This window comes from Onychomys torridus, chromosome 9 (assembly GCF_903995425.1).
Source record: "Onychomys torridus chromosome 9, mOncTor1.1, whole genome shotgun sequence".
NCBI classification, from domain to species: Eukaryota; Metazoa; Chordata; class Mammalia; order Rodentia; family Cricetidae; genus Onychomys; species Onychomys torridus.
The window spans coordinates 54832783-54976244 of NC_050451.1; the positions used below are offsets into that span (position 1 = coordinate 54832783).

General features: G+C 46.1%; 3 protein-coding genes and 1 long non-coding RNA gene across 10 annotated transcripts in view; 2 read left to right on the forward strand and 2 right to left on the reverse strand.

Moving 5' to 3' along the window:
• Ptk2b (protein tyrosine kinase 2 beta) overlaps nt 1-27430 on the reverse strand; it is a 125865-nt gene extending 98435 nt beyond the window's left edge. For both annotated transcript variants that reach the window (XM_036199253.1, XM_036199254.1), the window contains exon 1: nt 27261-27430. The gene's annotated coding sequence lies outside the window, so the exon portion shown is untranslated. The remainder of the gene's footprint in view (nt 1-27260) is intronic.
• A 20117-nt stretch (nt 27431-47547) lies between these two features.
• Nucleotides 47548-62883, forward strand: Trim35 (tripartite motif containing 35). Its single transcript, XM_036199252.1, has 6 exons — nt 47548-48349; nt 54272-54367; nt 57002-57232; nt 59612-59634; nt 60405-60523; nt 61306-62883. The coding sequence occupies exons 1-6, from the start codon at nt 47873-47875 to the stop codon at nt 61905-61907; spliced, it is 1548 nt and encodes a 515-aa protein (XP_036055145.1). The 5' UTR covers nt 47548-47872; the 3' UTR covers nt 61908-62883.
• A 31061-nt stretch (nt 62884-93944) lies between these two features.
• LOC118591154 lies at nt 93945-96384 on the reverse strand. Its single transcript, XR_004945905.1, has 3 exons — nt 96354-96384; nt 95909-95977; nt 93945-94435 (listed from the first exon to the last, which is right to left on the reverse strand). It is a non-coding gene; the product is annotated as an uncharacterized LOC118591154 (long non-coding RNA).
• Nucleotides 96385-96533: 149 nt separating this feature from the next.
• On the forward strand, nt 96534-114446 carry Stmn4 (stathmin 4). Of its 6 annotated transcripts, XM_036199265.1 has the most exons (8): nt 96537-96644; nt 106928-107018; nt 108456-108551; nt 109147-109227; nt 109586-109794; nt 110549-110740; nt 111385-111437; nt 113837-113894. In XM_036199265.1, the coding sequence occupies exons 2-7, from the start codon at nt 107006-107008 to the stop codon at nt 111403-111405; spliced, it is 612 nt and encodes a 203-aa protein (XP_036055158.1). In that variant the 5' UTR covers nt 96537-96644; nt 106928-107005; the 3' UTR covers nt 111406-111437; nt 113837-113894. The 6 variants fall into 6 exon arrangements, with proteins under 6 accessions (XP_036055156.1, XP_036055161.1, XP_036055159.1 ...); XM_036199263.1 differs by lacking the exon at nt 111385-111437 and having other exon boundaries at nt 96534-96644; nt 113837-114446; XM_036199268.1 differs by lacking the exon at nt 109147-109227 and having other exon boundaries at nt 96534-96644; nt 113837-114446.
• The last annotated feature ends 29016 nt before the right edge of the window (nt 114447-143462 follow it).

The following is a 143462-nucleotide window of genomic DNA, read 5'->3' on the forward strand; positions in this document are numbered from 1 at the left end:
CAAAATTCTTGTCTATTTCCTAATGCATACTGCCAACTTGCTTTCCAGAAAGATAGATGGATGTTTCTTACTGATGCTATAAAATATTACCACGAGATTCAGCTGCCTAGAACAACACATGTTTATCTTATAGTCCTTGGAGTCGGAAGTCCTAAAATCAAGGTGTTAGCCAGACAAGGGAAGAACATTTTCCTATTCAAGATTTTAGAGACTTTATGCATACTTCAGCGCATGGTCTCCCCAACTCCACCCCTGCTGTCTCTGCATCTCTGTCTCTCCGTGACATTGCCTTCTCTTACTCCAGCCATCAGTCCTGATTCCCTCTTATAAGGAAATCCACATAACCTGTCCAGAATGCTCATCTCCTTAAGATTCTCAACTTACCCCTCGTGCTCGGCCTCCTTTGCCGAGTAGGACAACCTACTCAGAAATTCTGAGATCAAGGTGTAGAGATCTTTGGGAAGCCATTATTCTACACCAACCAGCAGAGTGTTAAAGCATGAAAACTCTTTGAACAAGAGCAAAGCATGGTCGGGAGAGTCAAAAGGCAACCCCAGAAATAGCCGTCTAAAAACATCGCCATGCAAAGACTGGAGGGCCAAGGTGGCTCTTCAATTCCAGACCTAAGCTGTGTGCTATAAATATCATCTTTGAAAACCAGGATTGGTTCTGTGACAGGATCCTCACTAATGCTGACCCTGGGTTCAAGCCCAGGAAGAGAGAACAATGAGAAAAGACATTCACTGCTCTGAACAACACTGCAGCAGGCCACTGTAGCCGGGAAGCAAACTCTGCTGTCTTCTTCCTATGGCCGCTGCTGTGGTACAGCGCGGGAGGGGGCCAGGCCACACAGCCCTGTATAAAGGACTTGCTGATGGCTACTTCTCGACCTTGCTACCCAGCTCTTTTTGCAAGGTTTTAGTTCTCAATCATATCATAACATGACCAATTTCCACACACTTTCAATGCTCTAATTTCCCAGATTTTATACTTATTGCTACAGTCACACAGACGTGTGGCCACTGATCAGAAACCACTACCCAACCCACCAGGGCTTGCAAAATATTACAGGGGGCTCACCTGCCATGCCTCCTCCTACCCTTTCAGAGGACAGGAGGATGTCTCTCACTTTTTGATGGGGATTCCCCCTCTCGAACTCCCTCACACCTGAAGTGGAGGCTGTCCATTGTGGTAGACCATCTCTTCAGCTTCCTCATCCTACTCTGCACTCAGGATGGAACACATGAACTAAATGAAACCAACATCCTCCTTCACCCTCCAGGCTGAGGGGATCATTCAGAAGTGGACACCTGGTCCTAGCCAAAACTAACACTTTTTAAACTCTAGCTTAAGGAAAGGAGTTGTCTCATGTGTGTGTGTGATGGGGCTGTGACCACAGCAGAGACTATTTTGAAAGAAGAAAGCCAGTGTGTTCAAGAGCCACAGGATGTGAGGCAGGCAGAAGGACAGACACAGGTATGTGTGGCCATGTTTGAGGCCCTTCTTTCCATCTTCTTTAACTCAGTCTCTTCCTGGGTCTTCCCCATGCCTTGAGTATGGGAACTAGAGAACACTCTCTTGGGTTTCTGTTGTTTGTAAAGCTGTAACTGTAGGAGAGTTTGACAATAATTGGGAATGCAGTGGCTTTCCTCTTTATTCCTCCATAGTGGGCCTTTTATTGCTGATGCTATTTCCCCTGCTTTTAGTCAGTTTTTGATTGACATTCAAATTCCCAAGGAAACAACTCACAGATGGAGGACTTATTTTGGCTCATGGCTTCAGAGGAATCAATCCATGGTCATCTTGCTCCATTACTTTTACAACCATGGCAAGGAAAAAACTTCTGGACAGGACAGAGTGAAGAAAAGTGTCTCACTCCACAGCATCCAGGAAACAAAAGGGAAGAACCAGAAGGAGCCAGGGCCACAATATTGCATCAAAAGAAATGTCCAGCAACCCTGTGCCTCCAACTAGGAACTTTATACAGTTTTACCAATTTCTATTCAAATTTTGAGTTCATCAATGGATTAAACCTTTGATTAGGTCAGAGTCATCATGATGTAATGTTTCTGGAAAGGTGCTCAGAGATATCCCCAGAGATATACTTTACTAATCTCTTAGGTGATTCTCAATCCAATCAAGCTGAGCATCAACATTAACAATCACAAACCACCCACAGCCAGGTTCAAGAAAACATAAGAGTTATTACATTTGAGTTCCCCAGATAAACACCTTCCAGCAGCTGAGAAGTGAATCACACAGCTGAAGTTCACCCAACAGTTAAACTGTGGGAAACCCTGAGAATGTGTCCTAGTTGGTCAAGCACTGGTCTGCCATTACTCAGGAGATCAAGGGCTATATCACAAAGGGTATATGAAGACATAAGATTGAGAAGCGTGAGAGAATGTAAATGCTAGGGATCTGTGTTCCCATACACACAGATCAGTCTGTGAGGGAATGATTAGAAGCCGAACCTTTCCTATCTCATGATAGCAAATTAAATGGAAGAGATGTCTAGGATTGACAAGCTACACATACTGTATCAGGGATGCCCTGGAAATTAGGGGTGCTCTCATGGACAGGGTGCACTTTCCCTCAAAGCCAAGAGTGCTGCACAGCTTACCATAGTCATTCTCTTCTGCCATACCACCCTTATCTAAAGTCCCTCATGACACACAGCCTCCAACACTAATAACCCTGTATTGGTTATTCTTCCATTGTTGTGATGAAGTACCATGACCAAGGCAACTTATAGAAGAGTTTATTTGGGCTTACAGTTCCATAGGGATAGAGTCCATGTTACAAAGTGAAGGTGTGGTAGCAAGAGCAGGAAGCTGAGGTTGTACATCTTGAACCCCAGGCACAAAGTAGAGACCACAAGCTACATCTAGCTTGTGTCTTTAAATTCTCAAATACCATCTCTAATGATATCTTTCTTCAATAAGACCACACCTCCTAAACCTCCCAAACAGCACCACCAACTGGGAAACAAATGTTCAAATGCCCAAGACTATGGTAGACATCTTATTCAACCCATCACATGCCCTACCAATGAAAAATTTGTACTATCAATTTTTAGTCTTCCCTCATAGTAAATGCTAAATAACTCTTTTAAGTAATGTAGCAAAAAATGTTTAATTTGCTAAATAAATATTTTTAATTAAATCTGCTTTAATTCTGAGACTAGGCTAGCAGGCAGTCTTGTGAACATGCATCTCTCTACTTCTCTACATCCTTGAGGTGACTATCCCCTCAGCTGACCTAGGGGAGAAGACCCCATACTTCTGCATTCATTGTTTTAAATTATTCTTGTAGAAAATGTTACTATTCTTGTTACAAAAACTATCCCATTCGGGTTTAGTAAAATGTGCACCCAAATAGATAACGCTGCTATTATGGCTGGTGTGTGTGTGTGTGTGTGTGTGTGTGTGTGTGTGTGTGTGTGTGTGCGTGTGTGTGTGTACACGTGTGTGGAAGTGAGAGGACAACTTTAGGTATTGTTCCCTAAGTCCCATCCACCTGTTTTTTGTTTTTGTTTTTTTAGACAGAGTTTCTCACTAGCTTGGAACCTGCTGAGTAGGCTTGCAGTGAACTCCAAGGATTCACCTGTCTCCATCTCCCCAGTGCTTAGATGACAGGGGCATACCACCAAACCCAGTTTCTTCACACAGATACTTGGAGTTGAACTCAGGTCCTCACAGTCGCACGGTAATCACTTTCCTCATGGATCTATCTTCGCCAGCCTTCTATCTAACTCTTATGGCAAAACATGGGTTCACAAGTGTGGGACCTCTCACTATCCCACACCCCACCACACCCCGCCCCCAATGAAGTACTTGCTTGTCTTGTTGGGCATTTAGAAGAAAGGAGAGAGGTTAGGACATTTCTCTTGTGGAGGGTCTTTATGATGTTTTATCTTTATTTTTATTATTACTATTTCATGTGTATGAGCGCTATGCCTGCATGCTTATATGTACACCACAGTCTGGTGTCTGTGGAGTCCAGCATAAGGCATTGGATCCCTGGCTGAAGTTTCAGACAATTCTGAGTTGCTGTGTGGGTGCTAGGAATCAAACCTGGGTCCTCTGGAAGAGCAGTCAGTGTTCTTAACTGCTGAGCCATCTCTCCAGCCCCTCGGTTTTTGTTTTTGTTTCTCACAGGAATCCATTGTGACCCTCACTTGGCCTTCCATACCTCATGCAGAGGAGTGGGTGGGTGTAAAAAGCACTTTGGCTGCTCTCCAAGATCTATGCACAATAGGGTAGGGAGAGACACCACCCTAGTTCTTTAGGAGGCATACAGAAAGCTGGAGAAGCTAAGAAGAGCAGAGATCCCATGGCAGGAGGGAGCTGGGCTGGCTGGGCACACAAGAGGCAGCCCTGCCTCTGGGCCCCTGAGTCACCCAAGATAGGCACCACAGAGTCAGCTCCCTGCTCAGAGGAAGTGGAACCCGAACATCAGACTGAGTCATATTTATTGAAGAGATGCTGGGAAGAAAAGCTGTAGACAGGAGCCTGTGCGGGGTATGGCATTGAAACTGCTTTTACCCACCCCATTAGCACTGTTTCCCTGCCTGCTACGTGGGCTGTGGCTTACAGAAAACCAAACACACATTTTACTTTCACATCAGTCCTGGGCGGGTGGTTTTAACCCCATTGCAGCAGATGTGTTTTGAGAGGTTGGCTTACTACTGATATTTTATGATTAACATTTCCCCATAGACTCTGTCTATGTTTTATTCAAAAGAAAATGTGTCTGAAATGATCCTGTGACTTGTGAAGTGTTGACAATTTAATGTTTGAGATAGCAAAGACTATGCTGTGATTATAAAAGATCTTTTTGGAGATCCAGTTCCAGCCTTGCCTGGAGTTTCACTGGACTATGCAGAGGTATGGAAGTCAACAGATTCGGGGCATCTAGGCAGATTCTGTCTCCATGGGACAGCAGAGCCTTGGGCAAATGCCCTCCTGTTGTCTTGCTTGGGTGTTTTTATTTGCAGTGTAAAAGAAACATTTTTTAATAAATAATCACAATTAACCTCTATTCACATTTTGGTGACTATTTTCTAAGCTGCAAATGTTGGGTAGATTGGGCAGTTATCAAGGTCTCTCCTGACTTAACTGCCTTTGGTTATGACTTACTATTCTAGCTGTCTGGGCAGAAAGCTGATAAGTCTGCCTCCCCACAGATCCTCATGCAATACCTGTCTGTTAAGAGTGAGTGCTAACGTGGTCATTGGTTGACCTTTGCATTATATCTAACCTCTAGGTACTAAGAGGTTTTTTTGTTTGTTGTTTGTTTGTTTTTACTAAAAAGCAGAAATTTTAGCAAGAAGCCCTGTTTACCTCCCCAATGGGGTCACAGGCCCGAGGCATGGGTTGGTAAACTCTCTCAGTGCATCAGCATACCTCTTTCTGGAGGCAAGGCTGAAGACAGAGCCTTGCATGCTTGCGGTATTCCCCACCTTTCCTGTTGAGACCTTCTTTTACAAAACCATCCAGTTGCCTAAGGTAAGTGTTGGGAGAAAGTGCTCACGCCTCTGGAATGTCTGTTCACTGTTGGCCAGACTCCCAACCTCCAAGATTCAATTGCACCCAAATTCTATTTGACTTCCTCTAAACCAGCATGTAGTGGGCTTGGGCTTTAATGCTCCTGGCTTCCATAAGCCTCCATCCGCAAATTCATCTTTCATTCAGCTACTACTCAACACATAATTGCCATGGAAGTAGAGGTGACATAAACCCCAAACCCCTGCTCAGGGACTGCTCCCTCAGCACCTCTGTGAGACCTTGGTCATGTTATGACTCATTTGTTTTTGTTTTTTTTTTTTTTTGTTCCCAAGCCAGAATGAGAAGAGGCCTGTAAAACGTTCTTAGATTAAATTTTGAACAGGGTGCCACCTAGCCACCTGAATCATGGGGCCCCAAGGAATAAAAGGTGTAAGTGTTGCTGCAATTTATTCTGACAGCTTCGAGATAAAGCATCTTGGAAGGATTTGATGTTCCAGCCGAGGTCATTAGAGCCTGGGTGACTGTTGTGTCTCTGTTTCAGCCCTAGACATCTCAGAATCTCTTTCCATCTCACAGCAAAAACAGGTCCAGATTTGTCCAAGAAAATTCTTCTCTCAAAAATCTGCAAAGAGGCTTGACATATACAAAGGACATTGGTGCATTTATCTTCTTAGAGCCTTGCAAGCAGTTCTTGTGTGCACAGGACAAGTCCTGTACTCAAGGGTCCATTTCTGAGGTGAAAGAAAGGAGCGCATGGCTGCTGAGAGCTAAGCCTGCTATCATCCCAGGTGCCAAGTGGTGGGGCTCGGCTATACTCTGAGGTTTCTGCAGAATCCTGAGCCCTGAGACTCCAACCAGAACCTACCTTTAGCTTAAGAGATGGCAGGGCTAAAGGAAGAAAACCTGAGTTGTTGTGACTTCACTGGGGACTCCTGGGTGTCATGGATTGTGAAACAGTACAGTCAGCCAGAGTCTGAGCCTGGTAGCTAACCAATCCTATGCCTATCCTGTGTGATATCTGGTCCAGAGGCTGAGGGTTGGGAGACACCTAAATGCAAGAGCAGAGAGAGGGGAAAGACATGCAGATCCTGGAGAGCTGAGACTGTCCAGCAGCAGAGGAGTGTCTGAAAGACAGAGACCCAAAGCACAGGGAAAGCAATAACTGACAGGTAGATGGTAGGGTGTGGAGAATCACCTCTAAATGGAAGAGGATGTGGGCAGCACAGTGGCTGGGTGCAGGGGGCGCAGGCGTGGTGCAGGGAGGGCTGCGTGGGAGCAGAGAGGATTCTGCAAGCTGCCCTGCCTGCATCACAGGCATCCTGAGAACAAATGCAAGCAGTGAGATCCGGCCCTTCAAGAACCACCTACCCAGCCGCCCCCACAAAGATATTACCCAGTGCCAAGTCAAAGCCAAACAGCAACCAATTTGGGCCCCTGGATGATGAGCACTATCTCAAGAACAGAATGCTGGCCACCTTTGAAAGTTACCTTCCTGGAGCCACAGAGAGAAATCGGGAGCTGTTTGTATTGTCTGCAGTGCTCCATGTACAATGCTGGGAGGTGTGATCACACTTCCTTTACTGGTTGCTAAGCATACTGTTACTAGGCGACACCAGTAGATGCACAAGGCCGACGTTCTTGGAGCTGTGCATGTTGGATGGAGAGCTGCATGCTGAGGGAGGGCTGGGAAGTGAAGAGTGAAGTAGGCTCTGTTGGTTTTGCTTCGATGGCATGGTCTTGGCAAGAGATCCCATGTAGGGTAGCGCACCCCCTTAATCCCAGAGCTTGGGAGGCAGAAGCAGATCTCTGAGTTCAAGGCCAGCCCGCTCTACAGGGTGAGTTTCAGCCAAACAAAGGCAACATGGTGAGACCTTGTCTTGGAGGAGGAGGGTGACATCATACATACTGTGTTTTGTTTACTGCTGGCCATGACTTTCAAGGCAGTAACAGAATCATTTCTCCAAAACACAGAGAGCAAGAGAGGCCCGTGCATTTGAAGAGTCCCTTCATGAAAGGAGGAAAGGAAGTGACTCTTTGTGTTACACTCAGATTAGAAAACCTTTGGGGGAGGGGAGGTCCCCTGTCATTGAGAGCCATTGTATGCTTCCTGGCTGTTCCAGTTCCAGAGGTCTGAGAATTCAGCACAGCAAGAGGACAAACCCTCTAGCATCAGGAGATAGCCAATGATGGACAGTGTCATCGGGGGAAACAGTTCCGACAATTGCTGAGGTGGAGGAAAATGCTCTCCATAAAGAGAGAGTTTGCACTCAAGAGCTGAGAGTAGTCCACCTCATTCTCTCCTAAAAACTTCATTGCATGGGGACAGCCTTAACCCAGGTAGTGTGGCCTCTAGTGTTGGTACAGGATATTTCTCTGACTCCGGTGAGGGGAGACCTAGGAGGGCTTCATGAAGATGGATGGTAGCAAGCTGACGAGGCTATCAACAGGTAGAGAAAAAGTAAGAGACCATGAAGACCATTTGGGATGAAAATCCAGCTCCCCGATCAAGGAACAAGACTTGAGAAACATCAGTGTCTCTTGTAACCTGTGGCATGTCCTGCTTCCTGCATTCCTCATGTGACTGTCAGGGCCCTGGCTTCTTGGCCTTCTCTGTGGCAGGTATCATATACCTCTCTGACTCATCTCTCCATGAAAATGTCAGGCCTGTCAAAGGTTTCATTTCTTTTCCAGGCCAGGAATTACCTATATGTAACACAATCCATCTACCTTCGCCTGTCTCTTCAGTTGATAAGAAAGTCAAGGAAGTCTAGATGGACTTCATCCTAGACAGACAAGCCACCCAGTGCCACCATCAGAGTGCCAGGCTCACAGCCTGTGAAACACAAATACCCACCTCTTCACAAGCCACAAACCCCACCCACACTCCACCGCTGGTTCAGTTTGCCTTGCAGGGGACACGTTTCCTGTGGGACCTAATGAGTCCTGCTCTGCCCGAGTACCACCTCTCCAGCTCTGCAATGGTCAGGCAGCTGCCCTCTGCTGAGTCCAGGCTGGCCTCAAGTTCACCAAGATTTCAACACTGGCTAATCTGTCTCAAAGATCTGACATCTTTACTTACAATGAGTCAGTCATGAAGAGGGGATGGAAACAGAAGTCCTTCCAGGAAGAAAACTATCTGGATAGAAATTGTGCCATTTGATTGATGACTGCAGCTAGAAGATGAGACTCAGGGAGCCTGGGTAGGGAAACAGAAGGAAGAGGAGAGGAGGAGGCCAGAGAGGTGGTGAATACGACATCCTCTAACCTTCCCTTTCCTATCTCCCACCATATCTCCATGAAAAATGCAAAATCCACATTGTTTCCTGTAGTCTGTGACATCTTGGGGTCATTGACGGGGAGAGGGGGGCAAGTTCTCTGATGTGTCTTGAAGTGATGTAGCCAAGAAGAAGCAACCATGTAGAGGTGGTAAGAAGCACAAGAAGGGGCTGGAGAGATGGCTCAGAGGTTAAGAGCACTGGCTGCTCTTCCAGAGGTCCTGAGTTCAATTCCCAGCAACCACATGGTGGCTCACAACCATCTGTAATGAGATCTGGTGCCCTCTTCTGGCATGCAAGATGAACACTGTATACATAATAAATACATAAATCTTAAGGAGAAGAGGAGGAGGAAGAGGAAGAAGAAGAAAAAGAGGAAGAGGAAGAGGAAGGAGAATCAGCAGCACAGGGAAGTTAGTCTCAAACTGCCAGAGACCATGCTGAGGATCTGAGCTTCAGAGCTGAGATTTGGGCTAAGACATACCACGAAGAGTGCATTAAACACATATGTTTCTATCTCCTTTTAATCTTTGCGATGGCCTAGTAAGGGGAACAGTGGCTGTCAGTGTTGGGCATGGTATAGTGTGTACAAAGGCCGAGCTGGAGGCTTTGCAAAGTGTTTGTGGTCACATGGCAGGGAAGCAGAGGGAGCAGACGTAGAAGCAGAGGCCTCAGTATTCATGGGACCTGTGCCCCGACAATGGAGAATTGCCTGTGTGTAGACAAGGCTCCCTCTAAGGTGGGAGACATTTCAGAATACCAACTTCAGCCCTGCAGCTCTCCTTTAACTCCCTGTTGGAGCTCCTTCCCCCAACCCTGTCTCTGAGGCTCTCCCTCTTTGCCTTAGCCATTCCTAAGAAAACCTCTGGGGGTGCTCAGGGGGCCCTCAGGATCATGGTGTCTGGGGCAGGGAGGTGAACAAGCATGCTTACCACTGTCTTAAGAAGGAATCGAGCAAAGAGCTGGACTTGGGAGTTCTTTCTCCAAGCACTCCCTGGAAATTAGTGTGCATGGTAATGGTTAATGACTTAGAAAAGATTGAAGGGTAGTTACCAGCAGTACATGGCAAGACGTTTAGCTGGGTTCTGCTAAGGCACATTCTGGAACTGCTGGTCCCTTTCAGGGTAACATTACCACTAGACAGTTACAAATAAGCAGCAAGGGAAAAACTTCCAAGAGCTTCTGGGGTTGATGTGGAATCCTCAGGTTACAGGGACTCCATAATCCTGGGGGGACACCAGGGGCTTTGTTAGCACGGACCAAGGCAGAAAGCAAGCCTCAGAGACAAGGTTAGTGGAAGGAGTTCCAGAAGGGAACTGGGGAGAGCTGCAGGGCACCAGGGAAGGTTCACCTCTGTGTCCACAGAGAGGTGTGAAAAGAAAAGATCTGGAAGAAACGAGCCCAAAAGATTAAAAAGTAACCAAGAGGGATCGATGATCATAGGTGAAATTCCTCATACAGATTTAGCTGCCAAAGCCAGAATTATTATTATTTTTTTTTTTGGCCTGAAGAAAACATTCCTGGTACAGCTCTTGGGGTGGTAATTCCTGGGGTGAGATGGGTAAATGAAACTATTTTCAAGCCTGAGGAATCCACTGACTCTGGCTTCCAGCCCACTGTCTCCTCCTCCCCATTGTCCGGGCCTTTGTAGATAGATCGCCACATCGGGGGCTGCTGGGGGTGGGGATGACTCAGATTGATCTTGGTTTCTTTCTCATCCCTTCCTGTACTACAGCAGACACCAGCCACAGGCTCCCTGTAGCCCACCAAGTAGGTGGAACAAGGGCAAAGCCAGCCTTGTGGTCAGTGTGCCCTGAGCAAGTAGAAGGTCGTCTTGATAGCATGGCGGTGTTGTTTTAAGCAGGGTTCATCAGTACCATTTTGGGTAGAGGGATCCCTGAGAAGAAAACAAAACAAAACCAAGAAAGAAGAAAGGGGTTCTCCTACGCACCCCTATGAAGCACACCTGAAGGGCTGTTTGGGGGGCTGTTCTGCAGCCCCTCACTCCAGAGGCTTTCAAGCTTCGGCCCCTGCTCAGCCTGCAAAGCTGTCAGAAGTGTGATACTCAGGCTGCATCCAGACAAGTACAAAAGCCGTGGGTCCGGAATCAGGAGCACAAGCTTCAGTGAGTCTGCCTGAGATGCTGAGGCCTTAGGAAGCATGATTCCATGCTATGCTGGGGGCTCGAAGGTCAGTGAGGTAATCATGGCTGCCACCAACATGCCTGGGTCCTCACACATTCTTTGCTTAGGCTTATTCTCCACCCGGGTGGCCATGTCCATGGGCTGGGGAGCCTTCCATGAACTGTCCTATAGCAGCAGCCAGTGAGGGGCCATGTGTCTTGTTTTAATCAGAGTCCCTCTGCTGCCCATCATTCCCAGAGGGGCCAGAGACCATCTCTGAACCTGTGTTTGCCTGCAGATCTTTTCTCTAAAGCCTCCCTGGATCTGACCAAGTGCTCTACCCGCTGACTACGAGCTGTGAATCCTGACATTTGCTGGATTAGGATTAAGAGACAGAGGGCACAAAACAAGGCCTCTGCCTTCCCTCCACTTCATTTAGCAAAGCATGTACTTGTGAAAAATCATTTTATCTCAAGAAAACATGTGCCAGGCAAAGCAGAGTGGAGCAGCCACATGCCCTAGGAGAGGCCTCTGGGGGAAGAAGGGGGGCACGAGCCTGTCAGTACCCAGCCTGTTCCCTGTGTCAGAGTCCTCTCATTCTGCATACCCATGGAGATGCCCTGCAACCGCCTGTTCCAACCGTGGGGCAAAACCACACATCTGCCTGCCCACCCATGCATTTTAGGTAGGCATGCTCTCCGTGAGCTTCCCATCCCTGGAGAATGGCCCCTGTCTCGCCTTCTGCACCTCCGCTGGAGACAGGTTAGTTCTTGCTTACCTGGCCAAGCCCTCTGTTCCCTCTGCCCCACTCCCCCACATTCTATACTGGCACTGAGAAAGAAAGCAGGAAGTGGGCTCCTGGAGAACAGCCCTTGGGGGACCATTCCACAATACCAGCTTCTCTGACAGCCCGCAGTATGGGGGGGCTGGGACATGGTGGATGCCCAAGGCTAGCAGGCACTGAGGTCTGTGTCCCTGGGGGACTTACACAGTGCCCTGCTGTACATCAGTGTCACAGCCTGGTTCATAGCCCTTGACCATGCCCCAGAATGCCTATCTGCAAATCTCAAAGCTAGAGCCTCTCTGTGCTTGGCGCTAGAGTTCCTCTGGCCTGGGACCAGAATCCTCCTATCCAAAACAAAATGCTGACTCTCTTCCCAACATAAAAACCCATATAGTTGAACATCCTGCTCCTACACATTCAATGACTTCTGGTTGCACGAGAATAATGCCAAGTGCCAAGCCACTGTGACAGAGGACCTCTCTGCACCCAGTTTGCATTGCTCATTCCACAGTTCTGCTAAATCTTGATACCTTGAGCTGTTCATTTTTCCATACCAGCCAGTCTTCCTTGTCTTCTGCGTGGGAAGTATCTCCCCACTCTTCTGTTGGCTTGATCCCATCCACTCTTGAAAATCCATCTTTGAACTACGTCACCCATGAAGTCACTCTAGCCTCCCCTTGGTGGCATTGATACTCTGGCCTTAGAGACTCAGTGACATTTGTACCAGTCTCTGGTGACTCATGTGGTGTGCATTGAAGCTATTCTTGTCTGGAGGACAGCTTCCTGTTCACCTCTGCATCCACAGTGCTTAGCACAGCACCTGGCCCACAAATAAGTACATCAGCCCCGCCCCCCACCCCAGTAAACACAGTCACCAACACACACACAATGAATGCTAAGAACCCATGGAATGGGTCTGGAGCCTTCCCTGACTAATACACATCTGGACCCCTAGTTCCAAAGACACTGATCACCATCAACAAAGATAGGAGTCAAGCCTGGGGGCTGGGCTCAGCTGATAGAGCGTTTGCCTAGCATGCATGAAACTTTGGTCTGACACTGATCCCTAATGCTCCATAAGCTGGGCATTATGGCTTATGGTTGTGATCCCAGCAATGAGAAGGTAGAGGCAGGAGGATCAGAAGTTCATGGTCATGCTTGGCTTCACAGTGAGTGAGAGGTCATCCTGAGCTATGTGATAACTGTGTCTTGAGAAAAGAGAAAGGGTGGGAAGGGTAGAGTAGTGGATGGGAAAGAAAGGAGGGGGAGGAGAGAGGGGCATAAAAGATAGAGGAGGGGAGGGAACAGGAGGGCAGGAGGGGAGAAGAGAAAAGAAGTCCCAGCCCCACCCACAGTGCTCTCTACTAAATCTTGCTTCCAGAACCCAATTCCCACTATACACCCCCTTGAGTGAATCTCCCAGGCACCCACCCTTCATGTTGTTGCCATGAAGGTCTATCTACAGAGCACCTGCTACCTGCCTCCTCTCCAGGGTATGAAGCTTTAAAAGTCATCTCTGCAGCTTTGGGCCCCATCTGTCACTTCTTCATGTACCTGGCCACAGCTTCCTTTCCTATCTCTTTGTCTGACATACTTCTTCTTTCCCTTGCTTACTCTGTCCCCAGACACCAGAGCTTCATTCCCTAGCTCATATGTGTTTTCTGTCTGTGGAAGCTGGTAGCGAGTCATGGGACCTGTGGTCTCTGGTAAGCCTGTCCCACCTGAACACCAGAGAAGGGACATGGTCTTGAGAATGACAGTGACCCAAAAGTCTTCACACTGGTAGGAAAAGTGCTTATAGGGTCCTGAACATGATGAAATATGAGAAGCCCCTGTACTGTGTCCTGTACCTGAACAGCCCATGAGTCACACAAAATCTGGAGCTTCTTGGCCACATCTAGGAGCCAAGCAAGCAAGACTTCCTCTTTTCACAGAATATGGAAAAGATAGTCTAAGCAACAGGAAATGTAGCATCTTGTTTCAAACTTGTAATCAAAAACCTGCTTCTATATAGCTCTGTGGAGTGTAAACTGAAAAGTAACTCCATTTCTGAGTGGGAATGAGAAGATTCTAAGTAAAGTTGGAAAGTCCAATCTGGTTGCTTGGCTGACTGGTTCACTAGATTGCATTCCTTCTCTGGTTTATCCATTCATTAGTCTGTTGGTTCACCCATCCTTCTTCCCACCCATCTATCCATGCATCACTCGTCCAACTCTCCATCTCTCCATCTGCCTACCTTGCACCCATCATCCATCCATTCCCTCATCTCTCCATCTACCTGCTTTTCCATCTACCCACCCATCATCCTGCCATCATCTACTTATTGTGCCATCCTGTTCACTGGCCCATTTTAAAATATCACATCTATGTAACTATAAGATGAGATTTATCCTCCCCCAAATCAGAAAAGAAAAAATTTAATAGCCAACGCTTTACATTTCTTTCAAATCATGAATTTCTCTCCAAATGACCATATTTCAAACAAAAGTCAACTGGGAAAAATATGAGTCTGAAGCCACCTGAGTGGTTTTGCTAGCTGGGTATGCTTATAAAGGTCATTGATGGAACTGTTTTCTTTTTTTTTTTTTCAAGCAATGATTTAGAACAGTAATTTTTATTATAGGCACAGCTTTATAAACTAAGTGTTTTAGGAAGTCCTTTGAAGAGCAATGAATTAGATGGCTATACTGTGGACTTCTAGAAGTACTTTTCAGAGGATTTGAATAGATACTTCTTCAAAGAAAACATCTTGAGTGTCCACAAGGATTTGCAAAGATTCACAATGTCATTAGTCATCAAAGAAATAAAAATGAAATTAGCAATAAGGTACGCCATCCCCACTAAGATGGTAAAGTCAAAATTACAAACAGTAACAAGTGCAGACAAGAATGTGGAGAACTTGTCTCAGTTGCTGTTCTTTCGCTGTGACAAAACACCATGACCAAGGCACCTTGGAAAGTATCTAACTGGGGTCTGTTTTACAGTTTCTGAGGGTGAATCCATCACCATCATGGTGGGAAGCATGGTAGCAGGCAGGTGCTGAAACAGTGGCTGGGAGCTTACTTCCTGATCCACAGACAGGAGACAGAGAAAGTGAGATTGAGCCTGGTGTAGGCTTTTAAGACCTCAAAGCCCACCTCCAGTAACCCATTTCCTCCTATACGACCTCACCTCCTAGTCCTTCTAATCCTTTCCAATAGCGTCACTCTCTATTTGAATGACTAAGCATTCCAATATGAGCCTTTGGGGGGACCTCTTATTCAAACCACCACATATTTGAACAGAGGCTTCTCAAAAGAAGAAATAAAAAACGGCTACAAAATACCTTTTAAAGTATTCAACATCCTTAGTAATTATGGAAACTCACATCAAAATGACTTCGATATTTCATGACTAAGATCGAGAAAGCAACTGACAACAAAGGCCATCAAGGATTCAGAGAAAAGATCTCTCACTCACTGTTGCAATAGTGTCTGGCCTGGCAAGAGACATCCAACTGTGCGGTTGTGGTACTACTACTATCTTGGGGCTAACCAACAGCCATCTGGTTGGGATTAAGTCCCACTCAGTGGGCAGGAGCTCAGACCTGCTAATGGAAACATAGTTAAGAGCCCATAGCTTGTGAGGTCATAGACCAAAGATGAGAACCTGCTAATACCACTTTCCAACTGCCTTTTAAATGCTTATCCTTATATCCATAGCTAATATAGCTCTCATCCCTTATGAAAGAAGCTTTCTTATTTCTGTTTCTTTGGGGGATTTTACAGAAAACCACAACTGGTCAAAGTGCAGAGAATAAGTGATAGTGGAATGCTCAGGCCCAAATGAGACATCTATAATACAGTATCTATACCCATGATTCAGGGAACATCATGGAAGAGAGGCCAAAAGGATCCTAAGAGCCAGAGAACCAGGACGACTGCTGTGAGATGGTATCTCCTAGACACAATATGGTCTGCACAAGATCACACCAGTTGACATGCCGACATAATGGGGGAGGGGGCCACAAGGTCCCACCCCTAACTAAAGAACTAAAGTCAATCAATAGCTACTGAGGGAGAGAAGCTAGTTCTCTTCAGAAACAAGACCTGATTGGTACCCAAGCCCTGAGATCAGCCCTACACTCATGTAAATACAATAAACACTATTTGTAGTCTGTGTGTGTGTGTGTGTGTGTGTGTGTAAAATAAAGAACAGGGTTTTGGGGTCCTCAAGAGGAGTTGGAGAGGTTAGAGGTATGGATAGAAATGATGTAACTATAATGTACCTATGTATGGCATTCTCAAATACCTTTTTTATGTGGTATACCCATACAATAGAATGTTATTCATCAATGAAAACAGAACAAAGAGCTAAGAGCCATGGCAACATGCACAGACCTTCAGAACATCATGCCGTAAGAAGGAAGCAAATCACAGAGTCTATGACTTCACTTGCATTCTGTCTAGAAGACAAAGTCCACACAAGTAGAAAACACACAAGTAATGCCAGGAAAATGGTGGAGAAGGAGAGCTAGTGGTTCAAGGGTTTCTTCTGGAGTCATGCAAACATCTGTGACTGGCAGGGGCAATGGCTGAACAGACCTGTGAGTATACACTGTTGAAACCCCATTGAACTGTGCATTTAAAAGGGTGCATTTGGGGCTGGAGAGATGGCTCAGCCGTTAAGAGCACTGGCTGCTCTTCCAGAGGATCCAGGTTCAATTCCCAGCATCCACATGGCAGCTCATAACTGTCTGCAGCTCCAGTTCCAGGAGTTTGACATCACTGTGTGGACACACATGCAGCTGAAACACTTATGCACATTAAAAAAAAAATCTTAATAAATAAATAAATAATGAATTTCAAAAATAAAATAAAAGGGTACATTTTGTGAGGTTTTTGTTTGTTTGTTTGTTTTGTGGTTTTTCGAGACAGGGTTTCTCTGTGTAGCTTTGGTTCCTGTCCTGGATCTCACTCTGCAGACCAAACTGGCCTCAAAGTTCACTTTGCTCTGCCTCCCTAGTCCTGGAATTAAAGGCATGTGCCACCACCGCCCCGCAGTGGTATTTAAACTATAGCTCAAAAATGTCATTGTTGTAAAAAAAAAAAAAAAAAAAGAAAAAAAAGAACATGTTGTGAATTAATAAAGAGTAGCTACGCCAGCAGTGGTGGCGCACACCTTTAATCCCAGCACTCAGGAGGCAGAGCCCGGTGGATCTCTGCGAGTTCGAGGCCAGCCTGGTCTACAGAGCGAGATCCAGGATCCAGGACAGGCACCAAAACAACACAGAGAAACCCTGTCTCGAAAGAGAGAGAGAGAGAGAGAGAGAGAGAGAGAGAGAGAGAGAGAGAGTGAGAGAGAGAAGCTACCTCTGTAGCCAGTGGGATGTTTCATTTACAGGCCACAGCTGATGAAGGGTGGCCCGACCGATTGCATAGGTGAAAGAGTTGGAGAATGTTTTCTAAGTGAGCATATTATTTCACATAGTGTGTGATACAAAAATGTGTCTCTAAATAATATATTGACTATTATCCTAAAACCTGTCATATTCAAATTAGCTTCATTAAAAAGGTCCTCTTCACTGGGAACAGGGGGTTCTCAGGCTCCTATTGTACACAGTCAGTGCATGAGGGCCCATCATATGCCAGTGCCATGTTGTGTCCTTGAAATGTGGCAGTGCCTCTCAGAACAGTATACTGTGTCCTCCCTGGGGCCTCCCATCCCAATGAAACAAGTACACAAGTGTGAGGTCATGTTTATAAGAATTCTGTGTAGCTGACAATAATACCCAGCTGACAAAAATGCCTTGGGCTTTATTAAAAATTATTTGGTGGCTGCGTATGTGTTTGTGTGTGGTACATGGTATATGTATGTGGCACTTGCATATCTACGTATAGGGTCCATGAGAAGCCTGAGGAAGGCCTCATGAGTCCTCCTCGATTGCTCTTTATCTTGCTCTTTTAGACAAGGTCTCCCTGAACCAGAAGTTCTCATTTCAGCTAGACTAGCTAGCCATCAAGCTCCAGGATCCATCTGGCTCTACCCTGACCACAGAACTGCAGTTACAGGCACCTTCAGACATGCCCAACTTTTTATGTGGGTGCCGGGGATTCAAACTCAGATCCATATGCATGTACAGCAAGTACTCTTACCCACTGAGCCATCTTCTCAGCCCCAGTGTTCTAATCTTTTAAGCTCCAGGTTCGTTGGAGCATCAAGTGAAGGCTATGAACTGTCTTTCCAGAAACATATGTGTGAGTTCAGAGGTGAAAATTATACACCTTTCAGGGAGTTTGCGTGAACAACCTCCAACTACACATACCAAAGCTCCCCAGCCAAGGGTGAGTGAGGCTTTCCAAATTTTCAGGCACCTCTAGGTGTGAACATAGTTAGGGGCTGAATGCTCAGCACAAATGCACAGACAGTATCTTTCTATAGAGTTGGGTCCCCACTAAGGGATGACAGATTACACTGCAAATAAACAGTTAACGTATACCAGGTGCCCTCACCGCTAAGGACCACAAGAGCCGGAAGCTCAGAGTCCATGAGACAAGAGCTAGGCTTATGACCACTGTGGGGGTGAAGTCCAAGCGACTGTATGTACACTGATGGTCCCCGCTGTTCCCTGGGATCCCTGCCAACCCCTGCCTTGTGGGTCTCTCTCCTGTGTGCTTATAACTCTACACTGAGGCGACCTCGCTTTCCATTTCCTCATTCTGGCCCAGACAAGCTCAGAGCAAAAGAATGAAGGCGGTGGTCAATAAGGCATTTGGGGGGACTCAAGAGTGGATTTGTAAAGGGGTTTGGGGGCTCCTCATCTTGATCCATGACTCCCTCTTTGGGCTTTGGGAAATCTCTGCCTTGAAGGAAGGCATCCTGGCCCTGAAGAATTCAAGAGGCTTGCTAATGTCTTCTGTGTCACAACAGCCTGTTGTGACGCCTCGTGCCAGGAATGAGGAAGAGCTAGTCTGTGTGGCCAGGTTCAGACAGGCATGAGTGTGTAGGAAAGGAGAGATGGGGATGTGAAGTCTCATGACCCTGGGATCTGAGGATGTATGAAGAACTGAGAAGGAAAAGCACCCTTTGCCATGGAAGAATTGAATCTGAAGCTATGTCGATAAACTCTGCAGATCATGGCAACCAAGGAACCAGGAGGCTATAGTGTTTCCAAAGGGGGTCATGGACTAAGCTTTAGAAAAAGAATAGGTAGGACTTGGCTTGGGAAGGCTGGATGGGTCCATCCCACAAGAACAGAGATTTGTGGGTACAAATGACCAAGGCAGCTTGACAAGGGGGGAAGGATTTTGTTTGGGAAGTATAGGGACATGAGGTAGGAAGGGTCAATTAAGTTTCAATTAAAGTTGGATTGCATACTGATAGCATTATATGGACTGTTTGGGTTATACATAGAAATATATATATATATATATATATACACACACACATACATACATATATACATATATATACACATACATACACACACACACACACACACACACACACATATATATATATATATATATATATACATACATGCAATAACAATTAGTTTTAAAAAATGAGGCCATGAATTTGAAGGAGAGCAGGCAGAGGAATGAGAGGCTTTGGAGGGAGGAAAGGGAAGAAAGAAACATTGTAATTAAATAATAGTCTCAAAAATTAAAAAAGGGGGACCTTAAATCACAACTTTGAGGAATTTGGAGTTCCATCCTGGAGAGCTCCTAAGGATGGGATGAGGAGAGAGGCTTTATTATAATATGATGTCATATTAGGGCCTGAGCTCTGAGTGGGGGTCATAGAATAGGAAAGGAGGGAATGGAAAGCATGAAGAAGAACCTGTGGGATTCAGAGATGGGCAAGATGTAAGCAGGGAGAAATGAAGACACTTCCTGAGTGTGTGGGAGAACAGGGCATGGAGACAGGACTGGTAGGAGAGACCTATGAGAGACAAGGACTCCAGCTGAAGGTGAGCCACTCCACTGGGGAGATTTCTAGACTTGGGAGCGGAGGGCTGCAGCGAGGACTTGGCACAGAACCTAGGAGGTCATATCCAAGTAGTCAGTCCCTGGAGATGTGACTGGAGATCCCTGGTGTTCCCTGGAGATATGATCTGCAGATCAAAGTGCTTTGTGTTCAGAGACCACGGTGGGATACTGTAGACAGGCTGGTAGTTAACACAGACCTAATCAGGAAATTATCCTATCCAGCCCGTACACTCAGGTGCTTCTATAAGCCTTCATTGCAGCTTTCAAATTCACCAAAGAACCAATTGTAACGCCAAGAAAATTGATGCTGCCCCCGAGATCTCCCTGCATCCCACAGTTTATTCTGACCCGCAAGGCCTGCACTGTTGAAAGTCTACTCCCCATGCAAGCTCAAGTTTTCTGCTAACCCATCTACTTTGTACCCTGCTCTCCAAGTCTGACTGGGGAGCGGTCATAGCCCCTTGACCCAACTCAACATCTTCAACATGGCTGCCTTCCCAATAAAGTACCCTAGTTTTCCAACAACCCGTCCACTGTCCTCAGCTTCCCATCCAGGCCTTATCTCACTCTTTACCTGTATTAACTCTTGTTTCCTTTGGCTACCCTCGGCTCCACCCGAAGTGAGTCACTCAAACTCCACCTTTCCACCCACCTCCAGGCTCCTATTTACATTTTTCTTTGGACACAACCAACATGCCAGGTTCCCACAGATGAATCTTCTTTTCCCCTTCAGAGCACTTCCCAATACCACCTTCCTGGGAAGCTCTGAGACACATCCTAGCCAGGAGGAATGTCTTTCTCCTCCAGTCTTCCACATGCTGTGCCTTTCTCACGGGCACCACAAGTCTTCATCTTCTCTTACAGATATTTCTCTCCACATGGTAGCCTCTGCCCTGGCAGACTGTGAGCTTGCTGAGGTAGATAGGAGCCTTTGGATTGGGGACGTAAGACTACTATGCAGTGTGTAGAGCGTGGAGGAGCAGAGGAATATTGGACAAATGTGGGAACTGAATTACAGCTGAGAAACTGAGGCTGGGTAATGCTCCGTGCGGATTGAAAGTCAGTAAGGCTCAAACTCACAGTCCTTCTGACCCCAAATCATCTCTCTTCCCTGGCATGGTGCCTGTGACATTTTATGGGACATGGTGACAGGCGTCAAGCATGTCTCTCAAGGATTCTGTCACACAGGTGGTACTGCTTCTTTTTCAAATAAGATAAAAAGAAGTCGAGAAACGTGCTCAAAACTGTACAGCCAGTCACTGAAGACTCCAGGGCCCAGGCTCACTCACACTGAAGCGGTGCCTAGGCGGTGACTCCTCGGCACTAAGCTTGAAGCGTGAGAATCAGGGCTTACAACACCCCGCTTACAACTACCTCTGCTGATGACTCTGAAAGTCAGAAGCCAGCACCTGTGCCATGAGTGAGAGGGCCTGAACCGATGTTGTCACTGAAGCTGGGGAGCCTGCCTGGAGGGGACAACTCCCTGAGGAGGAAGGTGTGGAGGTGAACCGAGAGAAGACTGACTTGAAATGTGCCTTGGCCACACGCTGCCGAGGAACAACGAGCTTTGGGTGCTGGAGGCGGTGGGAAGAGGACAGGGCTGCTTTAGAAACCAGGACACAGTGTGCCTGCTCCAAGTGGCCAGGATCGGGGCTGTGGAAAGGAACCCTGTGGAAGGGCCAAACTCAAACTCAGCAGAAATTCTCAGCAGCCCCGAAAGGAACCTCTGAGCCTCACCGGTATAGGAGAAACAGCCATGCCAGGGGTCGGGGGACGACGTAGGGGTCAGGGGTGTGTGTCGGGAACCTCAGACACACAGACAAAGGGAAGGCTGCCCTCAGCATTGGTGGAAGGAGTGAACCACTTTGGAAGAAGATTGCTTTGTGAGACAAGAGTCAAGCGCACCTTGGACTGGGTGGCTTCCTGTGGACCCCCTGTCTTTTTCCAGTGGTCTTCCCAGAGTCTGTGTGGGTGGATTTTAGAGCTCGCACAGGGGGTGGGGGGAGGTGTTAGTGAACTATAGCTAAGATGTCAGGGGTGTGTGAGGGAGAAAACATTGTGCTATGAAGGTGCCTGACTTTGCTGGGGCTTGGCCCTGGTTCGTCTTGGCATTAATCACACTGAATAGGTACCTTCTAAGAGTTCTGGCACTTGGCAAAAGGAAAAGCTGGGGAGACCCAGAATGCAGAGAGGTGCCCGCCAGTAAGACCCCCTGAGTCTATCTGAAGGGTCTATCTCTCAAAAACCAAACTGCACTGTATCACTCTGCCCATTGCATCTAGGTAAAAATGCATCAAAAACGTGCAGCCTGGAGTCTGCTCTCTTAATCAAACTGTCATCATGAGTAATAATTATACCTTGAGAAACAGCAGAGTGACTCAAAAGGCTGCCCCTTCCCCCACCACCCCCTCACACAGCTCAGAGCTTTGCCTGCTAAGTGAGAAGGCCTAGAAAGAATAGCCACCATGTTCTGCTGCCTACACAATGAAATGGTCCTTCAAACTCGAGTCTGGTGGGTAGCGGTGGGCATCATCTTTCCTGGCCAACGAGCTAATTCAGCCTGTCCCATCCTCAGAGCACACTGGACTGGGAGTGGAGCAGCCAAAGGAAAAACTGTTGAGTTTGTGCCTCTGACATCCCTGAGTTGGCACTTAGGGAATGTTCCTCTGTGTCAGAAGGTGGCCCATGACCTCAGGATAGGAAAGATAAGGCTGAGGTGCAACTCTGGTAGAATGTGGCTGCCTGCCATTTGTGAGATCCTGAATTGCCTCCCCATTCCTGGGCATGGCAGTACATTCCTGAAATCTCAACACTTGGAAGGTTGGGGGGGGGTTGTTTGAAGCCAAGCTGAGCTCCATAGCTATCCCCAAAAAACTTCAAAGCAAGCAGACAGATAGCACAGCTAACAAAGTGCCTGGCCTAAGGAGAAGGAAGCAGGCATCGTCCTGGGACTTGTTAACTAGCCACTGACCAAGCAGAATCAGCAAGTTAACCTGAGAGACCCTTCAGTAGCTAGTGTTAATTGCCAGCTTGACAGAAACGGGAATCTGGGGACTACCTGTGGAGGAGTATTTTGATTGATTGCATTAATTGAGGTGGGAAGACACACCCACTGTGGGTGGCACCATTTATGGGTTGAGGATATAAACATGGCCAACTGCTTCAAGCTCCCGCTGCTTTGACTAACCCACTGTGGTTGACTGTACTTTCTCCTTTAAGTTGCTTTTGTCAGAGTGTTGTATCAGAGCAATAGGAAAAGAAACCAAGACAGACACAGCTGGAAAATCAAGGTGGACAGCATTCAGGGGAAGGATGCCAGACCTCTGGCCTGGGCCATGAACACAGGTGCATTTGCACAGCACCCCACCCCATCCCCCAGCCACAAACACCACAAACATGTGTGCTACATAGTCAAACAAAAAAATCATAAAAAAAATCATTGCTTCCTCATGGACTCAGATGCAGCCCATAAATATCAAGACATGGCAGAGTTCACACTTCTGAGTGTCTACTGTGTGTCTATTATGTTTTATGCACAACAGAGGTTATTAAGTTTGTACATGAGTATGCCCCCCAGGATGCTAATATTGAAATGCTAGCCCATACTTCTTGGTGCTTGTCTATAGCCCCAGGGCTCTGGCCCTCACAGGGTGCTGACCCAGCATAGCATGGGAATCAGAGGTGGAAGTAGGAGCTTTCCTATCCTGCTATGGGTGAGGGCTACTATTGTTTCTAGTTTAGCTGTGTCCTAGCTAATGCAGATCACCTCTCCTCACCCTCAAAAGCCCTGCTACCACCCCCATCTTACAGATAAAGAAGGCACAGCTAAAAGACTTTCCCAAGGTCACAGAGAAGGTCCAGTTAGAGTCACCAGAAGCCTTCACTCCTGACCATTCAACTGCATGCATAGAAGCTGCCTGTTGGTGTTACCAGGGCCCTACTCCTCTGCTCTTGCCTTAGGACTGGCCTGAAGTATATGAGAATCACATGACTACCAAACCTTTTTTTTTTAAAACCTTGCTTGGGCTCCCAAACCATCCCAACTGTGCCTCTCTGTTCTCACTGCCTCTTGGCTAACTACCTTAAGCTCCCATTCCCCTGGAAGTCCGGGTAGCCTGAGATGATTAGCTTCTGGGCTGTGAGAAAACTAGAGACTGAGGACCCCACTAATCGAGGTCCACCTCAGGGGAGCCTCTGTCCCTTCCTCTCTCCTCTCTAGCAGCTGCACTTGCCCTAGCAGTGTTCGACCATATGGAACTACTGTCACCTCCACATGGCACTAAGTGCCAGACTTAGAGTCTCCCAGGTTTTGTGAGAGGATGGGCTAGGCAGCCACAGGTAAGGGAGATGTTTATCTCCTAAGAACGGTGAGGCTGGAATTTTGCACACGAGAGCTCATTTCCTGATCATCTCTGAATTGGACACACCAACTATAAGATGAATTACATCCATCCTAGTTAGAACTATGGGGGAAAATGGCTTCTGATAGACCTGTGTGCTCTGTGCTCCATACACGCATCCATGTTCTCTGTGTGTGTAATGTTAATTTCCCTGAAAACCTGAAGGGCTTGAATAGCCACATTCAGGGAATGCTAAGATAAGCCAGGGACACACCTTCCTTTTCTGCAGGATTTAACCACATTTGGCCAAGCAAATATGCACAGCATATATAACTTGAGTTGACAGAATATCTCTAATTATCTCTATCTCAAATGGCATGCAAAGGGACTGGGAACAAAATGGGCTGGGCTAGGGGACAGAGTGATTCACCACTGGAGAGAAGGGCCATTTATAACCCAGCAATCCACAAGGGAAACACACTTCTCATCCTCCTTCATTCTCTCTCTCTCTCTCTCTCTCTCTCTCTCTCTCTCTCTCTTCCTCCAACAAATTCTCAACTCCCCCCTTTTCTAATAAGGAGAAAATGAAGACTCATGTAGACCTAGTTTTATGGTGCATTTGTGGGTGCTGTGTGCAGATTCTCTCTTCATCCATTCATATTTCTCTGCAGTTAGAGTTTGAACCGTTCCTCTCTTCCCACCTGCTCTCCAGAGAGCTGTTTGTCTCCTCTGTCTTTGAAGCAGCTAGTGGATGGGCAAGGAACTCTGAGGAAATAACTTTGTCTCCCCCACTAGTCACCCCCACCCCTGTCCAGAGGCTAACTTTTTGTTGTTGTTGTTGTTGTTGTTTTTCACTAGAGCAGGAACTAACCCTACCACATATTTCCCCTGAGACCTCCAGACATCCTATAAATGCAAACGGAAATAATGCACCCCAAGCACTTTGTGGGTGCTCTTTTGGTCACTGTCTGTGAGTGGGTTATTTAAAATTCATATGTAGGACTTTTCGCACAGCACTCAAGTGCAGATTTTCATATATTATCAAGGATCCTAGACCAACAGGCTCTGAGGCTCAGAGAATCTAATGGCCTGATTCTAGGACCATTGGTCCAATCTCTTTCCAAGGTACTACCAAGTAGCCTAGCTGCTCTCATAGTTTCTACACACACACACACACACACACACACACACACACACACACCCTCAGCTGTGCAGATGAACAAACTGAGTGAGGAGCTGATTTTTCTTTCCTCAATAGTAATATCATAACCAATCATGGAAGGAGCCTCGAACTGGATCTATCAGGATTTGTCACAAAATAAATATACCCTGAGCCTGTTCTCAGGGCACTGACTTAGTTCTCACTCTCGACTTCTCGGAAGAGCACCAACCTCCACTTCCCAGACAGATTCGGGACATCCAATTAAGTTTTAGATAAACTGTGAGTAATGTCTGAGTGTTAGGTATCTCCCAAATACAGCACGAAACATACTTAACACTAAGAACAAAAATCTTCAACAAATTTGCTCATTTAAAATTCAAATCTGAATGCCCCTTGTTTGCATTTGCTAAATCTGGCACCTCCATCCCAGAGTGGAGGCACGCTGCGAAGTTTCAAGCAGCGTCGGGTTCCAAGCTTTGTGCCCCGAGGAGTTGCCATGGCAGCCTGAGCACGCCTTCCCAGGCCCTGGGGAGCATCCTCCACTTAAGGTTGCTGTTCCCCCTCACCCCTGCACTCTGTGCTCCCAACATGCTCTGCAACTTGGCTGCTTTCAGTTTCCCGTTGTCTCTTGGTGCCTTTCGCCTCGCCTCGGGTTTGTACTTTTCCGGCTCTGGCTTCCTTCTTCCCCTTGCTTGGTTAATCCCTATTGATCTTCAGTTCTCACAGCTGCTTCTGCCCGAAGGATTCAGGATCTGTCCCTGACCAGCCCTGCCCACCCTCCGGCACTGTATTGGTGGAACTCTGCGTCTTCCCACGGCAGCCCCGCCTCTCCTAGCTCTAGCGTGGCCAACGGGAGCCACGGCAGACTCCTCCAAGTCTCTCTTCACCTGACAGCTGCACCTGGATGTGGGTAGGAAGCTAGTACCTGAGCGAAGGAAGGCAGACTGTCCTGCCAAAGTTAGGTCTTTCTTAACGAATGTGACTCCTTCCTTCCTCCCTGGTGTCATGAGTCACTTTTTTTTTTCTTCTTCTCCGCATCCTTCTTGCACCCCCGCCCCCACACGTAGCAGTTGTGAAAGGCAAGGGCTCATCAACCTGAGCACACAGGGACTGCCTGGCATCCCTACCCTTTCCATACCAAGCACATTGTCTCAGCGGGGTCCAGACTGGCTCAAGATCTGTTACGGTTCTTCCTCTCGCTTTCAAGTCCTCCTGGCTAAAGCCACCCCCACCCCATGCCCCAGGTCCCAGATTGGTTCCTTCAAAGAGCCCAGCTGAATCTTGCTTCTAGTTTGGGGGTGATGGGAAATGCTGGTGTCATATGGCTGAGGGTGAGGGCAGGTGGCAGGGCTTGGTGGGCCTCAGAACATCACCCATATGCTCACTGTTCACCCACCCAAAGCTTTGCCCACGCACAGCCTGGCAGCAGGAACAGCAGCCCAGAACTTAACCCTTGAGTGGCATGGAGAAAGCAGCTTCAAAATGAACCATTGCGGCCAGTGTGAACTTTGGAACTTTGGCACACACACACACACACACACACACACACACACACACACACACACACGTTTTCTATGGTCCCTCTTGGAGGACCCGGAAAAAACGTCCAGAGGTTGGGGATAGGGTTGGGAGTGTGGTCACATAGGGTACCGAAGGGCACTGGGGTGAAGAGTACCATTGCCTGGGCAGAGGTCTGTGAGGGAGCTGAAGTTGGGTTCTGAAGCCCGGGGTCGGGTTTGGGGCTACCAGATCCGACCTTTAGAAGCAAGCAGCTTCGTTGAGCCTTCTTCAAACCGTGGCCCCAGCCTCCCCCTGTCTGAATAAGCTAACAGGACAAAACGGGGGAAACACCCTTTAGTCTCAGCAGAAGTCCAAAAATAGATCCCTTCTTCCCCAGCTCAGGGCGGCAAGCTCAGGGTGAGCACCTGCTCCGAGGTTCCGACTTTCTGGGTCTTTGGCCGCCTTTCCAGGAATTCCCAGGCGGGTCCCGGATCCCAGAAGGACCAGAACTGCAGCCCTGCCTCTAGCTTTCCACCGAAGTCGAACGATCTACGGGTCCCCCACCCCGGCGCTGGGTAGCGACGTGCAGGACTCACCGCGGGCGAGGCGCGGACTCCGGCCAGGGCTCCGGGCTGGGCCAGGTGAGTGCAGCCGCCGCAGGTAGGACGCGCGGCTCTGCCCGCAGAGGCTGAGTAAGAGGCTGACAGGTTGTTTTTCCCCCTCCTCCTCTCGGTCGTTAACCACACCCCTGCTGCTCTCCTCCCTACTTCCTTAAAGGGTGGGGTGTACTGTCTGTGAGTGCAGGCTCCAGCCTCTTACCATAAACTCTGAAATAGACGCCGCCTGCAATTCCAGGAGCTGCCCGGCTGCCCCGGGAGAGGGGGGGGGGCAATTGCCGTAGGACCTCATGAGGGGCCCTCAGGTGTCCCCAGTCTCTTGTGATTGGTTGACCCCCCCAACTCCTACCATCCCTGGCTTCTTCCCCCCACCCCTCTCTGCAGCCTTTGGTCACTAGAACTGTCTCAGGTTCTCAGCAGCTGTGGCCCAGTGTCCCCACACATTGAAGTGGCCCCTAGTTCCAGGACAGGTGAATATCAGGGATGCTGATATGACTGGTACAAGGTTGGAAACACTGAAGACTGGGTTTCTGAGCCTAGACCCTGCAGGACCAGAGCACAGCTCAAAAACAGTCAGAGAACGGACTGGGAATGGAGTTCAGATAGTAGAATGGCTATCAGCCTGGGTTCCAGCCCCAGAACCCACGGCAGCCTAAGACTAAAGGTTGTGGTGGACTTCTGTAATTCTAACCCCTCTGGAGGTTTAATTCCCCCACTCAGGAGGATAAGAAGTTCTAGGTTGTTCTTGGCTACATGGGGAGTTCGAGGTGAGGCTAGGCTGCGAGAGATTCTCAAAAATAGATAGATAGATGATAGATAGATGATAGATAGATAGATAGATAGATAGACAGACAAACCAGAAGAGAAGAGAGAAGCCCCACAGTTTTCTTCTGGGGCCCTCTTCCTACATCAGTGCCGCTGCCCCTCTGAAGAGACTGGCCACCTCTTGAGGCAGATCATAGGCACTTTGCAACATCCCTTCTCTAATGCTAGAAAGATTCTGACTTTCTCGTGAGTGGAAGTCAGTGAGCTGGACTTAGCAGAAGACCCTCTCCCAGATGTCTTTATCCTGCATCCTGTAGGATTCCTGGTCTAGTCACCGTTTGGTCTCTGACAGTAGCAGTCGTGAGACTGTGTGACATCAAGCTGCCCAGCTATCTGTGAAAACCACAATCTCCATGACACTTCTTCACCCCCACCCCACCTCTAAATTCAGCAGCTGAAGAACACCAAGAGCTATGCCAGACTTTGTTGACTACCATGGGAGGCCTTACCCACTCAGAGGAGTGGATGGGGGTAGAGTGGGAGGGAGGTGAGGAGGCGGGAGAAGGGAAGGGAGGGGGAACTGGGGTTGGTTTGTAAAATGAAAAAAAAAAAATAAATATATTTTAAAAAATAGATAAATAAATTAAAAAAAAAACACCTAGAGCTACCAACACTCACCTTCCTAAGTGGTGGTGATGGTTTCTCAAGAGAAAACAGAATTAATTACGTTAATAAATTAAGCACCCAGGAGGCAGAGGCAGGTAGATCTGAGTTGGAGGCCAACCTAGCCTACAGAGTGAGTTCCAGGACAGCCAGGACTACACAGAGGAACCCTGTCTTGAAAAACCTGATAGTAATAACAACAACAAATAAAATCCATTAATGCTATAAAATTCATGTTTCTTAAGACGTAACAAAATGTAGATTTTGGCTGTATGCTCCATGTCTACTAAAAACCCTAATTTGAAGCCAGAGTTACCCACCCTCAACTGTCACACCACAAGGGACCCTTACCATCTGCGGGGCCAGCTGGACCCTCTCTATCATCCTGAATTCACCCATTTGTCAACCGTCTCTGCACTCACATGCAGGCCTGGAGGCGGTGCTGAAGGCAGGCAGTGAGGTGTCAGAGGTGGCCAGGTGGGATTCTTCAGCTACAGTTTGGAGAGAAAGGACAAGTGGAGGGGTAGAGTGGGGGTGTGCCAGTGGAGATGTGGAACAGTGTCTGGGGTAAAGGATCACAGGGCAAAGACTGTCTGCGGGTGTCAGCAGGGGGTGGCTTTCTGAATCCTTACATTTGGGAGTGGGTGGGTGACAGTCTTGTGGTGTGGAAGGAAGCTCTGCCTGAAGGAACCGCTGAGGCTGACAGTTGGGGAAAAGCCGGTTTGTGTGTGCTGCCCCTAAGTGGGCACACATGTGAACTACAGCCGAATCTCCACTCTGTCCCTGGGCTCCTTTAGGTTCTCCATTCTGTGCACACGTGCTATATAGTCTTTGCTTGGGATATTCTTTCCTCTAAATCTCCCTGAGCAGTTTTTTTGTTTTTTTTTGTTTTTTTCATTTCTAAAAAAAAAAAAAAAAAAAACCATGTTTTGGGGCTGGAGAGATGGCTCAGTAGTTAAGAGCACTGGCTGTTCTTCCAGATGCCTGAGGTTCAATTCCAAGCACCCACATGGCAGCTCATAACTGTTTGTATTGTAACTCAAATTCCAGGAGATCTGATATCCTTACACCAATGCACATAAAATAAAATAAATTAAATTATTTTAAAAATATGTGTCTCATTATAACATTCATGCACTCAGGTACTTTGTCTTTACTGTGTTCTTCATCCACTGATGTGCCGATGTCTACCCTCCCCATAGACCATGGTTCTCGACCTTCCTAATGATGTGACCCCTTAATTCAATTCCTCATGTTGTGGAGACCTCCAACCACAAGATTATTTTTGTTGCTGTAATTTTGCTACTGTTATGAATCGTGATGTAAGTATCTGTGTTTTCCGGTGGTCTTAGGGGATCCCTGTGGAAGGGTCGTTCAAGTCCAGAGGGGTCATGACCCACAGGTTGAGAACCATTGCCCTAGTCAGTCTCACTACTTTCTCTGGCCAAGTAGGAAGAACAACAGGCTGGCATCACCAGGCCCAATTCATATAATATTAAAAATCCAGATTCTGCATCTAAAAGAAAACATTTCATGTTTTTCTGAGTCTGGCTTATTTTGCTTATCATAATGATGTCCATTTCCATTTATTTTTCAAAAAATTACATAATTTTTGTTCTTCTTTATAGCTGAATAAAACTCTACCGTGTGTGTGTGTGTGTGTGTGTGTGTGTGTGTGTGTGTGTACCACACTGTCTTTATTCACACATCTGTTGATGGATATCCAGGTTGACTTTGTATCTTGGCTGCTGGGAATAGAGCTCACAGAGCATCTGAGTGTCTCTGTGGTGTCCAATTTGTATTCTTTCAGGTATTTCCTCAAGAGGTATGGCTGGATGACACAGAGGTTCTCTATTTAGTTTTTGGTCTCCGTATTTTCATCTACCATGACCAAGTTAACCACCCAGCCCTGTATGTAGGTACTGTATTACTCTGGCACTTTCCTTGGCATCTGTTGCTCCTTTTTCCTTTGTTGGTAGCCATTATGACTGGGGTGAGATGGAATCTGAAGGCAGTTTTAATTGCCATCTCCCTGATAGGTAAGGATGTTGAACACCTTTTCAAGTAGTTAGTAACTGTTTCATACTTCTTCTTTGGAGAATTAATTATCAGTGTCCATTTATTAATCGGACTTTTTTTTTTGTAGTGCTTCACTTTTGTAGCTCTTTATATATCCAGGATACTAATTATCTGTCTGGTGTGTAGTGGACACACACACACCCTTTCTGTAGGGTGTCTCTTCACTGCAGAGATTGTTTGCTTTGCTGTGCAGAAGCTTCTTAATGTCATGTATTCCCATTTGTCAATCCTTAGGGTTGCTTCCTGTGTTCTTAGGGTCCTGCTCAGAAAGTCTTTGCTGCGATCATGTCTTGAAGTGCTTTACCTGTGGTTTTCCCTTTACCTGTGGTTTCAAAGTTTCAGGTCTATCATTCAGGCCTTTGGTCCATTTGAATTGGTTTTTGTGCAGAGATAAGGATCTAGTTTCATTCTACATGTGGGAATTCGGGTCTCCCAGCACCATTTAAGGGGCTTGTCTTTAATGTATGTTTGTGACAACTCTGTCAAAAATCAGGTGGCTGTACCTGTGTGTTTATTTCTATCCTCTGTTATTTCCCATTGGTTTTTTACGCATCTGTTTCGGGCTCGTATTATATGGTTTTTATTACTCCGGCTCTGTAATGCCACTTAAGATCAGGCATTTTGATACCTTCAATGCTGCCTTTTCCCTTAAAGATTTCTATTGCTATTCAGAATGTTTTGTGCTCCCATACGAATTTCAGGAAGTTTTTTTATAGCTCTGTGAGGAATGTCATTGAGATTTTGACGGGAATTGCAGTTAATCTAGCTTTTGGTGATACAGCCATTTTCACACGGTTATTCCTGTCTATCCATGAGCCTGAGAAGTCTTTGCATTATCAAGTACCTTCTTCAGTTTCTTTCATCAATGTCTAAAAGTTGCTATTGTAGAGACTTTCCCTTCCTTGGTTAGGTTTATTCAGAGGTTTTTGTTTATTTTGCTTTGTTTTGAGATAGGGTCTCTCTATGTAACCCTGGCTGTCCTGGAACTCGCTGTGTAGACCAGGCTGGCCTCAAACTCACAGATCCACATGTCCCAGCCTCTCCACTGCTGGGATTAAAGGCATTAAAGTCACTACACCTGACTCTTAGATATGTTGCACGAATCCTAATTGGTCTTAATAAAAAACTGGAGCTATCAGGACGAAAGCTGAAAGATCAAAGAAGCAGAGCAAGCCACAGCCACCACCTCTCACCTCACCAACTTCTCAGCCTCAAAGAGCCCCTGAAAGAGTGAAAATTCCTGCCTCCTCCCACCTTATATTCCTTTCTCTGCTTCAACCTTCCTAGTGCTGGGGTTAAAGGAGTGTGATCCCAAGTGCTGGAATCAACGGTGTGTGCTACCACTGCCTAGTTCTGTTTCTTTTTTAAACTAGATTAATCTCATGTAGCCCAGTGTGGCCTTGAACTCACAGAGATCCAGACAGATCTCTGCCTCTGCCTCCCGAGTACTAGGATTAAAAGTATGTGACACCACTGTCTGGCCTCTGTGTTTAATCTAGTGGCTTGTTCTGTCCCCTGATCTTCAGGCAAATTTTATTTGTTCAAAATATCACCACATAGCTATTTATTTTTAAGCTATTATAAATTAGTCCTTCTCCCTAATTTTTTCTCGATGAGTTTTTTCATTGGCATTTAGAAATGATACCACATTTTCTGTGTTAATTTTGTGTCTTGCTATTTTGCTGGAAGCACTTATGAGGTCTAAGTTTTTCTGTGGGATCTTTAGGGCCTTACAACTCTAGGATCGTAATACTTACAAATAGGAATACCTTTCCCTTTTTTCTTTCCCTATTTGTATCCTCTGTATTTCTTTCTCTTGCCTTATTGCTCTAAATAAGCAATTCAAGCATCGTGTTAATTATGGGAGAGACAATACCTTGTTTCATTCCTGATGGTAGAGGAACTCTTTCAATATTTCCCATTTGGTATAATATTGATTATAGGCTTACCATATGTAGCCTTCATTGCATTGAAGTCCATTCCTTTAGTTATTTTCTGCAAGCCTTTTATTGTGAAAAGAGGTTGAACTTGAGAAAGGTCCTTTCTGGATCTGGTGACTTTTGTCCCTGAATCTATTTATGCCCTGTGTTACATTCATTTGATTTGCATATATCAAACCATCTTTGCATCTATAGAATGAAACCAACTCGATCATTCTGTGTGATCTTTTGTCCGTTGTTGAATTCACTTGGCAAACACTTTATTTTGAACGTTTGCATCTGTGTTCTTTAGAAAGGCAACTGGTCTGTCATTTCCTTGCTCTTGGTGTTGCAGCCTTTTTAAGTTTTGCTATCAGGGTAACGCTGCCTTTACAGACTGAATTTGGCAGGATTCTCTCCCTTTCTGTTTTATGCAATAGTTTGAGGAACATTGTTTTACTTCTCCATTAAAGGTCCGATAGAATTTGACAGTGAGTCTGCCTGGTTATGGTGTCTCTTCACAGCAGTAGACCAGTAACTAAGACACTGAGGAAGGAAAAGCCATCCTCACTGTGGGTGACAACATCCTATGGGGGCCAGACAGAGTACAAAGGGAAAAAGAAGGAAGCCCGGTGAGTGCATGGCGCTCTGATTCCCAGTTGGGTGCAATTCCCTAGCCACCTCACACCCCTACCAACATGGCTTCTCTGACATCCAGTGTATTCTCTCAAATTATAACCCAAACTAAGTGCCCGCCAAGTTGCTTCTTTGCAGGCATTTGATCACAGTGACAATAAAAGTAACTAATACAAAGACTTCTTTAGTGCCTCAATGGCATTACTTATAATAGATCTGGTTGTTCATAGGCTCCTCACTTAACTTTGGTAGACATAATGTGTCTATGAATTTACTCATTTCTTCTCTATTTTCTAATGTTCTGCAATAGTTTTTCAAACTGTGCTATAGTGATCTAGATTTTTATTGTTATCCTTGTCACCTCTAATTTTATTAATTTGTATTGTTTGGCTAAGGTTTCATTGATATTATTTCTTCAAAGTAACAACTCTTTGCTTTGTTCATTCTTTGTATTAAACTTTTTGTTTGTTTTTAAGACAGGCTTTTTCTGTATAATAGCTATGGCTGTCCCAGAACTCATTCTGTTGACCAGGCTGGCCTTGAACTCACAGAAATCTGCCTGCTTCTGCTGCCAGAGTGCTGGGCTTAAAGGTGCGCACCACTACCACCCAGCTTTTGTATTATTCTCTTAATGACCATTTCATTAATCTCTATCTATCTTTATCATTCTTTCCATCCACTAATTTGGAGTTTAGCTTGTTTTCATATTTATTTGTTTGCTTGTTTGTTTTGGTTTTTAGAGACAGGGTTTCTCTGTGTAGCTTTGGAGCCTGTCCTGGAACTCACTCTGTAGACCAGGCTGGCCTCGAACTCACAGAGATCCGCCTGCCTCTACTTCTCGAGTGCTGGGATTAAAGGCGTGTGTCACCATGCTCAGCTTGTTTTTATTTTTCTAAGACCTGGAGAAGCAGCATTAGTTATCTGTGTTCTTTATACTTTTAAGGCTTATTTTTATTATTTCTAGTTATGTGTATATGGTTTGCATACACGAGTATAGGCTTCCCTGGAAGCCAGAGGAGTAGGATTCCCCTAGAGCTGGAGTTACAGGTGGTTGCAAACATGTGACATAGATTCTGGGAACTGAACTCCAATCCTCTGCAAGAGTAGTATGTCCCGGGATGCTGGAGAGATGGCTCAGTGGCTAAGAGCACTAACTGCTCTTAAAGGACCAGGGTTCTACTCCCAGGAACCACATAGCAACTTAGAGCTGTCTACGACTCCAGTTCCAGAGGACCCAATACCCATTGCAAAACACCAATGCGTTTATATATATAAAAAAAAAAAAAAAAAAAGAGTAGTATGTGCCTTTTAACTACTGAGCCACTATTTTTTTTTCGAGTTTTCTTTTAAGTTTACACTCTCAGAGCTATACACTCCCACTTGGAACTGCCTTTACTGCATCGAACAATTTCTGACAAATTGTTTTGGTTTCATTTGATACTAGGAATTGTTTAACTTTTCCTATAATTCCTTCAATGAGCCACACCAAGAATGTATCCTTCACGCTTCACGTCTTTACATAGTTCCTGTAGTTTTTCTACTGATTTTCTTTATATTTCATTATGATCTGGTAAGAGGCCAGATTTTGTTTTTTGCTTGTTAACTGATTTTATGGCCTAAAATGTGATCTACATAAAAGGAGGCTCCATGGAACACTGAGAGGAATGTGTTACATGGAATATTCCAGAGATGTCTGTGAAGGCCACTTGATCTATAGAGCAGAGTGACTCTAAAGTTCCTTTGTTGATCTTTTGTTTAGAAGATCTATAGACCGGTAAGAGTGGGGAATTGAAGCCATCCATTAGCATTGCATATGAACCTGTTATTTTATGTTGAGTAGTGTTTACGTTATGAAATTAAGCACACCCATGTTTCTATTTTCTTGATGGACTATTCCCTTTATTAATATGCAGTAACCTTCTTCCTGTCTGATTTTAACTTGAAATGAGCTGTGTGAAATCTGAATATACCCACTCCTGCTTGCTTTTGGCATCTACTCACTTGGCATGCAATTTTCTATTCTGTTTTTGTCTCTGATGGTCAGGTATGTTTCTTGCAGATAGCAAACAGCTGGATCTTGGTTTTAGTCCACTCAGCTAGTCTGTGTCTTTTGAGTGAAGAATGAAGACCATTTATATTAGGGTTATTATTAAGGGGGATTTTCCTATTCCTGTCATTTTATTGATGATTTCCTTGGTTGGTTGAACTAGTGTTTCTTCCTTTCTTTCCCCGCTCTTCCCCTTAGGGAGTTGCCAGTTTGCTGAATGGTTGGTTCGTTGCTAGTTCTCACTCGCTCATCTTTTCCTCTCACAAAGTTGACTCCTTTGTAAGCTCTCTTGTCCTTGTGAGCTCTTATGTTTACAATTCTTTCTTTTTCCTCTGGGTATAGGAATCCTTTCAGTATCATCTGAAATGTTGGCTCAGTGGCCACCAATCACTTCACTTTATGCTTAGCTTGGGAGATCTTTATTTCTCCATCAATTTTTAAAGATCACTTTTCTGCATATAATGATGTTTATTGGCAGTTATTTACTTTTAGGTCTTGAAGTCTATCATTCCATACTTTCCTGGCTTTTAAGGTTTCTGCTAAGAGGTTAGATATTCTGATGCACTTGCCTTTTTAAACTTCTCTAGCAGCTTGTGATATTGTTTCTTTGCTCTTTAGTACCCGTATCTTATCTACAGTGTCAGGGAGGGCTTCCTTTCTACTCATGTCTCGTTGGGGTCCTAAACGCCTCTTTCTCTTGGATGTCCCTCCATTTCCCTAGACTTTAGTGTAAACTTTCATGGATAAATACTTTATGTTTTCAGTTTATGACTCCTTCTTCAATCCCTGTGAAGTTATACATTTGATCATGTCCCAGAGTTCTTGAATGTGGGGTCATGCTTGCTATTTTTTCCTGACTGATAGTTGACTATAATGTGTCCCATGTTTCCATTTCTTATCTAAGGCCTGAACTGACAAGTTCACTTCATTCTCTTTTTGTTTGTATCTTCTTTGAAAGCATTGATTGTTTTATAAATAGACTTCTATAAAAGCTCTAATTTTTGAAAAATTATATGTATCTGTCTGTGTGTGGATATGTACAAGTGAGAGTGGTGCTCGTGTGGGCATCAGATCCCCTGGAGCTGGAGTTAGAGCAGGTCTGAGCCATCTGTTGTGGGTACTGGGAATTGAACTCATGTCCTCTTCAAGAACTGCATCACACTTAAACACTGAGCCATCTTTCCAGTCTCTTATAATTAGACTTTAGAATCCTTTTCACATTGTTAAATCATCTCATTGTCTTTAGACACAGTGACTAAGGAACTATGATCTTTTGGCAGAGTTTATTATATTGATTTACATGCTTATGTTTCTGTGTTATGGTTTGTGCATCAACTGGAATGGATCTCTTCCAGTTTGTGATTTGGTGTATTTTTGTTTTATTTTGAAGGTCTTTTTAGCAAGCAGTCCTCTATTGAGGACTCAATCCTCAAGACCACTTAGACACTTAAAGAGGAGAAAATAATACTGTAAAAGCAACATCAACCTACCCCAGGTATAGAAATATGATTACAATTGGTTGATGCCAACTACTATATCACCAATAATCTTAGAAAATGAAATGGCAAAATAATTTAGAGTAAAAGATGAAGTTAAAAACTTAAGCCAGGTGGTGCTGGCACACACCTTTAATCCTAGCACTAAGGAGGCAGAGGCAGGTAGATCTCTAAGTTTGAGGCCAGCTTGGACAGCTAGGAATACACAGAGAAACTACCTTGAAACACCAAATAAATAAATAAATAAATAAATAAATAAATAAATAAATAAATAAATAAAAATTAAGGTAAAGGTAAAAATAAGACAGGGATAATGAAAGAAAGAGACCATGAAATGGGGGAAGGGGAGTAAGAAGAATCATGTTAACAAAGAGGGGGTGAAAAGCACCAGAGATAATGGGTTCCCAATAATAAAAAGTATGCAGACTAAAATAGGTCAACACAAGGAGGTAAACTAAAAATAAACTCTAAAAATAAAGACACTAAAAGTCTATTCAGCAAAGAGAAAAAAGGAGGAAAGAAATAAATTTTTAGAAAATGACAGCATTAGAGTGTCTGTGAGGTGGAGGGGATGGCCAGTTCAAGTGGGAGTCTTTTGTCTTTTCTGCTCTTCAGGGTGGTGCTGAGCCTAGCTTACACCAAAGCCTCTTGTCAAGGGTCTGCGATGTAGCTCGAATCTTTAGAAGGTCTCGCCAATTCCTCAGCTGATCCTGTTTCCTCAGACTGGAAGCCTCTGTGTCCTCATCCAGAATGGGTCTCAGCTGAACTGCAGCTAACAGCCTGAAAGCTTAACCAGGCCTCTAGTTCCTGGTCCTCACACCTTATACACCTTTCTGCTTCCTGCCATCACTTCCTTGGATTAAAGGTGTGTGTCACCCACCTTGTCTGCCTGTTTCCAGTGTGGCTTTGAACTCCCAGAGATCCAGAGGGATCTCTGCCTCCAGAATGCTAGGATTAAAGGTGTGTGTGCCACCATTTTCTGGCCTCTATGTCTATCTAGCGGCTGTTCTGTTCTCTGACCCCAGGTAAGTTTATTAAGGTGCACAATATATTGGGGAACACAATATATCACCACACTGCCTGTCCCTTCAGGTTAGGTGTCCCTTCTAGACATCCAAGAAGAACAGTTCTTCGAGAGAACCACACTTTATTCTGAACCTCCTTCCTGCAAGGTTGGTTGACCGACAGAGCTTCAGCAACTGTGGAGGGGTTAGAATGTATTCACTTAACTGACCACTAGCTCCCACCAAGCAAAAGGCCAAGCATATTGTCAGGTAGCATATGAAGCTGATTGCCGAGAATTCCAAGCTATGTTTTAACCTATCTGCCTGATGCTCCTGTTGTAACCAGTTCTTGAAACCGCCAGAGACCACCAAGGAGCTGGTTTCTGATGCAAGCACATAAGGGTCCTTTTATTGTTAGGTTAAACCTGGGCCACCACCAGGTAGATGGAGGGAAATGCAGTGACGGTGGCGAGCCCAGGTGTAGAGAGTTTTTATAGGGAAAAACCTCAAGCTGGGAATTACATGCTTTGGCAATTTGGGATTGGGTAGAAGGGATATGGGGCAAGGTGATTTTTTGAAACTATTGGTGTAGACTTTGGGCATTAAACCACATTTGAAACCTTTAGGTTAGACCTTTTGGTGGAGAACCACAACTTGCTGAGCAGAATTTTCTGGACTGCTCAATAGGATTATCTAGATAGCTTCAAGGGCCATAAACCACAGACAGAATGTCTGCAGGAGCATACTGTCCTGTATCAGTTCGAGTTGTTATGCACATTCCCGAGGTCCTTCCTGGAACTGAGTATAGCAGGTGGTCTAAGATGGAGGCCGTACCCTAAAATGGAGTCTGTTTTGCCTTCATACTCCTACCAACATATTTTCAAAGTTCTATGACTTATGACTTTTTTGTTATTATTGTTCTGGTACTACAAAAACTTCGCCAAAATGTTTCGATGGTAAATTTGAACCAATCTGTGTCTGTGTTCCTGGGCTGTGGCCGCTTATATTCGGCTCCTAAAGGAACTAACTCTTCTTCCTTTTGAGGCAGGAGTTAGATGTTTGCATGGGCATGTATCAGAAGCTGTTCCTGGACACGCTGAATTTTGTGGATTTGGCAAGCTCCCTCTTGCTCCAGAGACCCCAGTTTGTATGCCCCCTGAGGTGGCTAACAGACAATCCAGGAAGTCTCCTGGAGTTTGATGGAGAGTGGAGGAAGCACACAGCACTGGAGGTCCAGGCTCAGCACTGAGCAGGATGGAGGAGGATGCAGAAATCAGATGTTCCTATGAACCAGTGCTGGGTCCTTATGGCACACCACCAGCAGAGGGGCACCTTTGGAGGCTGCCTAGTTTAGGTGGTTCCCACGCTGGGACCGGGATGATTTTCTGTGCACCTCTTTGCTTCTCTATGCTTTTTAGCCATGTCCCCTCTCTTGTGATTTCAGGAGCTCTTCCTCTTTTCAGAACAGAGTCTCTCCTTTGTTATTCTCATTATTGTCTTTCAAGGATGTCACAGATGCAGCTTCTCACCCACAGAGGTCCTCTGGAAGTCTCTAAGCAGTCTCTATGGCCTTGGGTACAGAGCAAGCAGCTGGTGCCTTCTAACATGCCCAGCCAGTGGCATCCCTGTCTCCCCCTTTAAATAGTGGGTTTCACAAGGACATGGACAAGAGCCATTAGTCTTCCTGATATCTCTCTTAATCATCTTTTTTCCAGTTCTGTCTTCTCCACCCCTGACCTAACACACTGGGATTGGGGCTTGGGGGTAGTGGCTGAGCGGGTGATAAACTTCGCGGTGATATTTGAAACCATGAGGATGGCTGGGGCTGTGTGGTTGGTTCTCAGCTTCTTAAACTGTGGGCCATGACTCTATGTGACATTGTTTAATGAAATATGGGATCATAAAACATTTGGCAATGACAGTCCGTGACCCAAACTTGAGCTTCAACATGCCAGGAGTCAGGTGTGTTTCTAGCAGCACTCGACCATGTTCCATCACATGACTTCACTGCAACCTTCGTTCTAAACACACAACATGTGCACTTTGTCCTGCGCATGCTGTCTGCCCATCCAGCACCTTAGATCAAGTACAAGGTTGTTGTAGGTCATTGCCTTAGTTAGGGTTTCTGTTGCTGGGAAGAGACCATGGCAGCATGGCGGCCACTCAGAAATATAAGTGGCAATGCTTATGAGGTAGCAATTCTACTCCAGGGTGCTGGGGGCCGCAGGAATATATCATAAGAACTCAGCTGGTATTGGCAAAGTCACTACCTGGAGGGATCAAGCAATTCCTTTAGAGGAAGCCAAATTCCAAGGGGCTTTTGGTGTTATTTGGCTTGTTATATATCAGCTGTCTTCTGTTATAAAAGTCATGTGTGCCTTCATAGTTTTCCCAATTGATTTTTCCCTAAGAAGGGCTAACAGTGTGGACTGATCACTCTCTGGACATACACATTCCTGGTATTTGGAGAACAGCCTCAGGAAAGGCTTCCTCTGCAATCAGGTATCTCCCTTAGCCACTTTCAAGGACTAACAGTAATAACAGTCCACATGCAAGTCTCCTGATTTAAGGTACATTCCACAAGGAGACACCGCCTAGGTCAGGTGGACGTTAAGTAATAGCTTTACACAATTTAGCTCAGACCCTCCTTTCTTACAGTCTTACTAACGTTATAGACCTCTAACTCCTTACCTAACCACTTCTAGGAATATTTAGATAACCTTCTGCGCTGACAGCTATGCTCAGCCTGAACCCCAATTCAAGCCTCCCTGTAATTATCATCACTGGCAGCATCCGGCCAGGTCCATCCCTAGATGGAGGAAAGTACCTTATCAGAGATACCTCTGTACTCTCTAGGAACAGACTTAAGCATCCAGGCTACCTATTTGAGAAGGCCTGGGTGGATGTGTCAATTAAGCTTAACTTCCCCCTTTCCCAAATCTTACCTCTAGTTCCAGATCTCTCTTTAACTATCACTAGAGGCATCTAGCTGTGCACAGGTTGCCTAGCGACCGAGTACGCTTTCCCCCCACCCTGCAGAAAAAAACAGCAGATAGCTTGGACAGATAGGAGCCCCAGGAAAAAAGAAGGCAGTTTTATTTTCTCCCATTGACCTAGCAACTTATAGATTCTTAACATTTTCTACCAATCAAGCTTAAGGTTATAGTTAAGCACATAAGATCCCTCTTCTTAGATATTACGCGAATTTAGCCTTTAGTTAATTCATTTCCCCAATAGTCACTTCCCTTTTGGGTTGCAAATGATAATTAACAATTACTGCCCCTCTATGTGATTCTTATCCCTCTGTTTGACCCTGGAAGCCTGGCTTTGCACTGCCAAGGGATTACTGCTTGTAAGTGTATATACACCAGGACTTCCAGGGCACAGGGACGGAGAAGAGAAAAGAGAATGGAAGAACTAGATGGGTAAAAACTTGGGAGGAACAAACTGAGAAGGGGAAGAACTAGATTGAAGGGCTAGAAGAGAGTACTAGAGGAATGAGATGGAAGATGAGGAAGAGCCAGATGGGGAAGAACAAGATGAGAAAGAACAAGATGAGACAGAAGGAGATGGGAGAGGAGCTGATATGGGAAAGAAAGAAATGGATGAGAACCTAGAAGGGGCAGAACTAGATGAAGGAATTAAGATAGAACCAGAGGGGACAGCAGATGAATGTAGAGAGAAATTGGGCAAGAAAGGAGCTAAAAATGAGAGCAGAGTATAAGCTTGTAGAGAGAGAACCGACACAGAATAATAAAGTGTATGGACTAAGGAGTTTCGTGTACATAGATTCATTTCTTTTCCTCAAAGATTAATTATCAGCTGATTGTAGACTCTTCCTGGACCCTGGGAGAGGACTATTGAGGGGCTGGATCCCCTTAGTCTCCGATACCAGGGCATATCCTCAAAGGACTGCAAAACAGTATCTCAAAGAGGTCTCTGTCCATTCATATCCACAGTAGGATTTAGGAGCAGCCAGGAAGTAGAAGTGGACAAGAGGACAAACAGAATGTGGTTCAAACGTGCAAGGGACTTTGAACTAAAAATGGGGGGCATCATGAAATGGACCACAGCAGGGTTAAACCTTGAGGTGTCCTTGGGGCTGCTCTTCCTGGTGCCCCACTTTGTCATCACCATCTGTGTGTGTGAGAGAGATGTTTCATGCTAGCTGAAAAAGCACCAGTCACTAAAAGGCAAACCCAGTGTGCATCCACCCACTTGCAAAAAGTATCTGGAGTGGTCAAGTACATAGAGACAAAAGTCCAGAGGTGGTTTCCAGGGAGCAGAAGGCAGGGACTTGGTTAATGTGTAGATGAAAAGCTTTCCAGGTAACGGGCTCTGCACAGTGCTTGCACGGCACTGGAAAATACTAAACACTGTCCAGCGGTACCCTCGAGAATCATTAGTGCATTTTCCATCTTGTGTATATACTGCAATTACAAATTTTAATGCAAAAGGCAGAGATAGGAGTCTAAATTTTTATGTGAAATCTCTAAGTTTTCAGGTGGTAACAGTTGTCTTGAATCTATACTTAACTGTCCAGTGGTGAGATTTCCCCTCTTTCATAGAAATGGTGAGATCTCTCCTCTTTAGTAGAAAAAGCAGAGGCTGAAATGTATAAGGGATGACAATTCCCTACTATGTGACTCAGGTCAGTTCTGATTTTCTCAGTTCCACCAGAGACCAATAATACGGGTTTTTGTTTCTTTGTTTTTGAGACCAGGTCTCCTGGGCTGGTCTCCAACTTACAGAGATCTGTCTATCTCTACCTTTCAAGTGTTGGGATTAAAGGTGTGTGCCACCATGCCCCACAGACCAATAAACTTTGAGAAAGTCTGCTGGAGGGTTCGTTCGTTCATTCATTCATTTATTCATTCATTCATTCATTCATTCATTTAGGTTTTTCCTCTGTGTAGTTTTGGTGCCTGTTCATTCATTCATTCATTTATTTATTTAGGTTTTTCCTCTGTGTAGTTTTGGTGCCTGTCCTGTATCTTGCTCTGTAGACCAGGCTGGCCTTGAACTCACAGAGATCCACCTAGCTCTGCCTCCCAAGTGCTAGGATTAAAGGCGTGCGCCACCGCCACCTGGCTTGCTGGAGGATTTTAAGAAAGGGTTTCTTAGCATGTGCTTGGGCCCTTTCTCAATACTGATTTCCATCCAGGCAAGAATAGTGGAGCTGGTCCAGCTATTCTCTGAAGTCCCCAGGGAAAACCAGGAAGATGGGATGAGGCCAACTTCATAACTGATCTTGGGCCCTTGTGTGTGCTTATAGTTTAAAAGATCATAAGTGATAAGCATAACAGGCTGAATCAAAGATGTCTGGGGCCCAACTGATCCAGAGGCAGGTGGTTTACTACCCTTGGCACATCCCTGGCTACTGTCACTGGACATTACTTGTTAGGGACAATCTCCCTGCGTTACCCGGAACAGCCAGGCACCTTTTGTCTTCTTTTCCAGGCTCCAGGCTTTAGAGCAGGTCTAAGCAATGGAGTCTTTACTGAAAGCATCAGGCCACTGTGCTTTCCTTACAGGTTGCCCAGGCAACTGATGAACAAGCTCTCCTGGGTTTGCAGCTCCGGCTGCCTATCTCTAAAGATGCTATCGGTAATTCTCCTGATGAATCAGCCTTCCGCTGTAATACTTTCTATCCCTGATATGGACAGACCACACCAGTGATTAGCATTAGCCGTTTCTCTCTGTTTGCTTGTGCTACTTACACAGTTAGATGTCAAGTGGATTCCCCGAAGGCAGCAGCACATAGTTAGGTCTTGCTCTTTTGATGCAATAGAGCAATCCGGTGCCTTTATTGCTTGTTCGCTGCATTCCTTCTTGCTAGGGTTTCGGCGGACACCCAGAAGTTCATGCCTTGGAAACGCAGTCCCTAAATTCATGTTTCTCTTTGAAATGAGGCTTTTCGGAGCTTCTTAGGATGAGGTCATGAGGATGGCGCTCTGTCCTTGTTTCCTTTCTATTCCTAGAATAGAGAGCCTGGTGAGGCAAGTGCATGTTTGGCTTACATCTCCTGGGTCACTGTTGAGGGGAGCCAGTGCAGGAAAACTCAAGGCTGGAGCTGAAGCAGACACCACGGAGGACTGCTGCTTCCCAGTTTGTTCCTCATGGCTTGCTCAGATTTCTTCCTCATACAATCCAGGACCACCTGTCCCACGTGTCCCATGTAGCCTGCAGTGAACTAGACCCTCCCACATCAATCATTAATCAAGAAAATGCTCCTCCCAGACTTGTCCACAGAACAATCACATGGAGACATTTGCTCCATTCAGGTTCCCTCTTTCCAGATGACTCCAGCTTGGGTGACGTTGACAACAATTAATCGGCACACGCTCCCATCACAGCATCAGTGGCTTTAAAAGAGGAAGAGAGATCTGAGCTGGCACACATGTCTGTCTGGCTATGTGATGTTCTCTGTCTCATGGTTATGCAGCAGGAGAACTGGCACTCCACCCTTGGACTTCCCTGCCTCCAGAACCTCTATTCTTTACAAAACATCTTGTCTGTGGGGCTAGCAATAGGAATAGGAAACAGACCCAAACACTGGCCCTTGTCTCAGTTCCTAGTAATTGTTCATCTAGTACCACATTTAAAAAAATGACATGTTTTACATGATGCCAAAGGTGTTTGGGACTCTTCAGGGCCTGGTTTGGTGTGTGCTGGGAGAAGACAGAAACAGGGGGAACTATGTCAGTAATGTAGTTAGAATGGAGAACATGAAGTCCAGTAAGCGCCTCAGAATAACATCCTCTCTAATGAAAGCAATGGCCAAAAATGGTGCCAGATTGGCTTATAGTTAGCAAGACTTATTTTTCTTGATCTCTAGAGAAATATGAACTGTTCTCTTCCGGAAATTATGCAAAGAATAAAGCAATTCCAGAGTGTTGGGCTTTAAAGGAACTTGAAGCAACCAGTTCCACATTTCTTAATACAGTCGAGCAAAAGGAAGTCAGCAAAGTGAAATGATATGCTCCAAATCACATACCCCAGCTCACGCCACAGCTTGGACTGGGCCCCTCCAGAGTTCCAAAAGGACTACAGACCTCATGGGCTTCGTGTTCACTTCTCTGTTGCAGTTGAATCACCTATGTTAGCTTGATGGGGAGGTGCATGCTTTTAATCCCAGCCCCTGGGAGGCAGACACAGGTGGGTATCTGTTAGTTCCAGGCCAGCTCAGTCTACAGTGAATTCAGGCCTACATCATGAGTTCCAGTCTTTACCCTCTCTTCTCCGTTTTGATTTGTGGATCTCCTCAGACTCAGAGTAGGGAACATACAACAAACAGAGAAAATTAGATGAGGACAAATGGAACTCAGGGAGAGTAGTACAAATGGTCCCCACAACTGGCACTCATGGATAAGAGAACACGATGGAAGTCGATGAGGTTGCGCCCAAGTGGCCTAATAGTTAAGGCACTAGCTTCCTAAGCCAGGGATTGTGGGTTTGAGTCTCTCCTAGGGTAATGAGAGGCCACCACCTTTGGTTCTCAGGTAATGTTTTGGGGGCTGAGGAGATTGCTTATTGGTTAAGAACATTGGTTGCTCTTCCAGATGACCTGAGTTTGATTCCCAGCACCTACATGATAGCTCACAACCATGTGTAACTCTGGTTCCAGGGGATCTGATGCCTTCTTCTAGGCACGAGACACACGTGCGGTGGGTGCACAGATATACAGGAAGCAAAACACCAATACTACATGAAATAAAATAATAAAAAAGTTTTTTAATTGTCCAAAGTTATTAAGATTAAGAAAACCTTTCCATTACATTTACCTATAAATCCATCATAGGCCATAAGAAAATAAATAGTAAATATTTAAATATTAAAATATTTAAAACAAAAATCTGTATCTTTAGGGACATGAAGGAAGGAAGGAAGGAAGGAAGGCAGGAAGGAAGGAAGGAAGGAAGGAAGGAAGGAAGGAAGGAAGGAAGAAAGAAAGAAAAAGAGAGAGAAAGAAAGTGAGGGCTGGTGAGTTGGCTCAGCAGGTAAAGGCACTTACTTGCCACTATGACTAACAACCTGAGTGTGATTCTTGGAGCCACATAGTAGAAAGAGATAACCAGCTCCCATAAATTGTCCTCTGAACTTTACACAAATGTTGTGCCCCAAAATAAATACATAACAAAATCATTGAACGAGACAAGATTTTCCAGGGAGCCGCTTGTTGCTCAGGGCTATCAGCTACATTTCTGGTGTTTTCAGGTATTGCTTCTAAAGTTAATTTTGAACCTCTGACAGCTTGGTGAGTAGCTATAGATCAGTGGCTCTCAAACTTGGGTATGCTTGAGAACCACCCTATTCTGGAAATATACAAAACATAAAAGAAAGTGTAGGTTCTCTCTCTCTCTCTCTCTCTCTCTCTCTCTCTCTCTCTCTCTCACACACACACACACACACACACACACACACACACACACGGGGGTGGGGGTGGGGGTAGCTTTGAGATGGGCTCAGTAGTCTTAGCATTTAGGAAGCCCCTGGGAAACGAAAGTCTTATATATAATCTTAGCACTCAGAGGTTAAGATGGGAGGATTACAGATTCCATAGGAAAATGAGATCTTGTTTTAACAAATCAAGGGCTGGAGAATTAGTTGTGGTCACCTAAATCCTCCCGGGTTCCAACCCAATCCTGAAACAGAACAGGACCGGAACAAACTGAAACTAGCCCTGGGTGACTCACTGACTACAGAACATTATGGGTTCACATCAGAATCTCTCTGAAGACATTATGAATTAATGGTGTCAATCCCAGGAGACAAGGACTATCGCAGAGTGTGGAAAGATATGAGAAAGGGCTGTAAAGGATGGGATGTTTTATGCTACTTGCATGTGACTGACTCCAGGGTCCCAGCAAGGACCACAATCACTAGAGATAATTAACACCATCAGTGTTCCTCACTGGGCCTGTTTCCTAGGTGACACACGCTACAGGAGAGAAACCTTAAGTTCAGCGAACTGGAATCTTTGGTAACGGAGTAGTTGGCCAGACCTTCGTCTGGCATGACATTGTTTCTACCTCTCACCGCTATTCACAGATGTTTAGAAACGTCCTTGAAAAGACTGTCAGAAAAAGGCAGCTGGTCTCTGTTCTCAAAACATGCAGGGACACTACCTACACACAGCAGGAGTTATCTTTCAACAGAGGCCTGGAATGGCAGCCCATCCCGGGAGAGATAGACATGGTGGAAGGCTACAAAATAATCACACTGAAGCGGAATGGGTAGTTTTCAGCTGCCATTCTTGGCAAGAATCCAGAGTAGAATTAAAAAAAAAAAAAAGTCCTTGTGTAACTCATACTGGCCTCGAGCTCCTGATCCTCCTGCTTCAGCCTCCCAAGTGCTGAGATTACAAGCATATTCATCACGACTCTCTTATCCTGGCTTTAATGGAGGTTTGCTTGATGCCAAGAGCATGCTTCCATATTTATTCCTCTCACGAGCCCTTTTTACGGAGACCACCATTTTATGTATGGGACTCGTTTATCCAACCACAAGCCGGGAATCGCAACTTGCCAGTCTTACCGCCACCTCGAGATTGCAGTAAGCCCGACCCTTTAAAGGCAGGGAACGAGCTATGTGAGGGTTTTGAGAAAGCATTCCTAGGGTTGCAAGACCCAGCCACTGTTTTGGACCCGGGTTCGGGGACCTAGAGGTAAAATACGAACGTCCACGCGCATCTTTAGTGGAAGTCTGAGACTTGGGGAATTATTTAATGATGGAGACCCTCGGCTTCCCTTTTCATTTCACAACGGAAGCTCCTTAGTGAGGATGGCACCAAGATCCTTCCGCGCGATGCCTACGTGGAGAGCCCTGGAGCCCGCAAAGACCGCGGACCACACCTCTTCCGGAAGACCCCCCGCAGACCCCGGAAGTGGGTGGGTCAGCCCCCTCGAAGCCCGCGCGATAGGTTGGAGCCGCGGTCGCTCTCCAGACTTTGTCGAGCAAGGACAACGCCCGCAATCTAAGCATGAAGGCGGCGGTGGTGACTTCGACCGGGGCTGCCCCTGCGATGGAGCCGGGCCCTTCTGTGTCCCCGGGGCCTTCGCGCTCCTTTAAAGAGGAGCTGCTGTGCGCTGTATGCTACGACCCGTTCCACGACGCGGTGACTCTGCGCTGCGGCCACAACTTCTGCCGCCGGTGCGTGAGCAGCTGCTGGGAGGTGCAGTCGACGCCCTTGTGCCCAGTATGCAAGGAACGAGCGAATCCCGGGGAGCTGCGCACCAACCACACGCTCAACAACCTAGTGGAGACCCTGCTGCGGGAGGAGGCCGAGGGCGCGCGCTGGACCGGTCGCCGGTCCCCGCGCCCCTGCCGCACGCACCGCGCCCCGCTTACGCTCTTCTGCCTGGAGGACAAGGAACTGCTGTGCTGCGCCTGCCAGGCAGACGCCCGGCACCAGGAGCATCGCGTGCAGCCCATCAAGGACACTGCTCAAGATTTCCGGGTGAGCATCGCACCTGCCCGCTTTTGGGGACCCCAGGACTGCCCCCCCCCCCAACTCCCGCCTCCGGGCCTATCCACCTTCTTGCCCGTCATCCGGATCCCTCTGAACAATGACGGAGTGGTACCGCCCTCAGACATTGGGGCTTGGCATGTTCAGTTTAGTAGTGGAGAAGGCCAGGCCCTAGCTCGGGTTTGGGGGTCTTGAGATTTCCCCAGCCCAGCGGCGTCCCACGGCGTCCCGCGGCTTTCAGAGCCATAGCTGTGGCGCTGGCCTGCTACCTTACTCCAATTACTCTTTTAGCATCCAAATATCTGGAGTTCCAGTGGCTATAATTAAACCAAGAGCAGCTGACACGGCAAAACTAGCCAGGGAAGGGTGGGTGTCGGTGCTGCAGGAGATCAAACTCCGGCTTAATACATTCCAAGCAAGTACTTTTTACCACGCAGCTGCAAACCTCCAGCCTAGTTTGGTGTTGAGCCAAGCTCTTAAATTAGCCAGGCTGGCCTCGAACTTGCTCTCTGCTTGCCTCAGCCTTGCGAGTGGCCGAGATTACAGGCCTGTGTGACTTACGGCCCAGTGAGAAAATATATATTTTTAAGTAAACAGGGTCAGACATTTTCGAAAACATTTGACTTAATCGCTTAGAAATACATGTTCCATTGCTTTCCAAAGCACTTAATCCTCGTGTATCAACTGACTTTTAAAAGGGGTTTCTGAAATTTCCATTTCACTCTGGCAGCGGCTTGTTGTTTTTATTTTTTAAAGCTACTGACGGACTGTGAAACAGCTAAATTTGTTTCATCAGCTACTAATACGTGGGTCAGACCTACACCTGGGAGGGTCCGCGTTAGCTGCCAGGAAGCCTACCATAGTAAAGAGGAGGCAAGAGCCCACAGTGCCTGAGCTTCTGACACCCTTTCAAAACACACTTTTTAAGATGTCTGTCTTAGGATCAGCACACTTGATTGCAGTTCCATACAAAGTGGAGGGGGGCAGATGGATACCATTTACATGTATGCTGCTCCAGCCATTATATTTGCTCAGCAGTGGTTCCTCATTCTCCTTCCCACTTCCACCAGCAGAAGTACTAGATCTCTATATGACGTAGCTGAAGTGGACAGTCCACAGGCTTGGGTTTCCCCGGGGCTGACAGAGGTACAGATTAGCATGGGTGGTAGCCCCAGAATGGGTGGGGTCAAGTCTCAACTGAAGACCCCTGAGCCAGGGGACAGGGAACATGGGCCTGGAGACAGCCTTTTGTTCTTGTACTGGGAGGTCTCAGGAACACAGAGAAGATTAGATCAAAGTTAATAATTCTCACCCTCGGGGAGTTTATTGCAAATATCTGAAGGATGTAGAGGCATTAACCAGGTGAGGGAGGCTAAGGGAGGTAGGTGTTTGTAAGCAGATGCTACAACATATAGAAGGTTCTAGAAGAGAGAAAGCATTAGACACCAGGTGAAGCCAGGAGGCCCAAGTTGTTGTTGTTGGTTTTTTTAGTTTTGTTTTCAAGACGGTTTCTCTGTGTAGCTTTGGAGCTTGTCTTGCTCTGCAGACCAGGCTGGCCTCGAACTCACAGAGATCCGCCTGGCTCTGCCTCCCAAGTGCTGGGATTAAAGGTGTGCGCCACCACCGCCCGGCTGAGGCCCAAGTTTTTGTCCTTCATTTTAAAATGGTGGTGTGGGGCCAATGCGTGCTCAGCATGAGTCTAAGAGCAGGGAGTGGGCTAGTCTGAAAGATCCCAGGAGAGCACATGCTGTGTGCTAACAGAGATGGTGTTTGTGAAATAAACACACGAGGGATCCTTTGTTTGCCATACTCTGTTCTAGGTGTTGTGGCTGCTTGGGTCCATAAGACAGCCTCTGTCCTAGTTAATTTCATCTTGACACAACCTAGTCTCATCTGAGGGAGTCAAAGGAGGGATTGCCCAGAAGGGGTCAGCCAAAGAGAGGTTGTCTAGATTGGTGATTGGTGAGGGAGAGCCCCCTGCACACTGTGGACCCAGGTGGCATAAGAAAGGGAACTGAACAACATGAGCCTTGGAGTTGGCCAGAAAGCATGACTTCCACAGTTTCTGCGTTAGTTCTTGCTTGATTTCCTGCCCTGGTATCTCTTGGTGATGGAGCATGACCTGTTAAGCTGGAATAAACTTTTTCTTCCCTGTTAGTTTTGGTTGTCATGGCAACAGAAAGCAAACTAGAACACTGCTTCTGGAAGTTGACATTTCCAAGGGGTGGGCGAGGCAGTTGGTAGATGAGCATGGTTCTGTGTGGTTGGATCTGGGTGTGGGTTGAGGGAGCAAGCAGCAGAGGAAGGTCTACCACAAGGCAAGAGTGGGGAGACTGCTATACTAAGTGCGGCCCTGCTGGGTACCCCTCAGGAATCCCCAGATTGGGTGCCTAGAAGAAAGATCCCTTTGGCTACTGTGTGATAATCCAGCAACGATAATCTTTGCGGACTGACTTGATCCTCTTAAGTGTTAACAAAACGTAATGTCCACAGAAACCCTGAAGCTGTGTGATGGTTAATCTTGACTGTGACAGTAAAGTACAGCTCCTTGAGTGTCTGAAGGTGTTCCAAGAATGAGACCCTGACGCTGTTACTGAGTGAATCCTTTCACAGGTTCATCATTTGATGGCCCAGTGGGTAGGTGGTAAGTGGAGGTGGGGCCTAGTTGGAGGAAGGCAGTTTGTGGGATGTGTCCTTGGGGGCAGTATCTTGTAACCCTTTCTTTGTTTCTTGGCCACCTCTGCTCCGCCACCCTTCACGCTCCACCCCGGTGATAGACTGAACCACCACTTAAGAAATGGAGCAAAATGAAGACTCCTTCCCTTTGCCTGTTCTGTTAGGTTTGTGGGCCACAGCCCTGTAGAAGTAATAAAGGCTGTGTGTGGTTTTTTGTTTTTTGTTTTTTGCTGTTTTTAAATTACTGCTGCCAGGCAGATTCATTCATAAGACACCGAGGGGGGTGTTAATGAGCTGGGGGCTAATGAGCTCAGAAACTCCTTAGCATGAAACTTCTTGGGCCTTGACCACTGCATGTGGGCCAGGATGTTTGTCTTCACATTTCTTGTCAGATGGTGATTCTAGTATGTGCTGGGGCCCCGGTGAGACACAGTAGTGGGAAACAAAGCGTGTGTTTGTTGTAAGGTGAGTTAGTGTAGGTTTATCTTAGCATAGTTTGGGGTCATCTTTCGATGGAAATGCTGAGACATTCAGAGGTAACTTGCAGATCTCCTGAGAATACAGAACCAGGTCCACAGAGGAGGACTATAGGAGACATTTTACCAGTCAAGCAGATGGGAACTTGGGGATTACTTGCCACTTCCTGGAGGAGAAATGCAGCCGCTCTGTAGAGATGGGGCATGAACTCAGTGAGGCTCTTAGGTCAGGACCTGGGTTTCCTGACAACTGGTCAGCACTCCCTGGCTTCCATTTTCAGCAGCAGACCTCTTGTGACCCCACTCCAAATCCTGAGCCTCTGAACTGCCTTGGCCAGACCTTTTCTGATTTTCCTCACAGATGAGTCAGGCCCGAGTGGGATGGGGTGTTTGGGCACAGAACTTACTTGTCCTGCTGTATAAGAACCACCACCAATCAGCAGCTTAATCTAGCTGTTGAATTTCACAGAGAGGGTACTGGGGGCTTTCAGACTCACAGCTATAGTTTGACATCCTGGTTCTGCAGAGCTAGGTCAGCTGGCCAATGAGCTCCAGGGATCCAGCAGTGGGGCTGCTAATATTAGATGCTATGGATCTGAAATCAGGTTTGCACACTTGGAGAGAGCAGGGTCCTTCCCCTGTGCACTTCAGAGGCCCTTCTCTGAAGTGGACTAACATACACCTGCCTGGTGAGAGCTAAAGTGGTGACTGAGTTCAGTTTGTTAGCTAGTGCAGACTCTGGCTGTGTTAAGTGCTCAGTAAACGGCAGTAGCCATTTATTCATAAGAGTATTAGAGTTGTTACTAATAAGATTTTTCTGAAGTCTGTGTGTATATCTATATCTATATATCTATATCTATCTATCTATCTATATATGTATATGTATATATATATACATATATATATATATATATACACACACACATACACAGAGAAAGAGAGAGAGGGAGGGAGGTAGAAATGGAGAGAAATTAATAGGCCTCAGATACAAAGGCAGGAGGAACCCAACTTAAAACTTAAAGGTGGTTCTTCAGAATTGCAGCTTAGCAACAACAATTAAAAGTTTAAAAGCACTGGAGAGGACTCAGTGGTTAAGAACACTGGCTGCCCTTGCAGAGGACCTGAATTCCGGATCCCAGCACCCACGTGGTGGCTCACAACTCCAGTTCCAAGGGATCTGACATCTCTCTGACCTCTGGACACCAGGTACACATGTGGTCCACAGAAACACATACAAACACCCACACACATAAAATAAAAATCTTTAAAAAGAAAACATGGTACTAGGTAAGTGTTTAAATGTCTTCCTTAAGGATGTGTGTGTGTGTGTTAGAATAAAATTTTTTTTATTTATTTATTTATTTATTTATTTATTTATTTATTTATTTAAAACAAGATGCTAAGGAGATGGGTTAATACTTGCTGGGTGCTTGGCTCAAGTTCAAATTCCCAGAACCCACATAAAAAGTGTGATCACGTGATTACTTGAACTTACCTCTGTTTGGGGCCAGAAATAGGGAGATCCTTGGTATTTGCTGAGTACCTGCGTAGCTCTAGACTCACTGAGAGAATTTATCTTGAATTTATGGGTGGACCAAGGCTCAGGGAACCTTGAAGAGCCAGACGATCAGGGAGTTTGCTGTGAGTCTTTGTCCCCTGGTAATGCCAGAAGCGACACACATGAAGTCTCACCAACATGATTACCTAAACATGAGCTGAACATGGACCTTTGTTCACGCCAGTGGACATTCCAAAATGGATGCGGGAGAGCGCACGAAGCCTCTACCCGATACAAAGAACTACAGCCAACCAAAGCTGAGATGGGAGAGAGAGTCTTCCCCCGGGAAGAGCACACCAGTTGGTTATCCAGTGCCAGATGGTCAGCTGTGAAAAACACATAAATAAGTAACATTACAGACTGCGCAGGTCGTATTTGGGAATATATGTGTATATAAATATATTAATGTGATAAAAATTTTAAAAGGACAATGAAATTGTAAGCAAACGAGAGTTTAGAGAGAGGAAAGGGGAGGGAGAAATTATGCTAATTAATCCCAAAAAGACAATAAAATGACAGATTACAGTGGGGAGTGGTTGAGTAGGAACACCTACCTCACATACCCCTCCAGACTTCCAGAGCATGTGGGCACACATGCTACATACTACATCTGTACCCACAAAGGAAAACACTAAACAAGTTTAAGTACAGAGAAAGTGTATGAGTTTGCTGATGCGGGTGTTTCCTGTGGTCCTAACACCATTAAAGGAGAAGGTGGGGTATGGAGACAAGTTGAGATCTCATTTGAATATTCTGCCTCTTGAGAAATGACCTGAACCATTTATATTGTCAACCCTGCTCAGAGCGGCTGTAGACAGGTCCAGTTTGGGGAACTCCAGAAGGAGCCAGTGGCCAAGCCATCTTGACACTATACCCACAGCTCCGGGGTTCTAGGAGCAACCATAAGCTGGAGCTGGCTGTTCTTTGCTGTACTGTGACCAGTAGGGCAGAGGTCTAGCTCTGGAACCCCTGAACCTGCTCCCCACCTGCACCAGGTGTCTTCTTCAGGCCTGGGTTAGAGGATCGAGGTGGGAAACATGCAGTTCAAGGTTGGGGGCTGTACCCAGCCTCCAGCTGTGCCCACAGTATTTGGAGCAGACTGGCTTGTGCTTGGACTCCACGGTAGAGCTCCAGCTGCAAACAGGTGTGTTAGTTCTCTGCCTGGCCTCCAGTTCTGACTTGTCTCTGTATTCCCTACATTAGGCCAAGTGTAAGAACATGGAGCATGTGCTGCGAGAGAAAGCCAAGGCTTTCTGGTCCCTGAGGCGGACCTATGAGGCCATCGCCAAGCACAATGAGGTGAGTACCGGGGCAGGTGGGGAGTCTGGGAGGATTGAGAGGTGAGGGAAGATGAGTCCCTGCCTTTGGCTGACTCAGAATTGGCCTCCACTGAGCCTTCATGCCATGTCCTTGGATACCAATGTGGCTACTCGCGGACACTGACGAAGGGCACAGTTGGGCCAGCAGCCACAGGAGTGCGTCAAGAGGCCACCTCATCTGCACTGTGTCACCCGTCACCAGCTCATGATCAGACCAGTGGTGACCTAGGGCTCATTAGAGATCGTACAATATCTTCCAGTCCTCCTTCCAGAATGCACTGCGCCTGTCAAGCTCCCCACCCCACAGCTGTGACTCACCTGGCCTTCCAGCTGCCTCAGCTGTCCTGAATCAGTGTCCAGGCACTGGAGCATTTGGTAAACCGTGTCACTCATGCCATTTTTAAACTGCCCCCTGGTGGCCCTGATTCTGGTGACCTGAAGACTTTCTTGCCCTATACCTGCCCATCAGCCCGTCTCCTGCTCCCTGGCCTTGGAGTACTCACTGCTCTCACACTGTGGCCATCTCTGCTCCTTACCTCGGACCCTACACACTAAAGTCCCAGCTCATATATCCTTCCTGGGAGGTGCTCCTTGACCCCAGTGACCCCAGCACGTGTGTCTTCCTGGGCACTCAATCACTGGCACTTTCCCTTTCTATTTTACTTTGTGCCTGCATGCATCAGAATGTAAGGAATGCAAGCATGTTCATTATTCCCAGTATCTTGAAGTTCTAGGCATAAGCTTTTGGATGGTGTGAATGCCACATCAGGGCACAGTGAGGCCTTGACCTTGAGCACACAGTACTGGAGGGTCAAGTGAGCAGCAATTACAAGAAGTAGCACATCAGGTGACGGGCTAGAGCTAGATAAACCATCCAAAGCAGGTTGTGGCGACAGGGTTAGCAGGAGCAGGTTGCGAAGTAACAGACTGAGCTGCAGAACAAACCCAGCCCAGTGTGTCCAGGCAAGTCCCTTAGCCCTACCAGTTAAAAGAGATGTCAGTCTCCATGGAGTTCCTGGTTAAGCATTCTGCATTCAGTGTAGGAACACCAGTGGAGAGAAGCCTCTCAAGATGTCTCACAAACCAACAACCTGACTTGAGGCTCCTGTGTCTTCAGGGAATCATCTTGCCACCACACATGTATTAGTCAGGGTTCTCTAGAGAAACAATGTGCCCTCCATTTCTGGATTCTGGTTCATTCCAGCTGTCGTCAAGTTGACAACCAAGAATAACCGTAACAATATGTCAGAGCCCTGAGTGTGAACTGAACTGAAAGTCCAGTCCAAAAGGGGGACTTGCTGCACCTGCTGGAAGACATTTTCCCAGGTGTCTGGGTATTGGTCTTTTGAAGGCAGGGTCATGCTGTGTATCCCTGGCTGGCCTGGAATTCTCTATGTGTACCAGGCTGGCCTTGAACTCATAGAGGCCACCTGTCCCTGCTTCCCGAGTGCTGGGATTAAAAGCTCTTTTCCAGTTGTTTAATGTTCCTGGTAAATGAGGGTGGATTGTGTTGATATATGTGTTGCACATAATTTTCCTAGTGTGCCATGTCTTCAGTACATTGGATTTTTGTTGTTATTTTTAATCTTTTAGCAAGCCATTTTTGTCTTTATTGTCCCAGAGCTATCATGTGTATTGAACTTGGAATCCCTGCAGTAGAGGACAGCCTGCTGTAACTGGAGCATGTGCTTTATCTTCCTGACCATCACCTTAGAGCTACATGTGTGAATTCCATCTAGTTAGTGATCTTACCTCATGTTCTAGTTCGGCTATTGAGTGGGAGTTAAGGGATGTATTGTGGCTCTGATGAACAGTGACAGTATTATACCTTCAAGACTTAAGGGAGTTTTTGTTGCTGTGACAAACACCATGACCACAAAGAAGTTTGGGAGGAAAGGGTTTGTCTCGGTCTGCAGGCCACAGTCTATCCTTGAGGGACATTTGAGCAAGGACCCGGGGCAGGCCTGCTCACCGTTCTGTAAAGCATTACCTCTGACCAAAGAACTCACGTCGCAGCCAAGAAGTACAGCAGGAGCCATGGACGGTGCTGTTTGCTTGCTGGCTGACAGACCAGCTTATCGCTAGCTAGCTTTCTTACAGTTCAGGACCACCTACTTAGGAGAGTACCTCTCAGTGGGCTGGCTCCCCACATTATAACAACCCAGAGTCCACCACAGATGTGCTCACAAACCTATTTGATCCAGGCAGTCCCTCAGATGAGACGTTTAATCCCAACACTGAGGGGGCAGAGGCAATGGATGCCTATAAATTCAGGGATAGCCTGGTCTACGTAGTAAGCCTCAAAAACAAAAAGCTACGTTTTACACACTCAGTCATACTCTTTCTGTGAGCCTTTGGAGCGTGTTATGTTAAGTAGTGATTTCCTCGTTCGACAGGCAAGTATTTCTCTGCTTTTCCTCTGAGGATCTGTGTGCTCTGTCCTCAGTGCTTCCGTGGTTCTGACTTAGAATGTGAGCGTCATCAAAATACTTGCCACAGCTAGAGGTTCCTCATATCACACCTAGAGCTTTGAGTTGCTTTGCTGAAGGTAGTGACCCGCTGAGGGGCGGCCCAAACCCTGACACCTTGCGGCCTTCTTCCCGCTCTGGTGCAGGTGCAGACGACTTGGCTGGAAGGCCGAATCCGGGATGAGTTTGACAAGCTGCGTGATTTCCTGCGAGTGGAGGAACAGGCCACCTTGGATGCCATGAAGGAAGAGAGCAGGAAGAAGCACCTGCTGGCTGAGGAGAAGATGAAGCAGCTGGCCGAGCAGACCGAGGCACTGGCTCGGGAGATCGAGCGTCTGCAGATGGAGATGAAGGAAGACGACATGACCTTCCTCATGGTAAGAGGCTCAGTGTCTGACGTTGGGGGACAGGCTCGGGCCAGCAGCTCAGACCACCAGGCTTCCTGTGATGCTGCGAGGACCTCATTGGCGTGGCTTGTGCCGCAGCAGTGGCTCGCAGCTTTGAGTAGTCTCCTTCCCTACCACGGCTCTTCCTTAACTCTTGCTTCTCTTTGGTTGGTTGGTGGTTTCCTCTCTCTTCACCCCTAAATGAAATAGTCTTTAAAACTATGCAATAATTTAAATTCTAAAAAACATACTACATTTTTATTTATTGTAGATAGATGTCTTAGGGTTTCTTTGGCTGTGAAGAGACACCATGACCATGGCAATTCCTTTTCTTATAAAGGAAAGCATTTAGTTGGGGCTGGCTTACAGTTCCTAGGTTTAGTTCATTGTCATGGCAGGTAGCATGGCAGACATGGAGAAGGAGCTGAGAGTTAGTTCTACATCTGGATCAGCAGGCAGCAGGGTCTGGCTTGAGCTTCTGAAAGCTCAAAGCCCAACAGGCCACACCTCCAATAGTGCCACTCCCTATGAGTGTGGGGTCCATTTCAAACTGCCCCGATGGGTACACATTGCAAAGTGCCTGTGTGGAAGTCAGAGAGCAGCTTATGGCAGGCAGTCTTATACTGTGTGAGCCCAGGGAGCAAACAGGTGTTGACAGCAAGCATAAGCTGCTGAGCCATTTAGCTGGCCCAATTTTTTTTATTAGTATTCTCTTTCCCTTCTCCCCTGTCTTTCTCTGTCCTTCTTCTCCCCTTCCTTCCCTCCCCTGCAGTGGTGGATCATAGCCTAGGTTTTTGCATGACACATGTCCGACCCTTTATCCTTTTTCTTTTCTATGTTTGTTTGTTGTTGTTGTTGTTGTTTAGGGGCCAGGGGAAGTCTCCCTCTGTCCATGTACACAGTAGTGTAGCCATCATGATGGTATTTTAGAACATTTCATCATGCCCAAGCAGGGCATGTTCTCAGCTGCCCCATAGCCCCTGGAAGTCAGTGATCTTTCTATCTGGATTTGCCCATTCTGTATATTGCACATGAATGGCATTTTTATGCACACCTGTGTGCACATGTACACCTGTCACAGAAATGTGTTTTGAAGCTTCGTGTGTTTGACAGGACTTTCCTTTTGATGGTCAGATAATTCCCTTCTGTGTTGTGCTTTGTCCATCATTCATCTATCGCTACTCATTTGAGTTATTTCTGCTTTTGGTTTTTATGGGGAATAGAACTCTAAACATGTATGCACTGGTTTTGTGTGGACCTGTTTTTACTGCTGGGTTATTTGATAATTCTACTTTAACTCATTAAAGGACCGTTAGGCAGTTTTCCAAAGTAGCCGTACTGTTTTGTGTTCCCATCAGCTGAGTATGAGACTCAAGTTTCTATACCTCTTAGCCACTTTTTCCTTGTCATCGCCTTCCTAAGTGAGGTGTTATCTCAGCGTGCTTCCGGTGGGCTGCTCCAGATACAGCTAATGACAACGGCCATCTCGTCATTCATGGGCCTTAGTTATTGGTAGCTCTTCCTTAATGTGTTTGTTTAATTTCTTCATACAGTTTTCATCCTTCCTTTTTCCTTTTTTTTTTTTTTTTTTTAATCTTTTTTTGTAGGGTTTCTGTGCAGTCCTGGCTGTGCAGGAACTCACTCTATAAATCAGGCTGGCCTCTAACACAGAGATCCACCTGCCTCTGCCTCCTGAGTGCTGGGATTAGTGGTGTATACCACCATGCCCAGCTAGTTTCAATAGGGTCGTCTTCTCATTGTTTAGCTGTGAGAGTTCCTTTTATGTTCATTATAAGTCCTTTCTCAGTCTTAGCTCTGTATTTAGGGCTTAGACATATTAGTTAATTTTTTTTTAATCTGATACAAGGCAGAGTCTGTGGTGTTGTTTGGTTGTACCCGTACCGTTTGCTGAGAAGACAGTTCTATCGCTGGCCTTGATCCCGGTAGAAACCCAGATGTAGTAGGCATGAGGCTTTCTATCTGGACTGTCACTTCTGTCCTCATTCATCCCACCACTGTCACCACAGTGGCTTTGGTAGCCAGTTTGAAATTGAGGGGTATGAGATCCTCCAACTTGGTTGTTTTTCAAGGTTGCTATTCTGCATTTCCTGAAAGTCCATATGGACTTTAGGGTCAGTTCTAAGTTTGACCCTGGCCTCATGTGCAGTGAGCAGGGTCTCCCTCTGCTGCATCCTCACCCTGGCACCCTAAGGAGGGACATTGGACCTGAGATGAGATCCACACAGGGTGTGTGACATCTGAATGGTGTCAGGTCTGCTCATCCAGGAGTGTGGAGCACCTGGCGACTCCTGTGTAGAAATTTCCTGCATTCTCTTATTTTGTGTCTCTGCTTTTTTTTTTTTCTTCCAGAAACACAAGAGCAGAAAACGCCGGTAAGTTGTCAAGCCTGGTGGAGGGGAGAGGGTGAGCAGACAGAAGTCCAGGGCTGTACCCTGTTCAGTGGCTGACAGGCCAGACAGCTATGGTATCCAGGTAGGTGGAATCCAGAGGGTATGGTAGAGGCCAGCCAAGGGGAGCCCTTTAAAGGCATTCCAATTCTGGTTGGCATGGAGACAGAGTTGTTTTGGAACATGGAGGGTCGATACTTTCCACAGGGATTTACAGAACCAGGCACATGACTCATGTTTCTTAGTTATCCGCAAACTTGGTTTTTGGCTAGCTTCCGTCCTCTGAGAGCCTTGGCATACATTGTTGTGGGTAGATGCTCACTGGACTCTCCAGGATGAATAAGGAAAAGTTGTGTCCTGTCTGAAGATGGGAGTGAGTGCTTTGGGCTGTGATGCGTTCCCAGTCTCTGCTGGTGCTCAGGCAAGGCCAGTCAACATTGTGGCTTTTTTGGATTCAAATACCATTAAGGCCCTTCAAGCTTGGACCTCTCATGAGCTGATGGCTTAAGTGTGGTTTCTAACCATGAGGATGGCAGCTAGATTGGAGAACCTCCCATTGTGTCTCCCAGTTGTTCATGCTGAATCCTAAAGGGCTGTGGCAGCCCAGTGGGCTCCTTGCTTAATCCAGGTTTGCCTTGGGACAGATGGTCACAAAGCTTAGGTATGAGGCAAGGGAAGCAGTTCTGTTGCCTGTTTGTCGTAGACTCAGCCAGGCATGCCCCAGCCCCAGCCCATGCCCAGCCTTCCTTTTCCAGGCTATTTTGCACTGTGGAGCCAGCTCCTCTCCAGCCTGGCTTGCTTATGGATGCGTGCAAGTATCTCGAGTCCCTGCAGTACCGTGTCTGGAAGAAGATGCTTGGGTCCGTTGAGTCTGGTAAGGACATGCAGCAAGGTGCTTCTGGCAAATGGAAACCATCTCATGCTGCAGAGACCGGCCAAGCTTCTCCGCTGTTCGCCCTGTAGCCCCTTGCAGGCCTGCCTAAGGCCTCTGGTCCTCCCTGCTCTGCCGCACTAGGGAGAGGCTAACACGCCTTTCTCTATTCATAAGTAAACATTCGTGATGGAAGACCCAACTCTAGGTCACCTCCCCCAAGGTCACTCTGACTCTCTCCTGCCAGCGTGCCCTGATTTCCCACCTAGATGATAGCGGCCCAGGGGAATGTTAGTTGACCCTCTTAGGTGTCCTGGGAGTGTGTAAACCTTCCTACTTCCTAGTCGCTTGCCTGTGTTAGTCTCCCTTGGCTGCCATGACAGAGGACCACAAATTGGCTTAAATGACCAAAGTCTGTTCCCATAATTTTGAAGGCTAAAGGAAATGGGCAAAACCATGCTCCTCAGGTCTGGGAAGGCCCTTAGATTCTGGTATTTGCTGGCGTTGCTTGGGTGTCTGGCTTGTGACCGACAAACTGGCTTCTGCCTTGGTTGGTCACACAACATTGCTTTCTCTAGTACTTGTATCTCTATAATCCATTCCCAAATAAGGTTACATCCTGAGGTACTAGTGGGCTTGGGACTTAGACATATCTTTTTGGGGGGCAGGTGGGAGTGAAGTTTGGCTTATATTACCCCAGCAGCCCAGGGCATATCCCAGCATGCACTGGGGCAGGCGGAACCTCAGCCAGTCTGCTGACTCTCCCCTTCTCTCTCTGTCTCCAGTGCCCTTCAGCTTGGATCCCAACACAGCTGCTGGCTGGCTCAAAGTGGCTGATGACCTCACCAGTGTCATCAACCATGGCTACCGTGTGCAGGTGGAGAATCCAGAGCGCTTCTCCTCAGCGCCCTGCTTGCTGGGCTCTCAAGTTTTCTCAAAGGGCTCCCACTCTTGGGAGGTGGATGTGGGTGGTCTGCCGAGCTGGCGAGTGGGCGTGGTGAGGGTGCAGGCGCATGTTCAGGCTCAGGCTCAGGCTGATGGGGGCGGTGAAGGCCACTCACACAGCTGCTACCACGACACACGTTCCGGCTTCTGGTACCTGTGCCGCACACAGGGTGTGGATGGAGACCACTGCATGACTTCAGACACGGCCACAGCCCCTCTGGTCCAGGCCATGCCACGCCGGCTGCGTGTGGAGCTGGAGTGTGAGGAGGGCGAGCTGTCCTTCTATGACTCTGAGCGCCACTGCCACCTCTATACCTTCCATGCCCACTTTGGTGAAGTGAGGCCTTACTTCTACCTGGGGGCCTCTCGGGGCGATGGTCCCCCGGAGCCTCTGCGCGTCTGCCACCTGCGTGTCTCCATCAAGGAAGAGCTGGACATCTGAGCTGCCAGAGTCCGCTGCACACCGGGCTGGGGGCCGGTTTTGTCCAGCATCTTCTGGTAGCCCACTGTTGGCACTCCCGCAGCATCCTGCATCCTGTCTTGTCTTTTCCGTGACTCCTCCTATGCCTCTGTCTATAGTTTTGGTCCCCTCTGCCCCAAAGTTAAGAACCATCGGGAGATGCTTGGCGGTCCTAGGCACTATTTAGAGTCATGGCACCTTTGAGGTGTGGATTTCTGATTTCCTTTGTCCTAGAATTGCTGGTGAAAATGTTTTCTTGTAGAATGGGCATTTTAACTGTAGGTGTGACTATTTTTAGAGATGACTAGGCCAGCCTATTAGAGATGCCTTGTGTTGAGTCAGTGTGTCATATTTCCAGGAAGAGAGCCTTGTCGGGCCACACAGGGAAGCCCTAGGATTGGTCAAGTGGGTAAGGCCTTCACCCAGGCTTTCTTATCCGCGTAGGACAAGCGCAGCATTAGCCAGCTTAACTGGGCGGCATGACTTTTGGTGGTTGGTATGAGGCCCAGGAGTCCCCGTCTGTCCAATACTGACTGGTATGGTTAGGACAGGAAAGTCCTGGCCTGCTCTGTGGGAACTGTACAGGGTGTGGGGTACTCTAGAGTGCATCTCAGAGTTAGTGGATGTCACAGGAAAGGCAGCTCTAAGGCTTTTGGCAGTGGCTAAGGATTGACCAGTTTCAGGCCAGTGGCCTAGAGGCTGAAGCAACAGAGTGCAGGGGGAAGACAGCTGGTGCAGGTGGGCCAGGAGCCCGAGCTCTCCTGCTCACTCTGAGGCAGAGCTTCTAGTTGGCATGGAATTGGCCCTGATTGGTCAATTCATGCTTTGAAAGTTTCCCCTGAACACATTTTTTTTTTTTTTTTTTTAATGAACTGTTTTGCCTCTGTCTGGGCCTCAGTTTCCATATCTGTGAACTAGTGATAGGGAATCATGGGAGGAAGTTCGGGACGGGCTTTGGGGTGCTAGGAACTGGGAGGCCCCAGCTTGCAGCCTGACAACCCCAGGACAGGAGAGTCCTGGCCCTCTGCACCCCGGCCTCATTGCCTTCAGTCCACTTGTTCTTGCTCTGCTCTCTGCCAGGCTTCACCCCCACTCCCTTTGTGTGTTCCTCCACATTTTCTTTCTCAGCCATGCCTGTAGATGGAGTCTCATTGCCAGCCACCAAGTCCCAAGTGGTGGTGTACGAAGAAATACCTTCCCAGGTGCACTGTCATTATCAGGAACACCTTACTGACCTAGGACCTGGCACCCTAATTTCAGCCTGCACCCCTCGTTATATAAGCCTGCTGTTTTAAACCACGCCTCTCACCCACTAATTGGCTAAAATGGGTCGTATGCATTGGTTAGCTAACAGTGGGGCCTCAGAAGAAGCGCCAGTGCAGGCCAGGCTGGGAGCAGGGCCAGTGTTGGCAAGCCACCTTGTGGCAGATGCTTGGGCACTTTGGGATCCAAGTGGATGTGAAAGGGTATGCCTTTTGTGTGGGGCGTCCAGTTTATATGTAAGACGTTTTCTCTGAAATTACTGTTACGGTGAGCTTTTTGCTTTCACTTATTCTTATGGAGTCATTTCAGTGATCTAGACTTCCTTTAGAAAAACTTTGCTCCACCCACTTCTGACATGCTTTCCTTTGAGTGCTTTTGTAAACATAATTCCGATTATAATTTGCACCTTCCTTGATGCTTTTCATTGTAGGATTTCCTGGTGTGCAGAGAATGTGCTGTTCAGTTAGTTAGTTGGTAAACATTTGGCTTGTTGCAGCTTTTTTAGCTACTAAGAGTATGGCTGCTATATCTGTGTGCAAGTTTTGTGTGGACGTGTCTTTTTTTTTTTGGATTCTCTGTCGTATACCTTGGAGTCTGTTTTCCAGGTCATATGATAATTATATTAAACCCTTTGAGGACTTGCCAAACTGTTTCTAATAGAGCCGTGCCAATTTCTACTCCCACCGGCAGCAAGTGAGGGCTGGGTTGTAACACATTCTTGCCAGCACTGTCCGCCCTCTAACTTAGCTGTCCTGGTGAGGAGGAAGTGGGTTGCATTTGGCCTCTCGTGGCCATCCCTGACGGCGGAAACTGGAACATCTTTTCTCACGTTTGCTGTGCATCAACTTCAGAGACTTTCAAGCCTTTGCCCATTGAGTTGTCTAGCCTTTGATTAGGAAGTTTTACGAGTTTGTTGTGCATTCTAAATAAAAGTTCCTCTGTCATATAAATTACTCATTAAAAACTGTCCTCCTATTGAGTGAGTTGTCTTTTTACTGTCTGTAATTTTTTTTAAGGGGCTGGAGTGATGGCTCAGTGATTAGGAGCGCTTGCTGCTCTTTCAGAGGACCTGAGTTCAAGTCCAAGCGCCCATATTGAGTGACTCACAACCACTTGTAATCCCAGCTTTAGTAGATCTCACACCTGGTGCTTGCATGCATGTGTGCACATACCCCCATACAGATGTATAAATACGTAATCTTAACATTTGTTAATGTATTTATATGCATGTGTGCACATACCCCATACAGATACATAAGTAATCTTAACATTTTTAATGTATTTATATGCATGTGTGTATGTGTGCAAGTGCAGAAGAGGACATCAGGTCCCCTGGAACTAGTTACAAGTGGTGGTGAGCTGCCTGATGTGGGTGCTGGGAAGTGAACTTTTCCTTTGGAAGAGCAGTGCTCTTAACTGCTGAGCCATCTCTGCAGCCCCCTTGTACTGTCTTAATGATGTTCCCTGGAATCCAGACGTTTAAAATTGTGATGTCCAGCACATTTGCTCTTTTCCTTTCTTGTAGATCTTCAAGATCTGGGCATTGCCCTGGAGTACACACAACACAAGGCTTGTGTTTTGGCTCAGGAATGGGGCAGATGTGCTGCTGACAGACCCTTGTCCAAGAGTCTGCTGTCTTTCCAGCACTCTCCCACCCCTCTGTCCTCTTTCATGCCTTCATTACTGCTGAAGGTGGGGCCTGTTCAGTTTCCCCTTTTGAACTCATCCTAGAGGAACCTACCTTCCATGTCCTCTTGGTCACCCGAAGTGGCTCCATACCCAAACCTGAGTGAATTTCTCCAGTCCTGTGTCCAGAGGGCCTATTGCCTGGCCCTGCCTTCATAACCAAGGTTTTCTGACCCCCACACACAAGATTTTGGCTGGGTGAAACTTGGTACCCTTCAGACGTACCACCTGGTACATACAGGGCCATTTTCATGACAGTGACCAGATGAGACTAGATCTTTTTGGGTATCACTTACCTGTCCACACTCTCATCTATAGCCATGGAGAGCATCCAGCTCCTCAGTACAGTGTCTCCTAGAGGGTCTTTGGGACAGAGTCTTGTTAGTGGGGCTTCTGCACTCCAAGGGACAGGATAACTCCTTCCTAATTCATCCTTGAGTGTACAGTGGCTGTTTTTACCTTGTTGCCTCTTCTGGAGGATGGAATTTCAACAGAGTATGGTCTTTGGTTCAGTATCAGAACAATAGAAGTATCCATGACTCTTGACTAGTGAAGAAACATGGCCAGGATTTGTTTATTTGAGAGTGTTACACAGGTCTCATGTTTAGCCCAGGCTGGCCTTGAACATGTTATGTGGACCAGGCTGACCTCTGCCTGCATCTGCCTCTTAAGTGCTGGGATTAGTGTGCAACCACACCTAGCCCAAGATTTTTGTTTGTTTGTTTAAATACTGATTTATGTATTGCTACAGGGGCCAGAAGAAGGTGTTAGATCTCTTGAAGCTGGAGTTACAAGTATTTGTGAGCTTCCTAACATTGGTGCTGGATCTGAACTCCATCTTCCTAGAGCAAGTGCTCTTAGTCACCAAACAATCTCCAACTCTGAAGGAGTTTTCTGAACACCATAGGAGCATAACAAGCTCTCCCAGCATATTCTACCCACTAGTCTCCATCGTCTCCATGACCTGGAGCTCCCTTACCTACCACTATGACTTGCCCATCTTGTTAGTTTTCATGATGAATGTAGGAGCTACATGACCACCTGTCTAGTCCTAGGGATGGTTACACCTGCTGAACCTACTGCTTCATTGGGGTTCCTTCTGGAATGCATGGATAGCTCCAAGGTGCACAACTTTAAAGCCTGCCCCAGTGTGGGTAACCGGCTCCAAGGCTGCATTGCTGAAACATCTTCACAACTCAATGGCAGCTCCACCAAAGAATGTTATCCCCAGCCATTGTTGACTGCCCTTGCCACCTTGAGGAGAAGGACTTGGGATTCTTGGTTCTTGAACTTAACTGGGTCTTAAAAGATTCTTTTAGTTAAACACACACACACACACACACACACACACACACACACACACACACACTTTTAAAAGTTATATTTAGCCGGTGGTGGTGGCACATGCCTTTAATCCCAGCATTTGGGAGGCAGAGGTAGGTGGATCTCTGTGAGTTTGAGGCCAGCCTGGTATACAGAGTGAGTTCCAGGACAGGCTCCAAAGCTACACAGAGAAACCCTGTCTTGAAAAACCCAAAAAGTTAGATTTATTTACTTTGGTTGGGTGGGTGCTGCATGCTACAGCACCCATATGGAGGTCAGAGGACACCTTGAGGGGGTTCTATCACTGTGTGGGTCCAGGGGAGCAAACTCAGGTTTGGCAGCATGTGACTTTACACACTGGGCTGTCTCAGCACCCCATCCTGTGAGCTGTATGAGAAGCCCTGCACCTTTTAGAAGGAACCATTTCAACTTGTGGGGAATGGCCGTTACATAACCACATAAGAGACCACATAAGAGTATTTCTGTCAAAGCATGTGAAGGTCCTGTAAGATTATAAATAGACTAAAAATGTGTGTGATGTCTGTCTTGGGTGTCATTCCTTAGGAGCCATCTACTTATTTGAGACTTCTGGAACTCACCAAGTTGGTGGCTGGTGAGTTCCTTAGATCCACCTGTTTCTGCTTACCCAGCCCAGATTCCAAACACATGGCACTGGGCACAGCTTTTTTTGTGGGTTCTGGGAATCAAGCCTGGGTCCCCGTGCTTTACACAGCAAGTGCTTTATTGATGGAGCACCTCCCCAGCCCAGGACTGAGAAGTTCTCACTGTGGTTTTCTCCCTATGCCTTTTCAGTGCTTCGCCACATGGATGCAGTGTTAACAGTTGCTTGCAGGATTAGCACAGTGACAAGTGTGTGGACAGGGAGCAACTGTTGCAGCATCTAGGGGTGTAGTAGATGGCATCTGATTATGTGTAGAGTACACAAAAACATCTCTTAAGGACACATCTCAGGTTGTGACCCCATTGCCAAGCAACGTGTGGCTTGTCTAGTTGGGGCTATGCACTGTGGGTTGGAAGTTATGTCCTAGAAAGCTCCATAAAGCAGGCATCAAGCTGTTGTGGTATACGCCTTTAAACCCAGCACTCAGGAGGCAGAGGCAGGCAGGTCTGTGAGTTGAAGGCCAGGCTGACAGCATAGTGAGTCCCTGTCTGTGTCTTTAAAAAAATGCAGAAAACACTGCCTTTGTTTGGGGAAGGAGAACAGCACACAAGCCTGGGTCCATGTGCTAGCCTGGTCATGGATAAGCTACCAGGTCTTTGCAGCATTTCCCATGAGAGTCTAAGGATAACAGTATCTGCCCTAGGCTCTTACAGGACTCATTGAGGTGGTTTAGAGTAAAAATACCAAGTGTTCCATCTTACGTCTTGAAGAGGTTTCTTTCTTTCTTTTTTTGGTTTTTCGAGACAGGGTTTCTCTGTGTAGCTTTGCGCCTTTCCTGTAACTCGCTTTGGAGACCAGGCTGGCCTCGAACTCAGAGATCCACCTGGCTCTGCCTCCCGAGTGCTGGGATTAAAGGCGTCCGCCACCAACGCCAGGCTTGAATAGGTTTCTTATAAGTCAGTTAATTCTTCAGAAGTGGCAGATGCTGTATTTTGAAATCGTGATTTCTCAATGATGAATCCCAGAGACAAGGGAGAAGTTGAGAAGTGTATGTTGTTGGAAGCACATTAAAAACACATCCCCCCCACACTCCTTTTGAATTTAACAAAGGTACATTCAGGGTCTGGAGATGTAGACCTGGATTTCCAGTTACTTGAGAGGCTGAGGCAGGAGGATCATAATCTCAGGGCCAGCTCAGGCATCTTAGTGAGACTGTCCAAATAAACAAGTAGAAAGACTGTGGATGCCGTGTAGTGGTGGAGTCATTGCCTAGTGAGGAAGGAGACCCTCGGGTACTTCCTGCTGCCTCAAGAAAGTTCACATTCCAGGAACTGGGGCAGCTGTTAGGTTGTAATAAGAATAGGGTCCAAAGTTAAACATACAGGCGTGCAACATGTGAAAACACAAGCACTGGACGATGGTGGCACACACCTTTACTCCCAGCACTTGGGAGACAGAGGCAGGAGAATCTCTGAGTTTGAAGCCAGCCTGGTCTAGAGTGAGTTCCAGGACAGCCGGAGAAACCTTGTCTCAAAACAAAAACAAACAAAAACAAACAAACACAAAACCACAAAACAAACAAACAAACAACAACAAATCCACCCCCACCCCCAAAATAAGAAAACACAAGCTTCTCAAATTTGTATTTGATTAGATCATGTTTGTGTGGCTGGAACTCCAAAGGCACGGAATGTGCTAGAATAGTCTCTCTCACTGTGATTCTCCTAAGACAATCCGTAGTATCAGTTTCCTCCTTAGTCTTCCCAGAAATTTTGTGTCTGGCACATACTCTATTGATGAGTGTGTTCTGTATGCACATAAAACACACCATAACTTCAGAGCAGATTGTCCTGCTGTGTATCTCTAAGCAACCAGACCAGGAGCAGGAAACTCAAAATGAAGAATGCTCTATAAGTGGAAATATTTCTTCCTTATAGGAAAGGCTTGTCCTGTCTGGTTTCATGCGAAGTTCAACTGGTAGATTTCATGCTTTTTGCTTAAATAACCTACCTTAGAGTTTTAAAACAAAAAGAAAAGGCTAAAGCCCTTTAAACTTGAGACCTTAAGAAACGTGTTTCAATTCCAGTCCTCACAAAGGAGTCTAGTAGTTCAGAGAATAGGGCTTGGAATTGGGTATGACAATCTGGATTCAGGTTCTGTCAGACCTTGGGAGAGTGACTTCTCTTTGCCTCAGTTTCATCAAGTGAAAAAGAGGGAGCATTCCTTCACCCCTAGTGCTTATGGTAATTATGAGGTGGTGTGGTGTGGTGTGGTGTGGTGTGTGTGTGTGTGTGTGTGTGTGTGTGTGTGTGTGTGTGTATGTTTGTGTGTACGCACGTGCTGCATACACATGTGCTGCTCCATGCAAGCCAGAAGGCAACCTCTAGTGCCAGGCTGTCCATCCTGCTTTGGGGGGCAAAGTCTCATTGGGACCTGGGGCTTCCTGATTAGTTGAGGCTGGCTGGTCAATGAGCCCCAGAAACTGGCCTGTCTCTCTCTTCTGGGCACTGGGATTAGGAGCTCACCATCAAGCCTCGATTTTTATGTGTGTGCTGGAGATTGAATTCAGGTCCTCATGTTGTGTGGCAAGCATTTGATCAAGCAATTTTTCAGCCCCTGGTTATGAGATTTAAGGCAAGTATATGTGTATAACACTAAAGAGTTTGGTGCACATATAGCAGTCGAATTTACCATTATTTCACTTGGCTGCAGCCATAATGTCAGGTGAACTTGTAATATTTTTTTTTAACCAGGTAATTTCCAATACTAATGTCTTGTGATCCATAGTTGTCACTAGCAAGAATCGATGTCTTTGTTGTGGGAGGGACTGCTGATTCAAGAACCTGGGTGTGGTACTTACTCCCTGGAGGCTTTGATTTTTTTTTTTTGTTCTGAGCCCAGAGGAAAAAAAGACTGCGTATGGTGTTTCAGGCACAGCAAAAGAACAGAGCTCTGGGAGTAGAGCTTGAGAATCTGCACCGCGTTCGTGTGATCGCACGAGGTGAAATTGCGCTGTCATTTCTGTAAGGGTTCATGGGCTGAACACTAACACCAGATGCTGCCTCCTGCCCGCCGAGGGAGACGTCTTCACAGTAGCGGGGCTGTTTGGATCCGACAAAGACCATGGCTAGTGATGAGAGGTGCTGGGATCAGTCTCCCGGATTTCAAAAGAAAGCCTCCCCTGCTGTGGTCTGCCACTCCCTGCCCCCCAACACAGAAGGGCTAAGAAGATGGTTCCGTACTGACAGAGACTGATGGCCCAGGGCACAGGGAAGCCTCTCTGCCATTTGTCCTTGTTTGTGTGGTTGTCACTTGGGTGGGTCTCTTCTGCCAGAGAACAGGCCGAGGAATTCGGGAGATGTGGTTTCCATAGAAACTGGGCTGGCTGGTATTTGCATAATTCAGTTTGGAGAACAGACAGTCTGGGAACAATGGGGACCCAGAGGAACGTGAAGGTACACAGGAAAGAGTTGGGGCTGGGGAGCCGGGCTCCACCTCACCCCCTTTGCAGGGGTGTATTTGAATCTGTATCCTCCCAGCTCTCACAGCCTGTGGCAGTATGGAGCCCCCAAAAGAAGGCAGGTGGAGCATGAACAACATCCCCACAAGAAACCAAGGCATGGCACATAACGAGGGCTGAGTCAATACCGACTGCCTCCCCAGAGCCCAGTCATTGGCACAGGCTACCCTCCCCTAAAAACTAATAAGCTAGGACAATTAAAACAATATAAGCTGGTCGATGTTCTAGCCCCTACCTCTCAAAATGCCTGTTAGCTACAGCTAAGTGAAGCCTCAGATAAGGGAGACCTTGGGTGACTCCCTTGGGTGACTCCTTAGACAGTCTCGGAGCACCCTGAGGTAGCGTTGGTGTCCTCAATAAGCAGGAGCAAAAGAGGGTAAAGGGCAGAAGGCTACAACTGGAAGCCAGTGACATCAGGCAAGATGTCAGCCTGAGCCCTGCAGAAGAGACCTCCGGACAACTAGGAGAGAAAAAAAGAAATGTGCAACGCAACGTCAGTAACATGGCCAGAGGGAGGGAGAGGAACCAAATACAGGAGGAAAATGGGGAACAGAAAATAAAAATTTAGTTACAATCCTCAACAACGACGACAACAAAATAAAAAGAACTTGGAACTAAAATGACAGATTTTGTCAGGTTTCAACCGTGGGACAAATGGCTGAGGTGCCTATTTAACACAAGGTGGACGTGGCAGCCAGGTTCTCCCTGCAATTCCTCAGGTGGCCCGGCGCTCCTGGCTTGTCTATCTCTCCCCTACCCTAAACTCCAGCTCAGGTGCTGGGCTGCTCTTCCGTAGATAATCCGAGCATTCTGGTTGTCCACTCTCTTTGTGCCTTTGGGCCTCCTGGCAGTTACATCGGATTCCCCTCTCTGCCCTCTCCCTTTCTCACCCCATCTCCTCACAGGGCTCAGGGCCATGTCCACTCTGGACTCTCCCAGATGCCACTGCCTCTGGGTATACTCTCCCTGCTATGTCAATACACCTTTCCACCATACCTAGGAACAGTCATCTTTCCTCTCCTTTCATTTTTCTCTCTTTTTTTTCTTTCATTCCTTATTGAAGTTGCTTATCACATTCCAACAGACCAGGGCATGCATTTTGAATTGTAGATCACAAAACAAATTCTGCCATCTAGAACAGCATTGCAAAAAGAGCAAAACTTACTTTGCGAAGGACTGACTGGAGTGGAAATGAATGCAAACTAGTCTGGTTCAGCAGAGGGCAGCTAGCAGGAAAAGGGGTATGAGTGGCAAGGTTCTGAATCATCTGGAATTGTTAAAATTACTCTGTTTATTTACGCGTATGCACCTGCCACACTCATGGAGGTCAGAGGACAAGTCCCAGGAGTCAGTTCTCCCCTGCTACTTTTTGGGACCCGAAGTTCAAACAGGTCACCAGTCCTAAGCGCAAGTGCATCTACCCACTGAGCCATTTCCCCGGCCCTGGAAAGGTTATTTTAAGGCAGTGGTTCTCAACCTTCCTAATGCTGCGATTCTTTAATACAGTTCCTCTCATGTTGTGGTGACTCCCCCAACCATAAAATTATTTTCATTGCTTCTTTATAACTGTAACGTTGCTAACTGAGCAGTGTCTCAGTTCCTAAGATCACCGGAAATACGAGTTTTCCCATGGCTGCCACCCACAGGTTGAGAACCGCTGTTTTAAGAGACTGATGGGACACTAACAAGCTGAGCATGGTGGTGTGTGCCCATCATCCCAATATTCAGAGGGCTGGAGAAGGATTTTGAATTCAAGGGCCAGCCTGGGGTATAGAACAGACTTCTTTCTAAAAAACAAATAAACAAAAAAGGCAACAATAGCAAACAAACAAAGCAACAACAAGAAAAAAGCAAAAACCCCTTAGGTTTTTTTCTTTAAAAACACAGGAGTTTCCAAAATATGGAAAAATAGAACAAACAATCCATCCCAAGACCAAAAGCTAAGTAAATACAGGAACACAAAATAAAATAGGCCAGCAAATAGATTTTTTTTTTAGAGTTTTCAAAATTAAACTAGGTGTAGTGACTTGGGTCAGATATTTCAGTGCTCTGGAGACAGAAGGATGAGCGTGGCCATGAGTTCTAGGCCAGCCTGGGTTACAGTGGGAGACCCTGATCCAAGAGATAAGACAAATTCTATTTTTTAAAAATAATTTTTAAAATCTGTATGTATTTTTTTTCTGCATTTATCTGTGTACCATGAACATGCATTTCCAGAGGGCAGATGTTTGTGAGCCACCTGCTTGGGTACTGAGAATCAAACTTAGGTCCTCTGCAAGAACAGTCAGTGTTCTTAACCCCCACGCCATCTCTTCAGCTCCCAAGCAAAATTCTTAATTAGAACTAATACTTGGGGCTGGAGAGATGGGGCACAGGAGTTAACAGGAGTTACTGCTCTTGGAGAGGACCCAGGTTTGATTTCCAGCACACACACAGTTGTGCACAGTTATCTGTCACTCCATTTCCAGGAGATCCAATGCCCTCTTGACCTCAGTGAGTGGGCACAAGTGTAATGCATATACATCCATGCAAGCAAATGCACACATAAAAGTAAATATTTTTAAGAGATTCTCAATTTAGATATAAAAGTATTATAACCAACTGCTTATTTATTTATTTATTTATTTATTTTCAAAATAAACGATTGATGAACTACAGTAGCAAGGAGTCTGGTTCCTCACAATATAGGTGCAAAAGGAAAAAGAGATTCTCAGTTTCAGACAAGAATTAAGAGGATGTGCCAGGCAGTAGTGGTACACACCTTTAATCTCAACACTTGGGAGATAGAGGCAGGCTGATCTCTGTGAATTCAAGGTTAGCCTGGTCTACAGAGTGAGTTCCAGGACAGCTGAGACTACACAGAGAAACCCTGTCTTGAACCCCCACTCTGCCCCCAAATTAAGAAGAATGAAATGAAATATATATATATATTTTGGAGCTGAGGATCAAATCCAGGGCCTTGTGCTTGCTAGGCAAGTGCTCTACCCCTAAATTTTTTTTTATTTAAAAGCATCAAAACATACAAGGCAAGTCCAGGCCTCTCCTGCTGGTTTGCTTGTGTAGTAATTATGTAGAATTTCAGAATCACCTGAAGACAGCAGATTACCTCAAGACTGGGAAATGCCTTCCATCTGTAGAAATCAATGCTTTTCCCAGAGCCAAATGTCTTAGCTGTTCCTATCTTGCATTTGCAGTACTCTGATGATATGCACGGCCTGGGACTCTTTGTCATTTTCCTTTTAATATCGACGTGTTATTTCCCTGTTGGCCTTCAGCTCTCACTGGATTTAGCACTGGTTACAGTGAGGCTTCTGTGGTCCACTGTCTATAGTGCAATGCTGCCCATCGTTAAAGTTCATTGTCAGCGTTTCCAGGGACCTTCCTTGATGACCTCAGTGTCCTGAAGGCTCATAGGATGACATCACCATCACCAGCTTTTCCTGAAAATGTCAACATCCTTTCTATCAGCAATGTTTATCAGAAAATATAATCTAGCTAAGATTATATGAAGACAGCAATTAAAAAAATCACAGTATCGCCAGGTGGTGGTGGCGGCAGTGCACGCCTGTAATCCCAGCACTCGGGAGGCAGAGGCAAGTGGATCTCTGTGAGTTCCAGGCCAGCCTGGTCTACAAAGCAAGTTCCAGGACAGCCGGGGCCACACAGAGAAACCCTGTCTCAAAAACAAACAAACAAACAAAATCACAGTGTCTTTACTCAAGCTCATTAGAAAAATGTGTGTGTATATGTATGTTTGTGTGTGTGTGTGTGTGTGTGTGTGTGTGTGTGTGTGTGTGTGATGGTTTGAATACAAAATACCCCCCACCAGGCTTGTGTGTTTAACTTGGTTCCAGGTTGGTGGTGCTGTTTGGGAAACCTGTGGAAACTTTAGGAAGGCTTTGAGGGTTTACAGCCTTGTCCAGCTTCCGGCTTTCTCTCTCTGCTTCCTGTGTGTGAGGGGACTATGATGAGCCAGCTTCCTGCCCCTGCTACAGTGCCTCCCTGTTGCCTTGCCTTCCAGCCCTTATGGACTGCCCCCGGAACTATAAGCCAAAAGAAATTCCCTTCTATACGTTGCTCTAGGTTGTGGCGTTTCACCCCAGCTACAGAGCAGTAACTGATTCACCCAAGGTCTCACGTGCACTGTAGAGGGCTATACCCCAAACTATACCCTGAGTTCCTGTCTTTTTAAATTTTGTTTTGAGTCAGAGTTTCCATAAATTTCCCAGGCTGGCCTTGAACTTCAGATCCTCCAGCCAGTCTCCTAAGGAGCTAGCATCACCGGTGAGCCCTACCACGCCTTGCTGGATTAAATTCTAAAGCAACTAGGAAACCTTCCTGGAAAGTTTAACATATCAGAACAGATAGACATAATGCCAAATGCCTAGAGGTTTTGAAACCAAAAAAAAAAAAAAAAGATGATGATTCTTAATTTCCCTGGAAATTACACGAAAAGGTCCACAAAATATTTTGGAGAAATGATCACTTTGTTATGATTGTATCAAAGGAAACATTTAGCTGTGTAGAAAGGATCCATCCTTGTGCATTGCAGATTTAAAACAAGGGAGATTTGAAAACACTGAAATATCCAAGAGTAGGGGGAATAGATAAATTACTACTTGTGCTGGAATATTATGGGGCCACTTAAAAAAACTAAGAATATTTCAAGTCAGGAAAAACTGATTATTTGGCTAAAGAAATATACAGTAGTAATCAGTGTGCTGCCAAATTCAGATTCAAGGGAATGGACAAAATAGTTATAATGGATTTTTTTGTTCTTCTTTTTTTTAAAAAACATACCCAGCGATGAGGTTCACTGTGGCATCACCCCACATGCATATCCTGGATCTGTTGGAAGAGTTGTTTACTCGTGGCTTTTGCTTCCTCTCCTTTTCTCCTACTGAACTTGGCCATTGTGTTCTAAGTTGAGAAATCATCACACTTTGGGCCAGAAAAAAAGGAAATCAGAACTGAAAATAAGAATGTGAGATTAGGAGATGTGAGGGGACAGGCTGGACACCAACTAGAGGGGCGGATCCTCCGCCAAGCCCCAGAGCGACCCGAGGGAAAACAAAAGAAGCAGCCGGGGACCTAGCCACCTAAGAAAAGCTCCTCCTTGATCCGAGGTCCTAGAACCCGAGGCCGGGAGAGGGGCGGGGCTAGGGGCGTGGCCGCTGCTGGTCGCGGTCAACTCTCCCAGCACAAGGGTCAACAACCAGATTGCACAGCGGGTGTCCATCCCCCGCAGAGCCGATCACGTTAAGTTACAGCTACAGAGAGGGCCCAGAGGCCTCACCCAGGGATCGGGCTTAGTGAGCAGGGACGCCATTATTGGCCACAGCTACCGGCATGATGTCATTATCACCCAATCTGAAGTCAGTGCTCCTCCCAGACCGGAGAATTAATTAGGGGTTAATTAACTCTTGTCGCAAAGGAGGAGTGCCAAGGTTTTGTAGGGGTTTAGTGTGTGTGTGTGTGTGTGTGTGTGTGTGTGTGTGTGTGTGTGTGTGTGCATAAATGTATATTTATTCAGGAGATTATTGCAAGGATAATCAAGGGTAATATTATTAAACGTTTTGCACTACTTTGTGGTTTTTGTTGTTGTTTGTCTTTGAGACAAGGCCTTGCTATGTAATTCACACTGGTCTAGAACTCACAATCTTTGCGACTCACCTTTCTAACAGCCGGGATTACGAGAGTACACCGCTACACCCAGCCTACAACGAAACGTATTAAGCCAGTCTTTTCCTGTATTTAATCTCAAAGTGTTAGATGCTTTACAGAATTTTACTCACATACTTCTGGCAGCCTCTTGGCTTCATTTACTGTGAGAAATTCCCTTTGCATCTATTTTTTTTCAGATGCCTAGGAGTGAGCAGATGCAAAACGGACATTCATAGATTCACATCCCGCTTTTCAGCATATAACATATGCCGTCCATGTTACTTCCTGCAAAGAACTGAATCGTGTATGTGATGATTTATTTTTTAAATGCCAGGCTGAGCGTTATAAAGTAGTCCGAAATGAACACAGCTGCACCTACATGGCACTGTAGGATGTCTGTCCAGTTACTCCTTTAGGATAAATCCCTAGAGGACAAGCTTGTCAACGATGAAAATACATGTTGTGGTGAGCTGGGAACCCAGCACATGTCCAGCATAGGTCCTAAGTTAGATCCCAGGAATTTAAAAAGAAAAAAAAAAAAAAGGAAAAAAAAGAAAATGGACGTTAACAGATTGCTTTGCAAAATAGTATAATTTATGAGCACCCCTGATTTGTCATTCTAACCAAATGAGATTATCTCTGATAATCTCATGTATGATGATAGCCCATGAGTAAGTTTAGCTCTATTTCCTTCTGCCTCTTAATAATTCTTTGTTATAATAATGTCTTTGTTCTTTTGCCCACTTATAAACCAGTCAGGGTAGGTTGTTTAGTAATCTGTTTGCAAGGTTTAATTTCAGTCTGACCAAGTTTTCCTAAATATTTTCACGAGTATCTAGTGGCTGGCTTGATTTCTGTTAGGCTGTCTTTATCCTTGGGACTTTTCTTTCTGTGTCCTGCGTTGTGACAGGGCAGCTGGACAGTGTCTCCTATTTTTTACATAGTGTATGTAGCATGTTCCTGGGACATTGAAAGGACCACAGCCATCCTTGCTGTTAACCCTGTGAGCACTTTCAAAATACCTTACATGATTATTAGTCAATCCAATTAGTTTCTTACTACATTTTAAAGTTTTAATTATTTTTTGTTAAAGTAATTAAGATTTTAGTTAATAACATATGAAGATTTTCTTATCAAAAAAATTTAAATTAGTAATACTCACTGAGGCACAAGGAGAGAATTCAAGGGGAGGATGATGGGAAGTTCCCCTGGCTCCTTTGTCTTTTGCTAGTTATTCTAACAATAACAACCAATACTACTGGTTTATTGCAGGGTTTTTCCAGAGATACTGTACTGAAAAAATTTATGTCAAGTTGACACAAGCTGGAGTCATTTTGGAAGAGGGACTCTCAGTTTAGAAAATGCCCCCACAAAATTGGCCTGTGAACAAACCTGTGATGCGTTTTCTTGACTGATGATTGATGGGGGAGGGCCCAGCTCACTACGGGCAGTGCCATCCCTGGGCTGGTGGTCTGGGTGCTATAAGAAAGCAGGCTGAGCAAGCCACGACAGCAAGCCAGTAAGCAGCGCCTCCATGGCCTCTGCATCAGCTCCCACCTCCAGGTTTCTGTCTTGAGTTCCTGCCCTTACTTCTTTTAAAGCAAACTGTGATGTGGAAGAAAATAACCCCTTCTCTCTTCAAGTTTATGGTCATGGTGATTTATCACAACAGTATAAACCCTAAGTAAAACAATATTCTGAAAAATATACACAACATTTTTGCCATCCACAGATTATCAAAGATTACAAATATTTTTGCTTTGCTTAAAAAAACAGCATCTCACCGGGCGCTGGTGGCACACGCCTTTAATCTCAGCACTCGGGAGGCAGAGGCAGGCGGATCTCTGTGAGTTCGAGGCCAGCCTGGTCTCCAAATCGAGTTCCAGGAAAGGCGCAAAGATACACAGAGAAACTCTGTCTCGAAAAACCAAACAACAACAACAAAACCCACAGCATCTCTTAGAGATAACGTCTTACTTAATACATACATGACTAATTCATTCTTCTTAGAAGCCGTTTGCTGTTGCAGTGTATGGCATTTGTCCTTCCCTTGCTTATATAGCCACTTTGTTTTTGAGGAAAATTATTTCTAATAGTTACTATTATCACAAATAGAGCCACGGTATCTGTCCTGTGTGAATCAATCAAATCTGTGAGTTGTTTCTTTCACTAAGTTCAGCCTATCTGTAATAATTGTCATAGCAGATAAGCTTGGTGACCTCATGCTGTGTCAGACTTACCTTACAGTTTCTGTTTGCACTGCTTCTTTGGATCTTTCACATTTTGCTGTGTGTCTGTGTGTTTTATTCCTGGCCGGCGTTTCTTCTAAGAAAGCGGCTATTTTTGGTCCGTGTTTTTTTTTTTTTTTTTTTTTTCTTTATGACTGTAATCTTTAGTTAAGCAGTTTTTGTTTTCATTGAAGTCAAAGAATTTGGTCTTATATAATTTCTGCTTGTTGTAATTATTCAGGTTTCTTTGTGGCGTTGCCTATAACCTAGTTTATTGTTTTCCTTGTTTGGAAGTGAGAGGAATCCAGGGAAGGGAGGGGAGTACAAGACCTTCCAAACAGTAGCACAAATGCTCTACCACTGAGCTACACTGCCAGCTCTTTTTCATGTAATTTTGAGATGCTATCTAAGTTGCCCAGGCTGACCTTAAACTTGTGGTTATAGACATGTGATACTTTGACTAGCAGAAAAGTTTTAAAGATTCATGTTTACGTGTATGAGTGTTTTGCCTGCACACATGTATGTGCACCACATGTATGTCTGGTGCCTGTAGAGGCCAGATGTATCGGATCCCCTGGAACTGTAGTGACAGACAGCCGTGAGCTGTGATGCGGGTGGTGGGAACTGAACCCAGGTCCTCAGAAAGAGCAATGAGTGCTCTGAGCCTCTGAGCTGTCTGTCTGTCCAGCCCCACATACATGTCTTAAGGAGGAAAGTGAGGACAGTTCTTCCTGTCACTCTCATGGGTCTTTGTCTCAAGCCCCTCCCCCCATCTTTACCGGGTACAGTGTTTTCTTTGTACTTTTTCCCCCCCTAGAAATTTGAGCGGTATGTGTGTTCTTCATGGCTTTAGGATTATTGTCTTAACTTTTTTTGGGAAACATAAACAACACTCTCCAGCTCCATGCAACTTGGATTGTAGCGCAATTCCTGTGAAGGTCATCATAAGAAAATATAATGATGAGCTAATTCTATTTGTAGCTCCAAGTTCCAAATGGAAACAGTAAATTGTGAAGCAAATTCTGCACGATTTAAAAACAGCAACCAGGACTGGATGGTGGTGGCCCATGCTTTTACTCTCTGTACTCGGGAGGCAGAGGCAGGCAGAGGCAGGCAGAGTTAGAGGCCAGCCTGGTTTACAGAGCAAGTTCCAGGACAGCCAGGAAAACTTTACACAGAGAAACCTTGCCTTAGAAAACAACAACAACAAAAAGTCCAGAACCCAAACCACAAACAACAACAACATAACAGAACAAAATCAGCAACTAGGTTGAGCTTATTTTCAGGATTTACTTCAGAAAAAATTACTTTTAAAACCCAAAAAGTAGTTCTAAGTCGGGTGTAACAGCTAAGTAAAGTACTTACCTTGAATGCACAAGGACCCCAGTTTAATCTCCAGAATTTATGTAAAAATTTGTGGTATATTCTTATATCCCTGTGCTGGGGAGGTGGATAAAGATGGACCCCTGGGACTCCCTGACCAACCCATGTAGCCTGCTTAGCAACTTCTGGATAAAAAGAGAGACCCCGCCTCAAAAAACAAGGTAGATGAAGTTTAATAAATGATACTCAAGCTTATCCTCTGTCCTCTGAACACATGAGCACCCACACACATGTGCACCTGCTTTCCCTCCCCCAGATTTGTGCAAAAGCCAGAAAGTGGGTGGAGATTTGGAGGGAACCAGAGCCTTAGTCACAGCTGGTAGTTCTGTTTCTATACCAGAATGTCATTTTTCTGTGTGCCACTGTCCTATCAGGAACAAGCTGGGGCTGGTGACACCTCAGCAACTTTCTCCTTGTTGGCCCCCTGCTTTCTGCTTGTGGGCAGGTCACTGAACACCGGACTTTGAAGGACTTTGATCTTCTGATTTTATAAAGCCGGTTCTCGGCCACACCACGGTGACAGTTGTGTAAAGTGGGTACGACAGTGACACACCCTCCTTCTCCAAACTCTTTGTTCTACACTCCAGCACCACCATCGCTGCTTTAACCCTCCTGACGTCCCCGTGAGTCCTATTTTAAAAGCTGCCACCCTTACGTGTTGTTTGCCAGAGTCACCCTTGTGTGCTTTGGGACACGGATGAGATGGCTGTTTACTGCGTTAGAAAGGGTGTCTCGGGGGAGAGGGCATTGTGCACTGGGGATTCAAAGAGGAGCCGGAGCAGGCTAGAGAGGCTCAGGAAGACAACCTGGGCATGAGGGATGGTGGTGTGCTTGAACTCGGGCAGCAGGAAATACCGCAGCATCTTGGGAAAACCTGCAGGATTGCTCTGCAAACCAGATGTAGGATCAGTATATAGGGTGGGCAGAACATCTAATGGAGACCGAGTGGAGGAGGACTGTCCTTGTCAGTGTGTGTTGAGAGTCCAAGGTGGACAGACATGTGAGCAAGGGTGGACTCCCTCTGTCTCTCTGTCCTGCGACATCCATCTTCTCCTATCCATGGAAACTGCAGCCTTTCTTCCTCAGGCCTAGATTTACAGCAACAACTCCCCAAATTCTACATACTGACTCAGTGCAACTACCCCTCCCCCTTTCCTGGTTCTCAGGACTTCCTACAGCCTGATGCCCTGGCTTGCAGACTGTAGATCATAGGGCTCCACAGCTGTCAGAACCCCGTGATCTAATTTTTTTATTCTTCTTTCATACAATACACCCCAACCGAAGTTTCCCCTCCCTCCACTCCTCCCAGCTCTGTCCCTTCTCCCCCAGCTCTGTCCCTTCTCCCCCAGATCCACTCCTCAGTTTCCCTTCTGAAAAGAGCAGGCCTCCCAGGGATAGCAGCTGAAGATGGCATAACAAGCTGAAATAAGACTAGGCACATCCCCTCATATCAAGACATATCATCATATCATGCCAAGTGAGGCAACCCACCAGGAGGGAAGGATCCCAAGAGCAGGCAAAAGAGTCAGAGACACCCCCCACTCCCACTGTAAGGAGTCCCCCAAGCATACCAAGCTACACAGCCATAACATATGGAAGACCTGGCTCAGACCACACAGGTTCTGTGATTGACACTTCAGTCTCTGTGGGCTCCTGTGAGCTGAACCCTGGTCAGTTGATTCTGTTGGCCATGTTCTCCGAGTGTTCCCAACCCTTCTGGCTCCTACGATCCTTCCTCCTCACTCTTTTGAGGGATTCCCCAAGCTCCACCTAATGTTTGGCTGTGAGTCTCTGCATCTGCTCCCATCAGTTGCTGGATGAAGTCTCTAATAACAATTGGTCTAGGCACTGATCTGTTCTTTCGGCTGGCATGGCCTGCTGTGATCTGATGTTTACAGTGAGTTTTAGTTCTATCCATATCTATAACCACATCCTTGTCCGTAACATATTATTCTGTTTCTCTGAAGAGCCCAGATCACACAGTGTGTCTGATTATATGCAGTAGTAGTCAGGGACAGAGGGGAAAGGAGTGCCCATGGATGGCCCTGGGGTTTGAATTTTTCTCTGTAGTTGCTGGGGATCAATTGAAGGCTTTAAAGGACAGTCAAGTGTGTTTGGGAACACATTTCCCTCTTTCTCTTCCCCCAGGCCCTACCTAGTGAAGTCATCCTCTGTATGAGGGCAGGCTGTGGTAACAGCATACTCCACAGACCTGAAGCTGCTGTGGCCTCTGGAGTACCTGCTCACAGTGTCCCTTGGGGGCTGAGAGCATCTTTGGAGTCCAAAGATGAAATCATACCCAATTCACCTGCATTCTCTTGCCCCAGGGACAATGTCCCCTGTCTCTCCTCAGACAAAGGGCATGCACACAGGCTAGGGAAGAAGGCAGTGAGCAAAAAGTGGGGCTTTGGTGTACTCTACTTCCCAGGTCAGCCCTGGGAGGAAATGGTGAAGCATCATTATGGCATCAGGTCCTTCTGATTCAAGCTTCTCTACCTAGACATTATCAAACATGATAGTGAAGTTATAAACCAAGAACAGTAGACTACAGTTGTCTTCTGCATCCATGGGTCCCACGTCCACAGATTAAAGCATCTGTGGATCCAAAATGTATATTTCAGACTTCCAGAACATTCCAAAGAATGAAACTTCAACTTCCCAAGAGCCAACTACTATAATGAATAAAACAATTGCAATGAATCAATATGGAAGCATAAGGTAGGTATCAGAAGTAATCTAAAAATAATTAAAATTACACCAGCAGATGGATTCAAGCTCTGTGCACACACTGCACTCTTCTATAGAAGGGACTTGGGCATTGTGGATTTTGGTGTCTCTGGGGGTTCTGAAACCAATCCGCTATGGAAACTGAGGGGTGACTGTAAATGGAACAAGGTAGGGAAGGCAGCTGATCTCTTTTCCTGATTCTTGCTCATCATGAGTTTTCATAATGCTTTCTAGAGAGAGCTTGAAGGTCCTGTTCCTTTTGATACTGTTGGCTAGCCTTCCTTCCCTCCTTCCCTCCCTCCCTCCCTCCCTCCCTCCCTCCCTCCCTCCCTCCCTCCCTCCCTCTCCAGACTCCCTCCTGTCTCCTCTGGACTGTGTAGGAATGGATCTTAAACCACAACAGACTGGGATCACAGTCCCTATGGAGGAACCGTTGGTGCTTAGGACTTGAAGCACAGCACCATAAGGTAATTTGCTGTTGTGTGGAATAGATCCCGCCCAGTTCCCGAAGTTCTCATGGTGACTCTTTGTTTCTTTCTTTCTGGGATAATTCCTGCATGCTGTGCCAGCCAGCTGGGCACTCTAGTGTAATACCCCATCCAAGGAAAAAAGGGCTGGTGACAGTGCCCGGAAGCTCTACTCCATCCATTCTTCTTCCTGGCCCCTTAAGAGCTTCTGGGATGGTCCTTGAGATGTTCCAGCTCAGCTCTGTGTTCTTCCAGCTGGAGCCACACATCCTGCCTCTTAGAACACCACACATGAAGTTCTATAGCTGTATTCTTGGGTCCAGGGTGGCTATTCAGTGCTGGTATATTATGTTAATTTGTTTTTCATATTTTTTCTAATACTTTTTTTTTTTTTTGAAGACAGTACTGGCTGTCTTAGAACACTCCAAGTAGACCAGGCTAGCCATAAATTCATAAAGATCCTGTACCTTCTGAGTGCTGAGATTAAAGGCATGCATCACCATGCCCAGCCTAGTACTTTTTAAAGTCCTTAGTTTGTAAGCCTTTGCTGGGGACTGAGATACAGGCAGGTGATGTAAAGTTTCTATTAGAGGTATGGTGGCCTCTTGCCTCTGAGGACCTCACAGTCCTGAGTCAGGATAAGGAAAATATATTGTAACAGTTGACATTCTGCTCTAGACTTGACAGTACAAGTTCAGGGTGGGTGGGGAAAGGAAGGATGAACAGGGGGAAAAGAAGAGGGGTTCACACATCCCCATCTTGGCTGTGTAGCCTTGAAGGCTGGCATTGATGGTGGGGCTATGTAAACTGTCTGCTCCTGAGTCCAGGGCAGTTAAAGATCTGGACCCAGAAAGCATTGGTCCACAGCCCACCCCCGCCAAAAAGCAAGGTGTCCCAGGCCAATTACTTAACATCCTTGGTTTCCTCAGCCATAGAAGAACAACATTCTTTCTACCCAATGGGCTTGTTGTGAAAATGAAGGATGGCAGTCTACAGCAAGATTCAGTAGAGAACTGAATTCACAGGGGGATCAGGACACAGTTGTCTTAGGCTGAGATTCAAAGGCAATGCAACCAACCCCTCTACTTTGACAAAGTGAAGAGTGGGTCCCCAAGCATGGGACTTAAAGAGGTTTGTATCAGTTAATTTTGCATTCCTGTACCCAAAATACGCGATGGAAACAGTGAAATGATGGAAAGATACATGTTGGCTCATGGTTTTAGGGGATTTTGGTCCATTCTGGACCATTCTCCCCCCACTGCAAGCTCTGCTCCTTCCTCTGCCTAGCTATTGGCCATTCAGCTTTTTATTAGACCCATCTGGTGCCTTAGGCAGGCAAGGTAAAACAGCAACACATCTTTACATAGTTAAACAAATGCAGCATAAACAAATGCAACACATCTATACATAGTTAAACAAATATTCTATTCCACAACAACTGGCTGTGAACAGAAAGTCCAAGAATCCAGTAGTTGCTCCGTCCATGAGGCTGGATGTCTCGGCTGGTCTTCAGTATATGATAAAATCCTGAATAAGTAGGCTCTAATGCCAGGGAAGGAATGGATGTGTTAGCAAGGTGAGAGAAAGCAGGCAAAGAGCAAAGGCTTCCTCTTCCATGTCTCTATATAGGCTTCCAGCAGAAGCTGTGGCCAAGATTAAAGGTGTGTCTTCCCACCTCAAGATCCAGATCAAAGGTGTGTGTCCTCCTACCTCAAAAGTTCAGGTTAGGAGTGGATTCACCCACTTTATACCATGCAAAAATAATCTCTCCCTCCATTTCTGGGTTGTAGTTCATTCAAGTTGACAACCAAGAATAGCCATCACAGCTAGGCACCAGTCTTCGAAGTTTCCATGACCTCCTACAATCTCATCACCATCTGGTGAGTCTTGGGGGGAAATTTCAGACATGAATAGTAAGGGCTGAGATCCTTGTCTTGCATTTCTCAGCTGACCCCCTCTCTTCTATGAGAACTTGGAAATCAAAGGCAATGGGATCAGAAGGAAGATTTCTCTGAGGAGTGATTTAGACATTCTATGAATCCTACCTTCCGTCCCAATACCTCAAACCCCTGCTACTTGCCTCCCTGAGCATGCATAAGCATGGTGACAAAGGATATGTCTCTCTCTGACACCATGACTAACGAGCCACCTGGAGTAGCTTCTGTGTGACTTCTGGAGCTGGGAAGTCACTATAGACTGGCCGGACCAATGTAGTGCTTGATTGACAGTTCCATTTCAGAAGACAGAGAATCTTCTAAGGGTCAAAAAGGGCCTGTGAGATACATCCTGGAGTTGTCTTAGACACTCCCAAAGGGTGGGAGTTCCTAAGAGGAGAGGACTTGCGCCATGCGGGAGCTGGTATAGACACCCACCATCATGCACAGGTGCTGCCAGAGGACTTGATCAGTAAGACTAAATGCTTTCACCCCTCGGCTCCCAGGAAACGGAGAAGAGGGTGGTGGGAACACCTGAAGACCTCCAGGTCAGCTTTGGATGTCCAAATGCATCTGGAGTGAAAAGGGTAAAAGTGGTGACTTCCAGCCCAGGTGGACACTTGGGTGGACACACTGAGTATTGAACTGTGGATGCTGAGACCACCCGTCATTTGAATGCCGGAAAGTCCGTGAGGTGTGCCAGAGCTTTTGTTCGGTGACAAGGTGATCTGGCCAACACATCATCTTGTCAATGCTAAGTTCTTACAAAGCTGCTCTAGGCTGGAGTTTCCTGTCTCTAACCACCTGGTGAATCCATGCTCCTCCCTCCACCCAAAAGAGTGTCAATGGTTTATTTTATCACCCTCCCTCCCTTCGTTGAAGTATACTTGGCAAATAAATTTGTGTCAGCCTAAATCACTCAGTGTGGTGAATGGATACCTGTATATCATCAAGTGATGACTACAATCAGAATAATTAGCTAATCCCTCCCTTCAGGTACCATATTCATTTTGTTGGTGTGAACTCTTAAGATTAACTCTCACCTTAAACACCACAGATATCACTGTCTGTAACCACCTCACTGGTTCCTTTCTCAGCACTTTCTTTTCATGGGTCCAGAGTGCCTCACCCTTGCCTCACCACCCCCTGAGCCACACAGTGTATTTATCCCCCCCCCTTTTTTTTACCCAGGTGCTACTGCTTACCTTTGGTATGGAAAGAAGACACATCTCATTTCAGGATGATACGATAGTCTCTGCCAACACTTTTGTTGCTTTGGGGCAACACTCTCCTTTTAATATTAGACATAGATATATGTAGTGATATAGACAAGTAAATATAGACATACATTATAGCCTGCCTAGTGCTTGGTTATTTCAAAATCATAGAGCAGGCTGGAGAGATGGCCCAGAAGTTAAGAGCACAAGCTACTCTTCCAGAGGACCTGAGCTCCATTCCCAGCAACCACATGGTGGCTCACAATCATCTGTAATGAGATCTGGTGCCCTCTTCTGGTGTGCAGGCATACATGTAGGCAAACACACAGTTGTAGCAGGAATCTTGAAGAGTCTTATTAATAAAACAAACCTGGAGCCAGGTATGGGGTGAACACTGGAAGATCAGAGAGACAGAACAGGCCATAGCTACCTCACCTTGCCAGTTCCTCAGCTGATCCTGTTTCCTCAGACTGGAAGCCTCTGAGTCCTCATCCAGAATGAATCTCAGCTGAACTGCTGCTCAAAAGCCTAAAAGCTTAACCAGCCTAGTTTCTGGTTTTCACGCCTTATATACCTTTCTGCTTTCTGCCCTCACTTTCTGGGATTAAAGGCATGTATCCCCATGCCTGGCTGTTTCCAATGTGGCCTTGAACTCACAGAGATCCAGATGGATTTCTGCCTCTGGAATGCTAGGATTAAAGGCGTGAGTGCCACCATTTACTAGCCTCTGTATCTAGTGGCTGTTCTGTTCTCTGACCCCAGGTAAGTTTATTAGGGTATACAATATTTTGGGGAACATAATACCATCACATACTGTATACATAATAAATAAATAAATCTTAATTTTTTTTTAAATCATAGAGGTTATCATCAATAATGAAGGCTACTCATGAGTTTGGAAAGTTTTGACGATTATGTCAACACACATACTCCCTCCCACAATCAAGACTTGTCCCATTTCCATCTTCCCTAATGTAGCCTCCTAATGTCCCCATTTCCCTTTCTGCCCCTGCTGCCCCTCTCAGGCCACTGTTCAGCCCTTGCCCAAGTCTGGTGGCCCCTGATAACCTTCTCACCACTACTGATGGAATCGCATCTCTGAGACCAGTGGCTCTCAACCTTCCTAACGCTGCACCCCTTTAATACAGTTCCTCGTGTTGTGGTGACCCCCCCAACCCTAAAATTATTTTATTGCTACTTCATAACTGTAATTTTGCTACTGTTATGGATCTGTGTTCTCCAATGGTGTCAAAGAGGACATGACCACAGGTTGAGAACCACTATCCTAGACACTCACAGAAATGGAATTATACTCTACAATTGCATTTTTAAAGGAAAACAACTTGGACACACTGATGCACGGCCTTTCTGATCACAGTCCCATTGGATCACAATCACGTGCCTCTTCTCTTGTCACATCTCTAACATGCCTGTCTTTGGTTTTCTGCTAATGCCTGCTTTCTTTTGCTAGCATACGAAAATGCCATCTGCTTTCTGCATGTGGACGTTTCTGGTTTCCTTTGGCTTTTGGATACAAATAGTATTTCCATAAGTGAATGCATCTTTAAGATGATCATCATTGCTCTAAACTGGTTCTGCACCCTTCAAACAGAGTTCAAAGATCCCTTAGGGACAGACCCTAAACTGCTCAGGAAGATGGATAAAGACTAAAGTGACTCTCCAGCGACCACCATGAGGGCTTGTATGTGTTTCTTCCTGCACGCTTACTTACAGTCTACTTTCATGGTCTTCAGGTCCTTATTATCTATAAACCTTTAGTCTAGCAGGGGTGTTCAACCTTTTGACATTGCAATGTGAGGTTGTCATCTGTGAATGTCTTGGGCCACATTCATAGCTAATTTAGGATGCATGTAGTTCATGAGCCCTGTGTTGTGCACACCTGCCAGGGAGGAGTTTAAGTCAGCCTCTCACCTGCTGGTCTCCCTGAGATTCTCAGCAAGCCAAGGAAGAAATGTATCAGGATTACCCCAGAAATGACTCCAGCTCGTAAGTTTTAGAATGTTCCCCTCAAAGGGAAACATACAGCACATAGAAATGGATGGCTGAGTGGGGCAGGTCACTTCCCAGCCCCAACCATGTGTAAGTTGCCAGCTCTGGCATTTCTCAGGATGTCATCCCATGGTAACTCTGCAGTGGGCCAGAGGCGACTCTTCCTTTAGGCAGCAGACACAATGAAGCCTCTGCTCCCCGGTGCACCTGTTTTCTGTTTGGTTCAGCTGACTTCAAGAGCTGTGCCGCTGCGGTGGCTTTTTGTTCAATGACATTTTGTGACATTTTGGTAACGATCACTGTGTTGTTTTATCCTAAGTTGCTAACCCTGATGGAATACACACATGGGAATTCAGTAGTTCTTCATTACCCACCACACACACACACACACACACACACACACACACACACACACACACACACGAACATCCTCTCAGAGTCACACATCCTGTGACCAAGATCCTGAGCAACATACATGTACTTGTCCTAAACTGTAAACTGGGCTGGGCAGATTATCTTACCTGGAAATTTTGGAATGGGAATAGAGAGGGGCTAGTCTGTGACTCTGTCATTAAGAAACATGGGATGGGTATGGCTGAAAGGCAGAGAGAGAGAGAGAGAGAGACAGACAGACAGACAGACAGACAGACAGACAGACATAGAGATGGAAGGAAATGGGCTTTTAAATACAGTTAGTTACAGAATGGGGGGAAATGCAGAATGGGGAAGGTTTACACAGCAAGAGATTGAGAAGCGAGCGGGGAGGTAGATTTCCAGGTTTTGTCCTGTGGCACTCCTCCAAACTTAGTGAATTTCTTGTTTTGGTTTCTGAGGGTTTAGAGAAGCTTCTGGTTCACCTATAGCAAAATGAACTCTGAATAAGAAGCATCCTGCCCTCAGGAAATCAACCGGCACATGACCTCACAGCTGGCCAGTCAGGGGTGTGGGGACAACAGGATTCCACCAAGCTGGAATCAAGATAACTGCCAGTGACATGCAGCTGGGGCTAGCTGGTGCAATGGGCGTCAGCTGAGTTTTAGAACTTAGGCTATCCTGCTTCTGAGGCAGAGAAGTCAGGTTTTGCTGGAGCCTCGCTGGGACTCCAGCAAGGTGAACAAGAGAGATACCCAGTCTGAGGTTGACAGGCTAACGTGGATGAGGAAATCAGGTCGGTTATGCAAGCCTGATGCCTCTCCTGCTGGAGATATAGGATGAGGGGACCACTCAGAGTCTCCTCTGGAAGTTAATCACAGGACCAGCTGAGCTGCAGCAGTGACGCCCTGCAGCAACCTACATCGAGAACTAAATTTGGCACACCACTTATGAAACAGTGAGGTTCTGGCAATTGGAACAAGGACACAGGGGCAGGGCCAGGGGAGCTGGGGAACCCTGTGCCTTCCCAGTTGCTCCCCAGTTCACCTTTGGTGCCGTACAAGGGTGGGATACCTCCTGCTACCCAGCCAAGAAGCACAGTTCAAGGCTCAGTTTGGGATGTTCCATATCACTAACAAGATTGGCGTGGAATTTCTCCACTGCTGCCCCAAGGCAAAATGCATAATGCAGACGTGGATCCAGCCCTTGGCTTCTGTCAAAACACTTGAGACCCGCAAATACAGCTTAAACAACTGTGGAGAGCTACCTTTCTGCTAAGGTGGCCTCCCTAAGTTAAACTGATCGACTGTCAATTAAGATTTTTCTAGCCATTGTGCTATGAGAAAAAGGTTAGCCTGGAGAACAGGGTTTTTGTTGTTTTTGTTTGTTTTGTTTTGACTCATATTAATGCCTAGAAGGTAGGCTGAGGCCCACGGGCAAAATGTAGGCCCAAGCCCAGAGGTTGCCAGCTCCTCTCAGAAGGCTCTTGTGAACACAGGCCAGTTACTCGCCAATGTCCTCCCAGGATGGCCATTGCATTAACCCTGAATCATGTAACTGGCTAACCAGGGAAATAGTTCCAGGTACAGCAGGATTCATCACCATGTACTTGGCTCTGTACTGAGCCTGATGTGGTTGGCACTTGCAGTGGGAACACCCACACAATGCTGACGTGAGGTTCCCATGTCATCCTTGTAGCCATGCCCAGACCTCTCCCCGCTCTTCTGCGGCAGATAGGCCCCAGGCGGTGGGCCAGGCTGGAGGAGAAGGGGTCTTTACTTGTGGTCACCTCTCCTGGTGTGTGAATGAGAAATGCCCAACTCCCATAGCCTTGGGTCCCAGTTGGTGGCCCTGTCTTGGGAGGTTTAGGAGTTGTCTTGTTGGAAGAAGCATGCCCCTGGAGGCAGACTTTGAGAGTTTTAAGTTTGCCTTCTCTGCTCTTATGTTGGGGGTTCAAGACACGAGCCCTCAGCTCCTTGCTCCTGCTGCCATGCCCGCGGCTTGCTGCCCTGACTCCCCATCAAGATGGACTCTCACCCTTCTGGAACTCATTCTTCTGTCTGTTGCTTTGGTTGTGGTATTTTGTCACAGCCACAGAAAAGCAGACAACACTTCTCTGCAGTGGGAGCTGATGAAGGAATTGGGCAGGTGTGTCTGTACAGGTGGCCACACTGCCACTGGGGAGATATGGACTCGGCCTGGGCTGGGCAGGGCTGGTTGATTTGTTTTTCCTGAGTGTAAATGGGATCCGAGGGCTAGCGGGTGGATTTTGCTCTATGGTCCAACATCAATGCCACAGCAGCCAAGAATGGACGCTCTCTCTTAGGCAGCAGAGAGGATGAGGTGCATTCAGAAGAAAGAGTGGTAACAGCTTAGGGGGTGAAGAAGAGAGGAGAGGGGTCTGAACCATTATTTCTCTCCTCCCTCCCTCCCCCTCCCTCCTTCCCCCTTCCTTTCCCTCCCTCCCTCCCTCTTCCTTTCTCTCCCTCTTTCTTTCTTCCCTCCCTCCTTCCTTGAGATAGGCTCTCACATAGCCCAGGCTGGCTCCAAACAGCCACTGTAACTAAGGATGACCTTGAACTTCTGATTCTCCTGCATCCACCTCCCAAGTGCTGGCTGGGATTACAGGCAAACCACCAACCTGCCCGATGTATGCAGCACTCAGAGTGTCACCCAGCACCCCATGCCTCTTCAACCCTCTGAGCCACATCCCAGCTCCTGCCCGACTTCTGGAATGGATCCCTCTGCTGGTTCTATGAAACAGTCCTGACTCCTTTCCTTTCCTCTCCTCTCCTTTTCTCTTTCTTTAGGAACCTTTAATTCTGAAATACAGACTCGGAAGAGAAAAGTACAGAAGACCCACATTCCCTGCACTCATTTTCAATGATTCCACCTCAGGTTTCCACAGCAGTGCCACACCAGGAAACTGACATTGGTCTAAGTCCTTCCCATTGTACCGTCTGCGATGGCTTTCATAACAGTTCCCACAATAAAAACACAAAGTTGTTTGATTCCATAAAGGTTTATTTTTCCGCCAATGCCATTCCCAGTCCCTGATAACAACTGCCAATCTCTCCCCAGCTTCTGCAATCTTGTCATCTTGTGACTGTCTTATAAATGGAATCATACAGTTTGTGACCTTTGGAGATTGCTGCTTTCCTCTCACTCAGAATCATCCCCTAAAGATCCATTCGAGTTGTACCAATAGTCTATTCGTTTTTATTGCTTAGCAGTGTTCCATGGATGACGAGCACACAGTTTCTTTTGTCATTCACCTGGTGGAGGACATCTTATTCTACTTGAGGCTATTACGAAGAAAACCACCAAGAATATTTTCATATTTTTGCAAGATACAAAAATATTTCAAGTCATGCTTGTACAAGAATATGACTTTCCATCCTCCGGATATAATGTCCAAGAGTGCAGTTGCTCGGACCTCTGGCTGATGTGTGTGTATTTAAGAAACATTCTGAAGCAGTTGGACCATTTTACTTTTCCACCAGCAGGGTATGAGAGTCTAGTCTCTCTGCATTCTTACTTGAATTTAGCATTTTTTAAGCCTTTATTTATCTATTTATTTATTAATTATTATTTTGTGGTTGTTTTGGCTTGATTTTTTTTGTTTGTTTGTTTTGAGACAGAGTCTCTCTACTTAGTCCAGGTCGGCTTCCAACTCAAGATCTTCCTGTCTCAACCTCCTGCATGCTGGGGTTGCAGGCACACACCACAGTGTCCATCAACCTTAGCTGTTTTAATAAGTTTATAATGAAGTGTTGGAGAGACTGCACAATAGTGAAGAACCCTTGTTATTCTCACAGAGGATCCTAGTTCTCACAGCTGTCTGTAACTCTAGCTCCAGGTGATCCAACAACTTCTTCCAGCCTCTGTGGGCACTTGCATGTACACCTGTGGACACCACACACACACACACACACACACACACACACACACACACACACACACAAAGATAAAATAAATCTGTTTGGGAAAATCTAGGAGCTGTGGCCTTGATGGAGGAAGTGTGTCACTGAGGGAGGGGGGGAGGTTTCAAAATCTCAAGCCATTCTCAGATCACTTTCTGCTTCCTGTTTGTGATTCAAGACGAGAGCTCTCAGCTGCTCCTGCTGCCACAATTCTCTGCCATGATGGGCTTTTATCCCTCTGGAACTGTAAGCCCTAATCAACCCTTTCTTCTGTACATTGCCTTAGTCATGGTGTCTTATATAGCAACAGAAAAGTAACTGGTGGTTTGTATATTTTCACTAAAAAATATATTTATATATTTCTTCGTAGTTTCTGTTCATTTTCTGGTTGGATTGTGTTTTCAATAATAAAATATTTTACTGTTAAGTTTTAACAAAAGTGTGTATGTGTGTTTTTCACAGGTTTGAAGTGAGTTTCTGTTTCTTGTAAGCCTAATATTCACCAGTCATCTGCCCTGGATATAAGGACAATCCCAAGAGCTGACATTCACTGAGGCCTTTCTTTGTGACAGGTGCTGTTCTCTGTGACACACAGGTCTTTGCTTCCTTGAAAAGAGCAGTTTTTTATAAACACAATCTGCTTTTGTTATAAGCGTCAACTGTTCTGACTTAGTTTATGAATCCAACAGTCGGCATAAATCAGTGGCTCCCGCCATCCAGCAAGGCTTAAAGGCAAAGAAGCTGAGTTTAATTTGTGTCTCTGCTGGCTGAAAGAGAATTTAAAAGTGTCACAGGGCTCATGAGTCAGAGCAGATACTCTTCCAGTGAGACAAGTGTTCACATTTAACAATGACATCATATGTACATGTTGTTATTCACACCGAGAAACTCACCGCCAACATTCAGTTCAACCAAGTCTGCATAATGAAACCCTCAGACCTTAGCCTCATTGTAAGCAAAGGAGGACAATTACCACCCACTTACAATGTAGAGTTTTAGCTCCTGCACTGGTGCAAGCCAAGTGGACACAAGGTTTTCAGATTTATTAAACTCTCCTCTCAGGCTAGGATCCTATTTTCTGAGGGTTGATCCTATTTCCTGAGGTTCAGCTGCTGCAGCTGGAGCACCCATTGCTAACTCTCAGGCTCACACTGAAGCTGGCTTGGCAGGTACAGCGACAGCCTCTTGCAACCTGCCTTTCTCAGCTGAGGAGTGTGAGGAACAGTCTCCACCCAGCCTTCCCCACCTGCCTCCAGCCTCACTCTTTCCCTGCTAACCTCCTAGCTCTGACTCCACTGATTTCTTTTGTGGCCTTGGCTTTCTTTGGACTTGATGTGTGGTATATTTTCCTACAATAACGGAGCCTTTCCTCCTTGTTTATCATTCTATACCAGCTCAGCTTGGGGGTGGGGAGACATCCACAGAGACTCCTGCCAGTGGCTCTACCTGGAATACCTTTCTCTTTCTTTCTAATATTATTTTCCTACTCTTTGTGCCTCAAAATTCAGACTGAAGCCTTACGCCCTAACAGGTGCACTGTTTGAAGTGTCTTTGTTATAAATGGTATGGATAATGTGCTACAGGGTGACTCTCTCTCTCTCTCTCTCTCTCTCTCTCTCTCTCTCTCTCTCTCCCTCTGTGTGTGTGTGTGTGTGTGTGTGTGTGTGTGTGTGTGTGGTCATCATAGCCTGTCACTCAAGCAATGTTAGATAATTCTAGAAAAGGAGCAACCCTCTGCCCACTTCTCTCCTCCACCCTGTTCTTTGCCTTGGGTAGTGATGACCTGTCTCTTCATCTTTCCCTTTCCTCCATTCCATCCTCCCTCACAGACAGAGCCACTCAGACCACCTTTCCCTCTTTCAGTAGCAGCAGATATCTGATTGGCTGCTATTGTCATGGCAACCCACTCTCTGCTCCCCCTCCCTCTCTTTCCAGAGCTAGCCAATCTGCGTGTGGAGGTCCAGATTCCTCAGGCTGGGAAGGGCAGACTGGGGGAGGGAAGACTGTAGGCACATTTTGTGGTCTGCTTAAATTTGAATCCCAGTCTGGTCTGCTAAGGGACGCCTCTGAGTCTGAACTGGAAGCTTGAGGGTTCATGTGGCAGGTGGCAGTTATTATTGAATTTCAGTAAGGATGGCATTCTTCCTTGGCTGCACTGCTGAGGATGATGCCTGAAAGAAGAACCAAATGTGTTCTGAAACCCAAAGGCAGGCACGCTCCTGTCTCAGCCACTCCCAAGCAGCATAAGGTTGACCTCGCCTCCTGATGTAAAGTCAGGGGTTTGGAGATGTGTGTCCACAAGGGACCCTTGAAGAGCAACACAGGGTGCTGAGTACAGAGAAGCCAACCTGTGTGTCTTGGCTGTGTCAGGGGGTGGGGTGCAGGTGAGTGGTGAATGCCAGGGCCAGAGTCTCTGCTTAGTCTCTAGGACAGTCTATACAGTGAGCACATGACATGTGTGTTGTATGCTGCAGCCAACACTTTATTCACCAATGCTATTGCTGTTAAAAACTCATCTCAAGTGGCCGGGTGGTGGTGGCACACGCCTTTAATTCCAGCACTCAGGAGGCAGAGCCAGGCGGATCTCTGTGAGTTCGAGGCCAGCCTGGTCTACAGAGTGAGATCCAGGACAGGTTTCAAAACTACACAGAGAAACCTTGTCTCGAAAAACCAACCAACCAACCAACCAACCAAACAAACAAACAAATAAACAACCAAACAAACAAGCAAACACAAACAAAAAACAAAACCTCGTCTCAAAACTGGGCATGGCAATGCATTCCTTTAATCCCAACACTCAAGAAAAGGAGGGAGAGGCAGGTGGATCTCTGTGAGTTCGAGGCCAGCCTGGTCTACATAGTGATTTTTCAGGCCAGTCAAGGCTACCTAGCAAGACTGTGTCTCAAACAACAACAAGCAAAGAGAAAAAAATTCTCCTCCAAGTCTGAGGTAATTCAAAGTAATTTGTATGTTCTCAGTCTATGGAGTGGTAGATGATAAGGATCCCCAATGCCGATCGATACTCAACAAACCTTCTTTAAAATGAATGAGCCTCAAAGACATTTAAACATGTGAACGAAGGAAGTCTGCCACAGGAGGGACAGATGTCATATGATTCGCTCACACTAGGTGCACAGGACATGAAGCTTTATTGAACTGTGCAGGAGACAGGTTAGGGAAGGTGGATTTATGGCTGAAGGGATGAAAGGGTCCTGAAGATGGGTGGTGGCAGTCTGTATGCAACATGGTGGCTGTATAATGCCACCGAACTGTCTCCTTGTAAGTAGTTAAGAGAGTAAATTTTACATTTTTCTTACTTTATAACAAAATATTACACCCTTAAAAGAAAGGGGAGTGCAGCAAGGCTAGGTGGTAGTACTGGAGGACAGAGAATGCATGGCAAAGGGGCTTCCGAGGGAGAGGCACTTGGAGAGAATGTCTTGCTCCACAGGGCCCTTGTTTTTCCCGCTGTGCCTGCTGTCTGCAGCTGACAGGCAGTGTGTGAACTGTTGATGCATCTGTACAGAGGGTCCCCTCAGTCCCTGAGGAAAGCCATCACCAGTGACCCATTGATGCCCCCCCCCCAGGAATCCATCACATTTAGGAATATCCCTGGTGTAATGATCTCCAGTTTAATTTCCTACCTGTGGCTCCCTCTGGTTGGCTCAGGCTGCCTGAGTGGGCTGCGAGGACACAGTGGTGATAGGTAGATTCTGCAGAAGAGACCGAGCAACATGTTTTTGAGGGATGCCAGAGGGAAACCCTGTTCCCCCAGGACACCTGTGAGACTGGAGCCCTCACCAGTTCCTGGACCTGGGATTTCTGCAGCCTTTCCCTGCCATCTAAACCACCCTTCACGTGTGTCAGCTCTTCCGATGGAGCTGGGAACAGGCACCAAGTTCTCAGGGGGCTATTTTTAGGGTTCATCTGTTCTTCCTATTGCTCCTCTAGATTCCATATTCTCCCTCCTCCAGATTTGGAGAGTTAAAGATTCTTCAAGCCGTTCATCCTTCCCCTAGCTCGCAAACTGTGCGTGCACCCCCACCTCGCGGTACCACACCCTCTCTCTTGCCTCTTGGCCATGCTCACCCCCTCTGCTTCCCCAGCCCCACAGGCAGCGGGGGGGGGGGGGGAAAGCAGGCTCTTTGTCTGACATCATCTTCCACTCCCCAGCCTGCTAAGAGTTACTCACTCAGGCAATCCCTGCTCCACCAGAGGAGACTGTCCAATTGCCAAGCAACCCACTGTTAGCCAATCAGGGAGCTCGGAGGTGATGTCATGGCGAGAGCCCAGCAGTGGTGCTGATGTTGAGAGAAGCCTAGGGTACCACTAATTGAGGGAGTGAGAAGAGAACAGCTCTCTTTGGAAACCGGACTGCAGGTAAGTAGAACTGAAATGCAGATAACCGGAGGGGTTTTTCAAACAAAAGGAAGAAACAACAGCAGCCAGAGAGGGGGAGAGACAAGGGTTTGGTGTCTATTGTGCTGCTTGTGGTTCACTCAGTCGATTAAACTTTGTCAAATCCTGGGGGAGAAGCAGGGTGAGGCAAAATGATGGTGCTTGAAGAGGCGTGAGGGTGGGCTCTGGGCATCACTTTTGTTCCAGATGAGTGGGACATGTCGTGGAGGTTCATGTTATTTCTGCATTTAAAAAATGTGCTTTTGAGAGAAGAAGGTTTGTGGGAGCTGAGCTTCCTCGGAGGCTGCTCTGACTGAGGACCCTGTATTCGAGCTGAAGAAGCTCCGCTTTTGACATTCTCATCGGTTCTTTTCCTACTTGGTCTTTTTTTTTTTTTTTGGCATGGTCTTTTCTTTCTCCCCTAGCTCTGGGCAGTCTTACTTTTTTCTCTCTTGGCCTGAAGGAGAGATACAGTGAGATCATCCCCTCTCGCTTGCCCCGCCCCACCCTGAGGTCAACCTAATTCTAACTGGCTCCGCAACTGGCTCTAAGGCAGAGGATGCAGGCTGGCAGGACAGCCACACCCAGGTTCTCTGGTCCTCAACCAGTCACAGCCAACCCCCTTGGCGTGATCAGCTCACCACCCCAGCCAGGAGTTTTAGCATCCTTTCCTCACCCTTTTCCTCATCCAGGGATCCAGAGCTCTGATGTCCAGCAGAGATAGATAGCTGTGTCCCCACATGGCAGCACTGTCTTTGTTTTATTTCTCCCAAGAACACAGTTAGGTGTCTAAGAGCCTCATTGTCCTCAACCTGGACAGTTTTGGAGGATACCTCAGAGGCTAGGTCAGACAGCCTTAGGTCACCCTGTCTGAAGACCCCGGGCAGGGATACCCCATGTCCCAATACCAAGAGGATAGCTGATGGGATGACCTGGCAGTGACCTGCTAGAGTTGGGGGTGAAGGATGGAGATGGAATGTGTTGGAATCTGTCTCCCCTAAGGCTGGGGCCCCTCGGGGAGGAGAGTTCTCCCTCGGGTGGGTGCTTGGGTGATGAGATCATGCACCAGATGTGGAAATAATGATAGCGGTGGAGGGAAGCAGAGGCAGAGGGGGCAGGTCAATGCACAGCCAGAAGGCAGCCACGACCTCCCAGCCCCTGCCCTTGCCTCCAGCCCCCTTGCTCCCTGCCTTGTGGATGGAGCTATTTTCTCGGTCCTTTCCTAAGCTGCCCAGACTCCTCCACCTGGTCCTAGACTTCTACTTTTCCCCAGCTCCACCCAGTCACATCTGAAACAACTGGGAAGTGATTTGGGAGCTTTATCTGCTAGGAAGGTTTGTCACAGAGACTGCAGCCTTGTGGAAAGTGAGATCCCCATCACTGATGGCATTCGGGGGGAGCTGGACGACCACCCAGCAGAGAGATACTGGACATCTCTGTATTCCAGACCAGGGCTGTTGAACTGCAGGCTGAAACCTAACTAGTGGATAACAAAATCAATTTTGTAAAATGTAACTGATATTTGAAAAATAAAATTAGACAGAACAGAGTAGGAAAAAAAAAGACAGAACACACCCCTCATATAATGGCTACTGCTTCTTGTGCCTTTTTAGTTGTATATTTTTAGCTAGGTATATATTTGTGTGTGTGTGTGTGTGTGTGTGTGTGTGTGTGTGTGTGTGTGTGCATGTGTGTGTGTGTGTGTGTGTATGTGTGTGTGTGTGTGTGTGTGTGTGTGTGTGTGTGTGTGTGTGTTATATCCAAACCCAAATCCACATGTATGTTTCTGTCTTGGCATTCATATGCTGGCTCATGGCATAAAATCTAGCTTTTATTATGGATTCCAGGCAACAAATAGTTGAGAATCATTGGACTAAGTAACTTCTGATGGTCTCTTCCAGCCCCAAGCCTACACATTTATGGAAAATTCACTGGGATGAACATTTTTTTTTTTCAGTTAAAAAATTTTAATTGTAGTAAAATGTAATGAACACAAAAGTGACTATCTTCATTATTTTAAGTTGACAATGTTGTCCATGCAATGTTCCAGAATATTTTCATCCTGCAGATGTGAGACAGTGCACCTACTAAACACTCCTTCCTTTCCACCTCTCAGTGTGGCTCCACCAGGTGTCCCTTAGCAATGGAACCACACATTTTTTGCCTTATTTTACTTGGTATGCTGTTCTCCCATTTTATCCACATTGTGGACTGTGCGCACCTGCTCCCAGGTACCAGCTAAGTGATCGAAAGTTACAATGAAATCTCAGTCTTGTTTAACCAGAAAGGACGTTTATTCAGGGGCATGGTGTGCTCTGAAGAATTCCTAAAACTAGAGAAGTTTGACCGTATAGCATGCACACCCAGCACACTGCTGAACAGACATACCACAATTGCCTCTTTATTCATGATTTTGCTTTCCTTTGTCTCAGCTACCCAAGATGCATTACATCCAAAAATATTAAATGGGAATTTCCAGGGGAAAAAAAAGCAATTCAGGAGTTTGAAGTAACTTTTACCAATATCATGTTATTATTATTGTTTTATTTTATAATTGCTGTTGTTAGTTTTTAATCATGCCTCCATATAGATGCTGCTTTATTCTAAGTATACATGTGTAGAAATGGGACATGGTGTATAGAGAGCTCAGCATTGTCTCAGGTTCTAGATATCTAAGGAAGCTCTTGGGATGTATCTTCCGCAGATATGAAAGAAAGGAACTGGGAAGTGGGAGGGTCTTCTACTTTGGTTTGGATATATAATGAATATTTAGATTTCATTTTGGCAAGAAAGGGGTGGGGGAGAAAAGAGGTATCTAAGGTCTAAGTGAGGCTCACTGCCTGTCCTCTCTTAACTATCCCCATAAACCACATTTGCTTTGTAGGTGGGAACTGGGTTGGTTGATGCTTAAGCGAGAGGGACGGAGACGTAGAGATGTGGCTCAGTGGTGGAACGCTGTCAACCATGCACAAGACCCTAGGTTTAGTTGCTGGTGTTTAAGACAAAATGAAACCCGGCATCAAAGACTGGGAAACAGATCCAGAGAAGAAGATGGTTGAACAGCAAAGGCAGACACGTGGGATAAGGAAAACAGAGCAGCGGGAAGAGTAAGGAGAGGGGATGGTCTCTGTACCAAGCAAACCACATAGAGAGAAGGGGAAAAAAATCTACCTGTGTGTTTGATTTTAAACAACAGGATATTGAATGATCAAGATCATCACCAAAGCAAGCCTTGTTTGATTTCCCCCCTGAAACACAAAGATCCTGTCTTTGTGTCCCACTTGGCTGGGACTTCAGGATCCAGTCCCCAGACAAGCCACGGAAACTCAGACCTTCTGTGCCGGGTCCTTTCTGTGGAAGTGGTCATAAATCAGGCCAGCCACGTTCAGGCTTCTGCCCCTTCGGGTATGTCCATTTTCTCTGCCACACCCCCCAGCCCCCTACAGTCCACAGGGTCAGACACTAGGACCCTGTGGGAGGGACATGCAGCTGCCATGGATGGAAGAGGTTACTGGATTTGACTCTGTTGGATGAGGAGGCTAAGAAGACAATGTGCGTGTGTAGGGGTAGGGTGGGAGGGATATAGGGGTAGAGTGGAAAGGACATATGTGTGCGGGTAGATATGCATATCTCCATGGCTTCCTTCCTCCTGTCAGGAATAGAATGTAGATGCTAAAAGAAAGAAAGAAACAAACAAAAAAACAAAATAAACAAAACACCTAAATGCTTTTTAAAAATGGCATATTTTCTTGTTCCTTTGTTCCTCACCCCTCCCCGAGATGATCATCTTGTAAATGTGTGTCTGGTATCTGTACTGAAGGATTCAGGAAGGGTGAAATGATTATAGCTACATAATAAACTTAGGGACAGGGGAGAAAAGCCCTAGAAGGAAGTGCTGATAGGATTAAGTGGTAGACATCAGGAGTGATTGATTCTCTGTTCCTGACATGTAATGCTAAGGCCATGTGGCACTGTGTATAAATGTGTGCATGCGTGTGTGTGTGTGTGTGTGTGTGTGTGTGTGTGTGTGTGTGTGTACATACACACTGGGAAAATTGGGGTATACTATGCTTGCTATTAAACATCTGTATTGTTGCTGTTAGGAACGAGGTCACGAGCGTTGCACCATGCACAGATGCCCACAAGTGTCTTTGACTCCTTATCTACATCTGAGTCATACTCCCAGCACTCCAGCTAGCATCCCTGAATGGAAACTCCTGCCCTGAACTTGACTTCTGGCAGTGATTCTTCTGTGTGTATTGAACTGGGAATAAAAATAGCCCAAGATGTCCCTTCACAGTGCATGATTTGGGGCTGCAGGTTTTCCGGCTGTGGTTCCCCATTCCCATCTTGCCTCTCAGCATGGCTGTTAGAGCTCCGAGGCCTTGGCAGACTCAGATTTCCAGGGTTCTGCTGTTAGCAGGGCAATGTCCTCGAAGTGCACCTGAAGCTTCCTTCTGATAGCTGCTGTATCTGCTGTGCATTCTCAAGGAGCTCTTGACCACGAGCCTGGTGTCGCTTTCTGCTGGAGCCCTTAGACGCATTCATTGGGTGATTCAACAGTGAGTCTCCAAAGCCAGCCACTCGTACCATGTTTTGTCTACCAGCTCCCCTCCACTTGTCCTACTTGTCCCTGCTTGGTGGTGCTCTCACCTTTCTCCTTTAAGGATACAGGTTCTGCATGGATCTGCCAGAGGCGGGAAGAGCCCCAGCAGAACTCCCAGAGGCCCTCACTGCTCAGTTTCCCTCCAGCACCAAACAATCTGTGGCTGTTCCTGTACCTAAGAAAGACTTGGCATAGCATTCAATATTCAATAAATAGTGTGGAAAGAATGAAAACCACATTCATGAAAAAAATTAATTATCTCCTTTTGATTTTAAATACAGATAAAACACATTGCCAATCAGAGTCTTGGGACGGTAGGAAATAAGCAAGGGTATTCCTCTGTGGGACCATGATTTCAGCCCAAAGTGAAGATGTATGACAGGGCAGCATATGGCATCAGGACATAGAACAGTGTCAGCCTGGAATGGCCTCTTTCTGCACTCTTGTGGTTAGAAGAGCCAGGCTAGAATTCATTACATCCACGCCCACGAAGTTCCCATCTTGAATCTGCGCCAGAATCCCTATATTTGTCTTCTAGAACCCTTGCCAGAGACAGCTCTATTTAAACCACTTGGACACACATTAACTGCTGATCCCTCAGAAATAGTCCACGTGGGTTTCTAAACAGTCCAGTAGCAATAGCTGGGCATTTCTCATAGAGACAAAATACTTGTCTGCTCTGCCCACTGTGTGGGCAGTTTGAGACATTCCAGGGTTGGCCATGTCTCTCTGGAGCACTCAGCACACTCCTGTAGTTCCAGGTCACTAACTGACCTCACAAAGCCTAGAGCCTTGGTCCTGCCATAGTATCCTACAACAGCATCCCTTCTAGGAACCCATTTCTATACTGAGGGCAGCTCTGCAGACCCTGATGTGGACTATTGTCCCATTTAAGAAAGTGAAAGGGGCCCAAGACAAAGGAGAAAGGCTCACACACTGGAACCCAGGATCATATTCTGGTTCTTCCTCTACCAATAACTCACAGTGTAACCTCAGGATCCCTTGTCCCCAGTGAGCACAGGATTGATATCTTGGGCAGAGGAAGGGTGGGTAGCCAAGTGCAATACAGTATCTTGGTACAACCTGGCTTCTCACCAAACATGAGAGTCCTCATCTAGGCGTCACTGGGAGGTCTCATATGCGCCTTATGTGGAGCTCTCAGCCCTATGATTGCCTGTCTACCTGGTTTCTGATATCATGTGAAGGGCTCCATCTTTACAATTCACCTATTGCTTTCTTCTCTCTTCCAGCTAGGAGGTTCCTCTCCAGTCCACAGCCTTGACTCTGCCTCTTCACCATCAACCACATGCACTTAATTTGTTTCATTTGCTATGTCTGATTGTCTTCTTGGTGGCCTGGTTGCTTGGGTGCATGATATCACTCACATATTTATTCTATTAAATATGCTAGTGCAGTTATGTTCCCATACGCAGCCACTTAGATACTGGTACTGTGTGAGGATCAGTTTATAAATGGGACAACAGTGCTGGGTGTGACTCTGGACTGTGACTCAATCTAGGCAGGTTCCCAATACTTGAACCTGGCCATGGCTTCCAATCACCCCTCCCAATCTTGTCCCTAAGTTGGTACCACCAGACACACCTCTTGGCCATAATGGTAGATCCTGAAGACAGAAGATTTCCCATGAAACACACACCGACTCAACTCCCAGCTCAGCACCTTATGACCCATATGGCTTGGTGCAATCTACTCAACATCACTGAACTTCAATGTCCTCATTATCTTAGATTAAGTTGTGATATAAAATCTGTGACTCAGAGCCGGGCGGTGGTGGCGCACGCCTTTAATCCCAGCACTCGGGAGGCAGAGGCAGGCGGATCTCTGTGTGTTCGAGGCCAGCCTGGGCTACCAAGTGAGTTCCAGGAAAGGCACAAAAGCTACACAGAGAAACCCTGTCTCAGAAAAACAAAACAAACAAACAAAAAACCCAAAATCTGTGACTCTTCTGGAACAAAGCAGGCAGTCACCTTCAGCATCACCATCCAGCGGCTTGAAAATGGAATAGATAGATATAAACCCCTTCAATGGTGTGGAGGTGTCTGTCTGCCCTCTGCCTCTTCCTATTCTGACACTCAAGGCAGTCTGCAGGCAGCCCAATGGGTCCCCTGTCTTCTTGAATATGCATAAGTCACACTTCAGCACAGCCAAGTCCCAAGGCTTCTGCATGGTTCTAGGCACAAGGCGCTCGTGTGATATAATGCGCGCCCCCCCCTCCAACCTGGGCTGAGCTGTCTTCTTGATTTGGACAGCAGATACCTGAATCCTCTCACCACTTGTTACCCTGGCTCAGTCCCTGCAGCATGGGCCCTGGGTGGTCAGGAGACTCTCACTTTTGACCAACCGGTTTGTGTCATGCTCTGTGCAGGAGCCCAGAAACCACCATCCTGAGCCCTTGTTATACCTGTGGTAACTGTTGAGTGACTGTATCCTATTGGCCATTAGAGCTTGGTGTGCAGACAGCTTCCCGTTGTCTTCCTTACGGGGCTGCTGAAGGGCTAGGACTGGGAAGAGGCTTGGGATGGATCTGGGGTGTGTCTAGCGTGGGGGCCGCCCTCTGATGCTCAGATGCCCGATGTCATGGGTAACGTCTCTTCCTGATAGGTAAGCTCTGCCTCGCCCCTCTGCTGGCCACTCTTGCCCCTTCCTGCTGCCTCCATGAGTTCTAGTATTCTGTGCTCTGACCTGTGCACACTCCCTACTTCTCTTCCTGGCAGCTGTGGGCACACGCAGCAGTCCCTACCTCTAGGCTGTGTGCTGTTATGACAGGGTGACATGACCAGACCTAGGGAGCAGGAGCCACACCACAGGCGGAGTGCTGGGGGAGGTGGATTTGACTAGCTGCCACCAAGCATTGATGTCACAAGGTAATAATGGGGAAAGCCAGGCTCCCTCCTGTGCTTGCCACCCCCAGGGGCTTAAGGTTGCTTTGCATTGCTGTGCTCTCCAGAAAGCCTTGTTGCCTGTGGCATCGATGTAGCCTTTCTCAGAGTGCCTCACGGGTCTTGACTACAACAGAAATGACACGTCAGCATGAGAGTTTTGAGGGGTCCCCTGTAGCTCTGGGTCCATGTACACAGATTATACTGAGTAACAAATCAGGCCATGTGTACACACTAGCTGTTGAGATGTAGTGGAGGAATCATGGTTTTGTCATGTATTGAGACCATTGGGGCTGGCGCATAGCCAACCACATAGCAGGAGCGAACAAGTTCAAAATCAACCTATCAAAAGATTCTAGGGAGAATCCTTACTTGCATCTTCCAGCTCAGTGTCTCCAGGCATTCCTTGGCTTGCCGCGGCATCATTCTGATCTCTGCTTCTGTCCTCTCAGGACTCACTCATAAGCCCCACTTAGGTAGTCAGGGATGCTCTCCTCTTGAAGTTGCCAGTCACATCTGCAATGGTCCTTTCTCCACAGAAAAGCACATTCATAATGTGATGGTGTGTGCACACTGCTTATTCAACCCAGGGCACTGGATGGGCTTAGAAATGTCACCTTATTTTTCTGAGCCTTGACATCTTCATTTATGAGAGAGATTTTCTACCCCTCCAAAAGGCAATTGAGAAACTTGGAGTGAGTGCGTAAGAAAGTGGAAGTTCTGTGACTGTGAGTTTTTAACTGTGCAGGCTTGAACCTCACAGGACTGAGATCTGTGACAAGTTCCTTGCCACTCTGTCAACCTCCCCAGATCCCTGCCCTAGTCTTTCTTCTCTGGCTTTCCAACGGTTTCTAGTTCCCATGACTCATAGCCCAGATTTTCCCATATGGAAAGCACTTATGTATATATGTGAGAAAAATTCCCTCCCACCTCCAGGCTAGACTGGCTTTTTCTGTGTCCTTGGGACCACGAGGGACAAGTGCAGACATCTTGCTTCTCCGTTCGCCACTAGAGAAGAGCTTCTAATTCAGAAGTTCTGGGTCTGGACCCTTCAGAGCTTTGTGACCCTAGGCAGGTATCTTAACGTCTCTGAGCTGCAGGTTCTTCACCTGAATGCAAACATGACAGCGTCTGCCTTGTTGGCACAATGTAGGTTCGTGGAAAGATCAACTGGGAGAAAGCTGAGAGCGTTTTATGTGTGTAGGATCTTATCATTCCAGTCCAGGCTAAGGACATGCCTCCACACAGCTGCATCACATTTTCTTCCCCTTCTCCTCGTTCCCATCTCTCCTTCTGATCCATTAACCAGGGTCCTAGTTCCCTGCCTCCCCTGGCCGATGTTTCTCACCTAGTCACTCTACTTCTCAATTGCTCTGGACCTGAATGAATGCTGGTCTCATGATCAAGGACTTTGTCCTCAGGCACCAGGCCTATCTCCATATTCAGGGATTCACTGGTACCATCAGGACCAGCCTGACACCATGGAGAAAAGGCCTATTGTATTGGCAGAAGAAAGCTCTGGCAGGGTCTTTGGCTCGAAAATGGACAACAGAGCCCTCTAAGGGCAGCTGGGTTTTGCTGCTTCAAATCTGTGCTCGATTACTTTCTCTGAGTCTTGAAAAACGGGGGCAAAATCCTTACTTGCATGGCTGGCGAGAGCCATCTTGACGCAAGGGGCAGAGGAAGGTTGTTTCTTGGGTTCTGGGTGCTGGGTAAAGCTTGTGCTGTTTCACAAGCGCAAGTCTGTGCAGAATGAAGACAGTGAGTGTAAGGTTTAGGTGTGCAGAGCGACAGGGTGAGATAGCACCTGTCATCAACTCTCCACTAGTCTAGTTCTGAGGCTGGAACTAGACCCACGGCTCCCCCAGGACCTCTCATCTACACCAGCCTTGGCCCTGGGGGGGGGGGATACACTCACCATCTAAATAACAGGATGTCAAGCCTCTGTGTCTCCTGAGGATGAAGGAATGTAGTAATAGCCTCTTGGCTCACACCACTCTCCACTGGCACAGAGACCATAAAGGTGGCCAAATACCAAACAGTCTCCTTGCCAAGCACTCACCGCTGGTCCTCAGTGGAGCCCTGTTCCCTCTCACCTCCCAGGTATTCACAGGTGCTCCTTTCTTGGCCTTTCTGTCTTCTTTCTTGACCTTTCCTTTCTTCCTACATTGTCTTCAGACCCAAGATGGTCTCACATACCCATGCATGTCCCTGGGCTGACATCCTTATCATGATGGTATGCCTAAGTGTGCGTTTCCCCTTGTGGTCCAAGGTCAATTTCAGTGGAGTCAAGGGACCAAGCTGGTAGGTAGCTCTTGGAGGACAGGGAAGTAGGAAGGTATCTCAAAGCGGGTTTCACGTCTTCTGCCCTCTTCCTACTCAATTCCTGTCAGAGTTGGCTGGAGAAGGTCAGACAGATGTCAGATTTATAGACATTTCCAAGCAATTCCTACAGAGGACTTGCCGCTCCCCTTCACCCTGACCTTGGGCCAGGTTATTACACTGTACAGGGAGACAGACAAACACCCCGAGGGATGAAGTTGGGGGAACCCATATTTACATGCTCAGAGGCCTTGAGTCAGTTGTGAAGGGATCCTTGGTGTGTGAACTGAATCTTCCTGGGCAGATGTGGAGGAGGGTGAGTGGGGAAGTGAAAGCTAGAGACGGGAGGGCCTGGAGGTCATGGCAAATACAGTATCCCCAACATTCCCTTGGTGCTTAAAAAGGCCTCTCAATGAGGACTCTTCTCTCTTCCTTAGGGTTGTGATTGTGTTCTGAGCCAGTAATAAACACTCGCTGTGACTTTCAGTCAACCCAACCACCAGATTCCAGCCAACATGACCCTTGCAGGTAGGTGCATGCACCAATCAGTGATGAACACTATAGCATAAGCCATTTCTCTCTCTCTCTCTGTTCATGTGTGCTGAGATGCATGTGTATGTATGACACATGTTTGTGCCTGGCATACATGTCTGTCCACATGCATGTAGAGGTCAGAGAAGAACTTCAGGTATCATTTCTCTGGACCCATTCATCTCGTAGTTTATAGAAAGGGTCTTTCATTGGCCTGAGGCTTGTTGATACGGCTAAACTGACTGGCCAGTGAGTGTCAGGGATCTTCCTGTTCCAGCCTGCCAATGGCTTTTACATGTGAGTGCTGAGAATCGAAACTTGGACTTGCAAGGCAAGCATGTCACCAGCTCCCCAGCCCTCTTCCTCTGTGCATGTGCCCTTACAGATGCCTAGAAAGACACGGTGGAAAGGCAGAGGCGAAGTCACGTCTGGGTGTTGGGTGGGATCACAGCTAAATTCTTCTTCCTCATTTGCTCATTTGTGCACTGTTTAAAAAAATTTAATAATATCCCTATCATACTGTTGAAATTCTGCTTCCAGGTTTCTAAGAGAAAATGAGCACTGGCAATGTGGGATTGGTACTGAGGGAGTCTTTCATGTTCTGCAGAAAACAGGGTGTGGTGGGGGAAGGGAGAAGGGCTGGCAGGGGCCCCCAGGATGACCTGTGGTGGCCTGCAGGGAGACTCCTGGTGTCAGGCGTACATTTCCACTCTGTGGACAGTCACTCCCCTGGTTTGATTTCTGTGTTGGGAAGGTTTGAGGAGACTCCCAGTCTGACTCCCTCTAGAGTGGGCCTGGACCACAAGGAGAGCAACAAGGAAGCTCCCTGTATTAACTGCTTCATTATTATTATTATTATTTATTTTTTATTTTTTATTTTTTTGGTTTTTCAAGACAGGGTTTCTCTGTGTAGTTTTGCGCCTTTCCTGGATCTCACTCTGTAGACCAGGCTGGCCTCAAACTCACAGAGATCCACCTGCCTCTGCCTCCCGAGTGTGCCACCACCGCCTGGCTTTTTTTTTTTTTTCTTTTCTTTTTTAAGAGCTGAGGATCGAACCCAGGGCCTTGTGCTTGCTAGGCAAGCGTTCTACCACTGAGCTAAATCCCCAACCCTAACCGCTTCATTCTTTAGGTGGCCATGTCAAGTCCTTTCAGGAGAAAGAAGAGTCATGGACCTGGTCTGTCCTTGGGTGGAAGTAGGAGATGGAGATCAGGGACCAGGGCAGGGACTGCGCGCCTGGGGTCTTTACTAGAGGGTACTTTGCTTTTGGTATCCACAGAAGAATGGGATCAGCTGTATAGTTGGAAGGTCAAATTTCAAGCCCAAGGTGGCCCAGGCTTCTGTACTTTGGAGCCAGAAAGCCTGGGTTGACTCACAAAAGTGCTGGATTCTGGGCCTGGTGGGCCCATCTTCACTGGCTCGCTCTCTTGTAGCCTACAAGGAGAAGATGAAGGAGCTCCCACTGGTGTCTCTGTTCTGCTCCTGCTTCCTGTCCGATCCCCTGAATAAATCATCCTACAAGTATGAAGGTAAGTGGGAGCTCGGCTGGGAAAGGAAAGGGTGGAGGCTTCTGTGTCCTGTGTTTGTGGGTGCCCTCCCCCGTTGACCCCCATCTGGTAAAACTGTCCTGGTCATAGTGTGTCTTCTTTCCCAGAGCCTGAGGGGTCTGAGCCCAGGGGATGTGGCCTGGAGTGCCGGGTATCGGCCAGGGATCTGGAGGCCCTTCCTGAAGCACTTGCTCCTAGGGTCCCTTTTGCACATTCCTCGAATAAATTGACACCCCAGAGGATGCAAGGGCAAGCCAGACACAGGTTCTGAGATTCTTCTGTCCATAATGACACAGAACAAAAATGAAAACTTGGTGTGTTGAGCAGGGTTTCTAGGGACAGACAGAGATGTTCCTGACAGCCCGGAAGTGGAAAGAACACTTCCTGCCTGGTGACAGTGGTACTGTCAGAGTCCCCAGACCCTGTCACAGAGTACTGGATGGCCACGCTCTCACCAGGAGTGGTCAGGGGACAGACAGGTCATCTCTTCATTTCTGGTTTCGAGGAAGGGATGGGTTCGGTCTGTCGGTGAGAGCGGCGGGCGTGCGGATGACCTGAGACTGTTTTTTCCGTTTAGGCTGGTGTGGGAGACAGTGTAGGAGGAAAGGTCAAAGCCAGCGGAAAGGCAGTGCTCACTGGAGAGAAAGAAGAGAAGAGGGTAGGCGGGAGCCAGGGGAGAGGTCCACAGGCCATCAGAGGGACAGGGCAAGGAGGGGCTGGGGGCGGGCACGGGGTGAAATGAACCGGTGTCTGTCACCAGCGAGGAACAACAGCAGCTGGCATTGCCTGCAGCTGCTGTCACCAATCACAGCTCATGGGATCCTTGCCCAGGGATCCTCAAACCTTACTCTGTCAAAGCCACTGGCCTTAGGGTCCAGTGTTCAGGATCCACCAGACCCTAGTCATTGGTGTGCCTTGGGACCCCAGCTTCCCTGTGTCTGTGTGCATGTGTGCATGCTCGTTGGGGCCCCAGCTGCTCCTCGGCAGGTGAGCAGCCCCAACTCTGCCCTTTATAGCAGATACGGTGGACCTGAACTGGTGCGTCATCTCTGACATGGAAGTCATCGAGCTGAACAAGCGCACCTCCGGCCAGTCCTTTGAAGTCATCCTGAAGCCACCCTCCTTCGATGGGGTGCCCGAGTTTAACGCCTCCCTCCCCCGACGGCGAGACCCATCCTTAGAAGAGATTCAGAAGAAACTAGAAGCAGCTGAGGAGCGAAGGAAGGTTAGCCCAGCCCTTTCTTTCTTATCTCTCTTCCTTTCTCCGGTGGGAGCAAGAAGGAGGAGGGGGTGGTGTCTCTGAGGCGGGGTCGTGAACCTGAGACGGCACCTCCTGAGTGCTGGGTATAGAGTAAGACATTACTTGAAGGTGACCGGACCACAAGTGTGCACTGGGTGAGCTTACAGTTTGCTTAGTGTCACATTCCTCTCTGAGCCGGCCTTCTATTCAACTTCCCTGTTTCCCACCCATTCTCATGGCTCAACTCAGATGCCATTTTATCGCGAGCATTTCTGCATCTTAAAAAAACAAAACAAACAAACAAACAACCCCCCCCCCCAACCTTTCTCGGTTGAATTCTTGTGGTCCCTCCCTTTACCTCCAAGGCATTTATCACATGCAGGTCTGGGTTTCAGTTATCTATTAACATGCACGGTTATTTCTACTAGGCTGTTTGCTGCCTTCCCAGGCGCCTGGAGTTGTGAGTGCCTTGAAGTTAATATACGATTACTTAGTATTTGTGAATGAATGAGTGCAACAGTGAATGATGAAAATGAGATAAAAGATTTAGATGCTATTTAGAAAAGGGCTAATAAAGTCAAAGATGGTGGAAAGTTTTGCAGGGGTCCCGTGTCATTGCTTCCTACTTCTGGGCCAGAGGACCAGGTTCAGGGATGGACCCCATCTGGGAGTGGCACTGTTAAGTCGCGACGGTAGAAATCCACCCTGAAGGGTCTTCCTCTTTCTTGTGCTCCCCTAGTACCAGGAAGCGGAGCTCCTGAAGCACCTAGCAGAGAAACGAGAGCACGAGCGAGAGGTGATCCAGAAAGCCATTGAGGAAAACAACAACTTCATCAAGATGGCAAAAGAGAAGCTGGCCCAGAAGATGGAGTCTAATAAGGAGAATCGGGAGGCCCACCTGGCCGCCATGCTGGAGCGGCTGCAAGAGAAGGTAAGCGGTCCTGGATTGGGCAGGAGGCTCCTTGCGTGGCAACACACGTGACCTACGCATCACTCTGGAGGAAGCAGCCTCTGCAGGAATGGAAATGTTTCCATCAGGCAGGGTCCTCGTCGTTCTAAGGGTATGATTTGGGAAGTCACAGGCAAGAAGCACACGCCATACTTTGGGTGGCCTCGGGGGATTTTCTAGAGTTTTGCAATTGATATTTCTCACTGTCTCAGGAGCTTGCTTGCGCCCTTCTTTTCGAGAGAAAGCCTGTCTAATGCAAGTATCTAAGGAGAGACATATGTCTGCACATTCTGGCTTCATCCTTGAATGGGCAGATTTGGCTTAATGAAAGATGCTAACTTGAGCATGGCTCTGAGCCAGGGGCACAACAAGCCTGGTTGCCAGTAAAGCAGGAAAAGAGGATTCTCCCCACAGTTCTCGATAAGGGCCAGAGAGTAGTAGGCTTTTCCAATAGTCTGCCTTTGTCAATTACCAAAGTGTCACCTGCATATGAGAGGCGTGAGAGACTGGGGTCAGTCCTCCATGTCTTTCTTTGGAAGACATGCTGGCCTCATTCTCTGAGTCCCAGGCTGCCTCAGTTTCTCCTGCAGCTCCTGGGAAGCTTTAGCTCTGTGTTTTATTTCCAGGAGCCGCCTGCTGCGCGGTGACTCCCGGGACCGATCGGTGGCCTCGTCCCATGGTGAGCAGCGTGGTCCTTATTCCTTCCCGCCTACCCACCTAGAACCTCAGGCCCTTGGCAACAGTTACTAGAAATAATCTGGCTTCATTCAGGGATGAGAGCTGCCCAGGTTCTGGAGCTGGCCAGTAGGTGGCAGCCCCAGGCTCTGTCATTCAATTCCACAGGGACAGCAAGGCTTCTCACTCTTTCTGCCTCGGGGGGGGAGGGGACACGATCTGGGTCTGACTTTGGGCTTCTCTTGTTAATGATAGATACTGTAGGAAAACCTAACATTGCCTTTTCTTTTTGATACTGGGTCTCATGTAACCAAGGCTGGTTTCAAACTGACTATGTAGCTGAGGATAGCCTTGAAATTCTGATCTTTTTGCACCCACCTCCCAAGTGCAGGGATTACAGGTGTGTGCCATCAAGTCTGTTTTATGGAGTTCTGGGGATTGAACCCAGGGCTTTGTGCTTGCAAGGTAAGGCACTCTACCAGCTGAGCCATAGCCCCAGCCCCAAGACAAATTCTTGAAGAAACAACAGTTTGGATGGGAGTGTTAGAGGCTTACAGACCCAACCTAAAACAAATTACCAAACTAAATTATATTAGAGCACTTGAAAGTTTGTTTACAAAACACTTGCATTTTATCCTAGTACAGTCACCACAAGTCTATGAGACAAACAGGACAGGTGTCATTCTTAGTTCAGATGAGGAAACCATTCCAGAGGTCAAATGATTCACTGAGATTCACACAGCACAGTAGAGGTGGCCTTGGCTACTTTTCAGCTACAAGTGGCCATTTTCTTGCCCGTCTCAGAGAGAATATCTTAGTATTGTCTCATGACTTTTCATCAGCAAGGGGTTCGTCAGAGACCAAGCAAGCAGAGGCCAGAAATCTAGGGCTCTGCATACCAGCTCCCTTGAAAACAGAGGTGGAGGCAGAGGCGAGGTCATTTTTGGAACAACAGCTGTGTACTTCAAGTAGGTGCTGAGAATCAAGATGCCAGATCAGACATTTGAGAGGACATCTTTAGTCTGAGACCTTGGTTCCCCACTCATAATAACTCTCAGGAGGAGGCAGGAGACAAGGTTGAGAGCTAGGTATGTGGTTTTTCATTACATCTCTGTCCAAGGACAGGGGCATCTTCAACATCAACAATGCTATCTATGCTAGCTCTTGTGTGGGTAATGACCAGAATTCACAGGCATTGAAAACCCAGCCCAGACTTACTGTCTGGCTCTCTGGAGGCAAGGTCTGAGGAACTGTGGGCTCCAGGTCATGGGATACACACCAGAGTGTGAGAACCAGACATACCGCTTCTGGCTTTCAGCCTGTGGAAATTTCTAAGGCCTCTGGAGGGGTAAACTTGTAGGTGAAGATGTATCTCAGGAACCTTGGTGGCCTCAGTGGGTCTATTCTAAGTTAATTTGTCATCCAGATGTGGGAACACCAGGATCTGGTAGGGGGATCATTGAGCACCTGTTAAGGACCATTTACCAGAGTAGAGTGTCACAATAGGGACTGGGAAATAGAAATAAGAAAAACACATGTTTCTGACCTACAAGGACCCAGGTATTTGTCTAGTGAGCTGAAATGATGTGGAGGGCAGGTGTGGCATGGCCCCATGAATGGACCCTTGTTACAGAGTTTTGGAGGTGAGCCAGCTGCCCATTCTAGTCCCACTGGAAAGATCCAAGAACTTGAGTCCTGGTTAGATAAGACAGTTAGTTAAGGTCACACAGCTGGCTGGGGTCACACAGCTGGCTGGCGTCAGGAAGGCAGATCTTGTCTTTTGGGTGAATTATGCAGGTCACACAGGTGCCTGGGGGTGAGAAGGTAGATTTAGTCTTTTGGCTAGATTATGTTATGAAGCAGAGCAAATGAAGACTGTCTCCCAATGCATGTAAGGGAGGCCATTGTCTGGTGTCAAACACTATTTCCTAACAGTTCTCTGTCAGTACGTAACTTGAGAAGCCTCCTGCAGTTAGCGGTTTAAGACAATGCTAAAGAGATGGGAGAGAAATAACGCATCTGTGATGCATCAGGGATGCTGGCAACGGGCTGATTCTTTTCCCATTCCCCTTAAACTGGCTGTACCAAGTAGCTCCTTATCATTAGTCAAGCCAAGTGACTATTCCAAGTACCAGAATGACCAGTAGGGGTAGAGAGAGCCTGCAGTGTCATGGAGCCCCTGTGATGTGGATCCCCTACAGGATGTGAGGACTCACGGGTCCCTGGGCTCAGTAGGCTTACAGACCTGTGTCCTTCACTTGCCTCCTTCCACCCCTCTCAGGATGCCTTCGTCGACAGCTCCGCTCCGCCTGTGGTCACCATCCTTTGCTTTCCATTCTCTTGTCCTCTGGCCTCCCCTGGCAGCCTTGTGTGACCTGCCCTTGTCCCTCCCTTCCTTCCCAGGACAAGCACGCAGAGGAGGTGCGGAAGAACAAGGAGCTGAAGGAAGAGGCCTCCAGGTAAAGCCCAGAGGCCAAGGAAGCTTCCAGGACAGCCAGACGGCTCCCACAGCAACCTGGTTCCAGCAGCCTTGGCTGCTGGCTGCTCTCCCAGCACTGGGGTTTGGGGGGTGGGGGGTGGCCAAGGGGCGTTTCCTCTGCTTTTGGTGTTTGTATATGTAAGGATTGACCAGTGAAGCCATCCTATTTGTTTCTGGGGAACAATGACGGGGTGGGAGAGGGGACAGAAGGAGAGAGTGTGGAAAGAGAGGTAGCGATGAGCCCATGGACATTGTGACACTGTCCACTGACTGAAGACTTGGGCCAAGGCCCCCGCTTTTCACGGCTCTGCCTGGACATCCAGCCTCCAGGTTCTGAGTGGAGAGAAGATGAGAACCGAGGCAAAAATTCAGAGTGAAGGGCAGAGTCCAGGTGGGGTAATGGCTGCAGGGCCAGCAGGACAAACCCATCTGGATGGAGTGAGACCCGCCCTTCAGTGGGTGGTACAAGGTCTGTGTGTGTGTGTGTTAATTGTCATCTTTTGATCATCATGACCAATGAAACATTTACTTCAAGTCTCCAGTTTCTTTATTTCCTGAATTTTCTCATTGCAAATGGGTAGAATGTTCTAGAAATTTGGCTTCCCACCTATCTGATGGCAGGTGTCTTTTAAGTTTTCCATCTAAGTATCCAATGTGCTGAGTGAGGTGGGTTAGTTCATGCTAGGTGCTGGAATGATTAGCGGTTTCCTTTTCTCTCTCCTTTTAAACCCCTTTTTGTGGGCTGTCCCTTAGTGACCGAGTGCATCAAAATGATGAGAAAGGAAATGGTGCCTTCCCTATCTACAGACTGACATCTTATTACACTCCTAAGGATTCATTGTGAGAGGGAAATTTTTTAGCCCATGTCAGCTGCTTTAACAAAATACCTTAGACAGGGTAATCTATAAACAACACAAACTTATTGCTTATAGTTCTTGAGGTGGGAAGTCTAAGATCAATGTGGCTGGTGAAAACCTATTTTCTGCTAAGAAAATACGTGGTGCCTTCCTGCTGTGTTCTTCTGTGGCAAAAGAGTGACAGAGCTCCGCATAGTTTCTTTTTTAAGAGCATTCATTGCATTCATGATGGGGAGAGACTGCTGGCTCCATCCACCACTTGATACTCTTTATTGGGGGATGAAGTTTTAGGGGGGCAGCAGCGTTTAGACAAAGCAGAAATCCTCACCAAGTGCTTGGGATTCTAGATCACAGAACACCAGTGAGGGAAGGTATTTTTTATTAGAAGAAAGCAAAGGGCCATATTCTCCAGGACACTAGACTGGGACTGCAGGGGACCTTTCTGACTCTTCTGCAAACAGAAACGGGGCGGAGTCTGTATGAACCAGATCCCAGGGCATTTCCACATCTTGCCTTATACCCTGAGTAGTTTTGTTAAGCTTTGCAAATAAACTCTTTAGTGTTGCCTCAGTACTCTCTTGGCAGTGCTGCTGTAGGTGAGCTTCCAGATAGGGTAGGATAGCTGGAGGATCAAAGGTGGTGATGATGATGGTAGTGGTGGTGATGATGGTGGTGGTGGTGATGATGATGGTGATGGGGATGATGGTTGTGATGATGGTAGTGGTGGTGTTGTTGATGATGGTGGTGGTGATGATGATGGTGGTGGTGGTGGTGATGGTGGTGGTGGTGATGATGATGATGGTGGTGGTGATGATGGTTGTGATGATGGTAGTGGTGGTGTTGTTGATGATGGTGGTGGCGGTGGTGGTGATGGTGGTGGTGGTGGTGATAGTGGTGGTGGTGGTGGTGGTGGTGGTGGTGGTGATGGTGGTGGTGGTGATGATGATGATGGTGGTGGTGATGATGGTTGTGATGATGGTGGTGGTGGTGTTGTTGATGGTGGTGGTGTTGTTGATGGTGGTGGTGGTGGTGATGGTGGTGGTGGTGATGGTGGTGGTGGTGATGATGATGGTGGTGGTGATGATGGTTGTGATGATGGTGGTGGTGTTGTTGTTGATGATGGTGGTGGTGGTGGTGGTGGTGGTGGTGGGTGATGGTGGTGGTGGTGGTGGTGGTGGTGGTGGTGGTGATGATGGTGGTGGTGGTGATGGTGATGGTGGTGATGATGGTGGTGGTGGTAATGATGGTGGTGGTGGTGGTGGTTATGGTGGTGATGCTAATGGTGATGCTGCTTGCAACTCATACTTTTAGGCAGCTCCAATTAAATGCCTGTTTTCCAGACTTTCACCCATTGATGACCTCATTCAATCTTTGTACCAGCTGTAGGAGAGAGTTGTTTTTGTCGTCCCTTTATGCAGACAAAGAAAGTGAGGCATGGAAAGGATAAGTCGTCTGCTCAAATTCCCACACATAATAAGTGGGAGAAGAGGGCTTGTTCCCAAAGTCTTTATTTTTAGCCAACCCACAGTACTGCTTTCTGGTGCACCTAAACTAGACTGTGAGCCCCCAGTCAGGGTTTTTCTCAGACTCAGTTGTGACTCACTGGGTGGTGAGACCAACTCTGTGGTGCCACTCAGTCTTTTTTTCTCTCCCTCCGGTCATGTGGGATGAAGAGCCACAGGCATGGGGAAAGTATTTTCTGCTCAGAATTGACATAAAAGTTTCAATAAAGAACAAACACTGGACAGAGGCACAGAGAGCAAGTTCTCCGGGAAAGAATCACTCCTTATAGCAAGGGATCTGTATAGGAAGGAATCCTTGTTTGCAGTTTCGAGAAGTTTCTTGGCTGCCTCTCCTGGCCATCTGTTCAGGGTCTATTTGAACAGATAAGAGGAGGGAAGCTCACTTTCTCATTAGCAGTAACTTTTATAACTTCATTTGTCTTTCCTAAGGCTGGTCTTTTGGATGAGGTGCCAGGGGTCTTGGGAGTTAGGCTTTTTTTAGGGCAGAGGGCATCACAAATCACTGTGTCCGCCTCTAAGCAGTTTATGTCTCTCTGTTAGAGTATTTGGTATTTTACTTTTTTTTTTCTTTTTGGTGTCTGTCCCCTCTCTCCTTCCTTTCTTCTTCCCTTCCCCTTCCTTCCTAGCAGAATAAAACAACAACTACAATAACAACAACAACAACAACAAAAAAAAAACAAAAGCAAAAAAACACCAAAAATTCATTTTAGTAACGGAGGTATGTTTTCCTGAAAATTTTCCTCTTTTATTTTGTGGCTCTATTTCCAGGGCATAGTACAGAACACATTTCTTCCTGAGGGTGACAATCAAAACCCTGAAAAAGCTGCTGCTTTGGAATGAGCGTGGAGACAGGGCCAGGCTACCCAGGCTATAGATCTAGGGGCTTCAGGAAGCTGCTGTGAATGCCAGAGTGGAAGACGGTGGCCAAGACATCAATCAGATCAAGCTTCCTCCAAGTAAATAGAGACAAGGGAATAGTCTTGAGGGTCTCATCTCACAAATTAACCCCATGAACTTCTTCATCCTCCTCTGTGGACCCAAGGCCAGGAACAAGCTCCCTTTGCTCTCTCCCATCACCAGACTCAGACAGCTGTCCTTCACTCTATGGTCTTGTCCTTCCATATGCCTGTCCCTTGCTTGGGTTGCTCTTCCTTGCTTGATTCCTAAATGCCCCTTTAAACTCAGCTCAGATATTATGTTTCCTGATTCAGCTTTGCATACTTTGATATGCACACAATTAGTTAGCTAATGTCACCTATTCAACATGACCAGGCTTATGAATCTTTGTGTCCTCAGCAGTGGGTGTTTGGCTTGAGTGGGATTAGGAATATCAAGGTGACCTAAAGATAGGTGGAGAGGCAGGTTTAAGGAAAGATTCCTGTGACAGCTTCCTTTGTGTAGCCCTTTTTGTAAGCCCCATGTAGAAGACCAAGATCAGAGGTGGCTGGCAGTCTGGGAGATGGCTCAGTGGCTGGGTATGCAATCATAAGACCCAAGTTTAGATTCCTAACATCCACAAAAAAGCTGGACATGGTGAAGTGATGGGGAGTTGGAGACAGGAAAATCCCCAAGGCTTGCTGGCTGTCCAGTCTAGTCAAATTGGTGAAGTTACAGGTTCAGTTTGAGACTGTCTCAAAAAGTAAGGTGGGAGCCAGGTGCTGGTGGCGCACACCTTTAATCCCAGCACTTGGGAGGCAGGAGCAGGTGGACCTCTGTGAGTTCAAGGCCAGCCTGGTCTACAGAGTGAGTTCCAGGACAGCCAGGGATATACAGAGAAACCATGTCTCAAAAAGAAAAATTTAAAAAAAGGTGGGGAGCAATGGAGGAAGATGCCTGATGTTGACCACTGGCCTCCAACATGCATGTTCATGAACTTGTACAAACATGAATGCATGCACAAAATGATCTGGATTATTACAGGAGGTTGAAGTCCATCTCCAGGACAGCCTGTGTCCTCACCAATCCCCAGACCTTTACAGGAAAAGCTGGACACACTACTGATGTGTGCAGCATGGGACATCTTCTGAGTCCAGGACACCAATAAACAATTCTTGCAATAAAGGTGGCCACAAGCCAAGTGTGGCAGGAGGAGCTGGAGCAGGTGGATGAGTCTATGAGAGACATGTGGTTCTGAGGTCCTCAGTCAGTGGCTTTCTGTGGGAAGTACTCCAGAATTCTGAAGCAGAAATTTGGGTTAAAGCAAAGAGAGAACACAGCGCTTTCTTTCAATGAATGGAGGCTAAGAATGGTAGATGAACACCAAGGGGCATCCCATTCAACTACCAAATACAAATTAGAAACCCACTGATGGTCATCTAGGGCCAACCCTAAATTGTTGTACATAGAAACAGCTTTCCCACAGATTAGCTAAGAATCGGTATATCTTGCTCAATACACAACCCTCCCTTGATCAAAGTTCACTGAATACTGGAACCTGAAGATATGGGAGATAAAATCACTGAGGCAGTAGTCAGGCTTCAAGTAGGCATGAGTTGGAGTGGAGGTGGAGACACACTCCAGGACACCCATCCCTAGAGCAACAGTGGAGAGAGAAACATGGAAAGGAGTGGATAGCCTATGTTCAAGGGACCACAGCCTTTCCTACTGTGTATAATGGACAAGACCAGAGGACTAAGGACAGAGCATTAAGTCCATACCTACAGCACATCTTCCCAGTCTGGGAGAAATGCTTCTGTTCTTGTGAGATCTCCAGGGAGAGCAGGAAACTCAAACACCAGTACAATGCACATTATCGAAATGTAGTGACCACCAGTGAAGACACCAATAGAACAGAACACTATGGAGTCCAAGGGCATTTGACATATTCAACATCTCAGCATGACCTCAGGACATGACATCAAGAGAACACTGGCCTCTAAAATGCCTCTTGTTTAGAAGTGGAAGAGATACCAGCCCACCAGAAATCTAGTGTATGTGTTTCCCAACATGAACATACAAGATATATGAAACATGGGGCCATGACTCCTCCTGAAGTTCAGAATTCTTCAGTGACTGAGTCCAAAGGCATTGAAGTGGGTTGATGGTTGTAGGAAGAATTCAAGAATGATGTTTTTATTGACTTTATTTGTAGAGCTTTGGGTGGAACACACGCTCCTGTGGTTGCTATGCAAGGGCTTTATCACTGAGCTAATAGGTTTTCCCTGTATAGCCTAGGCTAGCCTCAAATTCATAATCTGGTAAGAAGCAGTGGCCTTTCCCTGAGTGTAAGGATTAATGTCATATATCACCATGCCCACCTCAGAAGAAACTATTTAAAATTAATGAACTCTAGCAAAATATCCCCAAAATTAGCCAAAATGAGTTAAGGAAGAGAGTATAGGATATGAATGAGAAATTTGAGAAAAAGAGATAGTTGGAAAAGGAATCCAACAGAAGTCTTCAAAATGGAAAGCTCAATAAGTCAAAAAACAAAAAAACCCAAACACCTCAGTGGGAAGCCATACCCATCAGACTAGACAGACAGAGAGGTCGGAGCACAAAGGCAAGGTTGATAAATAAGAGCATTCACGCTAAGTAAGGGAAAAAATGAAGTGAACAGGCAAGACCTCTGGGGCATGGTTAAAAGACATAATTTTGGTGTAACGGACAGTGTTAAAGTACATGCTAAAGCTGTAGAAAATGTATTCAGTGAAATAAAAGCAGAAAATTTCCAAATCTAAGGACAGGTGTAGATACAGGAGACATTTATTTTCTTAAGCAGGTATGGCCATATTGTAGTTAAAAAAAGGCAACAGTCAATGGTGAAGAAAGATTATTGAAAGCTGTAAAAAAAAAAAAAAAAGCCAACTCACTTCTAAAGGTGATAGCAGATTTCTGTACAGAAACTCTAAAGGTCAGGAGAAGTTGGGGTGGACTTATTGTAGGCCCTGAAAGAAAATAACTGCCCATCTGTATTTCTGGATCCAGCCAAGTCATTCTTGAGTTGAACTGAAGAATAGGCGTCTTCCAAGATGACCAAATGTCACAGTAATTCATTCATTCCACCTCTGGAAGATAATAAAGGAATCTCAAGCAGAAGAGAAAGAGAAACATGGCCACAAAAACATAGGGAAAGATATATTTCAATGTGAGCCGTTAAATATGCAAATAAGTTAGGACAGAGTTGAATATTAGAGAAATAATAGAATGAGAGGAATTAATACAGAACTTTTGATCGTGTCATTCAATGTAAATGGTCTTAATTCTCCAGTCAGAAGCCACTGTCTGATTTATTATGTGAAGAATAAGGCTGGATGACAGAAGCACATCTCACCAGCAGGGGTCCTTGCAGATGGAGAAGGAGAGAGTGGACAGTGATATTACAAGCAAATGGAACTCCCAAACATGCAGGAACAGCTATATTCTGTAGTGGATAGCCATCCCAGCATTGGCCTGGAAGTTCCAACCCCCATTGAGGCTTCAGTAATGATCACGCCCACAAGACAGGGCAGAGGAGGGAGCGGAAGACCGAGGATCAAGAGGAGGTGGCTCTCTTGGTTCGGGGACGCTGGACGCAGGAGGTAGACCGAGCAGAGTTCTCCAGAGAACACCGCCGGACTGTGCTATACCTTTGCCAGACCCTGCAACCTACCCCTTCATTTGTAAGTTACCCTACAAAATAAACCTCCCTTTTAACTACGTGGAGTGGCCTTAATAATTTCACCAATAATATTCATCTCTGTCATAGTCAACTTCTCAAAACTGGTCAGAAGCAAAAGAAGATCGCTACACACAGGCCAAGGGAATGATACAGCAAGAAGATATTACAGTTATGAATACATGCGCAAGGAATGTTAATGTAGCCACACTTAGAAAGCAAAGGTGGTGACACTGTATGCCTTTAATCCCAGCACTCAGGAGACAGAGGGAGGCGGATCTCTGAGTTCAAGACCAGCCTGGTCTACAGAGTGAGTTCCAGGACAGTCAGAGCTACACAGAAAAACCTGGCTTGAAAAACAAACAAACAAACAAACAATGCTAGGACACATAAAGAATGCTAAGTATGTTACAAATACACAATGCACACAAATGTATAGCAACAGAGGAGACTTTTCAAAGATGTTTACAAAAATATAAGAATGGACGGTGCTTGTAGAGCCTCTGGGGAACTTTCAGAAGTTTATTATTTAATTTTAAAGGGAGATGAGGGGTTAGGTATGGAGCAAGGGCCAGGGGCTATAAATATAAATGAAGTAGAAATTTCTTGTAATGGAGATGAGGTCATTAAACAGTCTTGAAATACTGCAATAAGTGGCATAATGAAAATATTTGTGTGGGGAAGGAGTGGAACTGAGAGGGAAGTGGGGTGGAGAAGAAGAGGGAAGGGGTGGAACATGGATCTTAAAAGGTCTTATCAATAAAAAAAAAACTAGAGCCAGATATTGGGGTGAAAACTGAGAGATCAGAGTAATAGAACTAGCCAAGGCCAACCTCACCTCGCCAACTCCTCAGACTGAAAGCCTCTGAGTCCTCACCCCTGAGGGTCTCAGTTGAACTGCTTAAAAGCCTCTAGTTCTTGGTCCTCACGCCTCATATACCTTTCTGCTCCCTGCCACCACTTCCTGGAACTAAAGACACGTGTCCTTTCCAAGCAAAGGCATGAGATTTCAAGTGCTAGGATTAAAGGCGTGTGCCACCACACCTGGCTCTGTTCCCAGTGTGGCCTTGAACTCACAGCCTCCTAAGTGATAGGATTAAAGGTGTGTGTGCCACCACTGTCTGGCTTCTGTGTCTAATCTAGTGGCTGGCTCTGTCCCCTGACCCCCAGATAAGTTTATTAGGGTGCACTATTAGGATACACAATATATTGGGGTGCACAATATATCACCACAGGGGAGAGGGGAAGGAAGCACAGTTCTCTAGGCAGCAGCAGCATAGTAGACAGGTGAGAAGGGCCCCCTGGCATAAGGAATGTGACAGTGGCCCCTAAAAGATAGATGGGGCATGGAGCAGTCACAGTCCTCTAGAGGAACAGAGTTCAGAGAATGGATTTATATTATGAGAGGATTTCTTAGGTTGGCTTTGATGGGGCTGCTCTGATGTCGGTGAAGGACAGTAGGGGTAGCAGGAGCAGCCACCACCACAGTATACTCCCTCACCATCAAGAGGTAAAGGCAGGCAAGTTTCCTCCAACCTCTTCATACCTGAGTCACTGTCAGAAGATGTGGCACACTCTAGGGGAGGGTCTTCTCCCTTCAGGTCCTGGAAATTCAGACATACCCAGAGGTGTGTCCACCACATTGATTCCAGTTGATAATGAAGACCGGCCACCATAGGGGGCACTTCAGTGGCTCTCAGGAGATGTACAGCTGATTCCTGGGTTTTGTTCTTGCCGAGAGGGAAGCCAGAGTGGGATAATGTGACGGCTGAGAGAGGGTTAGAGCAGTCAAGCACTATAGCAGGGAAGAAGAGGCTGTGACCAGAAGCTGGGCAGCTGGGCAGAGAAGGCACAGGTGACCAGGGAGGATGAGGTGTGAAATGGCCAGTGGGGATGGAATGATGGAAGATGAGAACAGCTAGCATTGTAAGTGCAAGAGAGGGCGTGGAGAGACCACAGGCTTCTGGTAGAGATGATGCATCACTACCGTACGGAGGGAGATGTGTCCAGAGGGAGAGCTCAGCAGGAAGGGGTCAGCATGAGCATGTCTAACCCAAGATGATCTCTCTCTCCCTCCCTCCTTCCTCTTTCTTTGTGTGGTGTATGCCTCTGATATGTCCCTGGGTGTGCACAGGTATGTATTCCTGTGTATGACGGAATGAAAGCCAGAGGTCAACCTCTGTGTCTTCCTCCGCTGTGTGCCACCTTATTTCATTGTTATCTGGAGAGGGCATGGAGGAGGGTATCATCAGCTTTCAGGGCTGGGGTGACATCACATCAGGCTAGCCCAGCAGTAAGTAGAGATGGGTATGTCAACGGGGCTTTGCAAGAGATGTGTAAGGGGAGCAAAGTCAATGGTATGTGTGGATTCTAGGCAGTGTTCCTGGATGGCTGGTAGGAAAGAGGATGTTAGGCAGGTAGGTAGAATACTGAGAACCGTATGGCTGGCAGATAAAAGTGGGATGCTGGCTGGTTGGAAGGACCCTGAATATCAGATTAGGGGATTTGGACTTCATCAATGGTAAAGCCCATCCCTGAGGCCATCATACAGTCCCATCGTCACAGCCTCTTAAACAGTACAATATCAACGGGCTTCTCTGTAGGAATACATCATTTCAGGTTTTTGCTAAAGGACTCAGAGAATTTTATGAGCATGAGGCAGAGAAGAGGAAAGAAGTGGATACAGGTGTGTGTGTGTGTGTGTGTGTGTGTGTGTGTGTGTGTGTGTGTGTGTAATAAAGAAAAGGAGACCATAGATTTGAGATGGAGGAGAGGTGATGCAAGAGGGGTTGGAGGGAAGAGAGGAGAGAAGGAAGGACATAGATACAGTACACATATATGACATTTAAGAAAAAATTTAATAAAAAGAAGGTTCCAGAGGAATGGAAAGAAGATGAATTTTGAGAAGTTAATTAAGACTCTGGAATTCACCTGCTTTAGGGAAGGAGAAAATTGCTTCTAAATTTATTGGTAATGAGATCTTCACACTTTTTCCTTCATCTATTTCTGTGTCTTCTCTATAGGTCAGCCGAGATGGATATTAAATGGCTTATTTGATTGAATTTCTAAAAGTGTTACATGTGGTGTTTATTTAATTTGAGATTTATGCTTTATAAAAAAACAAAGGGAAATTATATCATTTAAAATTGCATTTCATGCCAAGTTCAGGAGAAGAGGACACATAAGTGCTTATTATGGCCACTAAGCCTCTGCTCTCCCCTCCCCCATATTTGAAAAAAAATTGCAGAAGAACACCCCTTACCCCCGACCTCATAAACACACACACACACACACACACACACACACACACACACACACACACATACACACACCTTCCAGCAAACATTCTACAAGGCAGATTAACTGAGGAGAATTTCAACGACTGGAATGTTGCAGGTCCAGGCACTAATTCTAATTTTCTTAGGAGATCTTTGGCCCCACAGATAGCCATTCCTTGCCCACCCCTGTGTCTCACTCAACATCTTTGTGACTAACACATAAAACCTTTGAAATGTATTCATTTTAGACCACCAAAGACTCCCTTGCTTCGCTTGAACTCACCCACCTAATGTTTTCACCAATGTGTGTAAAAAGTACCTCAATTTATGACTTCCTTAGCCTTGCTATTCTAAAAACTTCATAAATCCTCCCATATTGGAATATGGCGTTCAAGGTCGCCCGAATCTCTGTACTTGGAGCTGTGGTCACTCATATTTGGCCCCAGAATGAACTCTTACCCATTTCAGGTGAGAGTTGTAGTTGTCCATTCTCACAGGTGAATCATCATAGTGATTCTTGAGTTTGGGGACAGTTGCTCCACTGTCCTTCCTATCTTCCCAGGGCCAGGGCAGGTCACATGGCTCCAGTAGACTCTTTTCGTAGGTTCTGTGGTCTAAAGCATATCACCAAGAGACTCTAAGTTTCACCAGAGATGCTGGTTTGCTTATGTATACCACTGCCCTTTTCACAAAAGCCAAGAAATAGAACCAGCCGATGTCCTCCAGGGGAGGGTCAGATAAGGCACAATGAAGTCCTGACACTTTCAGGAAACAGATGGACCTGCACATCATTATCACAAGTGGAGGAGTATCTCAGACCCAGAGACAAATACTGCATGCTTTCTCTCATAATCTTTATGTGTGTGTCTCAGCTTAAGGGGGTGTGTATGGTCATGAAACTAGGATGGGGACCATGAGAGGGGAAAAGATAATAAGAGAGAGTTAGGGAGGTTGAGAAAAAAAGAGGGAAACAGAGTATCTGTCTGTCTATCTATCTATCTATCTATCTATCTATCTATCTACCTACCTACCTACCTATCTACCTACCTATCTATATCTATCTATCATGTATCATCTATCTATCTACCTATCTATCTATATCTATCTATCTACCTATGTATATCTATCATGTATCATCTATCTATCTATCTATCTATCTATCTATATCTATCTATCTATCTATCTATCTATCTATCTATCTCTATCTATCTATCATGTATCATCTATCATGTATTATCTATCTATAATATATCATCTGTCTATCTATCTATCTATCTATCTATCTATCTATCTATCATCTATCTATCATGAAAGAGGAAGGGGGACCACTGAAAAGGAGTGGGGTTGGGACTGGGCAAAGGAAGTGAGAGCAGAGGGGAACAAATGGGGAGAAAGAATAGGGTTGTGGAGGGAACAGGACGAGGATTAACACATCTTTATGTCTGAGATTCCCATAGTGAGACTTTGTATACTAATCCCTCCCCCCAAATCTATTTGTATAAAACTAAACTAATGAAAAAAGGTAAAGGAAGGCCATATTTCCTTCTCATGTGAAACTTCACAGGCTGTGCCTTTTTCTTGTGCCCCTTTCAAGGTTCCTAGATGGCTCCCCACTGGGATCTCCAAGCGTCCTTCACTGAGGCCTAAAGATTGATATGAATTCTCTCAGTTTAAGAAAGATTGAGCCAGAAATCTCCTGGGGTTTTAGGAACAAATGAAATAAGACGAACAACCTAACAGAAGCAAGGCCAAGGCCCCAGGCAGCCTTCTGGGAAGCTAACCTTCACACCAGCACGAGTCTGCAGGAGGATGTGTTGCTGCATCACACATGATGGTCAGGAGGGTTTGCCCCTAGGCTTACTCCAGGGTTCTTTTCTCTTGTGCCACCCCCTCCCATTTTCTGTCACTCAGGCGTGTGCCTCGCTGGGAACCATGGGTGGTCATGCTCACTGACGTCATTGGCTTTGCAGTGCTGGCCTCTGAAGCTCATCCAGACAATCAAGGGCACCGAAAGGGTTGAAGGAGAGTTTTCCACCTCAGGGCACAAAAATTGTCCCTGTTCTTCAGGGATATGTAAAGAGGGGGAGACCTGCACAGAGGCCTGATGCTATTGTTCTCTCTCTCTCTCTCTCTCTCTCTCTCTCTCTCTCTCTTTCTCTCTCTCTCTCTCTCTCTCTCTCTCTCTGTGTGTGTGTGTGTGTGTCTGTCTGTCTGTCTGTCCGTCAGTCTGCCTGTCAGTCTGTCTGTCTGTGATCCCAGAAGCCTGATGCAGCCTTGTGCCTCTGTAATCCCAGCACCCAGAATGCTAGGGCCAGAGGATCCATCACAACGTCTACAGAGTGAGCCCTTGCCCCCTTAAATTTCCAAACTAACAACCCCCAAACCAGTAAGAATTGTAAAGAAAGGTCAGAGCATGAAAGAAAGGTTCCTGAGACACTCAGTTGCTCAGGAATGCAAGCTACCGCTGAGAGAAATGGTCATTAGCATACAAAGAACTCCACTGTGGACTGCATCCACTGTGTGCATTCCAGAAGCGGAGGGTCAGTCACAGACAAAGGAGGAAAAGAAAGCAGACACAGCCTGGGCTGAGGGGAGATGCTGGTGTTAGGGAGCACTGAAGGAAAAGAAAATGTATACCAGAATTCTGACTCACATAAGAATCAAATATAGAAAAAAAAAGTGATTTTAGCTAATAAGTAATACAAACTCAGAAATGCTTTTACTACAGAGGAAACAGGAGATAAAAAATTAAAGAAAGAAATAAACAGAATATACAATGTGTTAATAGTATCCTTTTGCTATAGATAACAGAACTTTATCCAAGGGAGTTTATGGGCACACCCACCAGGAGGGTTCTGAGCTCTGGGCGACTTCTAATCTCCCTAAACTGGTCTATGACATCGTGGTGTGTCTTCATATCTTATAGTCACACTTACCAGTTTTCTAAACATTCATTTTATCATTTAAATGTGTGTAATAGGGTCTTTCTATGTATCACAGGCTTATCTGGAACTCATATAGCCCAGGCTGGTCTCCAACGTGAGTTACCAATCTCAGCCTCCCAAGTGCAAGGATTGCAGGTGTGAGTTCCATACACAGCTCCTAAATATTCACCTCAAAGCAGGTCGACAGTATTTAATGAATTTAAAGCAAGTCTTTGTCAGGACTTATACAGACTCAATTTCATTTCTTAGGACCAAACATACTGACATTTTCTTGAAGATTTCTCACTGTTTTTAGGACCTTTATTTTATTAAGATAAGAATGGAAGTTAATTTTCATGCAATTCCACATAGTCAGCCCCCTGCCCTTGTAGCACGAATCTTTAAAGGTCTTATTAATAAAACAAACCCAAGGCAAAGTATTGGGGTGAATGCTAGAAGATCAGAGAAGCAGAACAAGCCATAGCCACCTCACCTCGCCTCTTCCTCAGCTGATTCTGTTTCCTCAGACTGGAAGTTTCTGAGTCCTCATCCAAATGGATCTCAGCTGAACTGCTGCTAAAAGCCTAAAACCTAGTTCCTGGTTTTCACGCCTTATATACCTCTCTGCTTCCTGCCACCACTTCCTGGGATTAAAGGCTCTTGTTACCATGCCTGGCTATTTCTAGTATGGCCTTGAATTTACAGAGATCCAGACAGTCCTTGGAATGCTAGGATTAAAGGCCTGTGTGCCACCATTTTCTGGCCTTTATATCTAGTGGCTGTTCTATTCTCTGACCCCAGATAAGTTTATTTTGGGGAACACAATATCACCACACCCCTCCCTCTGCCCTCGCCCAGCTCCCCTTTTCTGGAATTTAGGATTGTTCCTCTCTGGCCCTGGGCTTTGGCTTTGGGCCTGAGAGTCCGCCAGGAGCTTGCACAGTACAGTGATATGACCAGCAGGTGGTGCTACTGCTGTTTTTATTCTGGGAACCACACCATAAATTCTGCAGGACAGCTTTGCACAAAAGAGACTTCTGCAACCACATCGCTGTTACAGTTGGTAATTAGGGATAAGGTTGCCATGGTGATGAGGGGTCTTGAGATGTTTATAGCTTCGCAAGTACTGATGCCAACGAGCTATCAAGTTGCTTCTTTTGATGGTAATGGCTGGCATAGTGAGGTCATGCCAACAACCGAGGATGGTACAACCTGCATAGGAGGATTATTCTACTGCTGCTGCAATTTATGGGGTAAAAGCACGCTGTTGAGAGAAAACACACACATGTATATATCTGTATGCACATAAGTAAACCATATTTATCTTATTTCACATTGATTTGTTTCCATTTTCTGTATGTTTTATCTCCATTCCCCACATTTCTCAATATGGTTTTCATTAAAATTCTCTGGGAAGAAAGACTTCATTCATCTAACAAGCCCAGGAAATATTGCACGCTCATGCTCTCGGAGATTCACAGTGCACGCAATCTGCAAGCCTATGGAAGTCCTGTTTCGCCTCCACATGCTCATTTGCCTTGGGAACCCATTTAAATGGACTATTCACTAACTCCTAGGTAATTATTCCTCATCTTGTCCCCAAGACGTTAATAGATACCCATTAAGTGTAGGTTTAGCTGTAACCTCATGTTTATATAGGTGTCTTCAGCAAGGCGCTGCGCTCTGTTGAGCTAGTATGTAGAGGCTGAGTGTGTGGCTGAGACTCAATGGGTCTTAATGGCTATTTATGAACTCCTAAGAAACGGTTCCAAATTGAACTACCTATCCACAGATACCACCGATTGAAATTATTCTTGGCTAATATCTTCCTCCATAACTTTTATTGGGGAAATGAGGCCACACCAAGACATGACCCACAGCATTAGTAAGTCATCGGTAGCTCAGCATAGAAATATCATCACACTTAGGAAACAGAGAAAAAATTGAAGCCCCTCTGCCTCCAGTCACTGTTTCTTTAACTGTTGTCTCTGATGCCTTGAATTCAGACTGATGCTAGTGTTTTTTTTTTGTTTGTTTGTTTTGTTTTGGTTTGGTTTTTTGAGACATACCCCCTTCTTTTGTGAATAATCATTTTGTGATTGATCATAAAATAGAACTTATTAGAGCCAGGTGGTGGTGGCTCATGCCTTTAATCCCAGCACTCGGGAGGCAGAGGCAGGTGGATCTCTGTGTGTTTGAGGCCAGCCTGGTCTACAGAGTGAGTTCCAGGAAAGTTGCAAAGCTACATGGAAAAACCCTATCTCAAAAACTTAAAAAAAAAAAAAAAAAGAACTTATTAGAAGCAGATTTTTTTAAACAAAAATAAGCACTGAGTATTTGCTCATGCATCCTCTCTCTCCCAGGGGAGTCACACTTACCAGCATTTCCCTGTGGAAAGAGAGATCTCATAACTGTCACAAGGAACGAGGTCTGGCCCTCTCACACTATGGAAAGAACAATTGCCCTGGTCCACGAGGGCAGTCACTGCCAACAGCTCCAGGAACACAGCCAGCCAAGGCCCTGGCTATGTTCAGACCGTGTTTTGAGTCTGAAGTACGTTAGACCCCCCTCCAGGTGTTGGAGTCTTTCTCTGCGACCTGCCTCACCCCACACTCTAGAAGGCCATTGTTGGACTGCTAGGGACACTGAGAGAAGCAAAGGCATACAAAGGACACGTAACACTGACCAAGTGCCCAACTCCTTCTAAGCTATTTTGCTGTTTATTGAATCCTTGGTCAAGCTTGAACCTAAAGCCTTAAAGTGGGTTTTACTGACCCTATTTCATGAAGGAGATGAAGGCAAGAGGAGCCTTGCCTAATATTGGACAACTTGGAGGATACAAGGGAAACTTTTTTTTTTTTTTTTTTTTTTTTTTTTTTTGGTGGCTTTCGAGCCTGTCCTGGAACTCACTCTGTAGACTTGGCTGGCCTTGAACTCACAAAGATTCACCTGCCTCTGTCTCCGGAGTGCTGAGATTAAAGGCGCGCGCCACCACTGCCTGGCTAAGGGAAACTTTTTGAATCCAGGTTTGTCCAAATCCAAAGTCAGATAGAGAGCAATATCTGTAGAAGAATCAAATTCCCCCAAAAGAAGTCGGAGGAGGAAGAACTAGAGAAAGAGGAGGAGGAAGAGGAAGAAGAGGAGGAAGAGGAGAGCAGGATCAGGAGGTAGTTTGTTTCTTCTGTGGAAGGTACATAAAGCTAGTCAAAGGGGTGGGGTCCCTGGCCTTCTGTTCAGCGTGGTCACAGGTTTCCACAACGACCACTGTTCTAGTTACCACCTGTGTTAGTTACTTTTCCTGTAGATACCCCGTCAAAGCGACTTAAGGGAGTAGGGGTCTGTTTTAGCTCACACCTCCAGACCACAGTTCATCAGAGCACTGAAGTCAGGAGGAGGAGCTTGAGGTCACTAGTCATGTTCGTAGTCACAGTCCAAAGCAGAGAGTAATAAACGAATGCACGCATGCACACATGCAGACACGCACGCTCAGCATCCTTTCTCTGTTCCTACACAGTCCTAGATTCCAGTCAGGGACTGGACAGACCCCCCCCACACACACACACAGTGGGTATGTCTTTCTACTTCACTTATGCAGTTAAGATGCTCTCCCATAGCATTGCTCAGAGGTCTATCTTGCAGGTTACTTTAGATTTGTCAAGTCGACAATAAATGCTGCCACACCTGCTCTTTTCCAAGCATTTATCAGTTACCAACTTCTCTGGCTTCTATCATGTGGGCTGAACTTGTATCGGCATTTATCCCACATTTTCTTAAAACCCCTTCAGTCAATTTTATACTCACAGGTTTTTTTCGATCAAGCCTCCAGTTATTTTAAAAGCTGGTAATTGCCTTCTATTTAGGATCTTTTCATTACCCATGACTTCATTGATAATCAATGCACTACTCTTTTTAATACTTAGTGGATCAACTTAATGGCTTTAATTACCAACCCACTTGAGAATCAATGACCTACATATTCAGCTATTTCAACAGTGTATCTGACTTGTTAGTCATAGGATAACACTTTCTTTTTGTTTTATAACACACATTCCTTTAGATTAGTGGTTCTCAACCTTCCTAATGCAGTGACCGCACATGTTGTAGTGACCCCCAATCGTAAAATTATTTTGTTGCTATATCATAACTGTAATTTTGCTACTGCTATCAATAGTAATGTAAATATGTGATACACAGATGATCCTAGGCGACCCTGGCAAATGGGTTGTTCGATGCTAAGAGGTTGTGACTCACAAGTTGAGAACCATTGCTTTAGACATAGATTTCAGCTTTTATCCGAGCAACTCCCAGCATGAATCAGGAAGACATCTAGGGTCGTGTATATCTGCTTAGTTGTTGCAAGTTCACTGAAATCTGACAGAATTTGAGGATCTGGATGGTAAGTTGGACGTGTGCGGCATTTTGGTATCTCTTGTCCTAAGCAGTTCTCTGTGACTCTGAAGTCCTCAATCTCAGCCCCGAATCATGTGCACTACTCACATGGCTCCTTCTGTCGGAAGCGACCCAGGTCCTGTTGTCAGCAGCAGTTAAATATTGATCAAATAAACCACTGCATCTGTTACCTGTCTGTTTGCTTCCACTTTCTGGTCTCAGTTTGGGATGGCTAGCTCCTTCGGTCTCTGGGAAAGGAGGTTCTCTCTCCGTACGCTTAGATTGCTCCTCCCTTCTACCCAAACACATTGCTGGCAGTGACCCTGTTCCAGCTCAGGGACTCTGAGAGTTCAGTCGTGGTCTCTGGGTATTCAGGGCCTACTGGGTTATTGTCTCATGGGTGGCTTCTCGCCATTCCTCTCTTCTTCAAGTTCCCAAGAGTCAGCACACTTCTAAAATCTTCCATGTTTCCCGGCCCAGGGTTAAGCATTCAGTCGCCATTTCCCAAACGACTACTGGCTTTCTCAAGAGTTTATCATCCACTCCCTTCTGGTCATCGCTGGGCTTTAGGCAACCAGCAGCCACATAGCTACTGCTTTCTTTTTTGTCTGTGGCTGCCACTCCAGTAAAGTGGGCGCTCACAGGCCCTTCCTTCCAGGATCAAAAGGATCATTCAATCTGTAGTGAGACCAAGGCCCCTGGCTTGCCTGGGGGCATGCTGGTTATCCCTGTCTTCTTTAATCTTCTGTTCCTCTTTCCTGGTCTTTTCCCTGTCTTTCCTTAATCTTCTTTGTTCCTCTTTCCTTAATCTTCTCGGTGTTCACACCAGTACGGAACAAAAACTACTTGCCTTTCCTTACCACCTGGGGAGCTATCACTTCTTAAAACAAAAATTCCAGGAACTAAACCCATTGGTCTTATTCACGTTTGTCATTACTACAATGTTAAGTACGTTACGTTACGTGCAATTTTTGCACCACATTCTCTTCCCATGAGGACTCCCTGTTAATCTTCCTCGTTTTTCAGGCTCCGGGCTTGGTTCTCTTGCCATTGTTTTGATCTTTCTCTTAGTGCTGTGAAGGTGTAGCCTTTGGAGTAGATCTGAAGGCACGTGCCCCAATTTTCCCTATTTCTTAGTGGTTTGGGGCACAGATATTTAACATTCCTACCAAGTGGGGTTGATTACCACCTCCCTTCAAGCTCTTTATCTTTGATGCACTCTTGGGAAAGTTTTCTGCTTCCACAAAATTGCCTCAATACTTGTTGAGTCTTCCTTCTAATTCTTTTGCATACTCTTCCTGCCATACATTTAATTATTGTATGTGGAGATAATCTGTGGGGTATTAACTTGAACTCATGGTTTGAAGGAGGCTATTGATTTTGAGTGATTTCTGACTAGTTGTGTTACTGTTTTTTTGTTTTGGTTTTTCATGACAAGGTTTCTCTGTGTAGCCCTTGGCTGTCCTGGAACTCGCTGTGTAGACCAGGCTGGCCTCGAACTCATAGAGATCCACCTGCCTCTGCCACCGGAGTGCTGGGATTAAAGGGATTAAAAGTCACCACTGTGACTAGTAGTTTTGATACTCTTTCTTTTCTCTCTCTCTCTGTGTGTGTGTGTGTGTGTGTGTGTGTGTGTGTGGATATGCAGAAGTGGGTGGAAGGATGTTGGTTGGTTGTACTCTCCTTTTTTTTTTTTTTTTTTTTAAATCTGGAGCTGAGGACCGAACCCAGGGCCTTGCACTTGCTAGGCAAGCGCTCTACCACTGAGCTAAATCCCCAACCCCTGTACTCTCCTTTTTATTTTGAGACAGGGTCTCTCACTGAACCCAGAGTCACTGCTGCAGTTAGGCCGACCAAACAGGCAGCCTCTGGGATCTGCCTGTCTTCACCCCTGACCCACAGTGCTGGGTCACCCCTGCAGCCAGGCCTGGCTTTTACGTGGGCACTCATGTTTGAGCCCAGGCTCCCTGGCTTTTCCTTCAAGCACTCTTATACACTGAGCCATCCTGCCAGCCTTCATACGAAAGTGGAATACTCAGTTCTTCCCACACTGAGTTGTCTGACGTGTCTTTAACACACCATGTGTCTTATTCTACAGTCCTGTTCTTGGATTGCCCTTTCTTCCATTAATCTATATTTCTAATCCTTCTTCTACTGCTATTTTAGTAGGTACCACTTTTATGTTTTAAACAAAAATAGAATATTCTCAAATGTTTTTTTCTCTGGCTCAAATTTATTATAGCTAACTCACAAAGTTTTTCTTCCAGAGGATTAAAAATCTTTGGAAATTATTTTCCATAGTTTGTTAAAATTGGATAAAATAAATCAAATTGGGAGAAACTGAAGTCTTGGCATGTGGAATAATTTTATCTAGTAACAGTTTCGTTTTCTCTGGTTATTCAAGTCTGCTTTCTATAGCCCAATAATTTCTGGTTCTTCAAATAGTTTTCATTAATATTTTTCTAGTGTACTTGAATATTTTGTATGTTTGTAACTATTAATTTGTAGCTAGTTTCTAACACTTTGGAAAATTTTATATTTTGTAATTGTCATAAACTCTAACTTATTCATAAATATGTTCAGTTAATTTGGTAAGATATCTGGATATTTCCAGTTAGATAATCACGCAATTAATAAATAACGGTATTTTTATTTACACATCCCTCTTTTCTCTCCTCCCTTCCTTCCCTCCCTCCCCATCCTCCCCGTCTATTTCCCTTGTTTTCTATTTCACCCTGTACATCATAGTAGCATCATACTCATAATGTAGCCCAAGAAGGTCTTGAACTCATGACAATCCCCCTGCTTCAGCCTCCCAAGAGCTGGGATTCAGGCAAGAAGCACTGTGCCCAGCTCCCTTTTCATAGTGCACTAGCTAATACTTTACACAAATCCCAGACAAGAGCTGTGAGAGTGGCATTTGCTCTTTACTCATATTTCACTGGAGACACCAATGTTTCAGCACTAAGTATGAGGTTGGTCATGTGATTAAGAAATATGCAGACATATTTGTTATAGGCAATGAAACCACCACATTCCAGGTCCCTGCAACAAGTAGATGCAATGATAGATACTCACTTTTACGGCATGCCTACAGGAAACAGTGTGTCCCACAGATGTCCTGGGAGGACGGAGAACTGGTCCAGCTCCTGTGCTCTGACTCTCAGTGGGGACCCTGTCAGAGGTGCTGAGATAGCCCAGGCCTTGAGATGCGCAGGACTGGTGACAGCTGCCCTGCTCCTTCCCACCCGTCTTGCCTGCCCTTTTTAGGCCTGCATGGTGGTCTAAAGCTAATGCCACCCAACTTCCATCACCTTTTGCTGCTTGTCACCCTTCCCCCTTTGCCCTGGTGGCTTTCCTGTCCTCGAACACCGGCCCCAACTGACTTTCTTCTGCACATTTCATCTTATCTGCAGTGGAAGCCAGGTGTGTGCCGGGGAAATCCTCAGCAAATGTCACCTCGCAGTGAGCATTTCGAGATAACCTGTGACTAGGGACAGAGCTGCCTTCTCTTCTTTGGTTTCAGAACCATGGTGTCATTGTGGTTTTTACTTTCTCTTTTCAGTAGACGTGTCAGAAATTTCCTTCTGTGTTCGGTTTTCAAAGAGCTTGGATTTACCTCCACCTCCTTCGACACTAACAGTCTCCTTAAATCTCTCCATGTCAGCTCCCTTTGCTGACTCTTGTTGCTGACTCTACGTTCTGCTCTAAGGGCTCAGGTCCTTTCCTGTGAACCTTTCTTCTTTGCTTACTAATGGCAAAACAAAATGAAACAAAACAAAACATTCACTTTCCCTTTTGTGTTTGTTTGTTCTTGACTGATCAGTTTTGACCCATCATATCCTCAGTGTTTACTATTTATTTATTTGCTTCTTTTTTTTTTTTTTCTGACCTGAGGTCTTCCTGTGGCAGCCTGGGATTACAAGCACTGACCACCACACCCAATTTTGTTAATAACTGAGAACTGCAGTTTTGATCTCATAATTTATTTGTGGGATATTTTTACTTATCTCTTGGTTATTGATTTCTTTTTGGATTATAACATTAACTGCCATAGTTTTAATGTCATTAGTATAAGAGTGTAAAACTCTTTGAATGCATTGAATATTTTACACATTCACTACAATACAATAATTTTATACACTCAATACAATTATATTGAATTGAACATTTTATACATCCAATCCAATCCAATCCAATCCAATCCAATCCAATACAATACAATACAATACAATATTTCTGTGGTCTAACATATGACTGGATGCTATAATTCTTCCCTGGTTGACTAACCACAACAACAAATTGAATGGTTTGATATGTGCTATAGCTTTTTCTTTCTTTTTTTTTTCCAGAGCTGAGGACTGAACCCAGGGCCTTGCACTTGCTAGGCAAGCACTCTACAACTGAACTAAATCCCCAACCCTGTGCGATAGCTTTTGAGTCAGTTTTACCAATAATATTACCAACTGAATTTTTTCCATTTTTATTTCTAGTTATATTAAATTTATCATTCTATTATTTTAAAGATTTATTTATGTGTGTTTGTATGTGCTTGTGTGTCTCTGTGAGTATATGTCCATGGAGGCAAGAAAAGGGAGTCAGATGCCTCGGAGTTTAAGTCACAGGATGTTATGTAGATACTAGAAACTCAGTTTAGGTCCTCTGTAAGAGTAGTACATGCTCTTAAACAATGAACCATCTCTTCAGCCCTCATTGTATTATTTTCTGTAAACTTTTCTTTGTGTTTCCTACATAATTTAGTTGACTCATCCACTCACATGTCCACTTCAGATACTTCACTGAGTAACTAGGAGGCATCAGGAACTTGATACAATTAGTCTCTTAGCAACACAGACTATGAAATAGTCTTGCTGCCTCTAGACTTGGATTTGCATTCCAATGAAGTAAGGTAGACAATAAATAACACACACACACACACACACACACACACACACACTAAAACACATAGTGTGGTAGATGGGACCAAGGCTTAAAAAAAAATCAATACTTGAAAAAGAGTACGTGAGTGGGCGAGAGAGATGGCTCAGTGGTTAAGAGCACTTGCTGCTCTTCCAGAGGACCTCCTGAGTTCAGTTCCCCAGGATCTGTACCAGGCAATTCATAACCACTTGTAACTCCAGCCCTGGAGGATCTGATGTCCTCTTCTTCCCTTTGGGGATACCCACATGCACATGGCATGCATTCACATCCTGCCACCGGCATAAACATAAATAAAAATAAAATAAAAAATGAGGTGGTGAAGGGCAGTACTAGAGGGAGGGAACAGGGTAGACATGGTCAAGATACATTGCATATACATATGGACTTTCAAAGACTACATTTTTAAAAAATCACCATCAGGCAAGAAATGGAGGCCGGTTACCAGGGAGAAGCTACAGTGAGTGGAGAAGCTGGAGGAAGCCTCCCTGGTTGTGACAGATCTGAAGGAGGCAAAGGAGACAGGTTTATAATCATCTCAGGGAACAGCATGCTAGGCAAAAGACTACTAAGTCACCGAGTTAAGATCCTGATTGGATATCCTTTCCTGTTTTTGAAGCTGTCCCCCTAAATGCTACCTCCTCCTGTCCCCCATGAAGCAAATCGGGACCACAGCACTCCTCGGTTTGCCATAGACTTCGTCATGCATCCTCAGGTGCTTCTAGAAGCTTCAGTTCAATATTCCTGGAATAGAGGGGACAGTGGGTAAAACTGAGGAAATGAGATTCCAGAGTCCGTGGTATCTGCCCAGGGTGAAGGAGATGAGGCCTTCCCAGGCTAGAGGCATTAAATTGAACATCGAATAGTTAAAATGCTATTCCTTTGCTCCTTTAGTTTATCTTGGAAGTGTGACTACTACATGGTCATTGACCTCTGACATTGAATGTCATCACATGTCAAAAATGTTTTAAGCACAATTATAGTTCAAATTATTTCTGGTAGAATTTACCTATTCGGTATTAATTTCCCCCAAATCATCCATTAGCTGTTGAAATGGTGCCAAATGGTATCTTGTGGGTGTCACGCCCCTCTAAATGAGAGATTCAAACTCAGTTACAGCCTCTCAGTTTCCGTCTCCACACTGCAGCCTCTCAGCCACGGTCTCCAAGTTATAATCTCCCAGTCAGGATTCCCACTATAACCTCCCAGTCACAGGCTCCCAGTCCCAGTTTCCCAGATCCAGTCTCTCAAGTTATAGTTTCCTAGTCACAGTCTCCAGTCACAACCTCCCTGTCACAGGCTCCCAGTTACAGTCCCCCGGTTACAATCTCCCAGTCACAGGCTCCCAATTACAGTCCCCTGGTTACAACCTCCCAGTCACAGGCTCCCAGTTACAGTCCCCCGGTTACAACTTCCCAGTCACAGTTTCCCAGTTATAGCCCTTCATTCATAGTCTCCCAGTTATAGCCTTTCATGTTCCAGGCACAACCTCCCACTTACCATCTCCCAGTTATAGTATCCCAGTCAGGCACAGTCTCCCAGATACAGCATTCCAGTTACAACCTCCTAGTCACAGTCTCTCTGTGACAGTCTCTCAGTTACAGTCTGCCAGTGATAGTCTTCCTTCCCTTCCTATAATCTAAATACGTCTATAAACCAAAGTTTGTCTTCAGACATGGTTGTGTGGATGTACCACATATGGTTCTAGATTATAGTGATTCACACACCCTTCACACACACTCTGCACACACTTTCATCTCAGTCATGTTCTTAACCACTTTCTTCTTGACTCAACTCAGTGTTGGAAACAGTATTCTCTCTCTCTCCTCTTTGATACCATTGTGCACCATGATACCCTCTCCATTTCCTGAAATGCACCAGACTGAGATCACAGCATTTATTGGTTCACTTTGCCATGGACTTTTTTACTCCTGCTCAAAATTAGTGGAGTTTCTTGAGGTGTCACTCAATCTAGTAGATCTGTGGAACTGTCATGTTTACTCTTGGGCCATGTGCCAGTTTTATAGCAACTTCACAGAAGGCATAGTCATCATAGAGGAGGGAACCTCAATTGAGAAGATGCATCCATATGATCAGGCTGTAGGCAAGCCTGTAGAACACTTCCTAATTAGTGATTGATGGAGGAGGCCAAGACCACTGTGGGAGGATCATCTCTGGGCTGATGGTCCTGAGTTCTAAAGAAAGCAGGCTGAGCAAACTCTAAGGAACAAGCCAGTAAGCAGCACTGCTTCATGGCCTCTGCATCAGCTTCTGTCTCCAGGTTCCTGCCCTGTCTGAGTTCCTGCCCTCAATGCCTTCGATGATGAACTGTTATATGGAACTGTGCATGAAATAAACCTTTTCCTTTTTACATTTCTTCTAGTGGTGATGTTTCATTACAGCAATAGAACTCCCTAACTAAGACAGGAGAGTTGCCAAGTCTAACCTTTTGAAACTGATTCTTAATCCTGGATAAATTTTAGTTAGTTTGTTCAGACTTACTTGTTCAAAAAAAAATGTGTGTGTGTGTGTGTGTGTGTGTGTGTGCGCGCGCGCGCACGCGCGCGCGTGTACATCAAGAGGCCAGAGGTCAACTTCAGCTACCATTGCTCAGCAATGCTGTCCAATACATATATGAGTCTGTCAGTTGCCTGGAACTTGCCCACTAAACAAGTATCTCATACAGATTCTCATGTATCTCCCTAACTCTAACTCCTCAGCTCTGGGATTACAACCATCAGCCATCACACTCAGCTGTTTTACATGGACTCTGGGGATTGAATTCAGGTCCTTATGTTTACGTGACAAGCACTTCTCTAACTGAGTTCAGCCCTACAATTCAGAAGCTATCTGTTCTGTTCATCACTTTATACACATGCCATACCCTAGTTATGCATACACACAGGTGGTCAGTTATATATAGATTGAGACAGACAGAATAGTAAGGTGTGCTTACAGTATAGTATATGTCTGCACTCTGCAAAGAGTCTAAAGATAGAACCTGGGAGATGTTTGTATAAAATAGTTCCTGGTAGAGCCTAAAATGTAGCTGGAGAGATGAAGTGTCACATGATTTAAAAAGTATAAAAAGCATTGAGGCTATCAAATGAAGTTTAAAATAGTAATGGAGCAGAAAACACAGGCAATGACTAGTAATGAGCAGTGTGGGATTTCACACAAGGCGGAAGTGGGTGGAGTCTTGGCTCCATCTTCGACTAGCTGTGCAGTCTTGGATGCACTACTTAATATTTCTACAAGTTAATTTCCTTAACTTCTATGGAGGTAATTGCAATATTCCCTTCTTAGAGCTTCCAAGAGACTGGAACTTAATGGAACAGACATTTTATAGCACAGATATTTGGGTTTTGGCGACAGCTGTGCAGTTTGAACATGTCTATCTTTGGTCCTTTTTGGATAGCGCAGCAGAAAAGCACAGGGAAGGAAATGAGTTGTCCACGTGTTTCTCGGTCTGAGGTGCAACACCATCTGGGGGCCAAGTGCCACATCCATTAGACTTCTTCAAGAGAACTTCCAGAAAACTTCAGAAGCTATAAATAGAAGTCACAGAAAAAAGGCATTTAGCGTAAGGACATAAAGAATATCCAGTCATATTTGTAAGAAAGGACAGGCAGTATTGGGATGTAGCTTAGCTGCCAGAGTGCTTGCTTAGTGTGCAGGAAGGCCTAGGCTGGCTCAGCCAGGTATGGGGTAGACTCTTACAATGCTGGCTCTGGGGAGGTGGAGGCAGGACGGTAGAAGGTCAAGTTGATCATTAGCTACACCTCCAGGCTAAGGCTAGCCAGCGATAGGTAAGACTCAAAAACAAACAAATAAAAAAAGAAAAGAAAAGAAGAAAAGAAATCATCAAGAGGTCACTTCCCATCTAGAAGACATGAAAAACCCAAATGTTTTCAACAAGGCTTCCTGTAAGCTTTAGGGCACAAGCAGTCTGACACTGTAGTAATGAGCTCTGGGGGAGGGCACTTTGGCTGGATCTAGGGAAGCATCATAGCTGCTGTTCAGTTGACTCACAAATCCACCTCCAAGAACACATCCCAAGGATATGTGCAAAGCTGTGAAATAATCAGTGTACAAGGTTGCACACTGCATTGATATTAGTAGCATCAGAAGATGGAAACACAAATGATTCAGCCTACCAAACAGGACACAGCCAGAAGAGAGAAACTACGTAATTATGGAAAAGAATGAAGACACTTTCTATAAGCAAATATAAAGTATTGTCTAAGATTCATGAAGGAAAGAAATAAGGTAAAGAATCATACATCTAGTCTATCTTTTGAGTGAGAAAAGAAGAAAGACAAAAACATATGTTCATTTGTTGGATAAGCTACTTTTTGTCCCCATGACTTTAAAATATCCAAGAAAGCGAATTCAGGAAGGACCAAGTCTCCTTTCAGTCCTCAGTTTCAGAGCTGTTAGTCAGCAGCTCCATTGCTGTGCGTCTGTGGGAAGGCAGACCACAATGGTGGTGGGAATAGGAGGCAGAGGTTTCTCAGAAGGAGACAAAGAAGGGCAAGAACTAAGTCTAGTTCTGAGGAGCAGTTCTGGCATTGGCTTCCTCTTACTGGTCCCCACTTCCCAACAGCTCGTTCAAGTACACAGTCATCAGTTAGAGTCCTCAAGATACCCTCAATCACACTTCCGGAGCACCATCTGGGGTCACCCATCAACACAGAGGCTCTGGGGGGTACTTCACAAGTAAACCACCTCACTGTAAATGAGAAAGAAACACTAAAATGAGAAACTGAATACTAAGAAAGCCTGCAGGTAAACTGAGAACATCCATAGGAGGGAATCCAGGACAAAATAGCATTGAATCTGTCTTTTTAAATGTAATTTTTAGGTTCAAAAGACTACAAATATCTTGCAAACTTAAAAACTATCTGAAAAAGAAAGAACCCAAGAAAACAATTTAAAAATGAATGCTAACAGGAACTAAATCACACATGGAAAAGGATTATTTAAGTGACTTTCAAACTAGGTATTAGAGTGTCCATTTGTAGTGAGGTATGTAATAAAGAGACACAGAGAAAGGAATGATATTAAGCACTGTTCATAGGAGAAAAATGTAAAGAAACAATTATACTTACAGGGTTTGAAAGCAACATTTTTAGTATTGAAAGTGGTCCAGTATGAGAAGTAAAGAGTGCAGGAAAATTATCACATCTAAATAGGAAATATTAGTATGAGCTGCTTTAAATTCAAAGTCACTGATTTTTTTTTTTAGACTCATCCAATGAATAAGGCTGAAAAAAGAGAAATAACAGGTGTCTGGGGAGGCGGCTTAGCACTTATGAGTTACAAGGGCTTGCTATTCTTATAAAGGACCAGAGTTTGGTTCCTAGCACCCATATCAGGTGACTCACAACCATCTATAACTCCAGATCCAGTGGCTCTGTCACTCTCTTCTGGCCTCAATGGGCACCCATAGACACATAAATAAAAAAAAAAAACATTTTCTTAATAAATAAATAAAATAAACTATTGATGACCCTCAGTCAATGATCATCTGCCATTGAGATGATGGTGTCTAAATTACCGTTACTGAGAAGAGCAGGGGTCTGGAAGATCAGTTGTACCCAGCTGTGGAGAAGGAAATATTTCTTTAGACCCTGGAATGTTCCATTTTGTTATGAAGTAAGCTGTGAAAGACACAGTACATATTTAAAACAACCCAGAATCTAAAAGAATGCGTTCTCAGTGACCAAAGAGGAGTCATTTAACTAGTATGGACAATAATGGATGCAATTATTGAAATCTGTTGATTACACAAAACACAAGTAATAGGAAGTACTTCCTAAAAATTAGAACAACTCATTGAATACTATTGGGAAAAATTGAAAGCAAAAATACCACATAACTGAAAACCAGAATAAAGGAATTAAGGATTAAACACTGATTCAATCTGTCCCAATGTACCATATTTCATGTTATCAGAAGGCCCTAGATGATAAAAGGATGCAATTGTAAAACCACCATTTCTGCAGGTAATGATTGCCAGTAAATTAAGAACTAGGTCAGAGGTGGATGGGGAGCTCAGAACATGATGGGCAGGGTGGAGTGATCCCACTGTCAACTTCTGAGTCTACTGACTTATTATTGCCAACTGTGGGATATCCACACTTCATGCACTTTCTGTCCTGGGGTGGTGTGAAGCTCAGGGAACTCCATGAAATCTTAGAATAAAAAAGTGAAACTGTATCAAATCAAGTTTCCAGGAAACCCATGGACACACAAGGAGCAAGTTAAGACTGTGGACTTTACATACAACTGGTTTGACTTCTGGAACGTGCCAGTGATTCTCTTCAACCTAAAAGTTACCTTGAATTATAAAATATTAAAACAACTCTTGAGATGGCATTGAAAAGATACTTAAAAACCATCTCTAGATACTCTGGTCTTAGGGACATCCTCATTTAGGGGTATAATTATCCTAAATCTGTCAGATACCTCCCCAAGTGGATACAGTGGCATGCTTGGTTGACCTTGGACCTCCTTATGCATTCTATAAAGAAACACACTGATTATAGTTTGTACACTATAGTTTCAGGGATGGTGTCCTATTATGCTTTCTGTTACATAATAAACACCAACCCCAGGAGGAAAGGGCTTATTTCAGCTTATAGCATACTGTCTATCATGAAGAAAAGTCAGGGAATGAATTCAAGGCAGGAATTGAAGCAGAGATATGGAGTAGTGCTACTTACTGGCTTATGTCCCATTGCTTGTAAATTTGTTTTCTCATATACTCAGTACTACCTGCTCAGGGGTTGTACTACCCACAGGAAGATGGACTCTCCCATATTAATCATTGATTATCAAGAAAATAACTCCCCAGTAGTGCTCTGGAACAATCTTTGTACACCGTAAATATGTATTATTCTCATTGGTTAATAAAGAGCTGACTGGCCTATAGCTGGGCAGGAAAAGATTGGGCAGGAGAGTGAGACTAGGGCACTGGGGAGAAGAAGGGTAGAGTCAGAGGAGATGCCATGAGATACAGAGTGAGCAGGATGGGAAGTA

Excerpts from the sequence above, each read along its gene's own strand:
- Trim35 (XM_036199252.1), top strand. The coding sequence starts at position 47,873 with ATGAAGGCGGCGGTGGTGACTTCGACCGGGGCTGCCCCTGCGATGGAG. Across the intron at positions 59,635-60,404 it reads CACAAGAGCAGAAAACGCCG|GCTATTTTGCACTGTGGAGC; the intron begins GTAAGTTGTCAA and ends TTCCTTTTCCAG. Across the intron at positions 60,524-61,305 it reads GCTTGGGTCCGTTGAGTCTG|TGCCCTTCAGCTTGGATCCC; the intron begins GTAAGGACATGC and ends CTCTGTCTCCAG.
- Stmn4 (XM_036199263.1), top strand. Across the intron at positions 109,228-109,585 it reads GAGAGAAAGAAGAGAAGAGG|CAGATACGGTGGACCTGAAC; the intron begins GTAGGCGGGAGC and ends TGCCCTTTATAG. Across the intron at positions 109,795-110,548 it reads CAGCTGAGGAGCGAAGGAAG|TACCAGGAAGCGGAGCTCCT; the intron begins GTTAGCCCAGCC and ends GTGCTCCCCTAG.